Source organism: Mauremys reevesii, linkage group 6 (assembly GCF_016161935.1).
Source record: "Mauremys reevesii isolate NIE-2019 linkage group 6, ASM1616193v1, whole genome shotgun sequence".
NCBI classification, from domain to species: Eukaryota; Metazoa; Chordata; order Testudines; family Geoemydidae; genus Mauremys; species Mauremys reevesii.
Genome location: NC_052628.1, coordinates 23,418,424 through 23,531,329, shown reverse-complemented (window position 1 = coordinate 23,531,329; position 112,906 = coordinate 23,418,424). Strand labels below are relative to the sequence as shown.

The 112,906-nt window shown below is 43.0% G+C and overlaps 5 protein-coding genes and 1 long non-coding RNA gene across 16 annotated transcripts; 3 read left to right on the top strand and 3 right to left on the bottom strand.

Annotated features, from left to right (window-relative positions):
- Window positions 1-1,467: 1,467 nt before the first annotated feature.
- Window positions 1,468-35,557, top strand: AGXT2 (alanine--glyoxylate aminotransferase 2). Of its 3 annotated transcripts, XM_039542972.1 has the most exons (15): window positions 1,468-1,551; window positions 2,084-2,231; window positions 7,793-7,878; window positions 9,913-10,097; window positions 10,404-10,527; window positions 15,564-15,658; window positions 19,420-19,513; window positions 21,787-21,880; window positions 23,898-23,998; window positions 26,332-26,424; window positions 29,033-29,165; window positions 29,912-30,000; window positions 31,535-31,684; window positions 32,005-32,103; window positions 34,395-35,557. In XM_039542972.1, exons 3-15 carry the CDS (start codon window positions 7,831-7,833, stop codon window positions 34,503-34,505), a joined length of 1,416 nt encoding a protein of 471 aa, XP_039398906.1. In that variant the 5' UTR covers window positions 1,468-1,551; window positions 2,084-2,231; window positions 7,793-7,830; the 3' UTR covers window positions 34,506-35,557. The 3 variants fall into 3 exon arrangements, with proteins under 3 accessions (XP_039398906.1, XP_039398907.1, XP_039398904.1); XM_039542973.1 differs by lacking the exons at window positions 1,468-1,551; window positions 2,084-2,231 and adding an exon at window positions 5,341-5,369; XM_039542970.1 differs by lacking the exons at window positions 1,468-1,551; window positions 2,084-2,231 and adding an exon at window positions 5,377-5,503.
- A 271-nt stretch (window positions 35,558-35,828) lies between these two features.
- On the bottom strand, window positions 35,829-55,039 carry DNAJC21 (DnaJ heat shock protein family (Hsp40) member C21). Its single transcript, XM_039542969.1, has 12 exons — window positions 54,839-55,039; window positions 53,285-53,378; window positions 52,479-52,602; window positions 51,558-51,680; window positions 47,597-47,901; window positions 45,146-45,300; window positions 44,671-44,758; window positions 44,185-44,343; window positions 43,382-43,421; window positions 41,673-41,866; window positions 37,600-37,675; window positions 35,829-36,329 (listed from the first exon to the last, which is right to left on the bottom strand). Exons 1-12 carry the CDS (start codon window positions 54,933-54,935, stop codon window positions 36,162-36,164), a joined length of 1,623 nt encoding a protein of 540 aa, XP_039398903.1. The 5' UTR covers window positions 54,936-55,039; the 3' UTR covers window positions 35,829-36,161.
- Window positions 55,040-60,546: 5,507 nt separating this feature from the next.
- On the bottom strand, window positions 60,547-70,678 carry BRIX1 (biogenesis of ribosomes BRX1). The gene is made up of 10 exons (XM_039542976.1): window positions 70,466-70,678; window positions 67,322-67,433; window positions 66,317-66,360; window positions 63,596-63,666; window positions 62,648-62,697; window positions 62,481-62,554; window positions 62,322-62,372; window positions 61,929-62,030; window positions 61,484-61,612; window positions 60,547-61,050 (listed from the first exon to the last, which is right to left on the bottom strand). The coding sequence occupies exons 1-10, from the start codon at window positions 70,613-70,615 to the stop codon at window positions 60,787-60,789; spliced, it is 1,047 nt and encodes a 348-aa protein (XP_039398910.1). The 5' UTR covers window positions 70,616-70,678; the 3' UTR covers window positions 60,547-60,786.
- Window positions 61,009-69,664, top strand: LOC120407382. Its single transcript, XR_005599927.1, has 3 exons — window positions 61,009-61,126; window positions 67,591-67,788; window positions 68,936-69,664. It is a non-coding gene; the product is annotated as an uncharacterized LOC120407382 (long non-coding RNA).
- Window positions 70,613-82,341, top strand: RAD1 (RAD1 checkpoint DNA exonuclease). Of its 7 annotated transcripts, none has more exons than XM_039542978.1 (7): window positions 70,613-70,714; window positions 72,335-72,514; window positions 73,856-74,128; window positions 75,924-76,032; window positions 78,643-78,901; window positions 79,786-79,884; window positions 81,158-82,335. In XM_039542978.1, the coding sequence occupies exons 3-7, from the start codon at window positions 73,934-73,936 to the stop codon at window positions 81,339-81,341; spliced, it is 846 nt and encodes a 281-aa protein (XP_039398912.1). In that variant the 5' UTR covers window positions 70,613-70,714; window positions 72,335-72,514; window positions 73,856-73,933; the 3' UTR covers window positions 81,342-82,335. The 7 variants fall into 7 exon arrangements, with proteins under 7 accessions (XP_039398912.1, XP_039398917.1, XP_039398918.1 ...); XM_039542984.1 differs by lacking the exon at window positions 70,613-70,714 and adding an exon at window positions 70,743-71,009 and having other exon boundaries at window positions 75,924-76,014; window positions 81,158-82,341; XM_039542979.1 differs by lacking the exon at window positions 70,613-70,714 and adding an exon at window positions 70,743-71,009 and having other exon boundaries at window positions 73,902-74,128; window positions 81,158-82,337.
- TTC23L (tetratricopeptide repeat domain 23 like) lies at window positions 74,279-109,231 on the bottom strand. 3 transcript variants are annotated; one of them, XR_005599925.1, is made up of 14 exons: window positions 109,003-109,231; window positions 107,593-107,731; window positions 107,407-107,509; window positions 106,766-106,955; window positions 104,581-104,704; window positions 99,824-99,983; window positions 98,524-98,649; window positions 98,104-98,281; window positions 95,242-95,350; window positions 92,748-92,875; window positions 90,055-90,204; window positions 88,803-88,885; window positions 83,296-83,433; window positions 74,279-74,497 (listed from the first exon to the last, which is right to left on the bottom strand). XR_005599925.1 is itself a non-coding variant. In XM_039542974.1 (13 exons), exons 3-13 carry the CDS (start codon window positions 107,469-107,471, stop codon window positions 83,394-83,396), a joined length of 1,353 nt encoding a protein of 450 aa, XP_039398908.1. In that variant the 5' UTR covers window positions 107,472-107,509; window positions 107,593-107,731; window positions 109,003-109,231; the 3' UTR covers window positions 82,613-83,393. The 3 variants fall into 3 exon arrangements, 2 of the variants coding, with proteins under 2 accessions (XP_039398908.1, XP_039398909.1); XM_039542974.1 differs by lacking the exon at window positions 74,279-74,497 and having other exon boundaries at window positions 82,613-83,433; XM_039542975.1 differs by lacking the exons at window positions 74,279-74,497; window positions 107,593-107,731 and having other exon boundaries at window positions 82,614-83,433.
- Between the last annotated feature and the right edge of the window lie 3,675 nt (window positions 109,232-112,906).

Here is a 112,906-nt window from a genome sequence, read left to right as displayed (position 1 = left end):
TAGTGTGTATCCCCCCCCTTCTCTGCACTCACTCTCGCAGATACCATGCTCCTGCCATAACTAGCTTCTACATACACCTGTGCAAGAGATGGATGGTGCTGGTATTCCCGCCCCTGCCTCCCCCCAAGCCAACCAGGGAGCAGTGAGGCCCAGAATTTGACCTTAAAGATTCTTCTCCCTATTATTGTCCCTTTCCAGTCTCCCTCACTGTAGCTAGATAGGCTTGAAATTATCTTCCACCTTACTGTTTGTACAGATGTCATCTTTCTTTTCTTTATAGTGCCCTCATTTTTTTCTGCTCCATCACCACAAGATGTTACATACAGATCACTGCACCCAATTCTGTAAAACCTTTTTCCAGTCAAATGTTTTGAGGTACACCTTGTAGCTATTTCAGATCTGTATATAAAACTGTATTTTATAACAAACAAAAGTCCCCTTGTACTTCATCATGGTGACCTCAAATGTTCTTGGCCAAAACACGTTTGGCCAGAAAATAAGTGTCAGGGTCAGAGTGACATATAGCTATGTCAGGGATGGTCTAGATAATAGTCCTGCCATGAGTGCAGGGGACTGGACTAGATCACCTCTTGTGGGCCCTTCTAGTCCTTCGAGTCTATGATTCTCTGCTGTGTTGGGTTTGAGCAATTTACAACCAAATGAAAGTAAAGATCAATACTAAAACACTGGGAACAAGGAGCTCCCCCTATTCATGTTTTGTTCTGTTAAAATCTATGATTTTTTTTTTACCCAGTACATGATTACAGGATAAAAGTATTTCTTGTTTTAATTTGTGTATGATTGTTTCTATTGTTGCCTGTTAGAATTCTTGGAATAAAGGGTTGTGTAATACAACTGTAGTGTGAATAGCTTCTTTCACTACAAAATACTTCACAGTGTTAAATATATAATGTATATTGTGTTCAAGTAACTTTAAAAAAAACCCTTCAGCTGTATTATGTATTGTGTGAAGTGGATATGGGAAGAAGTGGTTGCACTGCAACAGATCCTTCTGAGAAACATTAAAGACTTGTACATTTGTCTGAGTTGGAAAAAAAAGAGCTTTTCCTTCACAAAAGCTGGCCTATCTGCACTAACTAGACTGTCCAGTCAAATCTTTGCCTAATCAAAGCGTATAATAAGTTTTGTTTCACTAAAATGTAGTATGCCAAACCCAATTCTGTGAGGTCCTGTATGCCTTCAGCTCCTGCTCTTAGCCAGAGGCACTCAACAGCTTTTAAGAGTGTGCCCTACTTCAAGGGACAATTCCTTTCAACATTTGTGCAAACATTGCTGCAGCTCGTAGCATTCTGTTATTTATACATGCGTACCCAGTATTACCCAACAGAAACATTCAAAAAAGTCATGAGTCAGGGCCACCCAAAAATCACGAGACTGTTGTTCAAATTTTACAAAGTTATACATTTGGGAGTCTTTATTTGCCTTGTGGCTTTTGAGCCTTTAAGGTTTGCATGTTAAGCTTTTCTCTGTGACAAGGGCTAGAACAGACATGGGCAAACTACGCCCACAACTAGTGCTCCAGGCAGCGTGGTAAGGGGGCAGGGAGCAGGAGGGGTTGGATAGAGGGCAGGAGAGTTTGGGGTGGTGGTCAGGGGGGCGCGGGTGTGGATCGTGGTGGGGAGGAACAGGGGTTGAATGGGGGCAGCAGTCCAAGGGGGCAGTCAGGAAGGGGGTTGGAAGGGGTGGCAGGGGACTGTCTGGGGCTGGGGTTCTGGGGCAGTCAGGGGACAGGGAGAAGGGGTGGTTGGATTGGGCAGGGGTCCCGGGTGGGCTGTCAGGAATGAGGAGGGGTTGGATGGGGTGACTGAGGTCTGGGGGCGGTCGGGGACAGGGAGCAGGGGTGTGGATGGGCAGGGGTCCCAGAGGGGCTGTCAGGGAACAGGGGGGGGGGTTGGATGGGGCAAGAGTCCCGGGGGGGGCAGACAGGAGATGGGGGTGGAAAAATTAGGATACAGGAGAGAGATTAGGGGGAATGGGATGGGGCTGCCTGATGCACTTCGTAACGTCTCCCTTTATTTCCTTTTGTCTATTTTCATACACTTGGCCTATTTTGCAAAAACAGTACTTCTGCTGCAAAGATGTGTGTGGTCTCTACATGTTTTCACTGTGGAACCAACTTTGACTGGAAATTATCCCTGTGGGGCAGAATGCTCACCCCAAACCAAGCACCATTTCTGGCCGGAGTGCTGGGAGCATTTCTGAACGTTGTTGTGAGTAGTCTGCTCACCTCTAGAAGGGGCTGGGGACATAGGCGGCGAGTTATATGGGCCTGGGGTGCCCGTGCTCCACCAATACTCAGGAACAAAGGCCCAGCACTACCAATGTTTGTGGTTATATTTTCAGAGCCGTCCTGTCCATTTTCAGGCAACCAACCCGGGCCCCATGCTTTGGGGGGCCCTGTACTTCAGGGGGACACAGGGTCCAGGGCAGCCAGGAGAGTTAGTGGGGGGCCTGGCACTGGCAGCAGCAAGCAACTCGGTCCCAGCCCACCCCTCTCCACCGCCCCCACTCCCACTCCACCCCTTCCCCCTACCCCCCCGACCTCTTTCCAGCTTCCGTCCCCTCCCCCGAACGACATCCAGAGCTGGCGGAATCAAAATCACAGTCTGCCTGTGTATGGGCCTTCTTTCACTAGTTTGAGGCCTTGTTCTTAGGCTGAGGCCTTTGGCTAAGCAGCAGGGGCGGCCATAAGATGGGAAGCGTATGGTCACATCCTCACATCCCAAACCAGTCACATTGAAATAAGGTGGTATTGGGCTGTTAGGCAGTATCAGGACAGGATCGTCTTCCTATCACCACCAGATAAAGAAACAGATCTTAAGATGTACATCCTGTCTGGCAAGAGATCACTTATTGATTGTGATTCTGAAACCCTCATTTCTGTATGTTTTATCTTTATGGCCCCCACTTTTCTATTGTTAATCTGTCTGGTTCTCTAACTGTTTCTGTCTGCTGTATAATTAATTTTTCTAGGTGTAAGTTAATTAGGGTAGTGGGATATAATTGGTTAGAGAATTGTGTTACAATATGTTAGGACTCGTTAGTTAAATTTCAGTAAAATGATTGGTTAAGGTATAGCTGAGAATATTACTATATAAACTGGGGTCAAACAGGAATGGGGGGAAATTGGAATCGTTTGCTAAGGGAGGGGAATGGGAACAGGGAATAGGAAACAGGGACACAGGCAAGGCTCTGCGGCCTCAAAGCCGGGAAGGGGGACGCGAGGTAAACACTCTGCGGCCTCGGAGCCGGGAAGGGGGAGGCAGGGTAAACGCTCTGCGACGTCGGAGCTGGGAAGGGGGACGCGGGGTAAACGCTCTGCGACGTCGGAGCCGGGAAGAGGGACGCGGGGTGAACACTCTGCCACGTCGGAGCCGGGAAGGGGGACACTGGGGAACAGACTCTATTGGCCTATAGAGATAAGCCCGACTGGTATGAAGGGCTTCGAAATATGCTTGCTTGGAAACTAACCCCAATAAACATGGCATTGTCTGCGCTTCGGACTGCTGGTCGCCTGCTGTCTGCGTGCCAGGACCCAAGGAAGCGGGAGGGCTGAGGGAAAACCTCTAACAGTGGGCAGTGAGGGGAGAGGGCCTGGACTGTTTTGATGGAGATTGTAATGGGGAACGCAAGAGCCGTGGGCAGTGGGGTGGCATAGGCGGCAGGTTATATATGTTTGCGGTGCCTGGACTCCAGGAATATTCAGGGCCGGGTGCCCTGCTCCAGCAATATTTGGAGCTGGGCCTGGATCTCTCCCCCGGCCCTGCCTGGATCAGGCCCGGCCCCCGCGGGTCTCCCCCCACCCACCCCGCCACGTCCCTGTCTGAAGCAGTTCCCAGCCCCCGCCTGCAACGCTCCCCACCCCACCCCACCCCCGCCGCACCGCGTCCCTGCCTGACAAAAAGCAGCCGTGCCTCTCCCCTGCCTGCTCTGTGCTGCCGGAGATCGGCTCCCAGCAGAATGGCTGTCTGCTACCCCAGGGTCCTAGTGCCCGCCCACCACTAATGGCAAGGCAGGCTGCCCTTACCCTGAGCCTCTCCAATGCCCCAAACCCTCAACCCCAGCCGGAGCCCTCATCCCTCCGCACCCTAATCCTCATCCCCAGCCGGAGCCCTCATTCCCCCGCACCCTAATCCTCATCCCCAGCCCTGAGCGCCCCCGCATCATGAACCCCTCATCCCCCGCACCCTAATCCTCAGCCCCAGCCCTGAGCCTCCCCCGCATCATGAACCCTTCATCTCCCAGCCCCAGCCAGAACCCTCATCCCCTCGCACCGTAATCCTCTGCCCCAGCCCTGAGCCCCCCCACGCAACATGAACCCCTCATCCCCCAGCACCCTAATCCTCAGCCCCAGCCAGAGCCCTCATCCCCCTGCACCCTAATCCTCAGCCCCAGCCAGAGCCCTCATTCCCCCGCACCCTAATCCTCAGCCCCAGCCAGAGCCCTCAACCCCCTGCACCCTAATCCTCAGCCCAAGCCAGAGCCCTCATCCCCCCGCACCCTAATCCTCAGCCCCAGCCAGAGCCCTCATCCCCCCGCACCCTAATCCTCAGCCCCAGCCCTGAGCCTCCCCCCGCAGCATGAACCCCTCATGCCCAGCCCCACAGCCCTCAACCCACACCCCAACCCTCTTCCCTGAGCCCCCTCCTGCATCATGAACACCTCAGCACGAGCCAGAGCCCTCATCCCCCCGCACCCTAATCCTCTGCCCCAGCCCTGAGCCCCCTCCTGCATCATGAATCTCTCATCCTCAGCCCCACAGCCCTCACCCCAGTACTCCCTCCTATCCCCAAACTCCCTCCCCAGAAGGTGCACCTCCTCCCCCTTCCCACACACCCCTTCCCAACTCCAAACTCCGTCCCAAAGCCTGCACCCTTCACCCCCTCCTGCACACCCACCCCCTGCCCCAGCCCAGAGCCTGCACCCAGCACCCAAACTCCATCCCAAAGCCTACACCTCTCCTGCACCCTAATCCCCAGCCCAGGATCTGCACCCCAGACCTCCCCCGCCGAGCCCCCTCCCAGAGCCTTAGGCAGGTGGGGGCAGAGTTTGGGGGGGCAGAGTTGGGAGTCGGGTTCTAGGCACCACCAAAATTTCTACAAACTTGCCACCCATGTGGGGTGGCGAAGGGAAAGCGGCGGCAGGGAGCAGCTCGGTGGCACAGAGGGGCAGGAGGTGGGTTGAAGGGCGATGAAGTGGGGGCGGGAGCAGATAGGCGGGGGCGGGACAGGGGCTGGTGGTGGGCACAGAGGCGCTAGGAAATGAGGCCATTGGGGAATAAAAGAGCAAGAGGCGGAGTGAGTAAAAGTGGGTCGGAAACAAAGCCGGCGCCTCCGCTGCCCGCATTGGTGGGTTCGGCCCGGCGAAGTTCAGGCGCCGCTGGGGCTTTGGGCCGCGGCCCCCACTACCCCGAGCATGGCCAGGGCGCTCGGGCGGCTCGGCCCGCTCTGGGCGGGGGGCAGGAGGCGACTCCCCGGGAGCGGTAAGGGGGGGGTGGGCGTTGGGAGCAGCTAACCCTGGCCCGGATCCGCCGGTGTAGGGCGGCTGCCCGGTCCCGGTCCTGCGCCGGGCCGCTCCTGCCCGAGCGAGCGGGGCGCTGGGGCTGGCTCCGCCCGTCCCAAACCCCGTCTGGGGCCGGCTCCGGAGCGTGGCAAGAGCAGCCGGTTCACAGCCCTGGCCCCAGCCCCTCGCCGCTCTCCGCTCTCCGCTGCGTGGGCTCCACATTTACCCGGGCGCAACCACGCTGGACCGGGTCTGCGGGCTCGGGAGCCGTCCGCGTGTGAGCCCGCAGCGCTCCGGCTCTTTCAGGGCTGGCTAAGGAATCCCCTGGCCTGACATGTATTTTAGTTTCTACCTCCACGTGGATTTAGAGGGGGGAGGGAGCTTTTGTCAGGCCAGCAGACTAAGTCCAGGTAGAAGTTCTGCGTTACAATTTCCAGCCTCGTTACCATAAATGAAACACTTACTTTTTCAATCCCTTTTCCTCAGAGGCGCTAACTAACAATAGCCGCTCATTCCCAGTTGTACCATAGAAAAGGGTTTGAGCATTGGTCTGCTAAACTCAGGGTTGTGAGTTCAATCCTTGAGGGGGCCACTTAGGGATCTGAGGCAAAAATCTGTCTGGGGATTGGTCCTGCTTTGAGCAGCGGGTTGGAGTACGTGACCTCCCGAGGTCCCTTCCAACCCTGATATTGTGTGATTCTATGAAACGTTGCCTGGGACCAAATAACCCTACTGCTCGATGCCAATGTAAATATCATCAGAGGTCAACATAGATAAAAGGTTTCTGTGGTGACTTTTTTTTTTTAAGATTGGAAAACAGTCCTACAAAAGTACCCCTGTAAAAATATGTACCGGTAATCGCCAGTGTTGGCTTCTGACTCAAGTGCAACATGTGTATCTCTCAGAATGCAGGATTTTTTCTATATACTTGGTGTTCTGATAGTATTTATTGTGAAATAATGTGCAAGTGTTATTAACTGTCATTTTCTGCCAAAGAACAACGTTGCCAGTGATTTATATAACTTTTCTATTGACTCAAAACACTGGTAATAACATGACACAGTTCTTCCACTAGGTCACTGGTTCCTAGCAAGCAAATTCTGCTTGGAATTAGTTTTGAACAAACAGTTTGTAGTTTTATTACATTTTTTTTTTAAATAAAAGAACTCAGACAGCTTAACTGTGCCAAAAGATGTTCCTGGGATGCAAGGACATCATATGAAAAACTATTGCATATGATCACTTAATAACAGTGATCCTCAAACTTTTTCCTGTTGCACCCTCCCACCTTACCAGCAATGGAATCTATTTGCCACTCCCTACCCCCGGGAGTTGTGGTCAGGGGCTCAGCCAGAGCTGGAGGCTGAGCTCCAGTTGGGAGCCAGGGGCCTAGGCTGGTGCTGGAGTGGAGCTGGGGGCAGAGGGGGGCTGGGTGGTGCTGCCTCCCTACCCCCTTTGGGGGCTGGCCTGGACCCTACCGAGCCCCCCGAACGTTCTGCTGGGGGGGGGCACTCTCCACAGTTTGCGGACCTCTGCTTTATAACTAGATTAACCCAGTGGCTGACTCTGACACTTAAAATAAGGAAGATTTTTGTGGTCAGTCAGTCAATCTTATTTATCCATATTATCAGTCCTTCACTAGCTGATTCTATTTTGGTCTTAAGGAAAGTAGCCACAAGTATAATTTTCTTATTTACTTCCAGAAAGTTAATTTCTATGAAAGTTAGATTCTTCATTTTGATGTGTAAAATCGTAGCTCATTAGAAATCTTTAGTTTCTTAAAAGACAAAACTAAAACCCACCTCAATTGATAATGTTAGGACTGCAAGGGGAACATTTTTAAAAACTAAAATTCTCTGAAGTTAGTCTACGTATTTTTCCAGTTTATCAAATAAAAGACGTAATGGCTTAATGTTTTCAGAATTTTGATTAAAAAATCAATAACTCTAATGGCAGTCTGTAGCAGAAAGTTATTTTGATGGTTGATGGCAAAGAAAATCAAAGTCGCCAATGGCTGTCTGGAGGAGTTCTGTGTTTTAGAAGATAAATACTAAGGGGAAAAATATAAGTTTAGTAAATCTATGTTTCAGCTTTACGAAAAACACAAATGTTTAATGCATTTTCTCCTTGAATGAAATCTCTTGGCGGAAATATAACTACCTTGGTCCTCACTTATATTGTTGCAAAAACAAATGTTCAAAGAAAGTTTGTTTCAGATGTGTGCTTTGAGATGTTGTGATAATCCTCCTAATCCACTGTATTTTATTAGATACACTTAGACAGCAGGAATTGAAAAACTCTTTCTCCATGCAAGCAAAAATGCCTCCTTGTGACTTTTCACCTGGAAAATATGAGGTAAGTCATGCACAGTGTACTGTACTTGGGTTTAGACTAGATTTCGTTGCCAAGATCACCATTCTGCTGTATGCCATAATTGTTCTGTTCACTAGCTTATTATGAGTATTCTTCAGTGGCATCAGCAGTTTAGATCATGGCTTTTATCCTTCTCTGAGATCCTTTGGAGATCAGAGTTAAACAGGGCCTCTGTGGTGATGATTAGAGTACTCTAGAAGAATAATCTTAACCCAAGGAAAGGTCGCAATGAAACATTTTTCTATTATTTGTTTCCTTCTCACTGATTTTTAATACCTAATTTGAGGAGTTCTGTAAAATGTTTTACCCTCTCCACCAAAATGTGTGCCAAGTTAGTTTTGGGGGGGGGGTGCAATAGGGGTAGAGAGGGGAGGGGAAATGTTTGATATTTAAGGAACTACTCTTATTTAATGTCTAATGCCCCAGGGCCTGTGTCCAGCAAAGAGCTAATAAGTATCCGATCAGTTAAAAAGGCGTATTTTCAAGCAACAATCACAGGAAAGATAAATGTATGACTTAGATATCATGAATTAAACACTGTTGAGTAGATGTTCCGTTACTGTGCCAATTTACGGTTACAGAAATGTGTTTACATTTTCATCTGAGGGTGACAAGATTTATGATGGTTCAGATATCTTCTCTGATTCAGTTCTATGGTTGTGGATCAGTTGCCAAGATAGCTCTGTATCCTATTGTCATCGTGCCTCATTGGATCACAACTGAGAGTACCAAATTCAGGACAAGCTACTGACAAATAGGGCAGACACACCCAAAGCTGGTGGTTATTATCCCATAAGATATACCGGACCAGCAACGAAAGTAAACTTCTGTTTCACCACACTGGCTAACAAGAATTCAGAAAAGCAGTCTCCTTAGGTAGTCCAGTCCTGGTTTTAACACCCAGACACTAGACTTAATGATGAATGGTTATTTAAAACCAATTTCATCACACAAATAGTTATTTTGATCCCAAAGGACCAGCCACATACCAGGTCAATATATAACTCAGAATCTTACTTAATAATTACACTGTTGCCAATCCTTTAGCATCTAAAGGCTTATTTATAAAAAGAAAGAAAGAAAGGTGAGAGTTAAAATTGGTTAAAGGAATCAAATACGTACATTCATTGCAAAGTTCTTGGATCAGGTTTATCGCAGTGATGGAATAAACTGCTGGCTTAAGTTACGTTTCTGATTGCTTCCAAATGATTTGGAAGGTCCTCAGTTGTTTGTTTAGAATGCTCCCATTAGTAAAAGTTCATAGTCCAGAGGTTAGAGCAGGTAAGAGGCAACATGGAGATGTTTCCAGGGCCATTTATAATTTCTGCCATGTGGAAGGAAACCTATTGTTCTAGTTTGAGAAAAATTACAGGTAACAAGATAAAAGCAACAAAGAATCCTGTGGCACCTTATAGACTAACAGACGTTTTGCAGCATGAGCTTTCGTGGGTGAATACCCACTTCTTCGGATGCAAGTGGTGGAAATTTCCAGGGGCAGGTTTATATATGCAAGCAAGAAGCAAGCTAGAGATAACGAGGTTAGTTCAATCAGGGAGGATGAGGCCCTGTTCTAGCAGTTGAGGTGTGAAAACCAAGGGAGGAGAAACTGGTTCTGTAATTGACAAGCCATTCAATAGGTAGGTAACAAGATGGAGTTTAGTATCAGAGGGGTAGCCGTGTTAGTCTGGATCTGTAAAAGCAACAAAGAATCCTGTGGCACCTTATAGACTAACAGACATCACATGCCCATGTTAAATCTGCTTAATTTGTGATAGGTTGTGGATTTCATAACCTTTAAGTAAGAGATCAGTGCAATATAGCACTCTCGTTTAAATTATGGGATTGCAGAGGTTTATATAGCCTAATTGTGGATTGGTATTTATTTTAAAATTGTAGTTATTTAGTTAACTTGGATTCCAACATGATCAAATTATATTGTGTTGATATGATGAATACCTTTATGATCCATTAAAACCTTTAGTAATGGGGGCAGAAATGATTTCTTTCCTCCTACAGTCCTATCCCTATGAGCGTATGCTGAAGATCCGCAAACAGAATCTGGCTCCATCACTGGTAACGTACTACAAGAAACCACTGCTGCTACATCAGGGACATATGCAGTGGCTGTTTGATTATGAGGGACGAAGGTACCTTGATCTCTTTGCTGGAATTGTTACTGTCAGTGTTGGTCACTGTCACCCGTAAGTATGTAATTGTATGAGTTACACTGACTAATATAGAAATATACTTTTGTCTTTTTTGTTTGTGGCCCCATGTATCCAAAGACAGAATATGGCACGCTGTGTTTTGGTATATCTGGGATCAGATTCTTAGGTTCAAACCAGCTGCAGTGATCTTTTGGCAAATTAGCTCATTCCTCTCTTTATCCATTCATTCGTTCATCTGGCAGTCAGGAAAATGCCAGAATTTTAAGAATTAATAGCAGAGTCAGAAAAAAATTGTATGTATGTTGGATTAAATGAGTCAGTCTTTCTTACTGCACACAGGAAGGTAACTGCAGCTGCCCAAAAACAGCTTGGTCGTCTGTGGCATACAACCAACATCTACATGCATCCATTAATCCAGGAATATGTGGAGAAACTAACAGCACTTCTCCCTGATCCGCTTAAGGTACCTAAATCCCAGCAGGATGGATAGCTGTTAATTAAAATAATTTTATTTCAATAGCTAATGGAGAGTGCTACACTATTTGGAGACAAAATATTGTGATATCAACCTCATATCCTTATTAAAAATCCCCAAAGGGAGTATAAAGCTTCAGGTAAAGAGAGAAAACTTACAGTTCTCAGGACAATGCTGATCTTTACAGAGCCACACAGGAATAAAACCCTAAACTGTTGCCTTACTGCTTAGATCCTTACTTTCTGAGTCGCTTTGTCTTCAAATTTCCTCTTAAAGGGGCACTGTCAATTTAAAAATCACTCATAAATTGAAACATGTTTTGCATGCTATTGTTACTGTTAGCACCTAAATTTTACTTGGAGAGGAGACTTTGGGAGAGGAAACTTTTTTTTTTATTATTCCAATTTGTTTACATAGTACCTATAAACTGATTGTAAAACACAAGATAGCTGGGGGACTCAGAAGCAATAGTCCCTGACACAACTCACAGCTGGTCTACACTAATGCTGTGAGTCAATCTAAATTATGCTAGTTCAGTTATGTAAGTTATGTAACTGAAGTAAACATAACTTAGGTCGATTTACAGTGGTATCTACACTGCGCTATGATGCTCTCCCTTCAACATAGCTTCCACCTCTCTGGGAGGTGGAGTACAGACGACAATGGGAGAGCACTCTGCCATCGACTTCGCATAGAATCATAGAATATCAGGGTTGGAAGGGACCTCAGGAGGTCATCTAGTCCAACCCCCGCTCAAAGCCGGACCAATTCCCAACTAAATCATCCCAGCCAGAGCTTTGTCAAGCCTGACCTTAAAAACCTCTAAGGAAGGAGATTCCACCACCTCCCTAGGTAATCCATTCCAGTGCTACACCACCCTCCTAGTGAAAAAGTTTTTCCTAATAGCCAATCTAAACCTCCTCCACTGTAACTTGAGACCATGACTCCTTGTTCTGTCATCTGCCACCACTTAGAACAGTCTAGCTCCATCTTCTTTGGAACCCCCTTTCAGGTAGTTGAAAGCAGCTATCAAATCCCCCTCATTCTTCTCTTCTGCAGACTAAACAATCCCAGTTCCCTCAGCCTCTCCTCATAAGTCATGTGCTCCAGTCCCCTAATCATTTTTGTTGCCCTCCGCTGGACTCTCCAGTTTTTCCACATCCTTCTTGTAATGTGGGGCCCAAAACTGGACACAGTACTCCAGATGAGGCCACACCAATGTTGAATAGAAGGGAATGATCATGCCCCTCAATCTGCTGGCAGTGCCCCTACTTATATAGCCCAAAATACCATTAGCCTTCTTGGCAATAAGGACACATTGTTAACTCATATCCAGCTTCTCATACACTGTAACCCCTAGGTCCTTTCTGCAGAACTGCTGCCTAGCCATTCAGTCCCTAGTCTGTAACAGTGAATGGGATTTTTCCGTCCTAAGTGCAGGACTCTGCACTTGTCCTTGTTGAATCTTATCAGGTTTCTTTTGGTCCAATCCTCTAATTTGTCTAGGTCCCTCTGTATCCTATCCCTACCCTCCAGTGTATCTACCACTTCTCCCAAATTTGCTGAGAGTGCAGTCCATGCCATCCTCCAGATCATTAATGAAGACATTGAATAAAACCGGCCCCAGGACCGACCCTTGGGGCACTCCACTTGAAACTGGCTGCCAACTAGACATGGAGCCATTGATCACTACTCGTTGAGCCTGACAATCTAGCCAGCTTTCTATCCACCTTATAGTCCATTCATCCAGCCCATACTTCTTTAACTTGCCGGCAAGAATACTGTGGAAGACCTTATCAAAAGCTTTGCTAAAGTCAAGGAATAACACATCCACTGCTTTCCCCTCATCCACAGACCCAATTATCTCCTCATAGAAGGCAATTAGGTTAGTCAGGCATGACTTGCCCTTGGTGAATCCATGCTGACTGTTCCTGATCACTTTCCTCTGCTCTAAGTGCTTCAGAATTGATTCCTTGAGGACTTGCCCCATGACTTTTCCTGGGACTGAGGTGAGGCTAACTGGCCTGTAGTTCCCCAGATCCTCCTCTTTCCCTTTTTTAAAGATTGGCACTACATTAACCTTTTTCCAGTCATCTGGGACCTCCCCCAATTGCCATGAGTTTTCAAAGATAATGGCCAATGGCTCTGCAATCACATCTGCCAACTCCTTTAGCACCCTCGGATGCAGCGCATCCGGCCCCATGGACTTGTGCTCATCCAGCTTCTTTCTCCACAGAGGGCTGGTCTCCCCATGCTGTGCTGCCCAGTGCAGCAGTCTGGGAGCTGACCTTGTTTGTGAAGACAGAGTCAAAAAAAGCATTGAATACATTAGCTTTTTCCACATCCTCTGTCACTAGGTTGCCTCCCTCATTCAGGAAGGGCCCCACACTTTCCTTGCCTTTCTTCTTGTTGCTAACATACCTGAAGAAACCCTTCTTGTTACTCTTAACATCTCTTGCTAGCTGCAACTCCAAGTGTGATTTGGCCTTCCTGATTTCATTCCTGCATGCCTGAGCAATATTTTTATACTCTTCCTTGGTCATTTGTCCAATCTTCCACTTTTTGTAAGCTGCTTTTTTTGCGTTTAAGATCAGCAAGGATTTCACTGTTAAGCCAACCTGGTCGCCTGCCATATTTACTATTCTTTCTAGACATCGGGATTTTTTTTTCCTGCAACCTCAATAAGGATTCTTTAAAATACAACCAGCTCTCCTGGACTCCTTTCCCCCTCATGTTATTCTCCCAGGGGATCCTGCCTATCTGTTCCCTGAGGGAGTCAAAGTCTGCTTTTCTGAAGTCCAGGGTCCGTATTCTGCTGCTCTCCTTTCTTCCTTGTGTCAGGATCCTGAACTCAACCATCTCATGGTCACTGCCTCCCAGGTTCCCATCCACTTTTGCTTCCCCTGCTAATTCTTCCCTGTTTGTGAGCAGCAGGTCAAGAAGAGCTCTGCCCCAGTTGGTTCCTCCAGCAGTTGGACCAGGAAATTGTCCCCTACACTTTCCAAAAGCTTCCTGGATTGTCTGTGCACTGCTGTATTGCTCTCCCAGCAGATATCAGGGTGATTAAAGTCTCCCATGAGAACCAGGGCCTGCGATCTAGTAACTTCTGCTAGTTGCCTGAAGAAAGCCTCATCCACCTCATTCCCCGGGTCTGGTGGTCTATAGCAGACTCTCACCAGGACATCACCTTTGTTGCTCACACTTCTAAACTTAATCCAGAGACTCTCAGGTTTTTCTGCAGTTTCATACCGGAGCTCTGAGCAGTCATACTGCTCTCTTACATACAATGCAACTCCCCGCCTTTTCTGCCCTGCCTGTCCTTCCTGAACAGTTTGTATCCATCCATGACAGTACTCCAGTCATGTGAGTTATCCCACCAAGTCTCTGTTATTCCAGTTACATCATAGTTCCCTGACTGTGCCAGGACTTCCAGTTCTCCCTGCTTGTTTCCCAGGCTTCTTGCATTTGTGTATAAGCACTTAAGATAACTCGCTGATTGTCCCGCTTTCTCAGTCTGAGACAGGAGTCCTCCCCTCTTGCGCTCTCCTGCTCATGCTTCCTCCCAGTATGCCATTTCCCCACTTACCTCAGGACTTTGATCTCCTTTCCCTGGTGAACCTACTTTAAAGCCCTCCTCACTAGGTTAGCCAGCCCGCTTGCGAAGATGTTCTTCTCCCTCTTCGTTAGGTGGAGCCCGCCTCTGCCTAGCACTCCTCCTCCTTGGAACATCATCCTGTGGTCGAAGAATCCAAAGCCTTCTCTCCGACACCACCTGCGTAGCCATTCGTTGACTTCCACAATTCGACGGTCTCTACCCCAGCCTTTTCCCTGCACAGGGAGGATGGACGAGAACACCACTTGCGCCTCAAACTCCTTTATCCTTCTTCCCAGAGCCACGTAGTCTGCAGTGATCCTCGCAAGGTCACCAGACTTGCTAAATCAACACCACTGCATCGATTGCACCAGTGCCGATTTAGCCAGTAGTCTAGACATGGCCTCCTCAGTAATGCTAAGATTTTGTCATGGTTATTTTTAATAAAAGTCATGGACAGGTCACGGGCAAGAAACAAAAATTCACGGAAGCCGCAACCTGTCTGTGACTTTTGCTGCTGCGGCTCCATGGTTTCCCCTGACACCACAGTGGCTGGGAGCTGTGGGGAGACCATATTTCCCAAAGAGAAAATGGGACACCCCCAGCCGCTCACCTGAAGTGTCCCCCCCCCTCCCCCGCACGTGAGGCTGTGGCCTGTCGCTGGAAGCCTGAGGAGAGCCCCCTCAAGAGTCTGTCGTCTGTGGCTGGAACCTTGCAGGGGGGGCCCTGAGGATGCTGTCACCTGTCACTGCTGCTACCGGAACCCTGCCGGGCCCCCGCTGGCTGCTAGCTCAAGTCCTGCAGCCCCCAGGGCTGAAGCAGAAGATGTCACAGAAGTCTCTGGGAGCCACGGATTCTGTGACTTCCATGACCTCCATGACATAAACATAGCCTTACTCATTCGCAGTAGTCCAGGGCACTACTTTAAACTGCTGGTTGAAAGCACAGTATGCACAAGCTACCTGAATACGTGCCTAGGGTTTCGGGTGGGATTGTAGTCTGGATGGCTAGCCCCGCGTGGCACCATGGCTGCACTTCTTATTTTAGTATTCTTGCTCGATCAGAGCTAGTGCAGGTGTCTCCTCAAGCTGGAAATTACACCTTCCATCTCCAGTATAGACATAACCTATAATGGGACAGCCTGCCATTGGCCCTCATACACAGCACATGATCATTACTAAGTTTATTTCAGTTTGGAGTTCCCCTTGTCAGTGACAGGATATCATTCCGAGTGCTGAGTGATACTTTATATGAAAATAAATCTGTCTTGTACTGAATAAACAGATGCACTCAATAATTCAAACTCTTTGAAGGTAAATTGCAGGAAAACTGGTTCTTTAAACAGCTACATTTAGTTAGATTTGCCATTGTGAAACACAGTAAATGTTCAGTATAATGAGATTACAAATTATGTGCTTTTTATCTTCCTTAGGTGGTTTACCTGACTAACAGTGGGTCAGAAGCCAATGATTTGGCCATGTTCATGGCAAGGCTTTACACTCGGAACTTTGACCTCATCTGTTTCAGGTAATTCTATTAGGGTGCTTTATGAAACTCCCTTTTCATAATCAATCTGTGTATTGTGTGAAAAAGAGGCTGAGACCTTGTTAACCAGATTCTGCCACAGACACATCCTAAAAATTAATTTGTCTGCCAAAATAGAGTAAAACAGCAATAGTCATTGGGAGCTAAGATTCAGCAAGTCTGCTTGTGTTAGAAATACTCCATTTACAAACCATCCATTCACCTAGGACCTATAACTTCCCTTTTTAATCCTTAAGTAAAGAGTGTGTATTTTTATTTATTATTAGTACACCTATTTTTCAGATTTTTCGGGGAAAAACTTCAAAATAAGAAAACAAGCAATTTACTTAGGAGGACTTTCAGGGGCCGGGCAGCATTAGCAAAAGGGCTGGCGGCGTTGGCCGAGGGCGGGCGGGCGGGGAGGCGCCGCGGGGGGGGGTGGGGCGGGGGAGCGGGCGCGGGGGGGGGGGGGGGGGCGGGGGGCCCGGGAGGGGGGGGGGCCGGCGGGGGGGGGGGGGGAGGGCGGGGCGGGGGGGGGAGGGGGGGGGGCCGGGCGGGCCTGGGGGGGGGGGAGGGAGGCTGGCTCGGGCGGGGGGGGGCGGGGCGGGGGCAGGGCGCGCCCGGGGGGGGGGGGGGGCGGGCGGGGGGGCCGGGGGGGCGGCCGGGCCCGGGGCAGGGGGCTCGGGCCGGGGGGCCGGGGGGAGGGGGCGCTCGGGCGCTGGGAGGGGGGGGGAAGCCGCTCGGAGCTGGGAAGAGGCGGCGGCGTGGCGGGGCGGGGCTGGCGGGATGCGGCGCGGGGCGGGAGCCGCCCGGCGGAAGAGCTCCCAGGCTGCTCCTCCGCTTGTCCCCGCAGCCGAGCCTCGCTCTCGGCCCCGCCTCTGCAGCCGGGCAGAGGGGCCGCGCAGCCGGGCGTTCAGGCCCGCTCAAAGCCAGCCCTGGGCCCCCTGCGGCGCTCGAGGGAGGCCCTGCCCGGCTGCCCGGGAGGCGGGGGGGCCGCTGCTCTCCTGAGGGAGAGGGGGCCGGGCGGGCAGGCCGCCTCCGCTGCCACAGCGGCCCGAGCTGCAGCAAGGGCGCGCGCCGGCCAGCGGAAAGGCGGAGCCTCAGCTCGCTTCCGCTGCAGCCTCAGGGGCTGGGGGCGCTGGCCACCACCGTCAGGCCCACCAGCCCTAGCGCGCTGCGGGGCACTGGGAGCAGTGCCGCGCTGGGCGGGAGTGGGCTGCGGGGCTCGGCGCGGCGCGCGGGCGCGCGGGGGGCTTTTTTTTTTTTTCCTGGGGCGGCAGAAATCCTAAAGCCGCCCCCAGTTGTGTTATAGTATATATAACACAACACATCATTTGCCCTTTTAGGGGAAAAAAAAAGTGTTTATACGCCGATAAATACGGTATTATAAACCATGTTCATTCTGCTCCGATATCTTGGTAATAGACACCTTTAAAAATAGTTAGAAAGACAGACCTTAACAAACTGGTAGTCTTGCAGCCATCCTGCTGAGCACAGGATTCTGAAATCCACCTGATATATTAATTCCCATGAATGAATTCTGAATTGCTTATTAAACTAACCCCAAACCACTACCTGGTTTCTCATGAGTGGCAGTAACAACTTCAGAGAGAAGAGGAGCCCAAGATTAAAACAGCAGCGGTGTTGGTCATGTAGGATTCAGATATTCCAGGGCCGCCCAGAGGAGGGGGCAAGTGGGGCAATTTGCCCCGGGCTCTGCAGGGGCCCCCACAAGAATGGCTGAGGCTTCCTTCCGACCCGACCGTGCCTCCGCCCCTCTCCCGGAGCTTCAGCGCATCCAGCAGCATCAGTGTAGCTCCGGCAGGGCCTGAGCCCCTCCCCGCTCAGAGCCGCGTGGTAAGCGGGGAGTGCGGGGGGAGGGGGGGAGAATGTGAGCTCCAGGCTGAGCTCATCTCCCTCCACTCAGCCTGGAGCTCGCAGCCCCGCCAACTTCTCAAATGCCAAATTATAGTCTATATTTAGTTTCAGTGCCATAGGGAGATTCACGTCAGGGAAGGTAGCTTCATTTAAAATTAGCCACTGGGAGAGGGATCACATGAGAAGAGCAATATCCTTCCCAACCCTACCAAGGGAGATCCCCCCAGCCCCTGCATTCCCTGAGGCTTCAGAGGGGTTAATTCAGTGGTTCTCAAACTTTTGTACTCATGACCCCTTTCACATAGCAAACCTCTGAGTGCGACACCCCCCCCCCTTATAAATTAAAAACACTTTTTGATATATTTAACAGTATTATAAATGCTGGAGGCAAAGCGGGGTTTGAGGTGGAGGCCGACAGCTGAGAACCCCTGGGTTAATTTAATTTTAGCACCCTGTGTCCATTCACATGCATGTGCTATTTTGAGCATTTCAGTTTTCACAACATAGGCTCATCCCAGATTCTGGAACAAGCTCAAATGCTCAGTTCGTGGAGTATGTACATAAGCTATACTAAAGACAAACCCACAGTAACCATCTCCAGTTTGTGAGGGACCCCGTGGAGCCAGTCTCTAGGAAATGCATGGAGGTTAAGTCCATCAATGGCTATTAGCCAGGATGGGTAAGGAATGGTGTCCCTAGCCTCTGTTTGTCAGAGGGTGGAGATGGATGGCAGGAGAGAGATCACTTGATCATTACTTGTTAGGTTCACTCCCTCTGGGGCACTTGGTATTGGCTACTGTTGGTAGACAGGATACTGGGCTGGATGGACCTTTAGTCTGACCTAGTATGACCATTCTTATGTTCTAACCTAAATGAACCCAAAGTTACGGAGACAGATATGAGTCAAGGAAGCCAACAGAGTATCAGAAACCTGGAAAAATCTCTGACTGGATGGGCTCAGGCGTTTGGTCACAAGCTGAGGTGGTTCAAAAGTTTTGGATTTTTTTAAAGCAGATTTTTTTATTGTTTCTTTAATCAAACACAGCAAGCAGCAAATATTTGGCCACACACTTCTGAAACCCCAAAACATGTTCAGGTTTTGGCAGACTAATTTCAGCTTTTCAATTAAAAAAAAAAAACCACAACAAATTTTGAAGGAAAACAGACATTGTCCGTGATTTTTTTTCTGCTTTTTAAAAACCCCTAGTTTTCAATCCAGAAAAAGTTTTGATGGAAAATACTTGTCCAACCCTTTTAATGAGCTTTAGTGCCTTTTAGCACTAGCTGATGCTGAGATCCAGTGATACCTTGTAAAGAAGTTTTCTCAAAACTGGGTTTGTGCTGAGATGCAGAAGGTTTATTTTTCCCAGGGCTGCCCGTGTGGGGGGAGCAAGTGGGGCAATTTGTGCCAGGCCCCGCAGGGGCCCCCACGAGTATATAGTATTGTATAGTATTGCAATTTATTTTATGGAAGGGGCCCCTGAAATTGCTTTCCCCCAGGCCCCTGAATCTTCTGGGCGGCCCTGAGCTATTCTGGCAGACCTGCATGAGGAATCTTGCGCAGCACCTACCTGAATTGCCATTGGCTCCAACCAGTGTTCTTAGCCCTTCACCTTCATGAGCACTAAATTCACGTATTATTTTTTTAGTGTGCTTTAAATTGCAATGAAAACTCACAGCTGGTAGGCACTCAAAACAGAGCAGCGTATATGGCAAGAGGCGTCCTGTACTGGATGCACCCATGGTTTCCAATGATTTATCTTCCACACACACATCAGAAACCAGCCTTCTGTGAATACTGATATTGTTTCCTCCTAAAAACTTTTGCAGCTAATGTAATCAGAAGAAAATGAATGTTGTTTGTGTGCTTTGTTCTGTTCACACAGAGGAGGATACCACGGAGGCAGTCCATACACACTGGGCTTGACGTGCATTGGATCTTATAAGCATGGTGTCGCCAATGCATTTGGCTGCCAAAGTGTGAGGTTTTTATTGCTTTTTGTAATATCCATTGAATAACAAGCCTTCTATTTGTCTGACTATTACAGCATTTCTGTAATGCTTTACATCTTCAAGCCTCCCTGTAGCCCTCTGAGGTTGATAAGTGTATATATATATATATATATATATATATATATATATATATATGCAGCCTAATTTGCCTTTTCACTGCATCCTGTGTAGTTATTTGTATCCACACAGAGCAAATGAAGAATGCTAGCAATGAGAATGATAGTGTTTTATACCCATTTGGCTCTCACTTTGTACTGGTATAAATGCTTCCCAAGATGCAGAGCAATGGCATATCGCCCTTCGGGTCCTATTCCTAGGTCTGTTAGGGCAGGGTTGTCCTGATTTGCTCTTGCAAAGCTGCTTAAAGCTGGCCCATAAGGGATTCCCTTTTGGACTGAAAATATTTTGGAAATACATAGTGGCTCCTACAACACCCTCTCACAGTCCCCACCATAGGGGTTGTGTCTGGGGAAAGAGGTGTGGATGGTATCTCTACAGCTTGGTGACTCATGGCTGCGGGAATGGTTTCTGGAGGCTGTGACAGCTGGTGTTGGCTACTGTAATCTATGCCAGGAACCAGACCAGCCACAGAACTGGCCCCCAAAGGGCTCCTTTGTGGTGTGCTCCTTCCCGCTGGCTCTTTGATGCACCCAGCCTTCTTTGAGTGCAGCTGAGAATCTGGCCCAAAAATTTATTAAATGACTTGCCCATTGTCACATAGTCATTGGCAGTCAGGATTAGAATGTATAAATTTCTGGCTTCCAGCCCACTAGACTTCACTGCGTCCCTCTAAGGTGGATAACTGGATGAAAAACAGTACTCAGAGTAGTTATCAGGTTCATTGTCAGATGTCTAGGACACATCAAATGGCTAATGGAGTGAATATGCTTATAAACTTCACAGATGACACTAGGCTGGGAGGGGTTGCAAGTACTTTGGAGGACAGCATTAGAATTTAAAATGACCTTGATGAATTGGAGAAATCTGAAATCAACAAGATGAAATTAAATAAAAACAAGTGCAAAGTACTACAGTTGGAAAGGAAAAATCAAATGCACAAATAGGAAAGTGGGGAATATACATGGCTAGGCAGTTCTCTACTGCTGAGAAGGATCCGGAGGTTATAGTGGATCACAAATTGAATATGAGTCAACAAAGTGATGTAGTTGCAAAAAAGGCAAATATCTTTCTGGGGTGTATTAACAGGAGTGTCGTATGTAAGACACTGGAGGTAATTGTCCCACTCTGCTTTGCTCATCCCTGATGAGGCCTCAGCTGGAGCGTTGTGTCCAGTTTTGGGTGCCACACTTTAAGGAAGATGTGGACAAACTGGGGAGAGTCCAGAGGAGAGCAATACAAATGATAAAGGTTTAGAAAACCTGACCTAAGGGGAAGGGTTAAAAAACCTGGTCATGTTTATTCTTAAGCCAAGACGACTGAGGGGGTATTTGATAAGTTTTCAAATATGTTAAGGGCTGTTTATAAAGAGGACTGGGATCAATTGTTCTGCATGTCCACTGAAGGTAGGACAAGAAGTAATCCATTTAATCTGCACCAGGGAAATTCAGGTTAGATATTAGGAAAAGCTTCAGGCCATAAGGATAGTTAAGCTCTGGAATAGGCTTCCAAGCAAGATTGTAGAATCCCCATCCTTGGTGATTTTTAAGAACAGGTTAGACAAAAACCTGTCAGGGATGGTTGCGTTATACTTGGTCCTGCCTCAGCTCATGGTGCTAGACTAGATGACCTCTTAGGGTCCATTCCAGCCCTATAATTCTCTGACTTTACTGCTCTTTTTCTAGGGATTATTGGAATTAAACTGGCCATTTTGGACAAAGCTGTAGTGAATCCTGGCTAACAATAATTAACTAACACAATTAAACAATAAATAGGTCAGCCATGAGTAAATACCCCCCCAAAATAGGCACTTGAGGACAGAATGTTTTTAACTTCAGAAACTTTAATTTCTGGCCTTCTCCCTCACTTTCCGCATGAGGCCTCAAATCTGGTCCTTATTTATTTTTTCACAAGTTGTTTTCAGATGGATCAACTGAATCAGGTCTCAGATGCAATCAGATTTTTGAGTTCTCTTCATCACAAGCTCTATTTAAACAAAACAATAATATTGGAATAAGCGTTTAACGACCTTCGAATGATCAGTGTAAATAAAAAAATTTCTGTTGATCCGTACTTACATTCCTCACGCTGGCAAAATTACAGCTGTTTGTTGTGCTTTGCAGACAATGTTACCAGATGTTTTTCGTGGTCCATGGGGAGGAAGCCATTGCCGAGATTCTCTGGTGCAAACTATTCGGAAATGCAGCTGTTCTCCAGGTTAGATGGTGGCAAAAAAATGTCCATTGGTAGGTGCAAAAGAAAAGGGACTGGAGAAGGCAACTGGATGTTTAACAACATAGACAAATATACACTACTAAAAATGCACACTACTAAGAATATTACCATTTACTGAGAAGCTTGGTGATTGTCATTTTGGCAAGCAAGTCTTCATCAGTAGGGCCTCTCAGCTGTGATTTTTTTTCAAAGGGGCTTAAGGGAATTGGACCCTCAACTCCCTTTCAGAAATATGTGGGAGTTGGGCATCTAACTCCTGTAGAATCCTTTGAAAATCCTGAACTGAGCCCCTAATGACTGAGTCAAATTCAATTCTCATAATCAGTAGCCTGCTGCTCTGAAATATTTAGAGTTACCAGGAGATTAGGGATACCAATACTAGTGTGTTTTCTGCTCTCCTGGGTAAAGTTTTGGTAGCTGTCCATCTTTTATCTTGAAGGGAAGTGATCAATGTAAACTATAAATCAAAAACTCTGGAACATTGGGTGGCAAAAGTCTTGCATAGAACAAGGCATTATGGATGTTGCACAGTGTGTCCAGTCCAGTCCATGTGAAAGCTCCACTGTTCTTTTACAAGTGATGATTAGAAAATCAATTGTTTTTCTCCTAGGTGCAATAAATGTTATTTACTCACTTTTCCCCTAAATGCACAATAAAGCAGTCTCTTGCCGTCTTTCTTTGTCACTGAGGGTGAATAAAGGCAATAACTTGCAACTGCTTGAAGACATCTGGTTTGTGTTCTGTTACAGTACAAAGTGATGCCCAGTCACAGTCATATTTTCCATAATATTCCCATCTGCCTTTTCATTAGAAATCATGCTGGACCAAGATGAACTTAGTCTTATATTTATCTATCACAGACTTTAAGGCCAGAAGGGGCCATTGTGATTATCTAGTCCAGGGGTCTCAAACTCAGTTTACCTTAGATTCAGTGCCAGTTGGCAAATCCTCCCAGCAGGCCAATGTCACTCATGCTGCCCAGAACCCGCCCCCCAAAAAACTCCCCCCCCCCCCACCTGCCTAAGGCTCTGGGTGCAGGCTCTGGGAGGGAATTTGGGTGGGGGACGGGGTCCAGGGTGCAGGGTCTGAGAGGGAGTTTGGGGGTGGGAGGGTGTGTGTGGGGAGGGGGTGCAGGGTCTGGGAGGGAGTTTGGGGGTGGGAGGTGCAGCGCTTACCTGGGGCTCCAAGGCAGGGCAGGCTGGGGGGCCCCCGCAGCATCCCATTGGCTGCAGGGGCACTCAGGGTGTGGAGGAACAGCCCCTCCTGCCCCCCCCCCCGTGTCTCTGACCTGGGGGAAAAATCCTTCCTGACCCCGAATATGGTGATCAGTTAGCCCCTGAGCATGCGGGTGAGACCCACCAACTGGGCAGCTGGGAAGGACTCCTCTGTAGTAACTCAGAGTCCTCCCCATCTAGTGTCCCGTGTCTAGCATTCACAGGTGGGCCATGTGCCATTGTAGACAATCTTATCATACCAGTCCCTCCATAATCTTCTCAAGCTGAGTCTTGAAACCAGTTAGGTTTTCTTAGCCAGGCAAACTGCTCGTTCATTCCTTGGGCGGATGTAATAACTGCCCCCTGCCTTGCATCTATGGCAGGGGTCCGAAGGATGGGGCAAACCTCATAGGCTGCAACTTTCTATTGGCACTCTATGATTCTTTGCAACTTTCCAGAGACTAAATGGTTTACAAAAGCTCAGTGGCTTGGGGTTTTTTTTGTAGGAGGGGAGAAAGATGCCGTACAGTCAGACTGGGGCTCTTTTGTAACTTCTGTGAACTAGGAAAACTAAGACTGACTTGCTGCCACAGAACATATGTGGGGAAACAAAATGATTTATTTCCTGTGGTAACTCTAATCAGGGAACATTACAGTTCTTATTACATACATTAAAACACTAAAGAGCTGTTCTTATTTACATATGTTAAAAACTGCGGTTTCACATTAATCTAACTTTGTATTCTTCTCAGTACATTATTCTTACCAGTGTTTCCTCAACACAGGCTGTTGTGAAGCAAACAACCAGTACATTGAACAGTTCAAAGACACTCTGAGTACTTGTGTGCCAAAGGCAATAGCTGGGTTTATCGCTGAGCCAATTCAAGTAGGTGATTTGCCATACCTCATTCTAATCGTAATAGTACAGTCAACCACAACCTGCTAAAACCTGAAGGGGTCCTTTACAAGATTGACAAGCCCTAAATAACAATAGCAGATTTAATCTTCTCTGAATCACTGTGCTCATTCAAAAGGAAGGGCTGCACCATTACTTAAATCTTAACTTTTTTCCAGGAGGGTGACTTGGCAACGAGACATCCTGGAGACATTCTGGCCCCACTGCAGTAAAATAGGAGTTTTGCCTCTGACTTCAGTGAAGCCAGGATTTCATTCTTTGTGTTGTTTGGGGTTTTTTTCCCCCCTTGATATCCGAGAACAGGATTCTTATATTTTCCATATCCTGTCTACTCAATCACAGAATGGTGGGCAACTTGTGCTGCACAATATTCCTACAAAACAAATCTGGTAAATCACATTTTAGTCTTACAAGCCTTAATGTCCCTTTCATAGACTGATTTTTAAATATTTAGCAAATTATTTCTAATGAATATTTATTATTTCTAATGAGTATTTAATAAAATATGGCAGACTCAAGCAAAACAGGTAATTTTAACCACTGTTGCCTATCTGGTTTGTGTTTAGCAATAATGTATCTGCTATCAGTTGATAGATTTAAAAAGTGTTCAGCGCTCTGCTGTAAACTATTATTCTTTAAGGTCTTGTTTGCATTCTCAGGATATTGAAATACTAATAAATTCTACAAATGTGCATGCTGTAACTTAGTTTATAATACGTCATTCCTAATTACATGTTGTTTTCTCTTCTGCAGTATACTGGTTCTGTAGAAGTTGTCTGTTAAAAGTATTAAAGTCACCCTGTAATTTACTGATACCCAGTGAGTCTACAGTAAATTATACTTAAAGATGCCTAATTGTTCTAACATAGACATAATTTTAAGAATTACTTTTAGCTTCAAATCACACTATGCTTAGTTTATCTAGAAAATCCACAGCATTCTCTCTCCCGCTCTGCTTTCCTGTGTAGTTTCTGACTGACTTGCACTTAACTTCTGACTCTCCTCATCTCTCTCTCTTTTGGCAGTGCAGCTGTAGTTAAATTTCATTTAATTCATACAGGCTCTAGGCATTCCCCTATGACGTGAACCTCATAGGCCACTATTTAAGATGTTAGCCTAAGTTAGGGAAGTGAAAGGTCTGTTAGGCCATCAAGTCCAGCTTGCTCCAAAACCAAGGTTATGCCCTACCTACAGTATGATTTCTGGTGTTATACCTAGTCTAATTGTAAATTTCCTAGTGCTGAGGTTTCAATCTGTTCCACTGGGAATATACTTTAGAGTTTAGTTTCACTGAAGGGAATTTTGTCCTGATATTAGGACTAATTTTTCCCTTGCTTAGTTTCATCCCATTACACCTACGTATTCCCCTAATTTCTCTCCACCCACTGGGGTTTTGCAGCCTTTATATACTCCCGGACTATTCTGTTATCCCCCCAACTGTGGCAGTTTAGCCTAAGTGTATATATTTCTTTTAGTCTTCTCCTAATCATTTTCTCTAGCTCTCCATTCGTGTTTGCTGTTGGTCTGTGAACTCTCGCCCATGTGGCCCGGTCTGGTACTAGCATCCCTACACATGATACAACTTTCCAGATACTGTCGCTGATAATTCTCTGAAGCATATTTGATGTTGTTCATTAGACAAGTGGTTCTGAAACTTTTTTTGCCTCTCTTTGTGACCCACTTGGGGTCCAGCTTGGAGGGGTGGGGGAAACGAGACAGGACTGGGCCCAGTTCCCTTCTCTGGGTGTTGCAACCTGGAAGATGGGGTCACAGCCCCACTCAGGTTTGGTCCACCTGCTAGGTCTTAACACCCAGAGCGGGGACCCGGGACCAGCCCCACAGGATAGGAGCTGCTGCTGTGCAATGACTAAGGGGTGGGCTCATCTCCCCTCCTCCCGCCCCCAACTCCTCTTCACACTGAGCCTGTGACCCACCTAGAACCTTCCTGCAGCCAACAGATGGGTTGCGATCCACCGTTTGGGAAACATTGCATTAAAGAGAGAAGGCTGACTTCATGTTTTACCTTTTACGCTTCACTGTCTCCTAAGTCTTCATATTGTTTTATTCTTTTGGCCAAATATTATATTGATACAAAGTGGGAATTCAAGTTCAAAAGAAAGCCACTTTCTGCCCATTTAGCAATTGCAGGTAAACAGATCTACCACAAAAGGGACTTTGGTCATTAAGTCATCTAGTGAATTAAAGTTCTGCCTAGATTTCTCACTGTCTGATCACCTGAGGATTGCCCGTGTTTGTGGTGTAGTGTTTGTGCTGAAGATAATATATTTGTGTATTTCTGATAGGGTGTTAATGGAGCCGTTCAGTATCCTAAAAGATTTCTAAAGGAAGCTTTTCAGTTAGTGCGTGAAAGAGGAGGCGTCTGTATTGCAGATGAAGTGAGTATCCAGAAATACAATTTTTGGGGATTGAGATATTTCTGCCAGGCCAATACAAAATCCAGCAATCACATGAAGGCAAAATATAGACCTGGAAATAGTTTATATTAAATTCTAAATTTACTTTAATTAATCCTTTCCTGTTTCACAGCCTAAGAGGGGAACAAAGTGCAGCATTCCAGCACAAGAGCCTTTGCCAGACAAAGCTAATAACAGAAGTTATTAATCCTTCACTTTCATGTGCATTAAATTAACAGTTGACCGTTTATGTTGCAAACTCTTAAGGTCCCACTCGCTGGTTGTGTAAATGGTTAGAGCTCCATTGACCTGTTTACATCAGCAGAAAATATTTTCTTAAATATTTTCTATTCCTTTGAGGCCTGATCCAGAGAGGCTATGTCTGCAGTAGGAAAACAGTTTTTATATTTGTAAAAATTTTATCTTTAATCAACTTGTAAAATTGTATTGTAGACAAGGCAAGTACCTCTGTATCTTTAGAGGCGCCTGCTGCAACTCTTCTGCAGATTACACATTTTAAATCTAATTTGCTCGGTTAAGACAATCTGAATTACTACTAACTAACTAACTCTGTTAGGGAAGCGGCTTAAGTGACTATGATGGATGTTAGGGGTGGTAGAATTATTACAGCTTGAAACTGGAGATTCTAAAAACTGCTACACAGATACAATTCCCATTGACTTTAGTGGCACTGACAGCTTCCCAGTCTCTCTGGCCATGTTTACTAGGAGAAAAGGTGTTAGCTTGCTCATTATAAAAAACACTTTCTTAGTATTGTAATTTTTATAGCTGGTCAGTGCTGGCATACACCAAACCCTTAAGGTACCAGTAATGTGCCAGGTTTGTTATGACTCAGATGCAAGCTCTGTTAGGAACCTCAGCAGCTAGGCCTTGTAAATCCTGGTGGGTCCCAGTAACTACTCAGCCACATGGCTAAGTGAAAGGGTGTTTTATCAGGGCTGGCAGGAATGGGGAAGTTGGTGACTATCCTAGGCACGGAGGCTTAAACAGTTGAGTTCAAAGTGAGCAATAGCAGGTCTTGTTTGGGTGCCTGGGGCAGCCAATTGAGTTAAGGCTTTTCAGGTTGAGTACTTGGGGTGGCCTTTCCAGTCTGGTTTGTATTCAAGCAAAGAGGAATTTGCAGATTTCAAAGACAGGCTCACTTAGTGCTGAGTCTCTCATTAGGGTCACTTTACACTGGCTCCCTGCCCTGTCGCTGTTGCATGTGTGAATAATTAATGAGATGTGCGTATTTTATTTTTTTGCACAGAAAAAGCTTCTGCCAAAATGTTGCTGCAGTTCTGCCTTTTTCCCACCAGAGGGCAGTGTGGCACAAGACCAGCAGAGCGACAGTGGGAGGGGTGGCTGAGGTGGGACACATGGACCAGGGGTGCAGGGACACATGGGGATAGGGCAGATGTGCCTGACTGAATGGGAGAGGCTAGGGGGTCAGCCAGGGTCTGCATGGGGGAAGCTCCCTAACACTCCATCCCCACGCCCAAAAAAACTTGTTCCATACTTTTCCCGCCCATACCCAACAACCCTCTCAAGTTCACACCCAGGCTCCTTCCCGCTCCCTCAGCTCCTCTGTTACCCCTGGCTCCCCCGCAGCCTTTGCACCACCTCTGAGGGTGCGGGAAATACGGTTCATTATTGCAGTTTAAATGACTTGTTACTCAAAGTTCTGTATTAATCTGCCTAGTAAGGAATCTATTTGTCAAAAAACATTTCCTGAATCTTTTTTGTTGTCTGTATTGTTACAGATTTACAGGTACTTTGAAATAAATGACCAAAAATAATTGAAACTGGTATGGTTATAATGTGTTATTTTGACAAATAAAATATGCAGAATTTTGCAGAATTTTAAAATATTGTGCACAGAATTTTTTGGGCACAGAATTCCCCCAGGAGTACCAGTTGTAACATGTGGCAGTCCCAGCCTGTTCCACACGGGGCTCTGTATACAGTTCCTGGGGTTTCTTCCCTGGATCTGGTTTACTGTAGCAGTTTCTGCTCCTTGAAAATGCTCAGTCACTTCCTGATCAGGGTCCTTTCTCCTGCCTGGACAAGGTAAAAGAAGGTATAATGGGGAATGTAGTTTCCTGCCTGGGCATTTCCTGGATGAGGATACTTTCTCCTACCTGGCCAAGAGGAAGGGGATGTGCAGTGGTGAGGGGCTGATGGGAATTATAGTCTCCTGCTTAGCAGGTCCATCACAGTGTAGTTTCTCTAATGGAGTTCATTATATTAACTCAATTATATTTTGAGTAACAATACTAGATTTAAATTGTGTAATAACAGGAGATAGTCTTAGGATATATACAATACCACTTTTCATTTGTATCAAGTGTACAGTGGCTCTATAAAGATAAGCTGTCAACCAAACCAATAGTAGAACCTGTCTTGTACTACAGTCACTATTTAGCATAGGAAAGAAAATGTGTGAGGCCGAGGTGAGGATCCTGCTAGAATAAAGCTGGCATTTAGAGTCTACAGCTATAAGTGCAAATTGGCAACAGAAAGGCATAGATAAAATACAAGTTATGAAACCAAGAGACAACGTATACAATTTTGGATTTTCTTTTGAAAGGTCCAGACAGGGTTTGGACGAACTGGCAGCCATTTCTGGGGATTTCAATCACATGGTGTAGTCCCTGACATTGTTACCATGGCAAAAGGAATTGGCAACGGCTTTCCAATGGCAGCTGTCATAACCACACCAGGTATAAATATTTGTTACTCTAAATGACAACAATGAAGTTGAGGTAAATAATAAATATACTGTAGACTAATTTAGCTTTAAAATTTAGGTAATTTAGGTTTAAAAACCTTTTGTCCAACCAGATTACCTTAGAAATATTAATAGTCTTAGAACATGCTTATGGGATTGGTAAGTATGGTCCTCATTGCACACGTACAAAATACTGAGGCATTGAGAGATTGTAATTTTTTTTTTTAATCAAACTCAGCTTGTGCTCCCCCTGACACCAGTTCAAATCTAAAGTAAAACCATTAAAATCAATGGAGTTATACTGGGGTAACTGAGATCAGCATCTAGCCCAAATGAGCCGTTGACAGAACTCAGAAATCCTGACTGAGTTCACTACCCTACCCCTTAGACATACCTTTAATACTAAGGAAGCATTCTGGACAACTCTAGAATTGTTGACTGGTTAATACTAACGATTCAGTGGATTTAATGTTAAGAGAAATATTCATTGCTGGATAATTCACTAGCTCTGTTGCAACCTTAACTGTTCATGTATTAAAATCCAGATCATATATATTTTCTGGAACTTTGCCCTAAATCGGTTACCAAGAATATACCATTTGCTTCTCCTTTTGCCTGCAGTTAAAATGGAGAATGAAGCATAGTATTATTAAATGTGAAGCTAAAATTGCTAAGTACTATCACCAGACTTCAGGTAATTGTGAGGAAGGAAATCAATGAGTATTCTTTTTCTTTTAGAGATTGCAAATTCCTTGGCTCAGACCCTTCATTTTAACACATTTGGAGGAAACCCTATGGCCTGTGTAGTTGGATCTGCAGTTCTTGATGTAAGAAGAAAGTGATAATGTTCATAGTGTCTTACACTATTGTTTGCTGTGCGTTATGGCAGAGGCAGCTTCGTGCTACTTCCCTTTCCACTGGTGGAACTTCTAATACATACAGAAAATGAGACAAACATTTATTTTTTATCAATTCATGGGCAATTGAACTTGTAGAAAAAATAAATTGCCCATTTCTATAACTGATTTCAGCTTGTAGCAGGGATAGGATTAAATTACACTAGGGATAATACTGTGATTAACAGCTTCATCTTTTTCTTTCCTTGCTTATGTTCTTTGCTTCCTGTTTGTCAATAGAAGTATAAATGGAATTTACTGACATAGCTGTCATAATTCTAAGTAGTTCTGTCCCATGGAGTTCTCATCATTTTTCCTTTATAGAAACCCTCTAAACTAGCAAAAGCACTTATTCTGAGGTACATACTTAAAATGTATTTTAACCCTCCCAGCTTCCACTTAAAGTAGTCAACTTAAATCCTCATGCAATCCTTGAAAAGCATGAGCTGCACACATGCCCCATTGATGTAAGGTAATTTAGTGTGTAACGGCCACAGTCACTTGGTCACATGTAAATATACTTCCTTAAACCTCATTTTAAAATTGTATTGCCAGGTTCTGAACATCTGGCTCCCTTATTACACCCTGATTTACTGGAGGCTTGTTCCAACAGAATAGGCTGTTGGTCCTCTGAACCACTCACTACTCACAGTCAGCATAGTAATTAAAAAACCTAGGAGATCCAACACCTCATATTTTTTGTTTAAAATAACTGTTACCAGGGTAGTTCAGATCCAGGTTCTGTTTTAGCCACAAGCCTCAAAATCTGAACCGGATTAATTTAAGACAATGTGCCAGTTTTAGATGCTCAAATTGCAAAATATATTGCTCTATTCATTTTTGCAATTCAGTGTAAAAGCAGGTTCGTATAGGTCAGTGATTAAATACAGTAGTATCCATTTCCAGCAGCCCCCAGCTCCTCATGCACAGTCAAGCTATTAGACTGTGTGCCAGGAGCTGGGGGCTGCTAGAAATAAATCAAGTTACTGCATTTTAAAGTGAATGCTTTGCTAAATATAGCTTAGTAATGTGCTCAGGTGTTTCCCAGAAAGCTTTACAAGGAGTAACAGGCGTACTGCCACATTCTAGGCACCTCACATAGCTTGACACTGCTATGGCAAGGGAAAGAGGGCTAAACTGAACCTGACAAAGATTTTTAAACAGATTATGCTGGTCAGCGTTATATGCACAGTCAAACCTCAAATATACACTGAAGGTCCATTATTAATTGGTGGGTAAACAATGAAAAAGAATATGACATAAGCAAGCGTAGCTTAGTTTTTTACAGCATTTCCTCTTATACTTGAAGAGGTCAAATTTAAGGCAGGCTTAGTAATACAAGCCTGTTGTAAGTCTTTGCTGAGGGGTAAGGGGATTGCAGGCCAGTTATACGTGTGCCGACTAGCCAAGTTCTGTATTTGATTCTTTCCCACAACATTGGTCTTTGTACATCATTTTTAACCAGGCTATTGCAGAAGACGGTCTACAAAAGAACAGCACAGAAGTGGGGACTTACATGCTACTGGAGTTTGCTAAACTGAGAGATAAGTTTGAGATCATTGGAGATGTCCGTGGCAAAGGCCTTATGATTGGGATAGAAATGGTGAAGAATAAGGTTGGTATATGGCACATGCCCTTCTATTTACCCCAGTATTAAGACTCAAGTTTCCTGTGAAATGACTGTATGCTGACTGACAGCTACTTCTCTGAAAATAAGGAGTCAGAACTCTGCACTGGCTAAAATTTAGAACATTCAAAGTGCTTAATACATCAGAAACGCTGAACAGCCCCCATCTTAAAAGGCAGAAGAATCGTTAACTTTCTCCAAGGAGGGTGGTGGCAATAGAACACTTGTTGCTTTTTCCATAATTTAGTTTAACATCTAGCCAAAAAAGTCTCTCGCTTCCCTCCCCTTCCCCACCCTGCTTTCCACAGGACAGTCGTCAGCCTCTTCCAGATGAAGAGATGAGTCAGATCTGGGAAGATTGCAAAGACATGGGAGTATTGATTGGCAGGGGTGGAATTTATAAGCAGGTACAGTAACTGATGTGGCCTTCTTTTATGTATGTATCTTTTTTCCTGACTAAATTGCAGTGGTTTTGACTTCTAAAAATTACTTCTGTTTAAGATAATAAACAAGACTTTTTTTTTTTAAACTTCTGTTTTGTTTAATGAATATAGCAGATCAAGCAGCTTTATTGGTCTTAATCCTCTCAGTTATAGCGTATTCAATATAAAAGTGTTATTTACTACTGTTAAGATTCCTACCTTCCAGACAAGAACTGTGACCCCCTGCATCTATCACTCAGTTCTGAATTCCCCATCTAAAACAGCAATGCCTATGCCTATAAATTCTAGCCTAGTGTTCAGTTTTATCAGCACAGCATACACTCAGAAGAGCTGATAAAATTCTACCCCACGGGGAAGAAGACAGAACATCTCTTCCTTGTGAATCCATCAATATGGGGGCATGAGCCACATAGTTATTAAATATTTGTACCCCGTAAATTGTGAGAGAGATCTTATTCCACTTCAAGTGGAACAAGTTAACAAGCAGCAAAGGATTGCTGGCATTTTCCTTCTCCAAGGTAATGGTAGGGTTTATTAGCTTACTGCTGCCAGTGTTCAGAGTCAGGCTAGATAGGCAGAGACCATAACCAGGCTCCCTCAGATCATCCAGCTTCCTTGGAAATAAGTTACAGTAAAGAAAGGGATTAGTGGAGACTCACTGATGTGCATACTCCACCTCACATTAATACTTGCATTACGCAATCAACTGATCAGAACAGATTTGCACCTGTTGAAGGTCTAGTAATATTTCAGCCTGATTGAGGACAGAGCACTTGCAGACAGCTGTAGGAGTTGTAAGCATTCAGCATCTCAAAAACTCAGACCAGGCATGTCTATTAATGATAGCCTAGGGCAAACTGTCTAAATCTGTGTAGTTTAAGATTTGGAGAGCATAGAAGTAAATATTTTAAGTCAAAACTCAGCCACAAGTGTAACTGATAGGCACCAGCAGGATTTACATAAAAATCAGTGGAATTCAAATAGGAATGATTTAGTTCTGATGGATTCAAACAGTTAGAAACCTGAATTAAGTAAGGGAACATGCGTTAAAACTAAATTCAATTCGATTCTGAAACACTGCAGAATAGAGCCATGCAGAAATGTTTGCCAATGAAAAGTGTGTGTGATTGAAGTGTACTACTTAAATCACATCTTACTAAAATAAATTCATGGAGTATAGAAAATATCTGTTTTCCCCCCTTCTACGCAGTGGCTGTTCCTGCTGCTAGTTTTAATCTATTTTTCCACACTTGACTCCTGCAGCAACACATCTCAGGATGACTAGCTAGGGCTCCCCCATTCAGTTAATTCTTCTGGCCAGTTGTAGTATGGAGGCTTCTTAAAGCACAACCTAGAAATGCTCAATCATCTGCCTAGCATCTGCTAGAGTGAGTGTGGGTTCTTGCATGGGAGTAGCTTGCCACTCTTGGGGCTTGGCTACACTTGTGAGTTACAGTGCAATAAAGGAGCCCCGTGTGCACTAGCTCAGTACCCATCCACGCGGGCAAGGCACAGAGTGCTCTGACTCCACAGCTACAGCACTGCTGGTACTCCACCTTGGTGAGAGGAATAATGTTTGCTACAATGCCCAGGCATCAGTGTGAACAAGGTGTTGTGTTAATGCACTCTGATCGGCCTCCGGAAACATCCCTTAAGTCAAGTGGCCACTCCTCATTGTTTTGAACTCCTGTAGGAATGTAGAAATGCCCTTTCAAAGCTCAATTTCTGACAGCGAGCATGCAAGCCATTAGTGTGTAATGCTGCGTGAGAGAAAGAGGGGAGGAGGTAGGGGAGAGACAGGGTCTGCTGCTGTCTGAACTTACAATACAGCATGCTGACATGCTCTCAGCCCCTAGAACCCCACTCTCCCCGCTCCACATACATACAACACACTCCCTTCCTCATGCCACCCCCACTCCCATTTGAAAAGCACACTGCAGTCACTTGTATGCACCGATAGCTGCCCATGATGCACCGCTCCCAATGCTGCTGCAAGTGACGCAAATGTGGCTATGACAGGGTGCAAGTAGCTATCAGTGTGGACAGATTGCAGCGCTTTCCCTCCTGCACTCTCTAAAGGTGGGTTTAACTCACAGTGCTCAGGCTAGGCTGGTATTACCATTGTTACTAGGTTGGTACCTGTTACTTTTTCCAGGATTACTAACCTTTAAAAATGCTGGGATTGGTATTAGTGTCATTGCACATCAATTGGTCTCTGCCTCCAGTTTAAAAACCTTTTTCTTTTCTCTCCTCAGACATTCAGAGTTAAACCTCCAATGTGCATTACTAAACAAGATGCAGCCTTTGCAGTGGAAGTATTTCATGCTGCACTAATGAGACATTTGGAAAGAACAGCTGCAAGTTAGACTCTGAACAATGTTTCTCCTGACCCTCCAAGCCCTAAAATCTTGTTATAACTACAGCCGGGAAGAAATGTATAGTATGAAGATAAGATTGATCTACTTTTCCTGAACATGCAACTCTAAAGAATTTAAATGTGAAAGATTACCTTGACTCAGTTTGCTATACCTACAAAAAAAAAAATCAGTCTTATTGTAATGGTGTGTTAAGAAAACAATACCTATTGTTAACACAAATCAAATATGATTTTTTTAAATTAGGTAGTGCCTTCTACCTAGACTGAGACTAGGTTTCCTGCCTGTCAGACCAGCAGGTGAGATTGGCTGGTGTACTCAGGCTGGCACTACATGAAAGGGCATCTGACTACTACTGCCTTTACAATGATATCATATCTGGGATAGTTCTTCCTTTCTTTATGCCTGGCTGTTTTGCTCTTAATAGCTGAAATTCTGGATGTAGTTTCTACAGTGCTCTGTGTAATCTTGCTCCAGTGACATTTGCTTAGTAGCTTCCTAACCAAGACTGGAGACAGCAGCACACGACAAACAATACTTCGCTCCTGAAAAACAGTTGAGTGGAAAACTATGCTACTATTACACTCATAATAGGGGTAGGAGTGAAATTCCTCCAGAGCAGAGGGGCTGCTGAAAGCTCTTCAAGCAGGGGCTCAGTGAAGGAAAGTTGTATGTGTAGCCTGTAACAGAAGGATGGATTTTGTTTAATAGTTATAGAGGAAGATACTTATTAAAAAAAGGTAAGGAAGGGTATACTCATTCAGCCGTGGGTTCTAATCCAGTCTCCTGCCTACCCTCAACAGTGATCTTTTCTCCTTTGACCAGTAGCAGCTCTCCCTCTTCACTCAGTACCATCCCAGGCTGCTGACACAAGGTGCTGTGCTCCCCTCCTGTCATCAGTAGAAAGCTCATAGATGTCAGATAACCCTTTTTCCCTGTTCAGGGTAAAGACATGATTAAACAATTCAGCTGTAAAGTATAAATTACAACTAATTGTCAATTCAGTTTACAAATGTGAGTTAATTTCTTGGTCCAATAAAAGACATCACACACTGCCCTTGTGTATTTTATTCTTTACAGTTTGGCTGTTTAGTTTTAGGATAAGGGTTAATCTATCCCTAAACTTTGCATAGTTTTATACTTGTGGGGCCTTAATTTGCATCACATCCTAGATAGGAACTAGGGTCCCATTGGGAACCCTAGAGAAACTTAAAAATCTAAGACAGACGTTTTTGTTATGGTGGTCTACCATAGACAGATGGTCAGAGACAGACACCTGTCCATCCCAACTCTCATTAGATGACCTCTGTAAAATAAAAAGAACAACGTGTTAAAATAATTTATTTTCTCCCCCTGTACACTTTCATTCATACAAGTCCCACTGGGTATTGATGACAACCAGCTTTAAGAATGTGTGTTATTTTTTTCAAGACTTTAAAGCCCCTGGAATGGCAAGATGAAGTTCAGTCATTGGTAAAAAATTAAACAAATTTTTGCACAAGATAAAAATGTTTTGCCACACAAACTGCCGCAGACCCAAGAACTGCTTCCCAATTTAATTTAGACTGTAGGATTCCTGTCCTTTGGTTTTGAGTGTTTTCTTCAGATATGCATCCAAAAACAAAAGTTTAAAACAATCAAGAAGTCCTATCTGTTTTTACGTTTCTCTTTTTTGCTTCTGCTATTCCCAGCACCATTTGCAGCTGGTGCTTGCATTGCTTTTGCATGGCCTGTAGCCTTTAAGTGTTCAAACAGTTTATTCCGGGACTGAAATTCACAATCGCAGGTTATACAGTGGATAGGAATATCTTCATTCTGGTAGGAGAAAAATACAATGCTTCATGTTAGTAGATACTATGGAAACAATACAACTATTTTATTGTTTTACTGGCCAAGGAAGAGTGCATATTAAACAGTTACCATTTATTTTTAACAAATAGCTAACCTCTGAAATGGATAATAAGCATGAATGATTCATTCAAGAAAATGTGAACATCAACTCTTTTTGAACATTTGAAAAGTGTTCTATGGCAAATAAGCTCCATTCAGCACTTCTTAAGTGCCAAATAGGCTCCTAAATGAACTACGGATCTGCAAGAAACACCAAGCTTTGAAACCGTGTCCCCTAAAGCACAACTATGCATATTAGTTTTTTCTTGGGCTCTCATCTTTTAAAGCAAATTTCAACTTATTATATTTCCCAGTTTTTTCTTGTTAAATATTTTCATACTAGCAGAAAAGACTAATATGTTTGTTTAAAGTCGAGTGACTGTAGGCATTTCAGAAAATTAACATGTGAAGGAATAGGACTGATGGCACTTTTTTTTTTTTAAACCAACATGTATATCTAACTCTCCTTGTCTGTAAATTTCTATTATTAAGGACAGAAAATGTTTTGGGTAGATGATGATTAGCAGCAGTTACCAAGTTAAATCTAATCCTTCCAGACCTACTTACAAATTTTTAAAAAATCCAAATCTACATCCACCAGCATGTGTACAATAATAAATTAAATAACATATAGAACTGAGTTGTTGTCACTATATTTGTACGTTGCATAACACAATGGGGCTCCAATCTGGTTGAGGCCTCTAGGTGCTACTGAAACAAGTTTCATAGTAATGGCCTACGTTGTTTAAGGAGATAGCCAGGCCATTATTTTTAAAACTAAATTGCATTAGTACCTAACACACTAACTAGGCTGGGAGTCCCCATTGGTCTAGGCACCATACAAACATATCGTGACAACAGCTCACTTTTTCCACATAGAGAGGCCTGAAGACAGATTTAAGTTTAGATGGATCTAGAAGTCCAAGATCGATGTCTGTAGAAGACTATCCTAGATTAAGCTGAAATATTTAGCTTTGAAGAGAAACTGTTTTCCTCCAAAGAAAATAATTTCCAATTTTCTTCGATTTTGGCAAACATGCATAAACAGGAAGTGTCTTATGGACAAATACATGAAAAACACAGGAGAAGAGTGTCAGGAGCAGGAAAACTACCAGACCAAAAGTAGTTTGTTTTTAGGACATTGTACTGTTTACGAGCCATTGAGAATTTGTAGTTTTAAATACTTTCCACATACCTTGTCTTGAAGCTCTGAAGTTACCTTAACAGATTTTTTTGTATCCTTGGTTCTCTTTCCTTTAGGCTTAGGGATGCTGAAAATACAAGAGTGTTTAAGATTTCAGATTACCTGGCATCACACTGAACCAAGTTTTCCCTATGAACACATTCAGCAGGACTGATAGTTTTAAATTACTAAGGCTTTTAAATCTCATGGTCCACTGACTTCAATGGGTACTGGACTGGGACCTAAATGGGCTGATATTTCAACTTTTTAATGTTTTGCACAAACTAGCGTTTAACCCACTTTCCTAAATTCAGTTTTTTGGTCACCATTAATTTCTGCTTAATAAATAACCTTGTGTGTGTGTCACTACTTGGACGGTTCCCTTTCACCCTATGCAGTTACTTTAACAGAAGTCACGTATCAGAGGGGTAGCCATGTTAGTCTATAAGGTGCCACCGGACTCTTTGCTGCTTTTACAGATCCAGACTAACAGACGTATTGGAGCATGAGCTTTCGTGGGTGAATACCCACTTCGTCGGATGCATCTAATGGAAGTGACTGCTATAGTTAAAGTGCACACTGTTCTCCATTATAACCCATTTCAGACCATTGTAATGTTCTGAAACTTGCCTGTAGGACTGAAATATATATTCCAGGCTTGGAATTTGTCCAGAAGTGAATTTTATTGTATTCATAGGCACAAGGTCTGAGCAAAATTGGTTCAACTGTTTGAGAACAAGTGAGGGAAACAAAATGAACTTTAGCTTTCTTTTAATGCTAACAGATTTGTAAACAGCTAGACCTGGGCATTAGAGCTGGAAAGTAGCCTGCGCAGAGGAGACATGCCTTTGTGTGTGTTTTGGTTTGGGCCAAATGTGAGCTTTCACAAAAAAGCGCATGCACAGGGCCTTACAGGTTTGCTGGGAAAGGGCGCACTATGCAAGTGACTATACGTAACTTTGCTGTGTACTGAATGTCGTAACTTTGCCGTGTACTGAAAATGTAAGGAAGGTGAAGCAGCAGTTGTCTCATTCACGTCACTTCCTTAAAGCTGGAGAGTAAAGGAGGTAAGGACTCCACAATGCTTAGTGCATAACTAAGGCTATATTTTAGTCATGGGTATTTTTAGTAAAAAGTCATGGACAGATCACAGGCAGTAAACAAAAATTCACAGTCTGTGACCTGCCGAGGACTTGTACTATATACCCCTGACTAAAACTTGGGTTGGGGGGCTGCGGGTGCTCTGGGGCGAACAGTCCAGGGGAGTTGCAGGTGCTGGGTGGGAGGGGGCAGCCCAGGAGTGTTGCAGGTGCGGGGGAGGAGGTGGCGGTGGCCCAGGACCCCCATTGGTGCTGATGGGGGGAGAGCAGGTAGTGGCGCATAGCCCAGGACTCCTGCTGGTGCTGGGGAGGGCTGGCAGGCTCCCTATGTCCTTGCAGCTAAGAGGGGGAAGTGAAGGCCGGGGGACTCTGCATGCTGCCCCTGCCACGAGCGCTGGCTCTGCAGCTCCCATTGGCTGGGAACCACAGCCAATGGGAGCTGTGGGGGCAGCACCTATGAGCAGGGTCATCTAGCAGAGCCCCCTGGCCCCTCTGCCTAGGAGCTGCAGAGACATGCCGGCTGCTTCCGAGGAGGCCCCCCCAAGGTAAGCACCACCCCGCACCCCAATCCCCTACCCCAGCCCTGAGACCCCTCCTACACCCAAACTGCCCCAGCCACAGCTGGCCCAGGAGCTGCTTGATCTGCTCAGGCAGCCCTGAGCCAGCCACAGTGGCCGCTGCAAAAGTAACGGAATCCATGACAGACACGCAGCCTTATGCATAACTTTACAGGAATGTCTTCCTGCTGCTAAACTGTTTGCATAAAGTTTTCCATAGAAGTGTCTGCACATCACAACACTCAAAGACATGAGAGCTGGCAAAAGTGGTGCTTAACTGTGCAGTATCTTGAATAAAGTGTCACTTTTCACAGTGGAAGGAGGTAAATAGCAGATCCCCAAAGCTCTGTACTGAGACCAGTGCTGTTCAACATATTAATCAATGATCTGGAAAAGGGGGTGAATAGAGAGATGGCAAAGTTTGCAGATGACAAAAAATTACTCAAGACAGTTGCATTCAAATCTGAATGCAAAGATTTACAAAGGGTCCTCACTAAACTGAGTGATAAAATAGATGAAATTAAGCATCGATAAATGCAAAGGAATGCACATTGGAAAACAATCTCAACTATACACACAAAATGATGGGGCCTAAATTAGCTGTTAGCACTCAAAAGAGATCTTGAAGTCAGCATGGAAAGTTCTCTGAAAACATCTGCTCAATGTGCAGCAACAGTAAAAAAAACTAGCAAATGTTGGGAATTGTTAGGAAACAGATCGATATAGAAATATATAAAGCCAATATTTCCACATGTTCAATACTGTGTGCAGTTGTGATGGCCCCATCTCAAAAAAGATGCATTAGAACTGGAAAAAGTAAAGAAAAGGGCAACAAAAATTATTAGGGATATGGAACAGCTTCCATATGAGGACAGATTAAGACGACTGGGACTGTTCAGCTTGGAAAAAGGGATGAGTAAGGGGGGATATGACAGTCTACAAAATCATAAATAGTATGGAGAAAGTGAATAAGGAAATCTTATTTACTCCTTCACATAAGAACTTGGGGTCACCCAATGATATTAATAGGCAGAAGGCTTAAAACAAACAAAAGGAAGTACTTCTTCACATGCATCAGTGAACTAGTGGATCTTGTTGCCAACAGATGTTGTGAAGGCCAAAAGTATAACTGGATTAAAAAAAGAACTAGATACATTCCTGGAGAATAGGTCCATCAATGGTTATTAGCCAAGATGGTCAGGGATGAACTCTGGGTATCCCTAAGCCTCTGACTGCCAGAAGCTGGTACTGGACAACAGGGGATGGATAACAGTAATTGCCCTATTCCGTTGATTCCCTCTGAAGTAACTGGCACTGGCCACCGTCGGAAGACAGGATACGGGGACGGATGGACCATTGGTCTAACCCAGTATGGCCATTCTTATGTTAAATAGTTACTATTGATGGAATATTTCACTTAAGTTGAAATGCATAAGTGTATGATTTGTACATTTTTTCCACTCAGCTTGTTTTTTTAAACATTTAAAACCTTTGTTCCACTTGCTCCAGCCAAAAACTAACCCCGTAAACAAAAGTTCTAATTTTACAAAAATGAGTATGTTAGTATAAACAAAACTGCTGCCTATACCCAATTGCAGTGGTTCTCAACCATGGGGGTACGCAGAGGTCTTTCAGGGATACATCAAGTCACCTAAATATTTGCCTAATTTTACCACAGGCTACATAAAAAGCACTAGCAAAGTCAGTACAAACTAAAATTACATACAGACAATGACTTGACTATACACTGAAATGTAAGCACAATATTTATATTTCAATCTATTTATTTTATAATCACATGGTAAAAATGAGAAAGTAAGCAATTTTTCAGTAACTGTGTGCTGTGACCCTCTTGTATTTTTATAGCTGATTTTGTAAGCAAGTAGTTTTTAAGTGAGGTGAAACTTGGGGTATGCAAGATAAATCAGATTCCTGAAAAGGGTAGAGTAGTCTGGAAAGGCAGAGAACTACTGCCCAATTGAGGGAACTTTTTGGATAACTACGAAGAATCTCTTTATAATTAATGCCCAGAACCACTCATCAAGTTGCTACACAGTTAACAGAATGAGGTTTTTAAAAAGGCACAAACATGAGTTAAGTGCCTAAATCCCATTTGTGCCCCTGCCAGTTTCCCCTGTAAGACATTATAAAATCCAATTGTTAACAGCAAAACAAATAACTTATTTACAAGATTAGCATATTTGCTAAGAAGATGGTTTGCCTGGATACTGGTTGTTTATTAAATGTGGGGTATTTATTTGCATTCTAACTTATACCAGTTTTACTCTGACATAACTCAATTTCAGTGGAGTAGCTTTCAGTTTACACTGGTATGAGAAAATTCAGGCCTTTAAAACATGGACTATCAAACTAAAGATGCAACGAAGTAAGCCATATATTACAAGTCATAACAAAGTGATACTGTTACCTTTTTGCTTCACTTTTTGGTTCATTAACTTCACCTACAGTTTCTGCAGCACTTGTTTTTTCAGAAGCAGTATTTTTTTGGCCAACATTTTCCAATTCTTCTGTTATGCTGTCCTCCTGGTCTGCACTGTCAGCTTCTTTTTGTTCAACTGTAGCGTCATCTGTAGCTTTGTTGTTGAAAGAGTCTTCATACGTCTATCGAAAGAAAAAAATATGTATTTATTACTCCAAGATAATTAGTTGGCAACAATATGTACAGTAATTGCAGATTTAACAATTAAACAATTTGCCTCAATGAAAATCTAGCTTGCCTATTTTTACACTGGTGTTTTGTGAGAGACGCAGTGAGGTGAAGAGAACTGAAGTTTTGGCTGTAGCATTTTGAGAAAGAATCAGCCTGTGATGAAGAGAAGAGAGCCAAAGAGTCTTTATCAAAGATCTAAGGCTCAGACTTTGCAAGAACCCATAGCACACAGCCGTTAAGGCATAAAGAAGGGAGGATGGAATGATCTATACATCGAAACAGCTAACAATTTTTTTTGTAATTTTGTATTAGATGATTCTATTACTATTAAAGTTGACCAACAATTCCCATTAAAAGACTTTGTTTTCAATTGCTTACAACTGCCAAACACTTAAATATTTGGGCTGAAATTTTCCATTCCAGGTGTTAGCCTCTGGAAAATTTCAGCCAAAACAATGCAACTGTTACCCAGATTGACAAGGGCCAAGGAGAACTGAGGCAACCAGATAATGGATTTTCTCAACCTAAGCAACACTGAAAGGGTAACAATTAGAATTGTGTTGGGTGGAAGTGGGGTGCTGGGAGACGAGAGAAGGAGAATCAGTACACTAGTAACTTTAGTAAACTCAGACAAAAGTAGCTTACCAAGATTGCAAGTAAACTAAAGCTACAAGAGAACATCACTAATTTGCATGGACGTGGAAAGGCCCAGTACAGTTAATTGAATTTTGTGGATTACTGAGTGCTGTTGGCAAGGTTAGTACACAGTATTGTGCTTCTTCTGGGGACAGTGGATTAGCTGCAAATCACCTCTGACTATACCTCTAGCACTCAAAACTGCCTCTCTCAATCTTAAACAAAAATAAAAGATTATATATTGGACAATAGTTGACCATATTGTCAGAGCTGAGTGATGGTTTTCTGAGCAACACGCATAGAACAGTTTCCTGAATGGAAGCCAGCAACTTGTTCTAGCTGAGAGAAAAGATGGTCCGGTAGTTAGGGCATTAGACTAGGATTTACAAGATTTGAGTTCAGTTCCCTGCACTTCCACAGACTTACTGTGTAACCATGGGCAAGCCACTTGGAAAACCGCAGCAGAGAGAGGTTGTCAAATGGGGCTAATAGCACTGCCCTAGCTCACAGGGGTGTTGTGAGGATAAATGCACCAAAGATTGTGAAGTGCTCTAATACTACAATAATGGGGGTTATACAAGTACCTGTGTTAAAACAGATACGGAGTCAGAGTGTCTTTAAAAACAATGGACTCATTGAGAAATACACCAGTCGATTAGATGTAATAAATTTAGCAGCTTTTTCCAGTCTCTAGAATTCCTAATTCCTTCAATTTTTGATGCTAGTGGAAAGCTAGGTCAGAAGACCACAGAAATAGCTAACCAAGTCTTACATAGTTTCCTTAGATTTTCAACAGAGCCACAGAAAGAGATTTTGTGTAAATTCCATACCGTCATCGTTTTATGTTTCTTTTTCTTCTTCTTGGAGAGTCTGTAAAGGTAAGAGTGAAGAGCTGAATCCATTTTTAGATTGCCAATATTGTATTTTATAAAGGTTAAAAACTAATAATTCTATGCTACATTTTAAGTGATAACAGTTCTGATCTCACTTGTATCACAAATGCAACAGAAAGTCATGGCTAGAGAAAAACAACACTGTCAGACTCCTGAAGTGAAAACAGTTAACTGTTTTGTGTGCGGTTTATGGTATTTAGTGACGTCTCTGTAGATTTCTTGCTCAAACTGAATCTGAAAACCCTGATCCTTAAATGACTGGATATTCAGGAACCAGCTCAATCATAAGCATAGTACAGCTTTTAAAAATATGCTGCATCTTGCATAAACTAGCTTCCAATTAACTGAAGCAAACAAGTTTTCTAGGCTAGTCTCAGTGCCTGACAGACAATGCTGTACCTACACAACAAACATTCGGCCCGTAACAAGGTCTCTTGTTTTAAAATATTAACATCTTTGCTTTGCCTTGGCATTTACTTTCAATAAAGCCAGCAAATAAGTAGTGGGAGACCATTATCCTACAACAGTCCATTCCACTGATGATATTAAAAATCTACTTTTTTGTGTTGGGACACTGATGCAAAGAGATATTTAATTGTACTGCACAAGTTGTTTAAATGAGTCCTGATGTGATCATACGCCTATCCCAGGGCTCTTTTTCAGAGCCTCGAAGACCACTATTATGTAGCCTAACTATAACAAATGCTATAGTAAGTGTAAACAATATATTTTTAAGGTACTTCTGTTTGAGCGTTTCTTCCATTTCTTCATCTTCTCTGGTATTCACTTCATTTTTGTCATCTGTAGATACAGAAAATTCCTCCTCCTCCTCCTCCAGCTGTTGCCGTAACAGCGCTACCATCTCTCGGTGCTTCTTTGACTTTTCATGGTTCTTCATTCTATGAAGAGCAGTAGATAATTTCTATACTATGAATCATGAGCAATTGTTACTCTAAGCAAATTTTATTTCACTTACATATAAAGGTCTCTGATCAATGACAATGGTTAATTCCTTTCAGTGTTCACAGTAGGAAATTCCAATATCAAAAAAACCTACTTGAATGAAAAGGGTTGAGCCTTTCAAAGCCACCTAGGACATGTGGATACTCAAATACCATTACAGTGGATTAACTTTAATGGGTATTGGATGTCCAGATAACCTAGGTGAATCCGAAAGTCTCCAAGCTTTTCAAACAAACAAAACAAACAAAAAAAAAAACCCTTACGCTTTCTCTGTCTTTAAGGATTTGTCACAAGCAGGGCAGTACAAGTCATCATAAAATTCAACACCTTCAGCTTCATCACTCAGTTTATCTGAAAAGGGAAGAGGAAGGAAATTGGCTGAGTGATTCTTGGGAGATATTGACTAATTAAAGAGAGAGACAGCATGCTTTCAACAATGCCCATTCAAGCCCTTTAGGATTACTGAAGTGTGCAGAGTGAGAAGAACTCTCCCCCTAAATAATCTGTTCCTTCCCCGCACAACCACAAATAAGCATCTATTACTAACATGAAGATAAGTGTTCGAAAGGAGAACAAAACACTATGGGACTAAACTTTTTCCTTAAATAGCTCAATTGAAGTGAGTGGTGTATGCCTCGAGGATTTGAATGCAGCTATATGGTTATGTACATACAAATATGGAGCAACTGAAAGGTCTTTTATAGGTATCAAATCAAAAATACATTAACAGACCCTTACCATCTATTCCTTCTCTTGGCTCCTGTTCGTCTCTTTCCTCTTCATCATCAGATCCATCTCCAAATTCCTTTTCATACTGTGCTTCCATCTGCTGCAATTCTCTCTCTAGATCAGACATAGCTATCCAGCTCTGCTCTTTATATTGCTCACCAAGCCTTTAAGCAGAAAACAACAACTTTTTATATTTCAGATAATTTAGTGGTAACGGTGTTTTATTTATTTATTTGGTCATGTTCACATATTTAAAAAGAAAACCCCTGAGCTGTCTTGTCTCAACCAAATCCAACACACACCAGTAACTAGTTTCTTTGCAGGGACTGGGACACAGAACAGATAGGTTGTGAGTGTCTGATTTATATAACTACTGTACAATTACTCCTCAACAGTTGTACTTCAGCTATTCAGATCTTCGCTTCAATTGCCTTCTGCACTCAATTTTCAAGCTCTTTGCCTGCAGCAAAACCATCACTTGGGCTTCATTACCATCAGTGGGGGGAAAAAAAAAATCCACTCTATTAAAAACACCCAGAAACAATGAAAGTGGGCCTATGGATTTGCTGGAAAGAAGAATGGTTAAATATTTAAGCTCCTTTCCCTGCCTCTTTCCAGACGGGCAAGGCTTTTATGCCAGGAATATATTTTGTGTTTACAGTGAGAGAACCCCAGTGCCCTGCTCCTAATTCACTCTTGAAATATAAACAAAATATATTGCACTTAGCCCAGGGAGAGTATTTCTTTCTGACCTGTGGGGAGCGAAAGACAAACATGATGAGAGAGTGGGGAAGGAAGGCAAAAAGGCATGTTCCCCCTCCCCAAGTTTACCTTTTAGCAGTCTGAGTTTAACAGCTCATCGTTTTATGCATGTTTGTTCTTTTCATTTAAAATGAATATCAAAAATTTTAGTTAACGTGCACATATTCTCAGTTGATAGGAATTATCATGGGTTAATAAACTCCTCACCTTCATAGGCATATGATTATTACCAAATGAGAAGCACCTTTCCTCTCAAGTTAATCAACCTTTAATCAGTCCTGTGCATTGTTTCCTCAGCAAAAATTTATCATGTTCTAAAGTGTTCCCAAAGTTTATATTGTGCGATATTCTTGGCATGATGGTAAGCTGGTTAGTAAATTTGTCATAAAACAACACTACCAAGCAGTTGGGCAAATGTAGCTTTTAAGTGGTCTTAAAGTATAGACCCACGCAAAACACACTGAATTCTAGACTAGATTACTGAAAAGGTACAAGTTACACAGCTACAGTCCAAATCTAAGGAAAATGGTTGCAAACATTAATCAAACAGATGAAAAAAAAGGCTTTTAATCACCAATGCCATTACGGATTGCGACAAAGTTCCTCCTCTACCTTGGTGGGTCCTGCGCTTATTGGCAGATTTGCTCGCCTCACAGATTCACCCTGTGGGTCAGGAAACAGCCCAGAGACCTTCCCCTCTGGTAGAAGCCACAGTTCAGGTCAATTCCTCGTGTGTTTGATCAGGAGTTGGGAGGTCTGGGGAAAACCCGGGCTCGCCCTCTACTCCAGGTTCCAGCCCAGGGCCCTTGGGCTGCAGCTGTCTAGAGTACCTCCTGGTACAGTTGCATGACAGCTACAACTCCCTGGGCTACTTCCCCATGGCCTCCTCCCAACACCTTCTTTGTCCTCACCACCAGACCTTCCTCCTGATGTCTGATAACACTTGTACTTCTCAGTCCTCCAGCACTATGCCTACTCACTCTCAGCTTCCTGTACGCCTTTTGCTCCCAGTTCCTCACACGCACTTCCTCTCCTCTGGCTCCCTCTGGCCTGACTGGAGTGAGCCCTTTTATAGCATCAGAGAAGCCTTAATTAGAGTCAGGTGCTTAACAGCCTCAACTGACTCTTAGCAGGTTAATTGGAGTCAGGTGTTCTCATTAGCCTGGAGCAGTCCCTGCTCTGGTCACTCAGGGAACAGAAAACTGCTTATCCAGTGGCCAGTATATTTCCCTTCTACTACTCTGCTGTTCCCAACTGGCCTGGGTCTATCACAGGATACAAAATGCCCCTCAACTGCGATACTCTGTGATAAAGGAATGACAGATCCCCTTAAAAAGTAAAGGAACTCCCACCCCCTCCTACCCCGCTTCATTTATACTCAGCATAATTCTGCCAACCTGCTACCACCTTTGTTTTGTGGATTATCTGGCACTGAAGACTTTGGCAACAATAAAATACTGATTATTAAAACTTATTTCATATTTCTTTACTACCCACAAGGTGTTGGGTACAAGGAGGATTGTTTCTGCCATGAGCAGCTCAGACTACAAATCTCAGACTTAAGGACGAACAAAAGTTTGAAATGCCAACATTTACTCTTTAAAACAATGTAAGCTGCAGGTGGTAAAAATATGACCCAATATGAATCTCCCATGATTATTTCTCAGTTCCAAAATGCTTCCTTCAGTATTTACATACTTAGCTTGTTTGAGTTTTTGCTGTCTCCGAAGCTCCTCTGCTTTCCTAGCTTTTTCTGCATTCTGTTCTTCTATGAGTTTTCTGTGTGCCTGGACTCTCTTATCTCTTTTACGAATAAAAGCCACTAGCTGACGAACCAGTTCATTCCTCTCCTTTCTTGCTTTGTCTCTAGTTTTCTTGTTCTCTTTCTCCATAGCTCGTTTCTCCCAACGGTTTGATGCCTGCCGTGTGTCATATTCCTCTTTCCAAGCAAAGTTCTTTTGAGTACAGAAACTCTGCCAGTAAGCATAAAAAGGATGGACTACCTGTTGAAAAAAAGGAATTGGAAAAAGTTGTAAGACATCATATTGAAAAAAAAGCTACCAAAGATTGTATATCTATGAACATCTAAATAAACTCCAAAGCCAGAAGGGACCCTTATAATCATCTCATTTGACTTCCTGTATACTCAACCCATAGAATTTTTTCCAGGAGCTGCATTAAAGCATGTATTTTAGATGGATATCTAATCTCATTTTAAAGACTCGAAGCAGTGCTGAATTCATCACCTCTCAGGGTAAACTGTTCCATTGTTCAATTGCCCTCACTGGTAGAAAATTGCATCTAAATTCAAGATCGAATTTGCTTAACTTGAACTTCCAACCACTGGATCTTGTTATGCCTATTGAAAAGCCATCACTAATCACATATCTTTTCTGTGTGTAAATACCTATACACAGTGATCAAGTCACCTCTCACCTTCTCTTCAATAAGCTAAACAGCTTGAGTTCCTTAAGCTTCACATCGTAAGGCTTGCCCGCCCTTTTCTCAAAACGCTGGATCATTTTTGTGGCTCTCTTTTGAGCTCTCTCTGGTATTTACACATTCTTGAAACACAGACACCAACACTGGACATAGCATCCTAGTACCAGCTTTACCACCACTACTGTGTAGAAAAGCAAGATTACTTCTTATTTCTGCATAATACAGTATTCCCCTTTTTATAAGGATCACACTAGCCCTTTTAGCCTCAGCATTTCTGAGTGACTGCTGCCCAAGATGGTTTCCCACTCTGTTGGCATAAACTGCACTCTTGTTTCCTGGTGTGTTAGCTTGCATTTAGCTGTATTAAAATGTATTTTGTTTGACTGTGACCATTTAACCGGGTGATTCAGATGACTCCATAAGAGTCATCAATCTTCATCACTACTTATTACCCGACCAATCTGTGTCATCTGCAAATGTAACTAGCAAAGATTTAACATCTAAATTGTTGATAAAAATATTGAATAGCACTGGACCAAGATCCTTGAGGGACTCTGCTAGAAAACTGCATCACTCATCGATGTCTCCCCACTAACAACTACATCTTGAGATCTGTCAGTAAGCCAACTTTTAATCCATCTAATGTATGCTATTAGTTCCATATGCAAGTTTTTAAATCAAGATGTCATGTGGTTGTAAATCCAATGCCTTGTAGAAATTCAAGATATTTCTTACTATGTGGAAAAAGATTTAAAATTTTACTGAAGCCAAGTTCCAAGTTCACACTAAGTTAATTTTAAAAAAGCTGCCATTGGCCTGTGGCATCAGTAAGGGGGTAGGTCTTTGGCCCAACAAGGGATAAGATGGTAGTGGAAACCCCTCCTCACTGTTACAGTATTAACCAGTTCAGCATCATCTAGGTTTTCCTGTCAAGATATTGCTGGCAACTCCCACTGTAACAACTGCCATTAAAAAAGTCTTTTTAGCCATTTATTAAGGAGATGCAAAAAACCTCACAGTTTATGCATTTGAAATTAAAATTACTAAGCCGTTTATTATGGCAATGTCCCATATTCCTGTTGCCTCTATAGAGTCATTTATAGGAACAAGCCCCACTTGACAGTCGTCTTAGATGGTATTCACTGCCCTTTCTGGAGGTAGCAAGAAGAGGTTAGTTTAAATGGTTTTGAATTGTTGCTGCTGCTTTTGGAAGACCAATGCTGTTTCCTCCTTTAAGACAAAAGGCGCACATGGAGAGAGAAAGAATAGCAAATATAAAAAAATATAGCTTGTCTCTGGTGCTGATTTTCACTTGCAACCTTGCTGGTGGAGAAACAGACCTAGTACATAGTCTTATTAGCCACTCTGAGACCTACCAAACTCATACCAGCTTTGGGCTGCTTAAGACATCGCTTTTAGGTGGCCTCTCCAGCCACAGGTTCACAGAAGTGTTGAGAAAGGTGCAGTCTTGGCCAACTAAGTCCAACAGAAGGTAGAGATAGATAGGAAAGAGGAGAAATAAGGTGGAGGACGACAGTGACAGAGGAAGGGGGTGACAACAGGAACCAAGGTTCGCACTCCAGCTTCACACCAGCTTTAACCAAGGCTGCTGAAAGCAGCATATCATCTGATTCCATCTTTCTGGCCCAGTCTGGTCAGAATACCTTCCAGGATCAGGATGATGAAGGCCCAAAAATGTCATGGTGGATCTCAAGGTCCCAGGAAATGGTGGCATTCTCAGTCAATGTTAAAAATTGTTTGCTTTAATCCATGGCTCCCACAGCTTCCACTTAGTGACCCCCAGATAAACAAGGTAAAAAATGGTGTGTCAATCTCATTCCATGAAAACATTTTGGTGAGTCACCCACAAACATTTCCTCCCATTTCTACAATTTTTAGCTCATTATGCCAACCCATTACTTTACTTGCAGCCTTGAAGACCCCTTATCACAGTCTAGTTTGTAACAGGCTATTTGCTCCAACTTCTACAGACTTTCATAAACAATTTTCTCTAATAGTCTGTGTTAGGACTTTGATTATCTTGGGCAATTTAGAGTACATGTCTCAACAGGCTAGAAGGTACATTAATATACACATAGTGAAAACAGTGTTACTGAAAATCAGGGACAAAATATTCCAGTGAAATGTGTTTTCATACTAGTTTTCATCTGATATGTACAAACTACTCACAAATGATTAAAAGAATAAAATAATTTAAATGTTAGAAGTATTATGAAGACGTAAGCACAAGAAGGAACAGACTAGAATATGGATTTAGCACCGATGCTCTTAAGTGCTTATACAGGGAGCTGATTGCCAGCTTACTGGTTGAAGGCAGCATAAACATGCCAGTAGGTTCTGGGAAGAATTTTACAAAGGGAGATTTTTCAGTTGTTAGTTGGCATGGCAGAATGAAAGGATCAGCCTCTGGGAGAGGAAGTAAGACATGACAGAACAGCTGGGAGTATAGATGGTATCATGGACGTATAAAGCAGGGGCACCACCATGAAAAGCCTTAGATGATGCGAAGAGATTTCAGCAGCAGTCACAACTGTTGGTTATCCACTATCTTGCGTATTTTGTGTTATGAAGTCAGCAAGTTTTACTTTTGTAATTGTGGTTTAATAAAATGGAAAAATTATATAACACAAATATAGTCTCTTAATAAATAGTTACATCTTCAGGTATTCCTTGCTGTAATACATAGCACTTCAGAACACCAGCAAGGCTGGTTTCAATCAGACATCAATGATTAAATCTATCCTTTTATTTCTTAGGCCTGGTCTACACTTTAAATGTTATGGCTATAACTAAGCTCGTAATGGGTGAGATTTTTTTTAACCAACATAAATATGCCAGTATAAGGAGCTTTATACAGGTGTATTCTATTTCGCTTCACTGAACTGGAATAAGCTATACTGATATAAGCACTTTTATACTGGAATAACTGCATCTATACTAGGGGGTTTGACATTTTAACTATGTTTGGTGTAGGTAAAGTGGCAAAAGGTTTAGTATACACAGGGCATTAAATAAGAGCTTTTGGTTGGGCAGGGAAGGCTTTATGTACACATTGGGCCAGATTCAACTCTCAATAATGTCAATGGGAGCCTTTCCTGTGATTTCAAAGGGAGATGGATTAAGCCCCAATTCCTAATGATATTACGGTGTAAAAAAATAGTTAGTTATTTAGACTTCCAAACGTTATGTATCTTACCTTATCATAATCACTCTGAGAGTATCCAAAAGGAGGGAATTCTTCAATATCTTCCTGAGATATATATTCCATCTCTTCCTTTGCAATATTTTCAAAAACTTGACGATAGACTGCAAAGAACCCCTGAAATATACACCATAGTTACTGAGAAATTAATTGTATGCCTACGCAACCAAAGAATTGAAATGATCAACTTCAGAGAAAGATCACTATTTAAATTCTACAGTAACACTTTTAAGTCAAAATAAAGACTTTGTATACCAAAATTAAGTAATTATGCCAGGCTCTAGGAGCCCTTCCTATTTTTATTTATTTATTTAAAAAAAAAAACCAATCAACTAATACAAAAAACCCCATTGTGACCCAGGCAGTTGTGTTGGACTAAGGCAATAGAGAATTCCAAAGACAAGAACTGCCTACCAGCAGCTCCGTTATTATAAGTTAAGGGTGTTCCAGCTGATTGCAGCGATGGCAGTATCATAGGGAGATGGGCAATCTCTCAGGCAGGCATGTTCCAAACCATTTGGGCCTTTTTAGATCAACATCAACACCTTAAACTCCACTGAAGTTAAATGGCAACAAGTGCATACCCCAGAGCACTGGCATAATACCGCATTCCAACTTGTGAAACATTTCAGCATAATGGGATTGCACAGAGAAAGCGAAGTGCCAGGGGATGTATTACATGTAAAGTGTTGCTATACAATTGTATAGCAGTATTAAGGGGACATTTAAAACTGACTAAATATCCAATGTATGTTTTCCTCCCCCACCCCCTTTTTAAAGTTTACCATAAAACATTTTTCTACTTATGTTCGGTAATTTTAAGAATGGTGTATCAATGCACCAATTTACTTCCATTGCTTTTTTTTTTTTTATAAAGTAGTTTTAACTTGACTCAGTAGAGAGTCAGTTCATTACCTCTTCATCATCACCATATCCAGAGTAACAGTTAACAGTGAAGTAGCGCAGCAGATCCAAACTATCATCTTGATACTCTCCATCAACCCCTCCCTTCAGCAGAGCTTCCCTGTGGTTATCATACCTAGCAGAAAACAGCATCAAGAACACATAACTTAAGAATCACTGAGATGAAAACCCAAGGTAGTGTTGGACCTTCCAGTTGTTCATGGAATACCTATTACTTTTACTGTAATTCTTTTGGGAGAAAATTATCTAACATGTTTGAATAAGATGTTTCTTGAGGATTCCAAGAATGTGAATTACAGGTTCTACAGATCTCTAAACACATTCTCCAGGCCTTCCCCACTTTTATGCTGGTGTATGCCATTCGTTCTTTCAGTATGTGAAAAAGTGAGAATAGTGCTTCCTGAGAAAGTAGCTAAACATATGAAGCAAGCAGCTCACTGTTATCCAAGGAGGAAAAAAGGGTGCATGCAACTATAAACGTCGGACACATACTTGAGAGAGAACCAGAAGCAAAAACTATTTAACACACAACAAATCGATCGAGGAAAACAATTTTTAAAAGGTGATTTCAAGTGTTCTTTATTACAAGAATACGACTAATGTGTTCTGTAGCTGTAACTCCAGGACCTAACAGTTGTATACATCTTACTGGTGGGAGAAACCTCTTAACTGGCTGTTAACCTCATAAGGAAATCACAAATGATTTCAATGGGAGTTCTGCTTAAGACAGGAATGCAGAATCAAGCCCTTTGTTAGATTGTCTTTCCTGCTCCACTGGCAGGACAAATATTACTTACCATGCTCTTTCTTGAGGATCACTCAGTACATCATATGCCGCTTGGATTAATTTAAACTGTTCCGCTGCTTCATCAGCATTTTCTAGATTTTTGTCTGCAATAGAAGTCATTATAATTTAAACCATAAAGATTATATTAACAGCTGGGGCTCATGTCACAAAGTAATTCTCTAGAAAATCAGACAAAAGAAAAAAGAAGTCAATTCAGAAGGACAACTCAAGGCCCTTATTAGATGCATTGGGTACATCACAGTTGACTAAAATACGACTGCTGATGCAGCTTCATCTTTCATTAATGTTTCTCCTTCCACCATCACTCTGCCACATTAACAGCCATATTAAGAACAAGTCTGGTGAATTAATATTTATTTTAAGTATAACTTAAAGTGATACTGCCTCATGTAAAGAAACAGTTAAAGGAACAATGTCAATTCCAATAAGAATTACAAAATAGTTTCAGATACTACACCTGTCTCTGAGTCTTCTTGCCAACTTTTGTGGTTTTTAGAATAAAGTTTTCCTATTTAAAAAGAAAGTGTACTCTTCCCTGTCCCAGGTTGCAAATAAGGGAAACTGACTATACATAAAGTGACACGGAGCACACAAAGCGAACAGGAAAAATACAAAAGACATTTTGAAAAGTCATCCTAGGTGCAGTCTGGAAGGAATTGCTCCACAGGTCAGATTGGCAATGACCTTGGGGAGGTTTTGCCTTCCTCTGCAGCATGGGACACTTGCCAATATCATCTAGATGTATCTAACTTAATCAATTCCCTGTCATTGCAGAGGCCTTGGACACTGGCACACCTCAGTCCCTCTAACTCTCTGCTTGTGGTACATAACATGTTAGTCTCCTGGGGGCTCTATTACTGTGGTTTAATTTCGGTTGCTGGGGTTGGTGTGCAGGTGCACAGTGATGGCCCGTGATATACAGGACGTCAGACTAGATCTGGGGGGGGGTTCGCTTCCGGCCTTAACCTCTGACTTGCGATGTCACTTGCACGCCGGCTAGGTACCAAGCGAGGGAGACTTTCAGGGTGAGGTGGGCGCTCTACAGCAGAGATGAAGGGCCCCGGGAAGCCCCTGTCCTCCCTGCCCGCACACTTACGGCTGCGCTTCAACGAGGGCGGGAAAGGAGGCTGGCAGGTGAGCCAGGAGAAACACCCGTGAGGTGGTATCGCCCCGCCGGGCTCCCCGCCCCGAACCCACATACCTGAGCGACGCCTCAAGGGCGGGGGTGGCAGCCGCACCGGCCCGGCCATGGGAGCCCCGGGCTCAGCCAGTGGGACACGGGCTCTGGCTCCGGCCCCGCAGAGTCCCTAGAGCCCCTCGCGGCTCCGCCCGCTGCCCGCCTGCCCTCGGCATGGGCCCGCCTGGGCTGGGGGGCGGGCCGCGCAGGGCCCTCTCCGAGCGGGGAGCGCTGGCGCGGCTGTAACCCGCCGATGGTGCGGGCCGGCCCGGGACAGCCCCGGCAGGGCGGGCCCGGCGCGGGGAAAGGGGCGGCCCAGCATGGAGGAGCGGCCACGGGCGGCGCGGAGCCCCGAGCCCGGCGTACCTGGGTGCCAGCGCAGCGCCAGTCTCCGGTACGCCCGCTTCAGCTCCTCGTCGGAGGCGTCGCGCGCCAGCCCCAGCACCTCGTAGTGACACTTCATCGCGGCGCGCGGGGCCCGAGGAGCCGGCGCGGCTCAGCGCGAGGGGGACGCCAGCCGGTCTCGCTGCCGGCAGCGCACAGGGAGGGGCCGGAAGGCGCGCACAGGCCATAAAGAGACGAGGCCACCTCCCCCTGCCGGCCGGGGAGGCGGGGGCAGGAGAGAGCTGACCAGGAGGCGGGGCCAGATGGGCGAGGGGCGGGGCCACATGTCCCGTGGTGGGCTAGAATGTTAGGAGTGCCAAGGTTCTTGGCCGGTGGAAGTCTCGTGGTAGGGTGGAATGTTGGGGGTGAGAAAGTTCCCTGGCAGTTGGCTAATAGAGATTGAGCACTGGCCTAGCGTGACTAGCTGTCCTGATAGTTGGGCCTTTTACACATACACACACCCTGCTGGATTTTCACATTTGCTATCTGGTCACCCTAGCCTAGCAGTGTGATCCTCCTGGCTGCTTTAGAAGAGGTGGGTCAATGTTCCCGGAGGGGAGCTCACAAAGCAATCTGGTGGGGCTTGTCTCTGTTTTGTAACCGGTGTTAGGCATTTTGTTTCTATTTATATGTATTAAAATTAACTTAAGACACTTCTTGAAGTTCTTGGGCACAGACTGTTAACACACAGCATCTGTGTTAGCTGAAGGCTGGGGAAAATACTCACATTATATTAGTAAAAGGTTAAAAACAAAATGTATGGAATTGACAAACAGCCCCAAGCTGTAGGACAGGCAACCTCCTCTAATTAACTTCCTCTATGGACTGGGTGTTCCCTAATTGCCTATTGCAGGTTTGTTTTCACCTTTTTTGGGGGTAGCTGGTAATGGCCCACCACTGTTAAACATACTCGGCACTAGACAGGCGCTGTAGTCCTTTTTTTAAAGAATGGTATCAGAAAACTAACAGTGCAGAGGAAGGGGTTAGCTCAATTGTCTGCCAGATGAGAGAGAGAATAAATATACTTCTGTAATAATGAGGTTTTAAGAACACCTGCTGATCCAGTATTGGGAGACAAGTTCCACTTCTAGCATCCAGCCTTTTCCCCGGTACCCACGCAACCAGCTCAGCAGGTCATTCATCTGTATCTGCAGTGCCAGAGTTCTGTCATCCTGACATGAATCTCTGGTAGACGTGTACATATAATCAGCCTAACTATCATGTGTGCATAACCTGATTTAAAGAGAGCAGCTGTCTTTGGTTACTGTTGAGCAGTACAGTAACAAGTAATGAGACTAACCAGAGAGGCATAATCCTCTATTCCAACATCTGTGACCTGATCTACACTACATAAACAACTGAAATTGAACTTTGCTGCAGCTTAACCAGGCTGAATCACAGTGTGGCCTAGTTTGTATAGATAGAGCTACACTACATCTGCAAGGATGTAGTTAATTTAGTTCTTTTTGTAACAAAGTTGAGCCATAACCAAGTTTAGCAATCATTATAAAACTCACTTTTGTAGTATAGACAAGATCTACGTACAGCTAGGCATTCTCATCATAATACTCTCCAGGCATCACTGGACAGCAGCAGCCAACCAGATGGCAAATCTTTGAGCTAGTATCTTTAGGCAAGTGAGTAAATTTGCAATGTCTTGGTTTTTGGTTGCTTAGCACCTCCAAACAATTTTTCCACTAATAGAACAAGCCCATCCTGTACAACCCCAATCCTGTGATTGAATTCTTTATTGGATGAAATTCTTTATTTGCACTGGTTTTAGCAGTCACTCGTTAGTGCCAAGCAACCTCCGTGTAATGGGACATATTATCCCTTTAAGAGTGGAGGGGCGACAAGTCCCTGTTCTCAGGAGCTGGATTGAACAAAGGGTCAGGAAATGGCCTGGTAGCAGAAGAGAGACGTGCTACCAGGGAATGAGTGGGTGTGACCAAATGCATCCTATAATTACACCCTATATACTATTATAATCTTTGTACAAAGTATGCTTTGAAAATGAATAACTCACTCAACAATATCATGGTGGAATCTAAATAGCAACATTATACGTAAAGGTATGAATGTAAGATGAAATTATGACTGACATAAGGCTACAAGACAAGCCTGGGGCATGGATAAACCTGTTTCTCAAAGACACAGGAAAGGCTGATGCCTCTAGTCAGCTATCATCAAAACTGATGGGCAATCACCTGTCAAATGGCCAGAATTTGGCAAAGAAGGGTAGCTGAAACAGATCAATCTACATTTTAGCAAACAGCATGGAACCTCTTTCACCACAAGACTCCAACCTCACAGTGGGAACTAACTTTATCTAGTGATAATCCTCAGGAAAATGCATTCCAACGGTGACTGGATTATAAAAGTGATGGGCACCGCAAGGTATTCTCTCCCTATCCATCTCTTTATCTCATTTAATCAAATAAGACAAACAAACCCCCCCTCCCATAAACAGCCACGACTTTGGGAGGGAGACTGACCTGGAGTTTGGTCAGCCCTGTTGTTTGGAGTATGAGGTAAAGATTTTACCTTGAACTAAGTCTAGCTTGTTAAGTTTTAGCACCTGAGTTTTATTTTTCATTTGTTTCTCACTTTAATGCCTTATAAAAATGTAACTCCCTTAAATTCTCTTTGTAGTTAAATAAACTTGTTTTATTCTTTAATCAAAACTAATCTGGTGTTGCATTCAAATTGAATTGTTTGGGTAACTCCATTTAAAGTAGCAAACTGTTGGATATTGTTCCTTATGGAGGAAATGGACCTAAAATATCTGATCTGTCCAAGAAAGGACTGGACAGTGCAGAACACACCTTTTGGAGGAAAAGTTTAGACTGGGAGGGTGTTAGGGTCACCCTGCAAGTGGTGACCGAGGCTGATGGAAACCAGTGTGACTGGAACGTGCTGGCATGTTGCAGGGTGTGACCTGCAACTGATTGTGAGTGGGCCAGGTTGGGAGCTATGGCAGCAAAGCACAATGAGGCACCTCAGGTTTCAGGGCAGATGGTGACAACCCCTCACTGGATTGCACCTGGAATGTGACAGTTGGATAGGGAGAAAACCCAAGACACTGTTCCTTTAAGGGTGTAGGATCAAGAGCCCTATTGTGTAGGGTGGGGCCCTCCCCTCTCTTCCAGCCACTCAGGACAAGCTCCCTGGGGGAGGCTGGTATATAGACTGTATTCTCCCTCAGAAGTTCTAAAAGTTAAAATGTGGATGCAGAAGTTGAAAGGAAAAGCTAAATTACATCAAAACTTTGTCATGGAAAATTAGTTATGGATGAAAAGTTGCATGTCCAAATGTGGATTTAGATTTACTTTATAAACTTAAGGGTAAAAAAGAGACAGTAGCTATTAAAAATGAACTATGCCACTATACAGATGAAAAGTGGAGTTGATTTTGTCAAATATATATAGATGGCTTAAAAAAACCAAAACAAAACAGGAAGAGTAGGGACAGCATATACCAAAATTTGGAATTAGTACATTTAAAAGAAAATCCAATTTTGTAGCTGTCATCACAGCCAAACTAGGAGACAATATGCGACCACTAACTTAGATCTGGGAGGTATGTCCAGCAGCAATGGTCATTTTTCAGATTCAATCTCAGGCCTTACTTATGGAGATTTTTAAAAAGGGTGTCTCAGTATGTCAAAGCAGCAAAGAATCCTGTGGCACCTTATAGACTAACAGACGTTTTGCAGCATGAGCTTTCGTGGGTGAATACCCACTTCTTCAGATGCAAGAAGTGGGTCTGCATCTGAAGAAGTGGGTATTCACCCACGAAAGCTCATGCTGCAAAACGTCTGTTAGTCTATAAGGTGCCACAGGATTCTTTGCTGCTTCTACAGAACCAGACTAACACGGCTACCCCTCTGATACTCAGTATGTCAAGTGATTTAATCAATGAAACTGTATTTCTAATAACAGAATTAGTACAGATATATTAGCTTGGATCCCAGCACATACTGAAATAAGAGAATGAAATGGCAGACAAAGCAGATAAAAAACTCGTAAGAAATGGAAACTGACAAAACTACCCTTGAGTAAACAGGAGTTCAGAAGTCCAGTACAGAAAAATTAAGAGGAATAGCAAGAAATTTGGACTAATGAAAAAAGATTTGATTGTGCCCTTGAGTTGAGGATAACATATTGAAGGGCCTGGATAGGAAAAACAAAACCAGGGCTAACTATGAACTTTTGTATTATGGACTTTATTTAGGGGACTCTAATGTTTGAGCCATTTGCTATTAGGAACTCAGGGAACTGTCTGAATCTTAATAAACCAACTCGGGATGCAGGTGCTGTTAAACACAAGAGATGGGTGGAGTGCTTAAGGGGCCTGAATCTAGTGAACTGTGCTTGCAAAGCAACCCCTGGCCACGAGGGGGTGCTCACTAAGCAGCCACCCTTTTACAAACTACAATATAGAAAAACGAAATCTTGCCTATTCAGCTCCTCATTCCACTATTTAACCTTTTACTCTTCCATATTCCCTTGTTTGGTCGTTTCCTACCAGTGGTAGGGGTAGTTTTTCCCCATTTCCTTCACCACAACCATTCTCCCTAATGAAAAGCTTTATGCAGAGTCAATACAGGTACCTAGCTAATAGAACCTGATGTGTATCTACTAAAAGCTTGTAACATTGCTCCTACTAGATGGAAAAAAAAAATCCCACAGCTGCAAAAGTATAAGCATGTGATTTATTAATTGTACTAGAAGCTGTGCAATCATGGAACAAAAGGGCAGTCCCTGGCCCCATGGCTTAAAATCTACTAAAAACTAAAGTGTACACCCCCTCCCCCCCATTTCATTTTAGGTAAACATTTACTTAACAGGAAGAGCTCATTTTTCTGTTACAGAATCTCATTTACCAGAACTGAGTTCTGGTGCATGCATTGCATACACTCTTTTAGCTAACTGCAGGCCTGACTGTGCTCTTGCTAGTAATAACTTTAAAAAAGGCCCAAGCTAAGACACTAGTTCTTCAGAGTGTTAGTTCTTTGGGGGGCAGAGACAGTCTTTTTGTTCTATGTTTGTGCAGAACCTACCACACTAGAAATTAGAATAATAGAGAAGGGTGGAATATCAAGGAGCATCAGCACCCACAAAGGACAACGTTCCATTGTATCTTTGAGTAATAGTAGCACACTTGGTACAGGACACCAAGAGCAACACAAAGTAAACACGGTTTGCCCCCTTTTCTATGAGGCAAGCCCCTTATGCTTTTGTAGATCCACTATTCTTAAAAATGCCAACAAAAAAATCCTGTGAACAAAAAAATCACATCATCCTTTCTCTTCTCCAAGAACCATGGGATAGGGTTGGTAACTGGCCAAGAAAAAGTGAACCAATACTGTAGGCATGTTGCATCTTTTAAAGAGAAAGTGTACTTGTATGTCAAATGTAATATAGACTAAGATCTTGACTACTGCTGGGGAACTAAACTTCTGAACTATGGCTAGGGGAAAGCACCCAAACTCCTTTAGGTAGTGCTCCCCCCCCAAACACCCAAAATTACTGACCCATACAAGACTAATTTTCAACTGTAAGAAATTTTTGGTCAGACTTTCTTATTCACCTCTTGTTGCTGCCCTGCAACGCCTTCCCCCTAAAACGTCCACATTTCTCTAAAAGTCTTGTAAGGTATTAATGTATCTATTCTTTGGAAGACATATGTACAACAAAAATACCAACCAATTTTATTTAAAAAACAGTCTGAGATAAGATGAGTCCTAGAGCAGAAGAAATCCACATATTTTTCATTTACTCAAAGTTGGTGGCAAGCAGCTGCTGACTTAAAAAAAAAAGAGATACAAGATCATATGCAAGATAGATTTTTAGCTATATTTCAGAGCTAAGTATGCAAGACTAACAGATGACTTTTGAAGTTTGCTTCATTTTTTTCCACTTGACATTTTACACTCCCACCCTGGAAATTTTTTTTTGCCTCTTCCTTTGTCGTTGAAATAATTTCTTTTTCTTTTTCAAATTGACTTTTAGCTCAGGTTTCACCAACTCTATTTCCAATGGCTTTTCCTCTGCTGGAGTGTCAAAGACAGTTTCAGTAGGATCTTCTGGAATAATTGTCTTTTCTTCTTTTTTCCTAAGTTTCTGCAGGTCTTTCACTTGATGTTTTTCTCTGAATTTAGCAGCTACAGCCAATCTTGTCATCCGCCGATGCTATCAAAACAAGAAGAGTAAGTTAATACAGTTGCACTGAAAGGCAAAGGACAGACGGAAGAACTCATCTAACAAGGTGATATTGCAAAAAGTTCACATACAACATTTTATAGTACAGAAAATGCTCTCCACTTAGAAAGTGATCTTTTTAAAAAGATCACCCTTCAACTGGCAAATTCCTCAGCATACTGTCATCTTCTCATTGAGAGATCAAACAACTCAGCATTATTAGTTTCATAAATCTGCTCAGTTCACATGCCAGTGATTATTTTACCCTAAAATTATAACCTATTACACGTGTTGCCACACTGAAGCCCCTGATCTTGCAAGCTGATCTCTTATGAGCAGGGGTACATTCAGACAGAACAGCTTTGCACAATCAAGGCCTAAGGAATTTGTTAAATGCAAGCAAAACCAAAGGCAAGACTATTACCATGTTTGGAGACTGGTAATGTGGATTCTCATATAGAGTTGGTCCTCCAAAGCTGCCCTGGAAAATCTTGATGAGATTTAAAACAAAACGAGGTCCAATTTCTACAAGAGATGCATCTTCTTCCATGATCTGTAACAAAAATAGCAAACACCTTCATTTGAGATTCTTGTGCTGGACTTATACATACATACTATTCTTTAAACATTTTACACAGATGGATTCACAGGTGTTCAAGCCCAAAATCTAATGCAGCTAATTTATGTTAAGCATGTAAAAAGATAAGTTTTAGTCCACCATAAAACATTTTGAAATCACATTTTTTGTATAAGTGGAGTGGATGTCAGCATATCCTGGTAACAGTTAAAGGTCTCCTTTCAATTTACTGTATTTCATATGAAATCACACATTTAGTGCGATTTTTAAAAAGTCAAGGGAAACAACTAACCTGATAGTTTCGAAACCAGATCCTGTTGTCTGCGATGGAGAACGTGAATACATGATCTACAAAAGGCTGGCTTTTGGGGTGATACTGTGGTGTACTAAAAATCTATAACAAAGGCAAAAACAGTTTCTCATCCAAAATGATCACGAGTCCAAAATATAAAGTTTAATTACCTTTGCATTCATCTTGTTTTACTACTGAACATCCTCATCCTGCAGAGACTTGCCTATGTGAGTCGTCCCATTGACTTCAAGCACATGCGCAAGTCTTTGCAGGATTAGTGTCTAAGTACCAAGACACACACCAACAACTTCCAATAGGTATTAAGCCTGAAATATTTGCACAAAGAGTTTGTAAGATGCAAGAAATCCCAAAACAAAGTTGGCACATACTGACCTGAATAAACAACTCTTTTAACAGAGCATAGTGTGGCTCTTGATCAAACACCTAGAAGAGAAAAATACAATTTTATGAACACACAGAAGGCAACAGCAGTATAGAGAAAAAGAAAATCAGAGATACTATAGGTCAGGCAATCTGAAATCCTGTACTTGCCGGATCAAAGGACAGAAGAGGTCGTGAGCCTCTCAGGCAGTTTCCAGTCATCTTCAGTTCTGCCAGGGTATGAACTACAATGATTTTGAACAGTTTTAGATTTAAACAGTTTTCTAAGAAAAACAGATAAATAAAAGCAGTAGAAGTAATCTGAGAGCTCAACTTACTATTCTGTACTAAAAATTTGGCTGATGGTCCTTGAGGTGAATTTGAAAGCCTGAAACAAAAGACATCCATTAGTAATGGCAAGAAAAATACTTTAGAATTCTATAGTAAATTTCAACCAGACTTTTTACTATAGTCGTTTTAAAACTGGCCTTTGTTGCGTATAAATTATAGTTCATTTTAGATATTTAAATTAAAAATGACTTGAGGTATAAACAGCAGACCTCAAATGATGAGGTTTCACAGAAAATAGTATTTAATTTACAATTACTTTGTTGCTTAAAAAATTTTAAAATAGTATTTTTGTAAATAAAGCCAGCCTAATTTATTCTTGCTACTACTGCCAAGACCTGAAGTAGTCTGTGGGAAGTTTGGCTTAAACTTCTGCAGCAGTCCTGTAGGGAAGACTTAAAATTCTGTGGCAGCTTCAGGTATATTCAAATACAAATTTATTTAAACAAACAAAAAAAATCAGTATACTTAAACCCCACAAGGAATAGTGGAACATTTTTCTTCTGGTAAGAAACAGTCAGAGGGAAAGCAAGTGCACGCTGCCATATGAGCAAGTTTAACAGTATTTTTTTAAAATGTCACTCTTGAAATGTATTGATCACTAAAGATGTAAATCTTCAAACTGTAGGATGTTTTAAATAGAGTTCTGGTCCAATGGTTCTCAAACTGGGGGTCAGGACCACTCAAGGGGTCGTGAGTTTATTACACGGGGGTTCGTGAGCTATCAGCCTGCACCCCAAACCCTGCTTTGCACCCAGCATTTATAATGGTGTTAAATATATAAAAAAGTGTTTTTAATTTGGGGGGGGGCTCACATTTAGAGGCTTGCTATGTGAGAAAGGGGTCACCAGTACAAAAGTTTGAGAACCACTGTTCTCAGAATATGAGCAACTATGATTAAAGAGGGAGATTTAATAAAGCATAGTGTATTTTCTCACCACATGTAGAGATCTTGTTTCTTTTTGGCTTCAAAATATATGCACTTATTGCAGTTTTTTATTTCACAAATCTATATAAAAAGAAGGCATATGGCAAATTAGCTATTAACAAAGCTCCATGGATCTTTTCACAAACCTTCCAAATCTGTCTCAAGTATTTCTGTCCTGAAGTGAAAATATGCAAAGGTCTTGCATTAATAATTAACACCTGGTGCCTGCAGAAAAGTCAGTTTTAATTTATAGCCACCTTGAAAAGCTTTTAAATTATTTTTATTCTCAGAAAACTACCAATGACCAGCACTCCAGTGGACAGGACATTAGACTGTCAGGGCACCTAGAGTTTAGTCTCAGCTCTGCCACTGGCCCACTGTGTGGCTTTTGCTCTATTTGTGCCTCAGGTTTCCCAACATAAAATGGGGGAAACACTCTCTTTTGTAAAGCACTTTTCATTGGTAGACTGCAGAGCGATGGAACAAAATGCTTCTATTCTATATAGGTTCTTGGTTTTGAAATTAAGTCTCTCTTTATCAATAGTCAATTTCCGATTTCAAAATAAGAGGCCTCATTTAAAAAAAAAAGTTCATGAACAGCAATCATTTTCATCCATGAAGCTATTTAATACATTCCAGCAGCAGCACCCCAGCATGGGTAGAGGAGATAAGGCCAGAATAGGCTTGCCAGCCTACCCTTTTTCTCCCTTCCCTCAACTAGAAAGGGTACCAGGGAACTAAATCACAAAAGAAGCAACAGCAGTTCTTTCATAGGGGTAATGATTCAAAGGCACTAGCTCCCAGAAGTCTTTACTCCATCACAAAAGCCACAGACACTTGCAGTCTCTATTGCCTCCACCCTCTAATATCATCAGCTCATCTTTTCTGCTGGAAATCTAAACTGCGTTGATTCCTCATTGGTTCATTTCCACTAATGGATCCACCCAGACTGCCACTTAGTTCAATTTAGCTATGCCACATGTGCCTGTACTCTTTCTTGCCTCCTTCAGGCTTGCACAAAAAAGCAAACCCCTACCACCAATTACATATTTTAAGATTATAATTACAAATGTTCTTGACAAAAACCAACCACACAGTTAAGCTTTGTAACTTTGTCCTCCTTCCATCAGCCTTTTTGTACTTTGCTTTCACCCTGTATGTTTTTTATTCAATATCTTTGCAACCATGGTGTATTTAGATCCAAGCTACAGAGATCCCACAGTATTCTTGCTGGCAAATTAAAGTAGTATGGCCTGGGTGAATGGACTATAAGGTGGACAGAAAGCTGGCTAGATCATCGGGTAGTGATCAATGGCTCCATGTCTAGTTGGCAGCTGGTATCAAGCAGAGTGCCCCAAGGGTTGGTCCTGGGGCCCATTTTGTTCAATGTGTTCATTAATGATCTGGAGGATGGCATGGACTACACCCTCAGCAAGTATGCATATGACACTAAACTGGGAGGAGTGGTAGATACACTGGAGGGTAGGGATAGGATACAGAGGGGTCTAGACAAATTAGAGGATTGGGCCAAAAGAAATCTGATGAGGTTCAACAAGGACAAGTGCAGAGTTCAGCACTTAGGATGGAAGAATCCCATGCATTGCTACAGACTAGGGACCAAATGGCTAGGAAGCAGTTCTGCAGAAAAGGACCATGGGTTTACAGTGGACGAGAAGCTGGATGTCAGTCAACAGTGTGCCCTTGTTGCCAAGAACACTAACGGCATTTTGGGCTGTATAAGTAGGGGCACTGCCAGCAGATCGAGGGATGTGATCATTCCCCTCTATTTGACATTGGTGAGGCCTCATCTGGAGTACTGTGTCCAGTTTTGGGCCGTACACTACAAGAAGGATGTGGAAAAATTGGAGAAAGTCCAGCGGAGGGCAACAAAAATGATTAGGGGACTGGAGCACATGATTTATGAGGAGAGGCTGAGGGAACTGGGATTGTTTAGTCTGCAGAAGAGAAGAATGAGGGGGGATTTGATAGCTGCTTTCAACTACCTGAAAGGGGGTTCCAAAGAGGATGGATCTAGACTATTCTCAGTGGTAACAGATGACAGGACAAGGAGTAATGGTCTCAAGTTGCAGTGCAGTAGGTTTAGGTTGGCTATTAGGAAAACCTTTTCCACTATTAGGAGGGTGGTGAAGCACTGGAATGGGTTACCTAGGGAGGTGGTGGAATCTCCTTCCTCAGAAGTTTTTAAGGTCAGGTTTGACAAAGCCCTGGCTGGGATGATTTATTTGAGGATTGGTCCTGTTTTGAGCAGGAGGTTGGACTAGATGACCTCCTATGGTCCCTTCCAACCCTGATATTCTATGCCACCATAGGGTTCTATCCTGCAAGCCTTTTGTGCACAAAACTTCTATTGATTTCAATAGGAGTTCTGCATACAGAGTGCTTTCAGGATCAGGTTCTCGTGTTTATCAGATCATGTCTAACAAAAGTGAGGACAAATGCAAGATTACATTAATATTTTACTTACTAGTCTTGGTTTCAAAGAGTCAGAATTAAATATAGGTAAGTGAATTCACCTACTTCCTATCCAGAAGAATGACTCTAATTACTTCCTGTGGTTTAGCAAGTAATTCAAACAGCAGGATTTAGACTGTGTGTTCCATGAAGTAAACCAAAATTCTCTTCCATTTCAACATCACCTCTCTGCTCTCTGCTCTCTCAAATAATTTCCAAAAAAGCCAAAATATAAAGATTAGTTTAGTTATGGCATTACCTCATTAATTACAAACAGCTGGTCTTTACGGTCCATTTTAGTGTCTGTAAACAAAGAAAAAAGTACCACTGAACAGTCTTGTATGCTTTTTATTACGAGGGACACCAGCAATTAAAAGAAAAGAAACCCGCCCCACACACTTTTCTGAAAATATTTCACCTTCTATTACTAAAGAAAGATGAAGCATTTTCTCAGTTTTTGTGTTTCTCAGCAGTTTGCATATAACTCATGTTCACTGTTGATATTATTTCACTTCTTACTCATTACTTGGGTTGCTGTTGTTAGCAGTTTTTGCACATACCAGCCTAAGGCCCCAATCCAGCAAACACTGAAACACGTACAAAGCATTATGCATGCAAGTAGTTTTACTGAAGTCAAAGAAATCGTGAAACATAAATCAAAGCATGTATTTGAGTGTTTTCAGAATGGAAGCCTAGTTTCCTAAAGATCTTAATTAGAATCTAATGGGCAGCAGATTTAAAACAAATAAAAGGAAGTAGTTCTTCACACAGCACACAGTCAACTTGTGGAACTCCTTTCCTGAGGAGGTTGTGAAGGTTAGGACTATAACACGTTTTAAAAAAGAACTCGATAAATTCATGGAGGTTAAGTCCATTAATGGCTATTAGCCAGGATGGGTAAGGAATGGTGTCCCTAGACTCTGTTTGTCAGAGGGTGGTGATGGACAGCAGGAGAGAGAGCATTTGATCATTACCTGTTAGGTTCACTCCCTCTGGGGCACCTGGCATTGGTCACCGTTGGTAGACAAGATACTGGGCTTGATGGACCTTTGGTCTGACCCACTATGGCCATTCTTATGTTCTAATCCAACAGTTATTCTGTGCCGCAATTGGGGTAAATAATGTCAACAACAGACAGTGAGCCATATACAATAAGAATTATGCACCATCTTCAAAAAGCAGGCTGTTGAAGGCAAGTGGTGTTATAAACTAGAATGGCCAAAACCACTGACAAACTTAGACGCAAGCAGTACCTAGACCCTACCTGCTTTAGAGTGGGGCATCAATGTTCGCAAGTCATGCATTAGATGTCTCGTTCTGAAATTTATTCCTCTAGAAGAGAAAATAAGCACCCGCTCTTTGTTTTTCCATTTACCCTAAAAGAAACACAAAGTTAAGATGGAAAAAAAATGTTTCTAATATTAAATTTTTAAAATCAAAGTTAATATTTTAATCAATTAAGATTTCAGATTTTTTAAAATCTACATTTGTGCAGAAGTTTCCAGTTAAAACAAAGTGCTGCCTTTTCAACAGGTTGCAGAGATATAAATGTTTATGTGGACCACTCTGATCTTCCACACACGACTACTTAATTCCTACACAAAGAACCCTAATCAACTCAATGTTTTCAGTGAGACACTATCGATATTTGAGGCTGCTCACATAAAATTTCCCATCATAGGCTGTGATAAACTTCATGTATCAGGGTGCAGCTGCTTGCAGACAGGAGGGGTAAGTAGCCATGCAATCTATTTGTTTTCCCATTTAAACAATAACCATGAGGGTCAGAGATGGTACAGGAATACACAATACAGCAAAATGACATTAAGTGCATAAAAGTTAAACTGCCTATAGCGATATACCTATCTCATAGAACTGGAAGGAACCCTGAAAGGTCATCAAGTCCAGCCCCCTGCCTTCACTAGCAGGACCAAGTACACTAACTCTTCACTTAATGTTGTAGTTATGTTCCTGAAAAATGCAACTTTAAGTGAAACGATGTTAAGCGAATCCAATTTCCCCTACTCTGCAAGCACCACAGGCAGGGGTTCAACCTTCAGACCGCCCACTCCACTCCTTCCCCCAAGCCCCCACCCTGCCTCTTCTCCCTCCACCTCCTCCCCCTTTACTTCACTCGCTGCGTCCTGGCTCCTCCCCCCTCTAAACGCCGCAAGCCAGCTGATTGCCGCGTAGGGGAGGGAGGGGGGAGGCGCGCCGAGTCCTCGCTCTTCCTCCCTCCCTTCTGCCTGGGGCAGTAAGCTGGCTTGCCGTGTTCAGGAGGCAAGGGAGGGAGGGGGAGCCTGCACACTGCCCCAGGGAGGGGGGAGGAGCAAGGACTCAATCAGCTGGCTTGAGGCATTTTGGAAGCAGGAGGGAGGGGGAAGGAGCGAAGACTAGATGCGCAGGCTCCCCCTCCCTCCTGCGGGCAGCAATCAGCTGGCTTGTGGCATTGGGGAGGGAGAGGGAGCCTGTGCACCGAGTCCTCGCTCTTTCCCCCTCTCTCCTGCTTCCAAAATGCCTCAAGCCAGCTGACTGCTGCAGGCAGGGAGAGTGGGGAGGAGAGGGAAGGCGCTGATCCACAGAGTCTGTTGGCAGGTGGTGCTGGGGCCGAGGGGGCTGTAGGGAGGCTGCCAGCTGTGGAGAAAGCAGGCAGCCAAACAACATAAAAGTGGAGCATTGCACAACTTTAAATGAGTATGCTCCCTAATTGATTAGCAATGTAACAACGTTAAGTGGGACGACTAAGTGAGGCGTTACTGTACTTATTTTGCCCCAGATCCCTAGGTGGCCTCCTCGGGGACTGAACTCACAACCCTGGGTTTAGCAGGCCAACGCTAAAACCACTAGTACAGAAGTGTTTGTCTTGTGTAATTTTAAGGTGAAGGAAGAGTTAAGAGGAGTGCAGTGCCATTCATTCAAGAAAGCACTTTGAAAATCCCAGCCATTCAGTCCATTCCAGAGGCAAGAGCTGCTTCTTCTAAAATATTTTTATGAGCTCTGGGAATAGTTGTCTCTGACAGGAAGAAAATGGCAATATCCCCAGGGAATTCATCCTAATCCTCCCTTTGAATTAGCAACAGAATACTGAGGGGGCTTTGGTGAAACTCCTCCCTCCCCTGGACGTTGACAAATGGATCTGCAGCATTCTGAGCTGTGCAGAAAGCCAAGAATATTAGAAGCACAGTAGGTCATCTCAGTCACAAGAAAAGGCTGATCTGTTGCTTTCTCTACAAAGTGAACTGAGAGCCAGGGAGTTGTAAAGCAACACAGGATAAAAGGGTCTGCTACAAATGAATCCTCTGTTAACTCAGCACAGAAGGCCCGGGTAGCTTCTATGGACTATAGGATTTCCAATTTCAATATGCAAGCTATTTAAAAAAAACCTGAAAAGCTGTCAAACGTACAACTACTGAACCATGTCATTTGTGATGCTCCCTAAATAAAATGGCCACTAAAACTAACTACCAAGTCCTTGTACAAGACTTTATGATTTGTTTTTAACTCTGATAATATTTTAGGGTGTTAGTATTGCTATATCGCGATTGCGTTATATGATCCAGAATATTCACCATTTCATATAAAAAACATAACGCAAAGCTCAAGAACCCAATAACAGGAATAGTCAAGTACTGGCTAGAGTTTGTATCCTGGAGTTGAGTGTGGGAAGAGATTCCAGACTGATTACTGGCCTCAGCCTGCCCAAAACTACAGCACTCAACGTGGCCCATCTTCATGGAAGAAGAAAAAAACTGACCCCCAGAGCAGAATGCAGTGCCTCAGTTTGATCGGAGCACCCCTGTGTTCAGGGCGGCACTTCAGGTGCTTAGACGTGGTATCTCTACGTTCCTAGTGTATTCAAGATATCTGTGCAGATCATGACAGTGAAACATAACCTTGCTTTGCACACTCATATGATAAGAGTTCGGGCGACCACACAGATCAAGGCAGCACATGTCTCTGTGGAGAGACTAGTATCAGGGATTAGCCGCGTTAGTCTGTATCCACAAAAACAACAAGGGGTCTTAAAGACTAACAGAGCCTTGTTGTTTTTGTGGACAGACTGCAACCAGCGATTTGCTCCCTTGCACACCGAGCAGGCGGCGGCCCTGCAAGCACAGTGAGAACTCCGAGGGAAGAGAGCTGCGTCTCTAATGAGAGGCAATGTCTCTAAAAGGTCTGAGGCTGGAGACGGATAATCTCCAGCCCGTGGGAAGCTTCCCCTGAGGAGACTCAGCCTTTCCCCAACAGAGCAGGGCCTCCCCGTCCCGCACGGGGTATGGCGACAAGAGGGACCATTCCAGAGCTCCTACCACCAACAGGGAGGACACAGCCGAGGCCACCCCGGCCTCTTACCCTGCGCGCCGTAGAGAGACCGGCGGAGACAGCCCGGGCCAGCCGCTCTCTTTACCTTGGAGACGGGAGCCGGGATGCTGTGCTCCTCCCTCTGCGCTCCCTGCGGGCTTGGCTTGGCCGGCAGCCCGGTCCCGTTCGGAGCCCCTCTGGTTCGTTTCCTCGGCCGGGCCTCAGCACCTCCACGCTTCCTCTTGGCCGCCGCCATCTTGCTTACACGTGACCCCGCCGGAAGCCGCGCTTCATCGGCATGGTCCTGGTAGCCGGCGTGCTGCCCTCTCGTTTTACGGCAGCCGTAAAGCACGAGGTGAGTACCTAGCCGCGCCGCGGGGCGGCTTCGCAGCGCGTGTGACGGGGTTAGGCGGCGCGGCGGGTCCCCGGAGCCAGGTCCCTGGGCTGAGGTTCCCCGTTCAGCGCCGTCCCTGGGCCGCTGGTTCCCCAGGGCGGGCCCAGGGGCCCTTGGCCTGTGGCTGCTGCTGAGGGCCTAGTGCAAAGGGGCCTCCGGCCTGAGTCCTCCAGCTCCCTGGCTCTCAACCTGAGCGCCGCGTGTGGCCCAGGCAGCGCACAGCTGTGACCCAGGTGACAGCCTCAGGGCCGCACAGGTAATATAGCTAGTGTCAAGTATTAGGGGGGAGCCGTGTTACTCTGTATCCACAGAAACGTCGAGGAGTCCGGTGGCGCCTTAGAGACTAAGATTTATTTGGGCATAAGCTTTCGTGGGTAAACCTCCCACTTCTTCAGATGCATGGAGTGAAAGTTACAGATGCGGGCATTATTATACATGAAGAGAAGGGAGTTACCTTACAGGTAGAGAACCAGTGTTGACAGGGCCAATTCAAGCAGGGTGGATGTGGTCCATGCCCAATAATTGATGAGGAGGTGTCAATACTAAGAGAGGGAAAGTGGTTTTTTATCAACGAAAGTTTATGGCCAAATAAATCTGCTAGTCTTTAATATGCCACCAGACTCCTCATTGTTTTTATAGCTAGTGTATGGATGCATCCCACATAAAGAGCTGCAGATGCTGCACACAATGGTAAATAGGTTTGGTACCACTGATCTAGCTGTTGTCACAGCATACTGTAATATTAGTGCATGAGAAGCGTATTGAAGATGAAAAACGGCACAGAGTTTGGCCCACGGAGCACAAACTTCGGTCGGTGTGTGTGTGTGTTAGACCTGTGCAGGATGTAATGGTTCTGCAGACGTTTAACTGATTTAATGCTAATGATCAGACACAACATGAGGTAGGATTCACATTGGTCCTGCATTGCAGTGATGAGCATGAGAGTACTAGGAATCCTGTTAACCCTGCTGAGAGGCTGCTGACAATTTGGGAGACAAGGGTGTTGCAATGTCATCCCTGGAAGAATATGCATAAAACTGATGCTACACATGGGGAAACAAAAACTACAGTGGCACAAAAAACAATGAGTATAATGGCCAAAAGGAAGCAGCTGTTGTAACCTAGAGCTTTGTGAAAGGAAGTGGAAGGCTTTCTGTTAAATTTAAATCAGAACAACAGATTGTAAAGTGTGATAATGGCACTAACTTATTTCTGTTCACAAAGTGGAGTGCAGCCTTTTTTTCTTATCAACAGCAGGAAAAAATTAGTGGTTCAATTAAAACTATTGTGCTGCTTCATGGTAATGTTCAGCCTTTAAAGAAGGAATAGCAATAGAGATAGGAGGAGCTTTGTGGAGATTTTCATCATTCACTACCAGAAGGTTTTGGGCAACTAACTGCTCTTCGTGTCATTGAAAATCTCCCTGTACATGCGCTCATAATGTCAGTAGTACCCATCTGCTATTAAAAGTGATTTGTAAAGGAAAAATATGATTGTAGCCTTTATTTCTTTATGAAGTGTGTATAAAGATGGATGTAATGTCATCGTTCTGTTTTTGTTTGTTTACAATATAAATACTAGATCTGACTTTTTTCCTGGATAACTGGAGTGGGATAGGAGCATCGCACTAGGCTGAAATCTCAGTTGACACTCAGCATTCTTCACCCCTTCAGCTGATGCCTGGGAATGGGAAAGCTGGAACTCAGCTTTCCCCCTAGTGTGAAGTGTGTAGTCTTCCAAAGAGTTCTCCAGAAGAACAAGGCAAGTTGGGACATGATATTTGTCATGTAATAAAAAAGCAGGGGAAAAAACATATTAATCAGTATTTACCAGCCTGAGGCATCAATAAAGGACATGGATACAACTTCTGTATTAGTTTGTTTTGCAGTTTGCCTGTAATATGACCCTGTACAAAAAGGGAGATGCTGCTTAAAGCAGAAAAGATGTAAATATATTTCCTTGCAAGATAGAATGAGGAGAGAATAGAAGGATGAAATATCAGGAGTCTTCTCTTGCAGCTTCAAAAACACAGGCCTCTACTTTGTGAGCCAAAGCTCAAATGGAGGGAAATTTGTGTGTGTGTATATATACCGGACTCTCGCTAGAACGCGCGTCTATATAGCACAAATTCGCATATAACACGGTCGCGGCCATGGATCCTGTAGAGGAAAATTTACCAGAGGACCTTTAGATCTTTGGTCAAGTTAATAGGCCTGAAGTATCTAATACTTGCTTGCTTCTGTGAGCTTGCTTCTGTGTGTAAGGGGCATGAGGAGGCAAAGTGAAAAGTCCCCAAAACAGAACAATGTCTTTCCGTGCATAGGGGGCATGAGGAGGTGAAGTAGAAAGTCCCCAGACACAATTAGCCAAGCCAAGCTTGTTAAATATAACTACAAGGGAAGCGTTAGAAAAGTCAAACCACAAAAGAACTAGATTGGGAATAACAATAACAGGAAAAGCCAAATAAAGGAGATGATTGTTTCTTTTCGCCTTTAACCTGGATTACATTTTACAGTGCATTCCAAATAAGGTAATTAATATGGAAGTATGTATCATTTGTCTGTGGTTTTAAGCTTTAAAAGGCTTGCGTGTTCCTTGAATCGGGGGGCAGCTACTGAGAGCTGTTATCCCCCCTGCGCTTGTAATCAATAAAAGAACCTCAGGCTGATCTGATCCAAACTCAATGTGTGGTTGATTTTCCACAACAATCCCAAATTTAATTACTTTAATTGCAATTCATTTTAACGCGGTACCACACAACGATCCCAAATCCCGCATTCTAGCGAAGGTCCGGTATATATATTAAAAATAAAATTAACTGGTGTCATGGTCTATCCAGCAGGGGTCAGTGGTACACAGATATAGAAATACACTTGTACATCCTGTTACTTTGCTATTTTAATAGTATTGGACGTGAACATCTCTCAGGGAGTAGAAATAGCTAAAAAAAAATTGGGTTGTTTTGTATATACTCCTGATCTATTAATGAAATATTTCAATTACACCAAAGCATTGCTGCATCACAGGTTTGTGAAGCTTTTTTTTCGTGTTTCATCCATAAACAGCAATTCAGATTAACACAAGTATGTTGCCTCTTTTTAGGTTTTCTTTGAAACTGCATCTTAATCCCTCATTTATACTGTCACAGGAAAGACTGGAGCGGTGAATGCAAACTAGATAATGCCCCTCTCCACTCAACCTGAAACTGGTGATGACCAGTATGTTTTAGTCGCCAGTCTTGACAATGTCAGAAACCTCTCAAATATCCTAAAAGCCATTCATTTTAAAGATCATGCAACATGTTTTGCAACTACAAATGGAATCAAGGTTACAGTGGAAAATGCAAAGTGTCTGCAGGCAAATGCCTTTATTCAGGTAAGGAGCCTAGCACATCATAAGACCATCAGTATATCTGTGATCAGTCTTTCACATGTTTAAAATGGCAGGTTTTTACTTTCTCTTGCATTTGTCAATGGCTTTTCCAATGAGACTAGTGAGTCCAAAGCGTTAGATATCTCAATTCTAGACTTGCAAAAGTGCAGTTGTTGACGCTATTCAGAAATGCTGGAGGTAAATTCTTGATGTAGCAGAGAGGGAATTGTTTTTCTATTTTATTGTTACTATAGCATATGAGATCACCACCATTATTTCTCATTGAGTCTTGTATAAGCACATGGTATGAAGCCACTGTGAGATATGAGAGCATTAAATGAGCCAGGGAAGTATTAGAGAGACCAGAAGTACCTAAGAATAGAAACAAAGTATGTGATGGAAGTACTGTTTGAGAGAATAAGGAAGTGCATGCAGTTTATCTTAGGGGATCGAGAGGAATTGTCAGAATCATAGGCATAAGGTGGAGAATCTGACCCAGCGAATGCCCTGCAATACTGCTAATATTAAAGTTGGGAAAAGACCTTGTAGGTCATTCAGCGCATCCTCTGAGGCTAGTGTAGGACTGTTCACTATGGGTATATACTCCACTGCTTGTCTGGTGTATTTATAGATGACTCATGATAAAGATCCCACCGCTTCCCTAATGGAAGACAGTTTTACGATTGACCAGAGCTCACTCTTGGGAAGCTTTTTAATAATATTCAGCCTTACTTTCCTTTCCCTAATGCCATCCCATTACTTCCATTTATACCCTCTTGCATGACAGTAAACATTTCCTCTCCATCATCAGCGAAAGAGTTCATTATTTTTCCTTTTGAAATATCTTGTTGATCATCTCTCAGAATAGTAGTAATAGTTTGTATTTATACATCATCTTCCATTTCATGATCTCAAAGTGTTCTCCATGCAGATTCCATCCACCTTTTAGAGAGTCCACTTTTGTGTCTTAGGTCATCAAGCAATTATTACGGTGAGCCCTACAGGACTGAATTCATTCCCTTTGACATGCATCTCATTGCCTCTCTCCTCACCTCTGAATAACACTGTACATTATTTTTTCTCAATATGTGTTTAGTATGATTACTGTTGATCCTATGTTACCCTTTTCTGCTATGTCTAGTAATTTTTCAATTTATATATTCATTGATTTCTCGCCCCCCAAAAATAAGGGGGAGGGAGAATCAAAAAAGAACAAAATAGGAAAGGGAAGGAAGTGGGCACAGAGAAAATTAGCCTCTTTCTCTAGTCTTATATTTTGACCTCCTTGCTTGGTTTCATTTCTTTGAATTTTAAGAAGTCATGTTTTATGTAATGTGTTCCCTTCCACCTGCTGCTGTTTGCTTACTTGACTATCTTTAGATTGTGAACTCCTCAGGGCAGAAATTGTGCTGCCTTCTGTTTTTGGAAGCACTTATCGCAATAGGTGTACTGGAAATAAATGATAAGTCTTGGTTTTTAAGTTGTACAGCACACTGAACATCTGCTGATTGGTGGGGAGATCTTTGTACTTCACATTTATAGCTTATTATTACACTAAAAGGCCACTGCTCAAATGTCATACTTATCTGGTTTTCCTTTGTCTAAGCTATGTGCTAATTTTTAAAGGGTCCTGACTATAAGCTCATTGGCTCTTATTTTGTATCGTGTTGTGCTCTGAAGGTGAAGATTATGGATTTATAGAGATGATTGTTAAGTCACTGTTACTACAGAAAGGGAAACAAATGTTGTTAAACTTCTTCCATACACACACTTTTTCTCTCTCTTTTTTTTTTTACAGGCAGGGATTTTTCAAGAATTTATTGTACAGGAAGAGTCTGTGATGTTTCGAATCAATCTGGCTGTTCTTTTAGACTGCTTGACAATTTTTGGTACAAATTCTTTGCCAGGTATTGTGCATGCATGTCCTGATCTGATGCCCTCAGTAATCAGAGTGAAACCTGTGCTTCTAGCCACCTCCCACGTGGCTTTATGAAAGTGATCTTTCCTATCACTGTAAGATTCCCTAACCTTCCCATACTAAGACCCCCCTCTGAAGAGCAGCTACCATTGATTGATTAGGCCATACGCTAGCTTCTTAAGTTGCTGCAACTGTATGCTGTGATAATTGCTTGAGTGGCCAGGAGGGTAGGTACTCAACTGAATCCAGACACTGTGACGGAAAAGGTGGCAGTGGACAGAGTTATAAGTAAAGGGGCCGTGAAAGGTACTCAGTGAGAAGTCTTGAGTTTGGAAGACAAAATGTGTTCATAAATATAAGATTTGTAAGAGAAATGGCAGAGGAATCTTGTGATTACACACAGATTTAGGAAATGTTAAGGCTTAGGCCTCGTCTATAACTACCGTGGTAAGTCGACCCAAGTTACGCTACTCCAGTTACATGAATAACGTAGCTGGAGTTGACGTAGCTTAGGTCGACTTGCTGCAGCATCTGCACTGTGCTCTGTCGACCGGAGACGCTCTCCTGTTGACTTCCCTTACTCTTCTTGGAGAGGCAGAGTACTAGAGTTGACTGGAGAGCGCTGTGCCATTGATTTAGCAGGTCTTCACTAGACCCACTAAATCGACACTGCTGCATCAATCGCAGCAGTGCTGATCTATCTGTAAGTACAGACAAGCACAGGGAAGGGCCCGTTGTTGCAAGTAGAAGGAAATCCATCAATGGTACCAGTTGGTTCTGATGAATAAAAGCCAGCCACATGCTTGGTGCTTATGGTCCTCTCTCGCTGTAGCTTTCAAACAGCTATTATAAAGCTAAGTAAGCAGACAGGTTAAGTGACCCGTTTTAAGCTCACCCTGTGAGTCAGTGATAGGACCCTGCAGCCCAGCCTTGGTATCAATCCATTAGACTTCAGCTACCCTAAACTGTTATAAAACATTTGTACAACTTGGTAAAGGCTTTACACTCTTTCTAGGTACTGTAGAATCTCAGAGTTACAACCTGATCAGTCAACCACACACCTCATTTGGAACCACAAGTATGCAATCAGGTAGCAGCAGAGATGGAAAAAAAGAAGCAAATACATTAAAGTACTGTGTTCAATGTACATTACTAAAATAAAGGGAACACAGTATTTGTCTTCTGCGTAGTAAAGGTTCAATGCTGTATCAAGTCAATGTTCAGCTGTAAACTTTTGAAAGAACGGTAACATTTTGTTCAGAGTTACAAACAACCTTTATTCCTAAAGTGTTTGTAACTCTGAGGTTCTACTGTACTTCTTTGGCCTCCATTACATTATCAAATTTGAGCACCTCAAAAACAATTAATTGGTTTTTGCAACGTCTAAGTATTATCCCCATTTTACAGATGGGGAACTGAAACAGAGAGCAACTGTTGTCCAAGTTTGCACAGGAAGTCTGTGGCAGAGCTGGGAACTAAACCAAGATATCCTGAGTAGAATTTCAGTGCCTTAAGCACATGCTCCTCCTTCCTCTAATCACAGTCCTTGGTTAGTAAAAAGCCCCTGGCTTTTAGCCTTATGTCTTGGGTGCACCATAGGCCCACAAGGTATTTTGTATAGCCTCACAGTTTGTTGTGTTGTTTGAATAATTCATGGCAGCCTCTGTATTATTCATATGTAGTTAGTTTTCCAGTGGATCACTTAAAAATTGCCTTTTTCCCTCAAATGCTATTTCAAAAGTGAAATATTGCTCTGTTTATATGAACTGTGAATTATTAATATTCCATTGTCAAACATCCAGTTCTTATCTGTGATTTTACATATTAGAAGTTGAACTGTCTTCCTGCTTGAAAATAGTTCTTCCAGAAGTGTTTTCTTAGGCGTTACTTATGAATGAGGGTAGACCAGAGTCACACACATTGCAGATAGATACAGTGCAAGTTTTCTCAGACAATTTTGCCATTGCACATTTGTATGAACTCTAATATCCTGTTTCAGAGTAGCAGCCATGTTAGTCTGAATCTGCAAAAAGAACAGGAATACTTGTGGCACCGTAGAGGCTAACATTTATTTGAGCATAAACTCTTGTGGGCTAAAACCCACTCCGATGAAGTGGGTTTTAGCCCACGAAAGCTTATGCTCAAATAAATTTGTTAGTCTCTAAGGTGCCACAGGTACTCCTGTTCTAATATCCTGGCTATTCCTATCCTGGGTGTTTTTGAAAAAAGCCTGTCAATCATCCTAAATTGTGTGATAATTTTGTGACTGAGACAGAATTCAGGAAGAGTCTGAGACTAGACTGAGCATAATAAACCAATTTAATCTGTGATCTAAGCATGACTAGAATCCAGGTCTCCAAAGGTTAGAGTCACAGAATATCAGGGTTGGAAGAGACCTCAGGATGTCATCTAGTCCAACCCCCTGCTCAAAGCAGGACCAATCCCCAGACAGATTTTTACCCTGTTCCCTAAATGGCTCCCTCAGGGATTTCACTCACAACCCTGGGTTTAGCAGGCTAATGCTCAAACCACTGAGCTATCCCTCCCCCCTCCCTTACACCATCTAGCTCTTAGAGTGCTAATTTTATCATCATTTCAGGTACTTCAACAGCACTTCGAATGTGTTACCGTGGTTATGGCTACCCCTTGACCCTATTTCTAGAAGAAGGAGGTGTGGTAACTGTGTGTAAAATTAACACTGAAGAACCTGAAGAGACACTAGATTTTGATTTCTGCAGTACAAATGTGGTTAATAAAATTATCCTGCAGTCAGAAGGGTTAAGAGAAGCATTTGCTGAATTAGATATGACCAGTGAGGTCCTGCAGATCACCATGTCTCCAGACAAGCCTTATTTCAGGTATCAGAAACTACATGTCCATTTCAACCGTTCATGTTTAGCAACTTAGTTGCTTTTTCATGTTTGGAATTATTGTTGCTGCTTATGCAACACTGTACAGATCTGCACCATATCTGTTTAAGTATGCCTTCTGTTATAATGGTCTGCTGCATCACATATGAAGACTTTAATTATTCAGACAAGGTACCAGGCAACTGTTCATTCCTTATTTCTCAGTATTCCAAAATTTTCAACCTGATGCTTTTGGCAATAGAATACATCATCATTTTAAGGTTAGGAGCCAGCTTCAGCCTTGGAATAAGCAGATACAACTCTTTTTATCATGTGTTTTGTACACCTTGTTAAACAAATTCCAGGATGTGTTTTGAATCCATTCATTTAGTATTTTTGGTTATGAAGAATAAGTTCCAAGGTCTGCATGGCCTTGGTAGGGATGATGGATCAGGGCTGAAAAAAATCAGGAGTTGTATGCTGCAGTGCATAGAGGAACTCATGAGTTTTCCACATGCCTGGCAGCTCCACAACTAGGTGCTGCAGAGCAGGTTTCTTTCAGTTTCTGGTATGGCAGCAGATTGAGGCCTCTAGGTGCTAATGGAATACGATAATCAGTCTTTCATTAGCGAAAGTCAGCTTTCTTTGAAACCACAGTCAGCTGCTATATGGGGAACTCTGAGTTTGGAGTGCCACAAATCTCATGCTTGTGATTCATTCTAATAGAAAATTAAATGTTGGTACCTCATTTCTTATGAACACTAGGTAGCTTGTTGAAATCTTCTGCTTTGAGAATTGTCCCAATGTATAACATCACTTTGTTGTTTCCACTTTTCAGATTTGATGGTGCCAATATCAAATGCTTTGCTGAGTTGGTGCATTTTGTCTTTTAGATTATCCACCTTTGGCAATGCAGGAAGTGCTCATCTTGACTATCCCAAAGATTCTGATTTGATGGAAGCATTTCATTGCAATCAGACCCAGACGAACAGGTCAGTGATCAGGACAGTAACAGTAGTAGTCTGACACATTCTTACCAAGAAGGTGAAAAAGTGGTTTCATCAGCTACTGAAATGTCTGACTTTCCCTAGAACAGAGTAGTATTTCAAAATTTCCCTTTGTTCCTCTGGTTAAAAGTTCAGTAATAAAAAGTAGAGTATGAAATGCATGCTGTTGATACAGTAACAGGGAAAAATTAAGCCATATTGTAAAACTACAGCAGTGGTTGGAGATGGGGAGGGATAGCTCAGTGGGTTGAGCATTGAGCTACTAAACCCGGGGTTGAGAGTTCAATCTTTGAGGGGGCGAGTTGGGGATTTGTCCTGCTTTGAGCGGAGGGTTGGACTAGATGACCAGAGGTCTCTTCCAGCCCTGATATTCTATAATTGGTTTTGTCAGTTTTGGTCCATTACTTGAGAATAAGGTTTCAGCTATTGTTACATTTTATATACTGTATATACTCGATCTTATGCATGTTCATTTATAAGCCCCCCACACACACACACTCCCCCAATGGATAAGTAAAAATGGAAAAATTTTATAAGCCAACCCTATAATTCAGGGGGCAGAAACTTTGGTTCCCAGACCATCAGGATAAGCCGCCAGTGGGCCAAGATGGGTTGTTTACCTCGAGTGTCCACAGGCACAGAGGTAAACCTAAGTAAACAAAGTGTCCCAGCGCGCCAGCTGCTTACCCTGATGAGCCGGGACAGCAACTGGTGGGGAAACTTTTTTGGGGGAGAAGCTGGGGATCAGGGGAGTAACCCCTGTGACCACCCCCCACATCACCCCACCCCTAGCCCAGGACCCCCAATACTCGCCCCATCCCATCCCTTCCCACCTTATCTGGGGAGGGCCAGGGGAGGATGTCTCTGACCTGGCTGGAGCTGCTCCGGTGGGCCAGACTGGGCGGCGCAGCTGCAGCATGTTCCAGCAGGCTGGGCCAGGTGGCACAGCTGCTGCGTGCTCTGGCGGCGGGGCCGAGTGGCACGGCTGCAGCCTGCCAGCCCCAGAGCTGCAGCTGCTTCGGTGGCTGGGGGGAGAGCAGTGTGGCCAGAAGCAGAGAGACTCTGGCCCCACCTCTTACTTTCTGGCTCTGCTGCCTCACCTGGCTCCCTCTGTTGGAGGGAGCCAGGTGAGGTGTCCCACCTCTCTATAACCGTTCATAAGCCCACCCCCTTCTCTGGTGCTTCCCTTTTTTACTAAAAAAATTGGGCTTATGAACGAGTATATACGGTACTTTAAAATACTTTTCTTTACCTGCAGGTATAAGATCTCTTTGCTCAAACCATCTACTAAGGCACTAGTTTTATCTTGTAAAGTGTCTATTCGGACAGATAATCGGGGATTCCTTTCACTGCAGTATATGATTAGGAATGAAGATGGACAGATCTGTTTTGTGGAATACTATTGTTGCCCTGATGAGGACATTACTGAATCAGAACTATAGCTCTATAATATGGACTGTGCATTTCATTTATGGACATTCAGAATGATGAAATATTTAATTAAAAAACTTGAAAGTTGCCAGATTGATAGCCCAGAAAATGGACGCCCCGTTTATCCACAGAAAGGAGCAGAACAAGCAGCTACAATGAAGCTTCTCCCATATTACTTTGCAAGTGTTTCTCACTCTTGACCTGAATGGACCATCTGTAAAAGTGAAAAGGTTGCTTAATCCTTGGCCTCTGTGCTGAGGCTGAGAAGGGTGCTGTGATGTGCACACTTGTCCACTGCAAACTTGGAATGATCACCAAACAGCCCCTTGAGTATTCTGTCACTATTGTCAGAATAATTGCAAACGCAAGCAATGCGGTAAATCTGTGACAGTAGCAGTATGTTAGCCAAAAACTGGTGGATTATGGTTTGCTCTGAACATGGATGAAGCAGTTACAGGTGGTGAATGTCTGAATGCTGGCTTGTGTTAGACAGTGGGTGGTTCAAATGATTTAAAAAAATAAAACTTCTTGAGAGACTACAAGTGGAGAGTGAAAATTGAAACTGACTTCACAATAACAGTAAATTGTGAAATTGCTCATCCTCAGCTAGATTCAAGCCTGCTGTAATTACAGAATTCCCTAGAATTTCATCAGGGATGGCCCATTTTCCACAGCAGTGTGCTTGTGCTGTACTGGTAAGTTAGCATAGAACCCAACATAAATCACTTTTAAGTACTTGGGCAGTGTCATTTTGATTTTAACTTTTCAAATTAAAAAAAAAAATTACTAATACAACCCTTGCTATTGAAATGTGTTTTTACGTGTTCTCCCCCAACCCCATCCATTCAACACTGCCTTCCAGATCAAAAACACTTATTTATTTCAGTTTTAAGGAAAAAGAGCATTGGAGTATTTGTTTTGGAGAAGAAAAAATCCCAAGGAATTGTATTGATTTTTATAAAATAAAACATTATAGCTTATCACAATTGGGAGGCCAGTTGCCTTTAACGATAACTATTTTGCTGCATTTAGAAATGCTTTTGTATTTTTTTAATAAAATAATCGTAAAGTGAATGAATCATTTCCTGGAAATAAAATGCTGTGATAGAATATTGACAGATTTTGCTTATTCCTAACCGCTATTTCAATGTCACACTGAATCAGGAAGAACGATAGATAGTGGTTCAAGATATGGTGGATACACAAAATATTGATAAGGAGACAAACTTTCAGTGACTTGCATCCACCTGAAATTGGTGAAATTACTTCTCCATCTTTTCAACCTTTTTCAGAATGGGAGGATCAGAGCCAGGCCACTAATTGGTAAGATCACCGGTGCAAGAGATAGTTTCTTGCACAAAGGCATAACATCCACTCATTTGAGGGAAGCTGGTACTTGCCTTCTGAATTAATGAGTTAATATTGACAAGTGAACCCTCAGGACTTCCCTGTTCAATTTTACAAGCTGTGAATCCAAGTTTCAGGATTAAAACATGTTTCCAGCAGTAAATGGGCTGCACTTTAGTCAGAAGTTGCATTTGTTCTCTTCAGACATGATCTGTCATAAATGTACCCACCAGTTCCGGACATAATCAACCCTGTCTGTGTGGTAAATAGTCTGATCTTTTGCAATCTGACCAGACACAGCCATCGCAAATAATGCAACAGACATGCTACCAGCTTGATGTCACATCAAAATAGGAAGATCAGAGTTGCAGCTAGAGACCCAAAGATCTTTTCTAAAGGGAGTCATTCATGCAAGACTTTTGTAACTTATGCCCATTTTTTTAATACTCAGTAAAACATCTGATATGCTACCATTAGACCCAGACCTTAAAAATATAGAAATAAAATGAAAGGAGAATAGGAGGGGGAAGTGTACCTGGAAGGTTGATGCTTTTTCCTAAACTAAAGTAAATATTTACAGAACTTTCTGTTGAATTGATTATAACAAGTACAATGTACCTGAGTTCTCCAATTAATCCTCCAACTTAGTTTCTGAGTTCATGTGCTGTCACAATTGCTAAGGATCCAAGATTTTTGCCAACAGTATGATTTAGCATCTACTTCACAAGTCTGTTCCGTTCATGGACAGCTGGAGATCTAAGGTAGAGGAAGCACATTTAGTTCATTTTTTTCTTGGCATTTTCCTATTCCTTTATTTGTAGACTACATATCCCTGAAAATTCTACTTACTGGACAAACAGGAGAATGTCCTCAGACCTGCCTTGTTATAAAATGAGACACTTAACTGCCCAGATTAGTTATACAAATTGTATGCTTATCCATTTGTGTAGATTCTTGTATCACCTCCAACACAGTAGTAACTAAATGCCTTATCCAAATTGTACCCAAACATTCTATGATCTTGCCTTTAGAGATTCACCCTCTGATTCAGGAAGACATGATGATCATTTGACAAGATAACCACAACATCTTGGTGCCATGTAAAGTACTGGAGAAACAGAAAATCAATGTTTCTGTCAGGTTTTCCAAAGGTGACAGGGAATTGCCCTAACTCTCTCACGGTCTGTCTCACATGCTGTTTAGGATGTAAATTCTGGGAGTGAGCTGTATTATCGCCTGTGCCTCAGAGGGATGAGTGCACTATTGGCACTTTGCTGATAATAATGTTATGCTGGCATGGTTAATGGCTGCCATCAAGTGAGCTTTTGATCTGTAGACAGTTACAGACCTCAAAGCTGATGGGCATGCCAGCCTCCTTTTATTTAGGCTAAATGGAAGAAGCAATTAACCCCTTTTATGGAGAAAGAAAGCAAAAACAATAGACACCACCATCCAAGACAAGGGAGGTCTGAGCAAAAATTAACTCAGGGAGAATAAAAGGGATTTCCCAGAGACTGATTGAAAATGCAGGGGCTAAGACATTGATTGGTGGAGCATTGTGTTCATCAGGAAGAGAAAGCCAGGAGGCTGTGAGAGAAGCAGTGTGAGGTTGATCCTGAGAGGAAGCCAGGAGGGAACTATACAAAATGCTGGTTGAGAAGGCACATTTGGATTTCTGAACAGGGAAACTGCCTGCGGGTGTTTATTTCTATTGTGTTCAGAGAAACAGGACTTTGTGTACATCCTTTGCAAATAAACAGGATTTCATGAAAGAAATATGAGGCATCTCATCAATTTCTGGGCTATTGAATACTGGTTAACCATTTGGCCAAGGGCCAACAAATAGTTAATGCCACATAGCCTTCAGTTTATTGTTTTCCTGCTAGACTGTCTGCCTGCTCATTACTCTCTTCTTAATGGCTATTTGGTCCCTTCCACTCATGACTTTGTGCCTTGTGTCACACACCGCCTACGCTTCTTTTTCCTGTGTACTAAGCACACTCTAGCTCTGTTTAGATCTCTCCTTAAGAGCTACTTTTTCCCACCCCCTTCTTGTTGATCCTCTACAGTGTTATCTACTCCCACTCTTGCAGGTCATTCTTTGTTTAAAGTGTATCCAACTAGTTTAAATTGTAAACTCTTTGTGGCAGGGACCTGTCTAAACTATGTCTTGTAAAGTACTTTACACAAGTAATTCTTGCAGCACAAGGTTTAGCAAGTACGTTTTACAGTGCAGGGGTTAAATAAATGAGTGAGGCAAAAAATGCTAATACAGATCATCATCATTCTAACTGAAGTTGCTACAGTTTAAAGCTTCATTTTCACAGTTGCAGACCTAGTCCCTAATCCTTAGATTAACTTCTAAAGGAGCAGCAGCAGCAGTCAATCAGGATGGGGATTTTATAGAGAATTAGCATAGAATTTGTAAGACTAAATGACCAGTGAAATTTTAGAAACCTGTTTTGGCCAAGCAAATATCAGGGGGGAGGGATAGCTCAGTGGTTTGTGCATTGGCCTGCTAAACGCAGGGTTGTGAGTTCAATCCTTGAGGGGCCACTTAGGAATCTGGAGCAAAAATTGGTCCTGCTAGTGAAGGCAGGGGGCTGGACTCAATGACCTTTCAAGGTCCCTTCCAGTTCTAGGAGATTGGTATATCTCCAATTATTACCTTTTAACAACTTTCAGGCACTGCTAACCTGATTTGAATTAGAACCAGTAATTCAATGGCAAAAGACTCCATGTGCCATAGTTAATTGCACTGGATGTGAGCAAAGCCCACAGGTAAATGGGGAACATGGTCCACATGGAGACCTAGGAGATGGGTCGGAAATAGGAGGGACTGTGGGCCATAATGGCAGAGAGAAAGGAGGGTCAGGGCAAAACTGGGAGGCAAGATCAAATCAGTATCTTAGATGCCTATAGATAAATGTGAGAAGTATGGGTAATAAGCAGGAAGAACTGGAAGTGCTAATAAATAAATACAACTATGACGTTGGCATCACTGAAACTTGGTGGGATAATACACGTGATTGGAATGGTGGTGTGGATGGGTACAGCTTGCTCAGGAAGGATAGACGGGGAAAAAGAGAGATGTTGCCTTATAAAAAATGTACGCACTTGGTCTGAGGTGGAGATGGACATAGGAGACAGAAGTGTTGAGAGTCTCTGGGTTAGGCTAAAAGGGGGTAAAAAACAAGGGTGATGTCATCCTAGGAGTCTACTACAGGCCACCTAACCAGGTGGAAGAGGTGGATGAGGCATTTTTCAAACTACTAACAAAATCATACAAAGCCCAAGATTGGTGGTGATGGGGAACTTCAACTATCCAGATATATGTTGGGAAAATAACACCGCGGGGCACAGACTATCCAATAAGTTCTTGGACTCCATTAAAGACAACTTTTTATTTCAGAAGGTTGAAAAAGCTACTGGGGGGAAGCTGTTCTAGACTTGATTTTAACAAATAGGGAGGAACTCATTGAGAATTTGAAAGTAGAAGGCAGCTTGGGTGAAAGTGATCATGAAATCATAGAGTTCACAATTCTAAGGAAGGGTAGAAGGGACGACAGCAAAATAGAGACAATGGATTTCAGGAAGGCGGATTTTGGTAAGCTCAGAGAGCTGATAGGTAAGGTCCCATGGGAATCAAGACTGAGGGGAAAAACAACTGAGGAGAGTTGGCAGTTTTTCAAAGGGACACTATTAAGGGCCCAAAAGCAAGCTATTCCGCTGGGTAGGAAAGATAGAAAATGTGGCAAAAGACCACCTTGGCTTAACCACGAGATCTTGCATGATCTAAAAAATATACAAAATGGAAACTAGGACGGATTACAAAGGATGAATATAGGCAAACAACACAGGAATGCAGGGGCAAGATTAGAAAAGCAAAGGCACAAAATGAGCACAAACTAGGTACAGGAATAAAGGGAAACAAGATGACTTTTTATCAATACATTAGAAGCAAGAGGAAGACCAAGGACAGGGTAGGCCCACTGCTCAGTGAGGAGGGAGAAACAGTAACAGGAAACTTGGAAATGGCAGAGATGCTTAATGACTTCTTTGTTTTGGTCTTCACTGAGAAGTCTGAAGGAATGCCTAACATAGTGAATGCTAATGGGAAGGGGGTAGTTTTAGAAGATAAAATAAAAAAAAGTTAAAAATCACTTAGAAAAAAGTTAGATGCCTGCAAGTCACCAGGGCCTGATGAAATGCCTCCTAGAATACTTAAGGAGCTAATAGAGGCGGTATCTGAGCCTCTAGCTATTATCCTTGGAAAATCATGGGAGACAGGAGAGATTACAGAAGACTGGAAAAGGGCAAATATAGTGCCCATCTATAAAAAGGGAAATAAAAACAACCCAGGAAACTACAGACCAGTTAGTTTAACTTCTGTGCCAGGGAAGATAATGGAGCAAATAATTAAGGAAATCATCTGCAAACACTTGGAAGGTGGGAAGGTGATAGGGAATAGCCAGCATGGATTTGTAAAGAACAAATCATGTCAAACCAATCGGATAGCTTTCTTTGATAGGATAATGAGTCTTGTGGATAAGGGAGAAGCGGTGGATGTGGTATACCTAGACTTTAGTAAGGCATTTGATACGGTCTCGCATGATATTCTTATCGATAAACTAGGCAAATACGATTTAGATGGGGCTACTATAAGGTGGGTGCATAACTGGCTGGATAACCGTACTCAGAGAGTAGTTATTAATGGTTCCCAATCCTGCTGGAAAGGTATAACAAGTGAGGTTCCGCAGGGGTCTGTTTTGGGACCGGCTCTGTTCAATATCTTCATCAACAACTTAGATATTGGCATAGAAAGTACGCTTATTAAGTTTGCAGATGATACCAAACTGGGAGGGATTGCAACTGCTTTGGAGGATAGGGTCATAATTCAATATGATCTGGACAAATTGGAGAAATGGTCTGAGGTAAACCGGATGAAGTTTAATAAAGACAAATGCAAAGTGCTCCACGTAGGAAGGAAAATCAGTTTCACACAAACAGAATGGGAAGAGACTGTCTAGGAAGGAGTACGGCAGAAAGGGAGCTAGGGGTTATAGTGGACCACAAGCTAAATGTGAGTCAACAGTGTGATGCTGTTGCAAAAAAAGCAAACGTGATTCTGGGATGCATTAACAGGTGTGTTGTGAGCAAGACACGAGAAGTCATTCTTCCGCTCTACTCTGCGCTGGTTAGGCCTCAACTGGAGTATTGTGTCCAGTTCTGGGCACTGCATTTCAAGAAAGATGTGGAGAAATTGGAGAGGGTCCAGAGAAAAGCAACAAGAATGATTAAAGGTCTTGAGAACATGACCTATGAAGAAAGGCTGAAATAATTGGGTTTGTTTAGTTTGGAAAAGAGAAGACTGAGAGGGGACATGATAGCAGTTTTCAGGTATCTAAAAGGGTGTCATCAGGAGGAGGGAGAAAACTTGTTCACCTTAGCCTCTAAGGATAGAACAAGAAGCAATGGGCTTAAACTGCAGCAAAGGAGGTTTAGGTTGGACATTAGGAAAAAGTTCCTAACTGTCAGGGTGGTTAAACACTGGAATAAATTGCCTAGGGAGGTTGTGAAATCTCCATCTCTGGAGATATTTAAGAGTAGGTTAGATAAATGTACATCAGGGATGGTCTAGACAGTATTTGGTCCTGCCATGAGGGCAGGGGACTGGACTTGATGACCTCTCGAGGTCCCTTCCAGTCCTAGAATCTATGATATCCAGGTGCTGATTCTGGCATCCACTCCAGACCATCTATGCTGCTGTGGCCATGTACAGTGACTCTACAAGAGTGCGGGGGAAATTCCCACAGCACAGAAGCGGTGAAGTGTCAACGTAAGTAGCCCTATAACATACAGTGTGTGGGAGAGGGAGCACTGAATGTTCTAGGGTAGCTGGACTACTGTACAATCCATTGGCAACCCTGGGCAGGATGTGCTTGCAGGCTGCTCTAACTTATGATGGGGGAGCTCTTTTGCTTAATTTTGTTCATTATATTAAACAAGACTCAGTACTGTATATAGACATTTGTTACTAGCAAGCTGCTACATGCCCTGCGGCAGGGACAGCATCTTGACAATATGCAATATTACATTATAAATAACAATGCTGATGAGATCACCTCTCTAATGCGGTCAGGAGCTCTTGCATCTCTTTCAGTTTCCTGTTGCGAGGCCCATAAACAGCTATTTGAATCTGCAAACACTGTTTAGCATAAAATGAATGAGAAGTGATACATTGTATAACCCAACTTCAAAATCAATCAAGTTGCATAAGCACTGATTATGCCTAGTTATCTACATATTAGCAAAGGAACTCCAGTGGTTCTGCCTTCAGTGATGTCAGAGGAGTATTTTTAAAAATTGGAATTAAAATCTAAGAAGCATAAATGGCTGGGTCTTGTAGAATTAAATATACAGGTATAATAAAAATAATAATATCAGCATGACATGACACTTTCCATCAAAGCACTCTGCTTAACTAATTAATCTGCATGACACCATTGTGATAGAGGTATTAACCAGAGTTTTACAGATGGAGAAACTGAGGCAGAGTGGCTAGCTAGGGTCTAGATTCTCCATGGTTGAGAGGGGAGGGACATCACAGTATGTTGATTATCACTACAAAGGTTTTTTTTTGTCCTGCTGATAATAGCTCATCTTAATTAATTAGCCTCTTAGAATGGGTAGGGCAACTCCCACCTTTTCATGTTCTCTTTATGTGTATATATCTCCTCACTATATGTTCCATTCTGTGCATCCGATGAAGTAGGCTGTAGCCCACGAAAGCTTGTGCTCAAATAAATGTGTTAGTCTCTAAGGTGCCACAAGTACTCCTGTTCTTTTTTTACTGTACATTTTAATTCATGGCGCTTCTTTCTATTCATTCCACGGGGGGTGAGAGGAGGGCTTTTAAGACAGGCGATAGCTACGGGTTGTCACTGCTGAGAGGCTGTTCCCCCTCCTCCCCACAACAGAATAGGTTTTGTAGTCTGCTTCCCCTCCCCAGCTGTGTGGTAGCAGTTGTCATGGTGGTTCATCAGCACTATTAAATCCCAACTGATAGCCAATTCAGTATCCAGGGGTTCTGCAGGGGAGTAAGTATGGTACATAGTTGCTGGCCAGCTGTATCTTCAGTTGCCTGCTGAGCCCAAATCCCTGTGTGGACTTGGCACAGATGGCAGGTTTATGTGGGCAAATCTCATTACTAACATGAATAAGATCTGCACATCAGACTCCTTGAGAATCTATAGAGAAATAAAGCCTGATATCTCTAGCAGGATTTATAGTTTGGAAAATTAGTGTGCATTTACATTTTCAAACACTGTGAGGCAGTAAATCCAAGAAAATCACTAGCAATGTAATTGTAATTACCTTATTGAACAGCTGGTAAGCCTCTCTCATCTTTCCCTCTGCCAGGCAGATACTGCCCATGATATGGTAAGTTTCAGCTGCTTTCTCACTAAAATCACCATAGGTGTCTATTATGGACTTCAATGAATCTTTCAGCAGCCTGTAGGCCTGCTACAGAGAAAAATGCAACATAGCTTAGCACATAAAAATATATTCATTTTTGGATCAGCATCTTTAAATGACTGACTGCTGCATGTTTAACTCATTTGGAGTTTAACACCAATGCTTCTCGGGATCTACAGCCATTCTCCAACTATATGGAACCCTTACGGAGTATAATTCTGATCTTTAAGACTAGCAGTGAAACTATCACAAAATGGAAACTCAGGAAGTGTGTGATAGGGTGACCACCTGACTATGAGACATCTGTTACTTGACACCTAATGTCCTGTGTCCCATGTCCAGTATTTTAACAATAAGCATGTGAAAGGTCATACACTATAATGTAATTGTGTACTATTTTGCATTAGGTATAATTCTGTACCACAAAACATTGGAGAATGCTGTACCTTAAAAATAATTTCTTAAGGCAAAATTTTCCAAAGGGCCTAGGCACTTTTGAAAATACTATCTTTAGTCTCCTACTTTTAATTGAGCTGCCCTTTAGGATGACTGCTTACTTTTCAAGAATGTAGAGAGAGTAATGTTACATAGAAAACCACTCTGTCCATCAAATATTGCTTATGGAGGAATCAGAACACATAGAAACAGGATCTTCATAAAAAATGGGAGAAATCTGGACCCACTGAAGTCAATAGTATGGATTCTGGGCTATACTGCCAGCACATTGATTTCAGTGGGGCCAGGATTTCACCCTTTGTATACCTAATGTTATACTGGAAAGTGTTAATGGCTGCCATCAAGCATGTCTTTGAGCTATAAGTAATCACAGATCTTCTTAAAGCTGATGGCTCCTTCATGGAATATGCTAGCTGAAGGAAGTGGTAGCCACCACCCAGGGCACCAGGCTGCATGCAAGGTGAAGCTGAAACTAAAGGCATGGCTACACTTGCAGATGTAGAGTGCTGGGAGTTAAACCAGCCCTCGGAGACGGCAGCAGGGAAAATGCTGCAGTATGTTTACACTGTCAGCTGCAAGAGCACTGGCGTGGCCACATTAGCAGCTTTTGCAATGCCACAAAGAGCAGTGCATTGTGGTAGCTATCCCAGTGTGCAAGTGGCTGCAATGTGCTTTTCAAATGAGGGGGAGGAGTGGAGTGTGACAGGGAGTGTGTTGTGTGTATGTGAGGGGAGACACTGTGTTTTGGGGGGCTGAGAGCGTGTCAGCATGCTGTCTTGTAAGTTCAGAAAGCAGCAGACCCTCCCCCAACACACACGCACGCCAGCAGCATTCCACACTAATGGTTTGCTTTGTCCCGGAGCAGATAAGCATGCCAGCTGTCAGAAACGGAGCTTTGAAAGGGGATATCCGCATGCCTGCAGCCGATTTCAAAACAATGAGAAGAGTGGCCACTTGACTTCAGGGGATTATGGGACATTTCCGGAGGCCAATCACAGTGCAGTAATGCAACACCTTGTCCACACTGATGCCTGGGCGTTTCAGCCAGGGCGCAGCAAGCTTTATGCTTCTCATGGAGGTGGATTACCAGGAGCGCTCCAGCTGCAGAGTCCAGGCACTCAATGTGGACACCTCAGGAGTTAGGGTGCCAGGGGCTGCTTTAATGCGCTCTCTAACTCACAAGCGTAGCCAAGCCCTGAGCCATGTGGGCAGAGGGGTTTTCCTGGAGGCTTACAAATGTATGCATTGGGGGCATTGACTGATTGCAGCTGGTGTGTCTGTGTGAAAGCAAGAGAAAGCCAGCACACAGCAAGGGAAGCAGGTGTGAGCATGGCCCTGAGAGAGATTGGAGACAGACCTTCTTGGGGCACAGAACTGGCTGAAAAGGCAGGCATGGAAATTGTGAACAAGGAAACTGCTGTTTTCTCCTACTGTGTTCAGGGAAATAAGACTTTCGTGCAATCCTGTTTATTTAGAAAGAAATACCTGACTCTTATAATCAATTTCTCCTCCTAATGGTAACAGTCTGGCAAGGCCCCAAAAATTGACTAAGTGCTCGGGCAACTCTTAATGCACTGTTAGGTGTATTATTAAAAAGATGACCTAGACTGTAGGAGGTCTGTACTTTCTTCTCTTGCATTTAATAGGAGTTTTCTCACTGAGTTGAATGGGAGCAGGAGTGTATCTCCTGAGGACTTTTACATTGCCAGGCAAGTGAGGTGATACATGGCTATGCCAAGCGGCATGGAGATTCCATGTCAGGCAGTGCTGCTATCTGTTTGCTCTTTAGTTCCCCCTCACTCACACTGACAGTATGACAGAGACCCATGGATTCTGGACTCTACTGCCAGTGCAAAGTTGCCCTACAGTCCATGAAGGATCCAGTGTAGTGGGATCCTCCAGTGGCACAGTGCTGGTGAAGTGGCTCCTATGCTACCCTTCCTTCCTGTAGTAGGTGTAGAAGGGCAGCCAGCCTACTCCTGCAAACTGCTCATCCCTGGCTGCTCTAACCTCCCCTTGGAGCTGATGGCACCAGAGAGCAATCAAAGGAGGTGTGTTTTTTCTGACACACACCTGCACATGCACATTCTATACAGCTACAAACACTAAGCTTGTAAGCTAGTATTTGGTGTTACCTGTTTTTTCCCTACATATACAAGCCATTTACTGAATTCCTCAATGGCAGTAAGTGTCAGGGAATCCTTCGCACCCAATGCTGCCTGATACGCAATCAGACTCTCTGTAAAATACATTTCAGCTGCCTCTAGAAATAAGCACAGTAATTATTAGTGACAGACTGGAACCCTTTTAGAACAGGACATCTCAGCACCAGCCCAGGTAACAATCCCATACAAATAGTGGATTTTATTAGTAATTTAACTATGTGGGTATAAAAAGCTGCTTCTAGCTTCCCTAAATGCAGAGGGTTAAATTTTGACCCTACTTACATCCTCATTGAAGTCTGAAGTTATTTTAATAAGAAAAGATTAAACAAAATAGTTTTAGGGCACATGAAAACCTGCTAGACTGAAGTCTAATTTATCTACAGAACAAGCAAAGCACAGCAGTGTGTGTATGGCCTTCACTACACTGCCAATGGGCCTCAACCTTTCCCTGGAGAGACCACCTGTAAGGGTAACTCAGTTTCCATGGCCATTTGCTCCTGGGCCTCTCTGCAGATACTGCTCTCATAGGTGTTGAGTGGAGTGGTAATGCTTGTGCTGGGGACACCTGTTCACTGGGGTCTGGACTCAGACCAGTAAACTCACTTTACGTAGTCTAAAGACCCATGAGTTTCCCACCTCTAGGATGGGTTTAATGATGTAAAGGTCTTTGAGCTCTACTGATGAAAAGTACTATATAAAAGCTAGGTCTTTTGATATTACCTAGCTACAGTAGCATATCAACTGCAAACCTAGATGAGAACTACAACTGTCTAAATGACCACTATCTCCTATAACAAACGCTTCTGTTTTTTTTTAAACTAGGAAAAAGTGGCAAAAAAAATTGGTTAATGCAGAGTTAAGGTTGCGCAGTGATAGCTCATGCCCTTCCAGAATGTTGAATTCAGCAAAACTCAAACTTCTGAAAACCAGGAAATACATTTAAGGTAGACACTAATGTAACCTTAACTCTGCCCTCTGAGTGATGTTTCACTACACCTATATAAACACAGACTCCCACTCTGCCTCTTCACTGTAATGGACAGGCGCTACCTGCTATCGCCCTACACTCAAACACTGAGCCTGCTCCCCTTTCAGAATACCACACCTGTAAAATTTAACAGCCCCTTCCTAGCCTTCTACAACCCCTTCACACTTGCACACAGGATACCAATCTATTATTAAATCCACAGATTGCTGTCATATCCCATCTCACTACTAACAATACCCATGACAAGATGATCCCGGTGCCCTGCTACTGACACAAAGTACACAATTCTGTATTGAAATGATGCAGACTGGAACTTCAAGGTACACAGGTACCTCTTTCCTTTGAGCTCTACTGATGAAAAGCACTATATAAAAGCAAGGTCTTATACTACTGTGGCTAGGTAATAATTAAATAACTGCAAATCTAGGGGAGAAAATAGGCAGGGATTCAGATGCAGATCTTATGATATCACAATCACAGCTCTCTGAAGCTGCTCCAACCTCCACCATTCAAATACAACTACATTTAGCACAAAGGGAATGCAGCTGGATTGCATGCAGATAATTCCCAGTGGCTATTGCCAGCACAGTTAGAGTAAAATCTGGACCTGAATAAGAATCTGAATGTGGGTGCAAAGCAAAATCTACACAGTTAAAGTAAATGCCAATGCAACCTTAGCTTGGTATTTCCTGGTTTGAGTTTTGCTAAACTTGACATTCTGGAAGGGCACCTGGCAACCTTAATTCTGCATTAACAAAGTTGTGGGGAGGGATAGCTCAGTGGTTTGAGTATTAGCCTGCTAAACCCAGGAATGTGAGTTCAGTCCTTAAGGTGGAGCACTTAGGGATCTGGGGCAAAAATCTGTCTGGGGATTGGTCCTGCTTTGAGCAAGGGGTTGGACTAGATGACCTCCTGAGGTCCCTTGCAACCCTGATCTTCTATGATTTAATAAAGCTCTACAGATGCACAGCAAGTGTCCAATACTGCACTCCTTACATTCAAAATTCCCACTGAAGTCAATGGAAATGAATTATAATCAGTAGAAACTCCCACTAACGACAGCAGAAAGGGGCATTCACACTGAAAAAAAATCCACCAATCCAGGGAATATTAAACACCTGAACTTCCAGGTGCTATTGCTAGAAAATAACACTTCATCTTCTGTTACATGCAGTGGTCCAGATTCTGCTTTGAGACACCTGTGCAACCGCCACTGGCTTCAGTGAGGCTTACATCAGTAAACTGCAGGCGGAACTTGTCACACTGCAGGTGGAGTGAAGTGCCAGTTCCAGGCAATGATCCCACAAACTTCAGGTGTTGAATATTCCATAGGTCAGCTCATTTTTACTAGCGTGTATATTCCTAAATAGGCTGCGTACATTTTTAGAATCTCCTGGCTCATCTTCAAGTTATAGCATTACATTAGGCACTAGAAGAAATCATAATTCTGGTACAGTAAACCTCTTCCTTACTTACCAATATGCTGCTGGTCTCCAGTTGCAGCATAAGCTTTGCCCAGCAACAAGCCCGTCTGAGCAGCTTCAACACTAAGTTTCTTGTGCAGAGCCATGCAAATGGAATGGCCCTAACAAAGATGGAGATTATTTATGCTAAATAAACACTGCATACAAGTACAGTAAATAGACTGTCTACAAAGGCGGGTATTTTCATAGACAACACCACCTTTGTTGAGTTAGCCACAGGTGCAGAAACAAGGCAACGCTCTGGAACAGGAAAATTCCACCAAACAAAGCAGTTTGAACTCCTGATATTTGAACCAGCACTCAGTATCTCTTCTCCTCAGATTGTGCCTCTCCCACAAGGAGCAAATATTTAAATAAATAAATCTTTATTATTATTATTATTATTAGAGAGCGGTGGAAGCTTCCAACCCATCAGAAGTTAGAGCTATTTGTAGCCTGGATTTTGCTTAGCTTCTACATTAAAATTCTGATTCAGGTCCAGATTTAGATTTTAAACATACACAAGTTGGTTGTGTTTGGAGCTGGGTGTCTGGTTGAGACCTGTTTCTAATTTTTATCCTTTGGCTCTGTAAGGTGGGGGTGGTTTATTTAAACAGTGTTAAGTAGTTTAGCATGGTTTCAAAGCAAGCAGCCACTGTTTTGCCTTTGCCTGGTGCGGCAGGCAGCTTAAGTCAAGTTCTTCAGTCTTCAGACCCCACAGAGAGCGGGGATCAAAATTCCGCAGGAAGTTGCCATGTGACAATGGTAAAGAATCACAAAAAGAGTCACTTTCTTCCAACATCATAGAAGGAGCTTTATTAGAATAGGAGAAACTGTATTATCTCTAGTTACTCTCTTTCTCAGGGCTTGTCTTCACTGGCACTTTACAGTGTGTGAAAAACAGGGGCAGCTCCAGACACCAGCGCAGCAAGCGCGTGCCTGGGGCAGCAAGCTGGGGGGGGGTGTCATCGTGAGGGCGGCAGTCAGGGAGACTTCGGCTGCGTTTCTGTGGGAGGTCCACTGGTCCCGTGGCTCGGCGGCAGGTACACTGAAGGCACGGGACTAGCAGTTCACCCGCAGAACCGCCACCGAATCCACGTGACCGGCGGACCTCCCGCAGAAACGCCGCCAAAGGCTCCCTGACTGCCGTGCTTGGGGTGGCAAAAAAAATAGAGCCACCCCTAGTGAAAAAACACCCCCCTGAACGCTGCAAGTTTCAGCGCTGTAACGTGCCATTATAAACAGTGCACCGGCGCTGGGAGCTACGCCCCTCCTGGAGGTGTTTTTTTTTTTTTTTAAGAGTGCTGGGAGAGCTCTCTCCCAAGGCTCTGCTGCAACTACACAAGCCACGTTAAAGTGCTGCCGTGGCAGCGCTTTAACGTTGCCAGCGAAGATGTGCCCTTCATTTCAGTGTTAACTTGGGTACCGTCCACACATAAAAAACCCTTAACACCAGTGTAGTAGTGCTTTTAACTAAAATTGGCTGGCCCATCAGGGAATAGAGGCTACACCTCATATTAGCACAACTTGTCAGCAGCTAACACAATCACTCTGTGCAAGTCCAGTGTTTGTTTATTGTTTTCCCCAGTGTGGCCACTCTCACTTAAGCAAGGCTAACTCAAGAGGAGTTAATTTGAAGGTAGATAATTTAGGTTAACTCTGCAGGGAAGACTCAGTCTCACTGCGGAACTGAAGCTTGGGCCTTTCCTCATGACTCCCTGGTACATATTTTATATACCCCTTCTCACGGGTACTGAGGCAGGGCAGCAGATGGCAGTGCAACATAGCTGATTGCTGCTGGCAGCCAGGGTAACCTTAGACTAGCTGAGCTACCTCTCTTGGGAAAAAGAGTAGTGGGAAAAAGTTGGATCTATCCAGAGTGGCTGAGAACAAGGGTCCGCCAGGTGGAAAAGGTCTTTGGTGGATGTGGGCTCATTTTAGCTCTAATTCAACTCTGGATGCAATTTTTAAATTGTACTATGAGGATTTCTCAGAGGAACCATGTTATCTTCTGTTCTGTTCAGGTTCTTATGCTGCTCCCATCACTGTGATGTCTGAGTGCTCAAACCCTGCTAACAATGCTTAGCACATATGATTAACAAGCAAAGTCTCTTATGATGAAGATAATTTAAAATACAGTTCTGCTCAGAAAGTGACTGGGCAAAAATTGCCCTCTCTTATTCAGACCAGGTGTCTGTGATTATTCAGAGTCACAGCTGCTGACTTTAATGACAAAATATTCCTGTCAGCCTTGCAGAGTCCACACAACAGTGGGAAACCAAGCTGGGTTCTAGTCATGGTGCATCATCCCCAGAATTGTTTACAAAGCAGCAATTACAGGGCAAATCAGTGACATCTGTACAAAGCACTGACTGCTCTAAGGTTGAACAAGTGTCTCTGTGGACACGATTTGGCATGCAGAATCTTTATTACAGGTGCTGCCCCAGGAGATCCCAGACTGGGTCCACAGAGCTGGCAGTTAGGGGAAAATCTATTTTTAATTATAAGCTGAGCACAGTTTGATAAGGAAATAATTGAGACACAAAGAGGATTCATGTATGGGATTTTTAGAGTCATTTTTTAGAGTTGAACTCTCTAAGGAAATTCCAAGAACCGTTTCTGTAACACATTTGAACATCACTAACTATATATGTTAGTAAAGCTCTTTTCCTAGTTGCCAATTGTTAGGGCAAAAGTGGCTATTACGGTTCCCTATACCGTGTTCACATCATTGGCTATGTTTCCTGTTAGGGTTCTTCAGCAGATCCTTGCTAAAGTTAATATCAAACAAATTAGTTAACTTTAATCATAGCAACTAAGAGCTGTGATTTTTACTTAGTCCTGCTGCTCTAAAAAGATTTATCAGACTTCCTACCTGTAATAAATATGCTATGGCTCTTTCATGGTTTTTCTTCAGTTGCTCACTTTGGGCAATTTTCTGATAAAGATTTATCAGTTCTGGAGCCATATCGCCTTCAGTTGAAATTACTGCATCAACAGCTTTTTCAAAATAACTTGTGGCAAAGTCCAACTTGTTTTGCTGCAAACATGTCCTGAAAGAAAGTGGAGAAAGTTAGATTCTTAAGTAAAAGGATTATTGTCCATATCAGTGGACACATGAGACAGGCTCAGAGGCCCTCATACTGTTTTCCTTGCACACACAAAGCTCCCAGTGAATTATTTTACCCTTGTACTAATCCATTTTCTGTTACAAAAGAAATAGTAAGATACCATTTACATAAAAGCCCAAGCACCTGCCCACACACATGGCATTCATTTTGGTTTTTGTGTTTACCTGCCCAATGCAATGACTAAATCTTTCTCAGATATTTTTAATCCCATGATCACTCTCCCATCCAGTTCTTGAAGTTCTTCCATGAGTCTCTCTGCCTTCTGCAGACTGAGATAGGATTCTTTGCCAGTGGAACAGTCAAGGAAAACCACCAAAAATACATGCCAGTAAACAAAGAAAATCATGTAGGCAGAAACTAACCTGAAAAGAACAAGTTGTGCAGGTGTTAGCTTCCAGAACTGTCTTTGCAATATAATCAATACAGTTTTGAAGCATATTGTTTTGGATTTGCCGCCTCTCACTTACAGGAGATACCTTTGAGGTGTGGATGGGAACTCCCAGTTACAGGATGTAGTAAATTATATTATTCATAAAAATCCATTGCTGTCTTCACTTACAAAGGTCTGCAAATGTACATGGCATTCTTCAAAACATAGGGGTTGGTCATATTCCATCCAGAAGCATTTACAATTAAAGAGAGAATGAACAAGACAAGATGACAGGGTTTAAAGAGAGCTTGAATATGGGAAGGTGGGGAAGTGGGAAATGGTATAAAATTCTTTGCATTGACTTTTCATCTGGACTTCATGTAGGATTTTTGGCTTGGTGGAGCCTTCCAGTGAAATTTCACCACTTTAGAAATCCTAATTTATATCACTTTCTGGAACAAAGCTCCAAAGAGAAATAAAAGTATCAGGGTCTGAGCACACCCTAACATGTAACAACAAAATAAGATTGATGGGTAAAAGTGTGTAGTGGATGTTCAGAAAACTGGGAGCCAGTTTTCATAGATTTTTTAAGGCCAGAAGGGACCATTAAACAATCTAGTATGATCTCCTGTATAGCACAGGACACAGAATTTAATCCAGTTACTCCTATATTGAGTCCAATAACTTGTGTTTGACTAAAACCTGTCTTTCTGAAAGGTATCTACTCTCAATACGAAGACTTCAAGTGATAGAAAATCCACCACCTCTTGTGGTAGTTTGTTCCAATGGTTAATCACCCTGACTGTTAAAAATGTGCCTTATTTCTAGTTTCGAGCTTGGCTCTGACATCGACCCCCTCTAAGGTCTTGGGAAAGTCATTTAACTTCTTTGGCCTTGATTTTCCCATCTGGAATAAGAACACTTGCCCACCTATCTCACAGATATGTTCTGCCACTTGATTAATTAGTTATTGTATGGAGCACCTGGAAGAGAAAAAACACTATATAATAAGTACTAATGATTATTACATATTTAATAAACATTCTGTATTAGGCATTTTAATAATAAAATAGTATTGTCAAATGCAAGGATATTTGTTCTGTGCCAGATGTGCTACGCCCAAGGTAAAGTAGATAGTCACAAGAGTTCCTAATATTTCTCTTTTGTCCTCTGGAGTTGCTGTAGGCGTATGAATCCCTGTCAACATGGTACGCTTGGCTGATTCCGCATGCTCTATGGCCTGTGCAGGAAGACCTAGGAGAAGACGATGAATGAGCTTACTAACAAAAACAGCAACAGCAACTTCAAACTGAAAATAAGACCTGAATTATGCGGTTCTCTGAAGAGATTCAATTTAGATACTAAGGATGAAATTCTAGCTCTATTAAAGCCAAAAGGAAGCTGTGCCATTGACTTTATGGGGGCCAGGATTTCATACCAGATGTATAAGAAAACAATTAGGAGAATTTCAGGGGGCAAATAATCCCTTAAAGCTATTTAACACAGATATAATAAATAGCCTTCAGAACAATTAGGCAGATAAAGATGTTACATGTAGGGAAAATAGGCAGATGAAGGGACCCAACAGAGTCACAGACTGTACAACATTCCCCAGATGAAACATCTTTTAGGAGATTAATCATCTGTTTTATCATTAGTCCTAATGCATCCCTCTTTTCAGATAACCTTTCCCCCGCATTACCCCGGCTCCTTTTGCCTCCCCCGATCCTCCATCCAGGACTTAATTTGTCCCCACACTTGCGGGGCTGAGTAAGTCTGCTGTGAAAAGTGATACTTGTATGTTTGTTAATATCACTTTTCATAGCAGACTTAGTAGCTAGCAATAAATAAATTACAGTGATTTGGATGTGAAAATTAACTTTAGGAAAAACAAATAAATAATGTATTATAGGAAAAATTGTGAGAACGGCCGCATTCTGAGGCCACCAAATAATATGTCCTGAGAACCCCTGCTTTAGACATTGATAAAGAGGATGTAAGCACATACATAAGGAGATCTGTCTGAGAGCAAGGAGATCTAATTCTGAAATTGTCCCAAGACATTTAGGAATCTGTGATTATGAAACTCAAGGAATTTACTCACTTTTGATTCAAGCAATATTTCTTGTATTTCTAAACAGCAATAGCACTCAGAGCATATTAATGCTGAGTGTCCTTTAGAGGTCTGTGCCGAGGGAATACATTGGTTCATTTTTAAATTCAAACTAAAGGTAGATGGCAGCATTTCTCCAGTTTGCAAATTTTTATAGGTCACTGCAATTATTCTGATCACTCTTAACATACATGTTAGAGTAGTTCCATTCCCCAGGCGGAAATATCTTTATGCAATACAGGAATGCATACAAAACCCAGAAAGCACTGGCTGAAATTTGCTGAGGTCTTCCAGAAGCTGGATTTTTAATCTGATATGCATTAAAAAAAAGGTTGAAAACTTGTTTTAAAAATCAAACTTTTTTTGTGAGTAACAGAGTAAGTAGAAAAATAAGTTGAGATACATAATCACTTAATCCATATAATTCCTAATTAGGAACTGTGTTTTAGGTTTGCAACTCAATGAGCATTATGGAGTATAGAACATTTGTTAACTTTGGAAGGCGAAATTATGAAATGAGGAATGTAACTCCACTTCCATTTTTTAAATCATTTTGTGTCCCTGCTTTTCTATTCCCCTTTATTTGTAATCATTGCTATTGTGCTCAAGGCCAGCTCATGGAGTAGACAAGATGACACAACATACAGACACCACATGATTTCAGTTCTTCTTCTGAAAGGTGAAGGAGCCCATCATTATGATAACTTCAGCTCTGTGGTAGGAAATAACTCTTAAACCTTGCTTTGAAACTCAGTCTCTGTCCTACTAATACAGTAGGTTTCAATCCTACTAATAGCGAAGCTTCCAGTTGATTCTGAGGAGCCATCTTCAAAGCCACTTGCACATCCCTACTCAGCGGCCACCATACAGTCTATACGCATGCCTTGATGCTGAATGTGCTAAACTACTCAGTCAGTGTGAATCCTCTGGTGATCCACATATTGCTGATCACCTCATTGAATTAATGGATGCTGCTGGAGGGGCACAATGGGAAGGGACACCTTGGAATCTAGATGCCCCACTCAAGCTGGAAGTGCTGGAATTTGATTTGTTGTCTCAGTGCAGCTCAGCAACCACCAGCCCAAAGTCACCGACCAGTCATTCCAAATCAAGCTGCTAGCCATCTGCTGACTGTGTCAAAGGCCCCAAATTAGACACATGAAAGACAACAAGTCCATGACAAATGGCATCAGTTCCATCAGAGAAACACTACTTGGCAACACGGAGTTGCTCATAGCCACTGAGTTTGATAATATTCTGAGTGATATTAGGAGCAGCCCTGCTGCTGACTATAACATATCGCCAGAGTTCTTAAAGCATCTTGGGACTCAAGCTCACCAGTGGCTGGTGCAGTTCTTCACATGAGAGGTCAGTGAAGAACAGCTTCTGAAGACATGGCAAATGTCAGAAGTCATTGCTCTCCTGAAACTGGGGAAAGAGCCTCATAACATTGCAAGCTACAGGTATTGACCAATATCTCTGTTGTCTGTGCCATTTAAGGTCCTGGAGAGTCTCATTCTTCAGCGCATCTTCCCAGAAGTGGAGTCAAAAATCAGCGTTAAGCAAGCAGGCTTTCGGAGAAGTCAGAGCACCTGCAATCCAGTGCTAGCTTTGAAAACTTTAACTGAAAACGGTTTTCAGAAAAACCTGAAGACGGGAACCATATTGCTGGACCTGACAGCAGCATATCACACAGTCTGGCACATGGGACTCTTAGTCAAATTATCACAAGCACTCCCAGCATGATAGTTAAAGTCATTGACCTTGTCCTCTGCAACAGATGTTTCTGAGTGCACATAGGAGTCAAAGTTATTGCATGGAAAGGCAAACCAACGGTCTACCCCCAATGCTCTGTGCTGGTACCAATGCTTTTCAACCTTTACATAAATGACCTTACATATACCCAGTCCTGCAATTTCATATACACAGATGACATTTGCTTAGGCATCCAAGCAAGGTCATAACAAGAACTTGAAGACAACCTACATGCTGACTTGATTAAGATGGTCGAATACTGTAGTCGGTGGCATTTACAACAAGTGTGACCAAGACAGTTTCCAGTGTGTTCCATCTTTACAAAACCAGAACAGACCAAGAACTGAATATCTCTCGCAATGGACATTGCTTGAAACACAGATTCCCACCCTGTCTATCTTGGAGTAACCCTAGATAGATCTCGCATGTATGTTAACCACCTGAGGAAAACTGCAGCCAAGGTGAAGAATTCTAAACAAATTGACCAGCACTTCCTGGGGAGCAAATGCTCAAACTCTCCAATCATCCGGTTTAGCCCTCTGTTACTCTGCAGCAGAATACTGTGCTCCGGTGTGGCTCTACTCATCTCACGTTGAATCTGGGACAATTTGACCCACACCAGTTCCGTGGCTCCCTATGTTAAGCAGCATCACTCCTCCACATATCCATCATGAGGATGCTACAGCCAGAATGACTGAAGATCCGGTCAAGCCTGAGCCTGCCACTATACAGAGAACTCTTTGACTACCCACGAGTGCACTTGTCATTGAGCCACCCATTTCTCTGTGACATTGATGTGAGGTAAAGAATGGTCTCTATCTGACACCAGAAACCAGTCTCTTATAATTGACCCAACCACGTGTGTACCTGGCTTTGATTTGCTAAACTGCTCAGGAGCCCTTCTGAACCGATTTTGAATGGGCCAGGGTCCATATGCAGGCAGCCTTCACTCCTTGGACCAATGAGAGGATACCACAGGAGGCTGTGGTCAAAGACAGCCAATGTCACAAATCACTGATGACTGCCGTCTGACCAGATTTGATGGCGGACTGAGGGCTCTGCACTTCGCTGAGGAAGCTGCTGCAAATTGGCTTGGCAAGCGCCACATCCATAAGGAAGTCCTGATTTATGTGATGAGTATGCTATATCCAACTATAAGACATAGATATGAATGGACAGCTCTCTTACTAACCATCAGTCCTCAGCCAAATTCTGCTCTCACATGTACACTTGTGAAACCACTGACTCAGTTTTAGCTCCAATAAACTTACACCAGGGATGAATTTAGCTCATTGATCTCTAGTGTTGGGGAAAAAATGAACTATTATGCACTCTGAGGTGAAAATGTGCATTGACCCTTCTAGTGATACTAGAGTTCTGCTTCTGAGACCAGCATTGCCCCTCTGTCTAGTAGTAGAAGATGTTGGGGGCCTTGCGGTCAGCTTTGCAGTGAAGGAGAAATCAATGATGCAGATTCTAGGTATCTCCTAGGTGTAACTTGCTTTATTACATATATACACCAGTCCTGGAAAAAAGAAAGATACAAACAGCACCCCGGCAATCTCTTCTTTCAGAAGACTCAGACAGGCATTCCCAGGAAGTTACTTTGTCTTCAGAATTTTTTCCAAATATAGAAAATAAGGCAGAGTGCAAACTCTGTTATCTGCCAGAGATTCTCTCCAAGGCCAACTTCATAACAAAACGAACACCATCACAACATTTCTTCATAAAGTAAAAACTTGCTTGCACGGTAAAAAGAACTTGTAAGATTTTGTGTAATGCCACCATCAGGTGACTCCTACCATACCATGTGCTTTCATTATTAATGGAGCAGTCCTGCACAAACATATGCATGTAAGTAACTTTACTCATCCAGAAGTCCCATTATGGGACATTCATAAATATTTGCAGGATCAAAGTAGTGAAGCGAATTTCACTATCTTCCACATTTTTGATCGGGGACGATTGAAATTAGATTTTTACCTTGAAGTATTAAATAGCTGTGAGCCAGGTTGGCGAATGCTTGTGCCAGTTGCCAGTGACCATCTCCATAGATAATTCTAGTCAGAGCCACACATCGAATAAGTTCCCTGTTGGCTTTATACACCTGAAGAACAAAACAGAGTAGAAATTATTTTTCTGTAAGCATCCTGCCCCCCAAGTTTTCTCCAAGCGAGGTGGGGAAGTTTCTACATATCGGTTAGAATAAAACCATGTGTTCTCTGTGAATTTGTTACTAGACTGTCACAGCTCTGAGTCAGTCTGTTTTATGATTGTAGGGTCAGATTTTCCCCCAGAGCAGTAACAGGTGAGGGAGAGTTTCCCTAGCATATGGTTGACATAAATAGCCCTGTGTTGCCCATATTAGGAGGAAAGGAAGGCAGGAGGGAGAGTGATTGTAACACTCAGAGCCACTGGGATTCTAGGCCTGGCTGCTCTAACTTAGAGTGTTCCCAAGGGCTGTAGTACTTTACACAAGAGCCATTTCAGCCCCTGCAGAAGCCCAGAATCTGGGCAGTGCAAAGGTGGCATCAAGCCACCTATGTCTGCTTCCTCCACCTGGGCCGCACAGCTTCTGTCAGGAGATGCAGCACGGACCCTAGCTTGGAACCTTTAACAGGGCTGTTTCTGAGACTCCTCAGGGACAAATATGAATATTTGTAGCCACCGAAGCTTTGCTGTTGTCTGTCTGCACAGAGACTCGAGGTGCAGGAGGAAGCAGATGGGAGACTCCCTGGGAAAGGATCACAGTGATAGGGAGCAAGTAGAGGAATTCCTTTTATTGGAAACAGGGTAGTGGGGTGGTGGTGGTCTCGGCATAAGGAATGAGCATATGGAGGAGCTGCAACGAGAGGGAGCCGATGAGATCTTTTCACAGGCAGGCATGGTGGGAAGGAGCCTCAGCAGCAGGCTAAAAAGATGTTTAAAGATTGCAAATACAATGTGACTATTAATATCTCAGGGTTGTTGAGAGTTATCAGAAACATCATGATGATGACTAACATCCCGCCACTGCTATTATTAGGCTCAACATCTATATTTGGGTTCCCAAAAATGCTTGCTAATTTTTTGAATCTTCCCTGGTAGGAACTGAATGACTTGGTTGCTGCCTACAACAGAAAGCCCCTACTTGGGAAAAAGATGATTGAAACATCAGCTTTACTACAATTAAAATAAAGTAATGCAACAGCTGAACAGCAAACCTGCTACCCCTTTGTATGGGTCATTTACAAATTATGCGGTGGGACCTTGTGATCCGTTAAACATGGCCTTGAGATACTTTACTTCCTACAGAAGAAATAACTTCACTGGGGGCTGGATGACACAGTATTTGTAACAGGGAGAGAACCTCTGATCTCATGGTTATTGGCTTGAGTCAGCTTAACTGGCAGTCACCCAAAGTCATTACCATTCCATGACTTATAGGTTGCTTATGTGAAACCAATGAGTCATTCAATCCACTTCCTACCAGACAGAGTGCCTATTGCGGAAGCATGGTCACAGTTTGCCACTAGTGCTACTAGTTTGTGCAGTCTTGACCAAAAGCCAAAGACTAACCTTAACTAGTGTTATCCCTCCCTCCTAGTCAGGGCTGTAACACACAAGGAAGCTGGAACTACTGCTTCCAATCACCTGTTACGGTATTTATTATTTGTACTACAGTAGCACCTAGACACCTAATGCTGATTGATTTCAGACCTAAGTACAGTACCTTTGAAGATCTAGACTTAGAGACTGCAACTGATGCCAAGGCTGCATTGTGCTACGTACTAAACAAACACGAGATAATTGCTACCCAAAGAGTTTACAGTCTAAATAGACAAGATGGGCAAAGGCAGTCTTCTTATTCCCACTTCACTGACAGGGAACGAAGATTAAGTGACTTTCCCAAGGCCACAAAGAGTTTGTGGCAGAGCTTGGAATTGACTCCAGATCTCCTGAGTCCCAGTCCTGTGCATTAACCACATGAGACCAGCTATCCTTTTACACCAGTAAATCATTATAGAATTTCAGTTCTCAGTACTATCAATCTGACAACATAAAACCTCACTGCTTCCAATCTCACACTGTTGGTGATAAGCCTGAGGCGTTTCAAACAGAAGTGAATAAACAGAGGATTTTTAAAAAGTAACTTATAAGCAAAAGGGCCAGGGCCAATTTCTGTTACCTCTTTTTCTTTAATGAACTTTTCTGCCATCTTCTGTGCTTGTTCTAATTTCTCATTTGGTGCTGGCGCACAGTCCATAGGCAGTGCCTTTTTCCTCATTTTCTTTTCTTCTCCTTCACTATCTCTTGCTGTGCTCTCATTGTTTGACTCATCCAGATGTTCAGAGGCAGTGGTGCTGATTTCCTGGGATCTGATCATAATACATTATAAGGTTGTATTACTGATGATGTTTATTTCAGAGAGTCATCTGTTAGCGGCTACACTGCATTTAAACACAAAACTGGGAATAATGCTTAAAAATATAACCATAGCAGCAGTGTTACTTTTAACAATTAGGCTACAGCCTATAACCTGGTTATACATTTTTTTTTAAAAAACAGACTTTTTTGTCTGATGGGAGATTATTTTTTATTTACAAAGCCCTTCTTTGCCCTCTTGGAAGAGTGCTGTATAATACATTTACAGGAAAAAACATTACAGAATGATCAATGTGATAAAGGGTCCATCTTAACTTATAACCCAATAAAACAAAGAGAATGGTTACTACAGTGGGGAAGGGGGGAAAGGTGAAGAGTTATAGTTAATGGGGCAGACAGTAAAACTAAAGCTCACCCTTTAAAAAGAAAAGTTTAATAACTTACAAGTGAGAGTCCACAGCACCATGGCTTGAATCTGTAGGGATATATATTGGGCTATCTTGCATCATCTTCTTATCAAGAAATACTATGGAGGGCCAAACTGAAACTGTTCAGAAGTAACATGAATGATAAATGTATTTTTTTCACAAAATAAACTGGAACAGAACAGCTAATAACCAGTTAACCTACCTCTCTCAGAGTTATCAATGTGCTCATCAAAACTGTCTCACTGGTACCTCATACTTCCTTTAGTGGTTATATCCATCTGTTCTCTCATCTCTTCATTATATGTTTGCACAGTGCTTAGCACAATGGTGCCCTGGTTCTACTGCAATGCAAATAATGCATAAATAATATTTTTATTTCTACTGCAGTAATACCTCATCACTCGTTGTGCTAGGTTCTGGACAAATAGAACAAGACGACAAGCCCCCTGCCACAAAGATCTTCCAATCTAAGTATAAGATGAGCTATGTCTATTTAATAATAATACTGTCTCATCTTAGTTCAGGGGAGAGATTATATGCATTAGAATGAGAATCCATCAGGAAGTAAAATTAAGAAAAAACCCCAAACGCTAGAACTTCCAAAGTGTACACAGCTTTGTCTTTCCATTTTTTGCAGTCGACACTCCCCTATCACATGTACTTCCAGCGGATAAGTGTCACACTCTATCTAGAAGCGTTTAATTTGCTGACAAGTGATATTTAACTAAATCAAAATTGAATTGAATAGCTCATTTCTGAGTTGATATTCTGAGCTATCCAGGGCTGAGTACACAGTTGACCCTCAACAGTCATACAGACCACTGGAATTTCTTATTATCCTTGTCATCTGGGCGTTGTATCTGACCTGAAGTCTACAGCGGTTAGGTTAGACCTCAAAACATTTGTAAAGAGCTGCCTGGATCAGCACTTCACAATTTCCTGGGGTGCATTTGGGCCCACAAAGGCCTATCCTCCAGATAGGGGTGAAGAAGAACAAGTGAAAAGTTGGTGTTTTAGTTGCCAGCTTCACCTCCAACTCCAGAAGAGGAATTCAGGGTTGGGTAGCACATTTCCTAGCCCCCTGGTCACAGGCTAATTGTGGTCCAGTGACAAGTCTACTAGTCCTCTGCTGATGCCAGCCTCAGAGAGAGCACAGTGGCTTGCAAGTTGCCAAGCCAGCACAGTGATGCAGGGTATGGCATGGGCCCCCCAAAATGAAATAACTGCCAGTGTAGCACAGTGATGTATTTGTGGGGATTGAGGGAGGAGCCAAGGGAATTCAAACAAACAAACAGGGACTTAAATTGAGCCATTTGGCACTTACATCTCTGCCGCGGCACTGAATTACAGGCCCTCACTGCTCCCAGGCTCTCAGGGTCCAATCACTTCCCAACCCCCCCCAGTGTATTCCCCCCCCCCACTCCGCTCCGCATTTTACATTCTGATACGCCAGTCACCTCAGCCCAGAGAGTGGGGGCCTAAGGGGGACTTCCCGCTCTGTCTCCCGCCCCCCAGCCAGGGGTTTAATAAATAGTCGCTGCTCTAACGATGTAAGCAGAGACAGCCCCTGGAGCACAGCACAGCAGCAGGAGGTAGAAATCCAGGGCGGTACCTGCTCACTGCACTGGGGAAGACGGCCAAGAAGAGCTATCCCACAACGGAGCAGGGCCTGGGAGCCGCTCACAGCTGACAGGCCGGTTTTGCCTGCTGCTTCCTCCATGAAAGGCTCCGTCAGTCCTAGGCAGGTTCCTTTCGTTACACTTCTAATAAGTAAATTAGCAGGCTCCTTCCCCCCACTCCTTTACCCTGGGGAGGCCACAATAGAGGCTTTTCTGACAGGCCCCACCCCCACGCGGTCGCCTTGGTGACAGAATGCAGGCCCCAGGCTGTAGCCTTGGTGACAGTTCCCATTCCCAGCTCAGAGCAAGTTTTACCAGAATTAAGGGCCTGGCGCCAGTCCTGGCTCACCAGCCCTCTGTGCAAAAACACACTGCGTGGGTCACGCATATGGTCATGGACGGTCTGTCCGTTGTGTGTTTGCCTGATTAAAGATTGTCGTGTGGCCTGTTTTGGGGCTGTGCGCCGAGCCAAGGGGCCTGCTGGGCTAGGCTGAGAGTTTACTAAGGGGGCTCTAAGCTGCCATCCTTTGATTCCCTAACCCACTTTAGCAGTCTTTGACAGGGTGCGGGCTAACTCAGGGAGAACAAGGGTTTAAAAAGTCAGCTCCTAAAGGACCAGAGGAGCTAGCAAACAGGGCAGGCGTGCGAGGGAACGTGAAAGGCAGATAGACTTAACACACAGACTGTAAACTTCACCCCTCGACCTGTGCAAAAAACCTTGCAAGCGTAAGAAGAGAATGCAGGCAGCAGCAGAGTGGGGGCTATCCAGTTTACTGCACTGAATGCAGCATGTACAATTACCTGCCTTGTGGGCAAATGGTGTATGTGTGCATCTGGTGCAAGCAGCTCATGGCTCTCAAAGAGATAGTATGGGCTCTTGAGACGGATAAGGGAGACAGAGGCCAATAGACTTTCATGGACGCAGTAGAGAAGTCCCACCCCCAGTCTGACAGCCTCTGTGCTGTTGAGGAGGATGAGAACATCAAGCTGGTGAGGAAACAGTCTCATAGTTGGGACCTTCCTTCCAAATGATGTCATGAAATCCTCTCAAACAGGATATTCCTTCTGGGGAAGGAACCTCAGTTATTAGGAAGAGCCAAGGAATAGTAATGGGGAATTCAATTACTGAAAATAATTGCAATGATGGAGGAACAGCATGTTAAATTGCCTGCAGGGAGCAAAGGTTGCAGACGTCATGAGACATCAAGACAGTGGTTGTGGTACACGCAGGTACCAATGACACAGCAAATGGTAAGATAAATGTCCTGGAGGCCAAATGTAGGCTCCTAGGTAAGAGATTAAAGTCCAGGAACTTCAGGGTAGCATTTTCTGAAATGCTTCCAGTTCAATATCCAGGGCCAGAAAGACAGGAAAAAGTGCAGGATCTCAATATGTGGATGAGACAATGGGTAGGGAGGAGGGCTTTAGGTTTATTAAGAACTGGGGAACCTTTTGAGAAAGGAGGAGCCTATACAGGAAGGAGGGGCTCCACCTAAACAAAAATGGACCCAGACTGCTGGCATGAAAAATTAAAAAGGTTGTAGAGGATATTTTAAACTAAGGGCTGGGGAGTAAAGGTGACAGGTGGAAAGGAGCACACAGTTCAGGAGGGGACATCCCTTAGGGATGAATTTATTAAAGGGGAAACTCTATATCCAAGTAAACAGAACTGGAAAGAGGTTGGTAAAGTAAAGGTAGGAGCTAGTGAGGGACAGTCAAATTAAGAGAGTCTCATTTAAATATAATACATGGAGGCAAGCAACTGAATATTGACAAAATGTAGAAATGCTTATATGCAAATGCTAGAAGTCTAAATATTAAGATTGCTGAACTAGAGTGCCTGGCATTACATGAGGATATTGATATAATAGGCATTGTGGAAACTTGGTGGAATAAGGGGGGAGAAAAAAGCAGTGGAATACAGTAATACCAAGATACAAAATGTATAGGAATGACAGAGTAGGTCGTGCTGGTGGTGGAGTGGCACTATATGTGAAAAAAAAGTATAGAATCAAATACTGTAAAAATGTTAAATGAATCAAACTGTACCATAAACTCTCTATGGATAAAAATTCCATGCTTGAACAACAAGAGTATAGCAGTAGGAATATACAACTGACCACCAGACTAAGATGGTGATGGTGATCATGAGATGCTCAAGGAGGTGAGAGGATACAAAAGGCAGAAAATGCAGTAATAATGGGGGATTTCAAAAATCTTCATATTGACTGGGTATACGTCATCTCAGGAAGGAATGTCACCATAGCTAAACAGCACAGTAAAAGAAGCAGATTGAACAGCAACTACAAAGTTACAATCAATCAAGTGGAGCCACTGGATGATCGAGGTGCTAAAGAAGCACTTAAGGAAGACAAGGCTGTTGCAAACAAGCTAAAAGAATTCTTTGCAGTAGTCTTCACTGCAGAGGATGTGAAGGAGATTCCCACATCTAAGCCACTCTTTTTAGGCGACAGATCTGAGGAACTGTCCCAGATTGAGGTGTCAGTAGAAGAAGTTTTGGAACAAATTGATAAATTAAACAGTAATAAGGGATCAGGAACAGGTGGTATTCACCCAAGAGTTCTGAAGGAACTCAAATATGAAATTGCAGAACTACTAACTGTGGGATGTAACCTATCACTTAAATCAGCCTCCATACCAGATGACTAGAGGGTAGCTAATATAACAGCTATTTTTAAAAAAGGGTTCCAGAGGCAATCCTGGCAATTACAGGCCAGTAAGTCTAACTTCAATACCAGGCAAATTGGTTGACACTATAGTAAAGAAGAACATTATCAGACACAAAGGCAAACACAAAATGTTGGGAGAAAAGAGTAAACACAGCTTTAGTAAAAGGAAATCATGCATCACCAATCTACTAGAATTCTTTGAGGGAGTCAACAAGCATGTGGGCAAGGGTGATCCAGTTGACATAGTGTGCTTGGACTTTCAGAAAGGCTTTTACAAGGTCCCTCATTAAGGTTGTTAAGTAAACTAAGTACTCAGTAGATAAGAGGGAATGTCCTGTCATGGATCAGTAACTGGTTGAAAGATAGGAAACAGTGTAGGAATAAATAATCAGTTTTCACAGTGAAGAAAGGATCTGTATTGGGACAGGTGATGTTGAACATTTTCATAAATGCTCTGGAAAAGGGGGTGAACACTGAAGTGGCAAAATTTGCAGATGATACAAAATTACTCATGACAGTTAAGTCCAAAGCTGATTGTGAAGAGTTACAAAGGGATCTCACTAAACTGGATGATTTGGTGACAAAATGGCAGATGAAATTCAATGGTGAGAAGTACAAAGTAATGCACATTGGAAAACATAATCCCAACTATATATATAAAATGATGGGGTCTAAATTAGCCTTTACCACTCAAGAAAGATGTCTGAATCATTGCGGATAGCTCTCTGAAAACACTGGCTCAACGTGCAGCAGCAGTCAAAAAAAGCTAAACAAAGTTAACCATTTGGAAAGAAGTAGATAAGAAGACAGTAAATATGTCACTATATTAATCCATGGTACATCTACACCTTGAATATTGCAAACAGTTCTGGTCACCCTCCCTCAAAAAAGATATTAGAATTTGAAGAGGTGCAGAGAGGGGCAGCAAAACAGCTTCCATACGAGGAGAGATTAAAAAAAGAACGGGACTGTTCATCTTAGAAAAGAGATGACTAAGTGGAAGATATAATAGAGGTCTATAATATCATGAATGGTGTGGAGAAAGTGAACAGGGAAGTTTTATTTATCCCTTAAGATAACATAGGAACTTGGGGTCATATGATTAAATTAATAGGCAGTAGGTTTAAAACAAACATAAGGAAGTAATTCTTCCCTCAGCACACAGTCAACCTGTGGAATTTGTTGCCAGGGGATGTTGTGAAGGCCA

What these genes read in the sequence shown, in the direction of transcription:
- AGXT2 (XM_039542970.1), top strand. Translation starts at nt 5,437, where the DNA reads ATGGCCAGGGCGCTCGGGCGGCTCGGCCCGCTCTGGGCGGGGGGCAGG. An exon ending in TTGGATCTGCAGTTCTTGAT is followed by an intron (nt 30,001 to 31,534) that starts GTAAGAAGAAAG and finishes ATTTTTAACCAG; the next exon opens with GCTATTGCAGAAGACGGTCT. An exon ending in TAGAAATGGTGAAGAATAAG is followed by an intron (nt 31,685 to 32,004) that starts GTTGGTATATGG and finishes TGCTTTCCACAG; the next exon opens with GACAGTCGTCAGCCTCTTCC.
- DNAJC21 (XM_039542969.1), bottom strand. Translation starts at nt 54,935, where the DNA reads ATGAAGTGTCACTACGAGGTGCTGGGGCTGGCGCGCGACGCCTCCGAC. An exon ending in CAAAAACTCAAACAAGCTAA is followed by an intron (nt 45,301 to 47,596) that starts GTATGTAAATAC and finishes TTCTGCTTAAAG; the next exon opens with GCTTGGTGAGCAATATAAAG. An exon ending in GCCAAGAGAAGGAATAGATG is followed by an intron (nt 44,759 to 45,145) that starts GTAAGGGTCTGT and finishes TTCCCTTTTCAG; the next exon opens with ATAAACTGAGTGATGAAGCT.
- BRIX1 (XM_039542976.1), bottom strand. Translation starts at nt 70,615, where the DNA reads ATGGCGGCGGCCAAGAGGAAGCGTGGAGGTGCTGAGGCCCGGCCGAGG. An exon ending in TAAAAGAGTTGTTTATTCAG is followed by an intron (nt 62,031 to 62,321) that starts GTCAGTATGTGC and finishes CCTTTGTTATAG; the next exon opens with ATTTTTAGTACACCACAGTA. An exon ending in TCTGGTTTCGAAACTATCAG is followed by an intron (nt 61,613 to 61,928) that starts GTTAGTTGTTTC and finishes TTTTTGTTACAG; the next exon opens with ATCATGGAAGAAGATGCATC.
- RAD1 (XM_039542983.1), top strand. Translation starts at nt 73,934, where the DNA reads ATGCCCCTCTCCACTCAACCTGAAACTGGTGATGACCAGTATGTTTTA. An exon ending in CCAGACAAGCCTTATTTCAG is followed by an intron (nt 78,902 to 79,785) that starts GTATCAGAAACT and finishes TTTGTCTTTTAG; the next exon opens with ATTATCCACCTTTGGCAATG. An exon ending in AATCAGACCCAGACGAACAG is followed by an intron (nt 79,885 to 81,157) that starts GTCAGTGATCAG and finishes CTTTACCTGCAG; the next exon opens with GTATAAGATCTCTTTGCTCA.
- TTC23L (XM_039542974.1), bottom strand. Translation starts at nt 107,471, where the DNA reads ATGATGCAAGATAGCCCAATATATATCCCTACAGATTCAAGCCATGGT. An exon ending in AGTTCATTAAAGAAAAAGAG is followed by an intron (nt 104,705 to 106,765) that starts GTAACAGAAATT and finishes TTTGTTCTTCAG; the next exon opens with GTGTATAAAGCCAACAGGGA. An exon ending in TTAGTCATTGCATTGGGCAG is followed by an intron (nt 98,282 to 98,523) that starts GTAAACACAAAA and finishes ACTTTCTTTCAG; the next exon opens with GACATGTTTGCAGCAAAACA.